At 51.2% G+C, this 143,110-nt stretch overlaps 1 protein-coding gene and 1 long non-coding RNA gene across 3 annotated transcripts; both read right to left on the bottom strand.

The window, feature by feature from the left end:
- Positions 1 to 51,959: 51,959 nt before the first annotated feature.
- On the bottom strand, positions 51,960 to 105,206 carry WDR11 (WD repeat domain 11). 2 transcript variants are annotated; one of them, XM_028512118.2, is made up of 29 exons: positions 105,055 to 105,206; positions 103,947 to 104,058; positions 99,624 to 99,777; positions 98,285 to 98,458; positions 96,632 to 96,818; positions 95,334 to 95,499; positions 94,794 to 94,908; positions 93,755 to 93,950; positions 93,434 to 93,537; positions 90,305 to 90,481; positions 87,470 to 87,554; positions 81,525 to 81,631; positions 80,005 to 80,080; positions 74,661 to 74,769; positions 72,634 to 72,758; positions 71,564 to 71,711; positions 67,169 to 67,275; positions 66,709 to 66,823; positions 66,256 to 66,427; positions 60,339 to 60,447; positions 59,387 to 59,449; positions 58,155 to 58,220; positions 57,272 to 57,443; positions 56,019 to 56,114; positions 55,338 to 55,503; positions 54,733 to 54,830; positions 54,143 to 54,288; positions 53,328 to 53,407; positions 51,960 to 52,130 (listed from the first exon to the last, which is right to left on the bottom strand). In XM_028512118.2, exons 1-29 carry the CDS (start codon positions 105,138 to 105,140, stop codon positions 51,973 to 51,975), a joined length of 3,669 nt encoding a protein of 1,222 aa, XP_028367919.1. In that variant the 5' UTR covers positions 105,141 to 105,206; the 3' UTR covers positions 51,960 to 51,972. The 2 variants fall into 2 exon arrangements, with proteins under 2 accessions (XP_028367919.1, XP_035883290.1); XM_036027397.1 differs by having other exon boundaries at positions 93,434 to 93,534.
- A 2,753-nt stretch (positions 105,207 to 107,959) lies between these two features.
- Positions 107,960 to 113,993, bottom strand: LOC118500480. The gene is made up of 3 exons (XR_004903038.1): positions 113,868 to 113,993; positions 109,957 to 109,960; positions 107,960 to 107,971 (listed from the first exon to the last, which is right to left on the bottom strand). It is a non-coding gene; the product is annotated as an uncharacterized LOC118500480 (long non-coding RNA).
- Between the last annotated feature and the right edge of the window lie 29,117 nt (positions 113,994 to 143,110).

Here is a 143,110-nt window from a genome sequence, read left to right as displayed (position 1 = left end):
TGCCACCAGGGGCACCCCGGGCGTCCTGAATAGCCCCACGGGTGGGCACAGGCAGTCCCAATCACCGGGTGGCCCAGCGGGTCTTTAGAAGACCCTGCTGACGACTGTGCAGGCCAGAGGGCAAGGGGGGTGGCGGGGGTGGGTTATGCCGTGTTTGGCGTTGGGGGTGGGTTCTAGGCCACCTCCACCCCCTCCATCTCCCCTGCAACTGCTGATGGTGGAACCTGTTTTGTGTCTCGAGAATGTTGTTTGAACCAAGGTTTCTGTGGCAAAAAAAAAAAAAGTGTTTGAAAACCACGAGAAGCCCATCATCTGCCGCTGTGGATGGCTGGTCTCACACAACGTGTGTGTGAGTCGGTCACTTGGAACTCAGAGCGCTGTTCTTTCTCCCCCAGAAGTAATGACAGGAGAGATCATAGGTAGGACCCTACATGCGTCCACAGCAGCCTGGGTGGTGCCCACGGTGTCCTGGGCAAACAGGACGGACGGTGGGACCCCCCTGCAGATGGACGTTCCGGAAGCAGAGGCTCCCTGTGGCTCTGATACAGGACAGAAAGCGCAAGTGACAATGACATCACTACTGAACACGCTGTGTGCGCCGGGCTGCCCTCTGGGTGGTTTACGTCTGTCCTCGTGGGTGGCGTTAGTCAGAGCAGACCCCACCAAGCTCTGTGGGTCGGGCACGGCTCACAGGCTTTCCCATTCAGTCTTCTTAATAACCTGTTTTACAGACAAAACTGAGAGGAGGCGGCTCATTTGTTTTCATTTGTTCGTGTTCCGATCGTGTTTTCCATCACCTGGTAGGGCGACTCCCTGCCTGCCGTGGGCCCCGCCGGGGTCTGTGCCTGCACGTGTGCACTCTGGGGGGGTGCATGCGGGGGGTAGGGGAGAACTGGCCAGGTGGGCAGCCGGTCAGCAGGACAGGGAGAACCAGCTAGCAGGTCTGTCTCCTGAGCCTCCACGTGTCAGCTGCGGCGGGCAGGCAAGTTGCATGACGCGTCCACCGCCCTCACCCACTCACCGGGGTCGGAGGAGGGTGCGTCTCCCGAGGTTTCGGTGAGGATCAAGGGGGCATGTGAAACAGCTCAGCACGGTGAGGGGCGTGGGCGTTCCCATAGCTCGGATCTGTCCCCTGCTGCCCCGAGTGACTGAGTTAAGAGCTAGAAGCCTCACCTCAGACATGATGGGCTCCGGATACCACGTGAGACTCAGGGCAGCTTCTAACGAGTTCTGTACTGCAGGTGGCAAACACCAGGCCCGCGGGCCGAATCCTGCCCTCCACCTTGTTTTATCCGGCCCGGCACCTCCTTTCTCCCCGGCGGCAGCACCGAGCTCTCACTCAACTGTTAAGGAGTAGTTACACGTACACAGCCCTAAAGTTACATTCAGCCCTTTGAAGGCAACCTCAAGGCTGATGTGGCCCCCAGTGAAAGTGAGTGTGACACCCCTGCGTGCAGACCGAGTTATGGAATCTGATATCACAAGGGGGAAAGCCTGTGCTGTCCAGGGTACCAACAGTGGTGGGGAGAGAGCAGATTCAGCCCCACAGTCGCATACCTGAGCCTGGGCATGCTGAATCCTCTCGGTTCTTTCTAGAAGGTTCTAGAAACCCCTAAAGAAAGTGAGCTGGGCCTCAATGCAAACACTGCAGAAGGATGGCCACCTCAGCCCTTCCGGACCAGAGTCTGTAACGAGGCGGCAAATGTGGAGGCCCAGGAGTGCGGTCTGGGTCACAGTGCGGGCACTGCAGGCTTCTGGGCCAAGTCCCCCAGGTCAGGGGCGAGGGGCGGCCATGCAACGCTCTGTCGAGGGTGCGACAGGTCTGGGCAGGTACGGCAGCCCTTCCCCAAAGAGAGGGGCCTCGCGGAATGTGCTTCTCCGGAAGGGGTTAGTGTTTCCTTTGTAAACGTTTTGAGTGGCGGGGGGGCAAACTTCCATCAAAATGAAAACTTGTTTGTGACTCCACGAAAGGAAAGACTGGAACGGGACGAGAGCCGCCTGGCAGGGAAGTCGCTCCCTGGGTAAGGTAAGTGATGGGCAGAACTCTGCACACACTGCGGGCTGTGGCCGGGAAGACTGCGGCTAGGTCAGCCTGGCTGTCCGGAAAAGGCGTGCACACCCGGCGCTGTGTTATCAGTCACCGTCGGGGATTACGGCCCACAGCTGACCAATAATGAAACATTCAAACCATCTTGATTGTACATCCCGTGCTCCTGTCACTTCAGTGCGACTTCCTATTTCTCGAAAAATCCACGGTTTTCATAACTTGCAACTCAACAGTGTCAGATATCAGGCTCTGCATAAATGCTTGACTACGATTCAAATCAGCAGGGTCGCGCACCTCGTGGATCCAAGTGCACTTCCGGCAAACGCGTGTGGGCGGGCGTGTTTCTAAGACAAAGTGGAACAAGGAAGGTGGATGTTGGAACGTCACTCGTTTATCAGCCGTGGGAGCGACTTCTTCGCTAAACCAGACGATCGTTTTGTAATACTAAAAGAATATTTCCTCGACCCTTTGGTAACAATGTAACAGCTACCTACAACACATTTTTTTATGTTTAACTGTATTATTAACATTTCTCCATCACTTCCTTAAATCAGGACCAAAAAAACCAAAGCAGAAACTCACACCAATTCCTGTGGTGCAAACGCCCCTACCACGGCCATTGCCGGCCACCAGGTGGCGGCACTGAGCAGCGGGCTAGAGGAGACGCTGAGGGGCGTTTCCACCACACAGATACGACCTGGAACTACCTTCAAGCGCATGAATACGAATGGCGTGGGAAACAGCCGGGAAGTAATGAGTCTTGAGTATTCGTTACCTTGGATTACACTACATTCAACTGTATATGTAACTGAATCTTCAGTATGAATTTTCCTAGCCAGCTTGCAAAAACCCTTGAAAACTCAGAGCCAGCTAGCAGGCTGGTGCAAGGAGGCTGTTGCGCACTGTCAGGCACAGGGAGGGGGAGGCAGGCCGGGGTCCCCAACGAGAAGCAGCGGCTGGGCCACTGCACCCACCAGGAGGTGGGAGGTGGGGCTGAGGTGGAGGTGGGAGCGGGCAAAGGGAGGTAAGCTCCGGGGGTGAGCAGTAGCTGGTGGAACGCCACCGAGACCGGAACGGGAAACCAGAGACACGCCTCTCCTTGCCCCAGGCCGGTTACGGCAGGAAAGGGTTGCATCCTTCCCTTCCCTTCCCTTCCCAACCGACTCCTGGCTCCCTCTTCTCGCCTCTGTGGTCCCAGCGTAGACGCCTCCACCCCAGGGAGGTTCCCTGCGAAGCCCTTTGCACATGCTCATCACAGCGGCAGGGACAGCCTTGGCCTCTGGAGTCCCCGGGGACTACAAGCCCCCCAAGGGCCAGACTGTCCGGGTTCCTGCTTTGTCCTTGGGGCCTGGCCTGGAGCTCTGCGCTTACGAGGAAGGAACTCACCAGATGCTGGAGACACCAAATCAAACAGCTAATTCCCAGCATCGCCTCCCTGGGCCTTATCTCCGCTGCAGCTTCCTGTTGGGATTCGGGTTGCAGATAAAAGGTACAGGTGTATCCCTCGGCCTTATCCACTGGGCAAACTTCTCGGGGTCACCTTTCAGATGAAAGGAACCACGGGAGGAGGGTTTCAGCATGAGGTCACCGAGGGAGCCTCTTGGGCTGGGCCCCCTCGTCTCAAAGCACTTTTGTGCATTCATTGATTCTTTCCGCTCACTCAGTCATGCTTCCCTCACTCGACGGGTATGCCCTCGTAAACTCCACGCACCTGTGACTTCAGCGTGACCGCGTACTGGTGCCCCGCACTGCGCAACGGCCCTATACCCGCTCAGTCACCGGCAGAGCCAGAGCTGCAAAGAGGTCTTGCAGAGTCACCCAGATATGGCTCCCGGTGCTGGGCCTTTCCTGGCAGCCGGTGAAGCCCTGGGTGTGTTCCTTAACCTCCCTGAGCCTTGGTTTCCCTCCTAGTGAAAAGGGCTACTGATGGTTTACCTGTTGGACCTCTCGTGAGCCCCCACAATGATGGAAAACCTCAAACCACCAGTGCCTAGCTGGAGCCCCGTGTGTGTGTGAGCTCCCGGCGCCCCTGCCCGCCGCTACCACACCTCGAAGTGGTTCCTTCCACCTCCTTTTCCAAAGCCGGTTCTCTCCTCCCCCTTGAAAGTGTTTGGAAAGCTCGCCTTGGTGTCATTCAGAGCCCCGCGAGCGCAGTGCCCAGACCACCAGCGCCCGTCACCTGGGGAGCCCGTTAAGATTCAAATTCCTGGGCTCTGACGTAGTTTTACAGAACCGGAGCCTCTGCGGGCTCAGCAGACAGCCGTGCAAACACGCTCTGGAGGCGAGAACACCTGCGCTCCACCCTCCCCGAGTCTGCGAAGCCCCCGGCAGCCTCGGCCGGTGCCAACGGTCACTCGGCCCATGGAGCGACCAGAACAAAAGAGGGTCCGGAAACGCCCATGTGCTCAGCAAGGAGCCCCAAGGGGAGGGAGCAGAGACGTGAAGCGGAGGCGTGAATGGGTGGGGGCGAGAAGGAGGTGCCAGAGAGCAGTGCCCCGAGGGTGGCAATGTGCCCCACGGGGAGGTGGTGGCTCGCCCCAGGAGTCCCGTGGGAGGGCCAGACCCGGCCCCAGCAGAACGGTCCATAGTCCTGCTTCCACTGATTCTGTCCCCTGATTAGATCATGTACCCGGGGGCCATGGATGGCATTAGTAGCCGCTACCTGGGATGGAGCACAGTCCGTGGGGCAGCTCAACTGCTTGGAAAAGAGAAGCACGGGGCAAACTCGCATTCAGACCCTGGGTCTGGCCCTGCTCGGGGGTGGAGCTGAGAAAGTTGTGCGCCTGTGTCTGCTCACCTGAGCAGGGGGCCATGGAGTCCACCCCTCAGAGGTCGACACGATAGACATGTTAATGCCTGGCACGCACACAGGCGCGCAGTAGGTGCTCCACGCGGTCCCGCGGTCCCTCGCTCCCTGCCCGACGCCCTGGAGCAGCGGCCCAGGCCGCGGCCGATCCCTGCCCAGCAGGAGTGCGCAGTCCGGGTCAACTCAGGCAGCCCTGGCAGCCACGCTCTCCTGAAGCCACCCACAGCGGTGCTTTTTTGGTCTGCCTGTTACGCAGGGACTGACACAGGAGGTTTGCATTTTCCAGGGGCTGGGAGGGGGAGCGGGAAGGGGCCAGGCGCTGGGGGCCTCCGACCTGGTGCTGGGGGCCAGCAGGCCAGCCTAATGTGCGCTCTCAGAGGTGGAAGTGACAGAGGCCAGCCAGGGACAAGGGGGACTTGTTTAAGACCCGGCTCCTTGGCCTGTCGCTCGGCCCAAGGCAAGGCTTTAGTCACCTAGGGCCATAAAAACGGCTGGGAAGCGTGGAGGCCAGGAGCACTGGGAGGCTGAGCGGTGGTCCTGGTTCCAGGCTCCGTGTTGGGGCTGCCGCTCACGGGGGAGTCCAGGACAGGGAGGCCTGGGGAGCGGGGGTCCTCCTCTGAGTGGTTCGGTGGCTCCGTGGGCAGCGCATGCCCCTGACCGTCCCCCACATCGTCCTCCCTCCCCCTTTGGCTCTGTTCCCTGGACGTCACTCTTGGGGCCTGGGGGCCAGGCTGGGCCGCTGTGACGTCAGCAGCAGCAAGAAGCACAGCAGCAGCCTGGGGGGCACAGACATGCCCCACCCCCGAGGGGCCTTCTGGGAGGTGCTGGAAGCAACTGACAATGAACAGCGTCAGCTTCACCACGACCTGCTGCCACGTCCTGACGGTAGCAGGCCGGCCGGCGCTGCTGGCAGCAAACACGACCGATGTGGGGAAATCAACTGCCCACCCCACCCCCACCCCAACCAAAAAGCGAGAAGGCATTTGGCACGTGTTCCTCGCCTCTCACGCTTCTGCTCCGGGATTTCAGACAGGCCTGGGCGAAGCCCCACCGTTTGGAAGCCAGTTGGAGCCCCGGAGGCTCGGCGTGCAGCTCAGCGGCGCAGGTCTGCGCTGCGTCTCGGGCTCTTTTCAGAGCTGCAGTAGGTCCAGGCGCGTGCCGTTCCCTCGCCCCGCTGCTGCTTCCTCCGAGGGCCCGTCCAGCCCGCCCCTGCCCTCCGGGGACGTGGCACGGCCCGGCCCAGGCGCGGGAACCAGCAGCTCTTCCCCCTCCCCCCGGCCCCTCCCCCCTCCCATGCTTCCATTCGGGAATCCGTGGTCTAGAAGATTCTTAGGTCTGGTCCCATCGTTTGGCCCCGCCCTGCTCTCCAAGAACGTCCTCCTTGTTCAGAGGCTCGTGTCGGCGCCCCCAGGCCCTCCCCGCTCTGCTGCCAGGGGCACGCCCGCAGAGCCTGCCTCCGTCCACGCCTCCGCCTGTTTGCGGAGGCCACGCTTGTCTCACCCCGAAGACCCCGACCTGCCTTTGAAACCGGGTGTCCCGTGCGCCCCCCAGTGGTGTATTCGGGTCACAACAGAGAACGCGCGCACCGGCCCTGCCTTCACGGAGCTTCCGTTCTGGAGAACAAACGAGCCAACGACAGCGTCGGGACAGGCGGTTACTGGTGCCTTGGAAGGAGCAGACCGCGCTCCGCTGCGGTGAAAACTGGCCACCCGGAGGGCTTCCCCGAGGAGGCGGCATTTCGGCTGTGACCCGGGGTTTGAGGAGGCAAGCACCCCCTCCTCCTTAAAGCTTCCCAACCTCTTGTACCTCACCTCCACCTCCCCCGTCACCAGCCCTTCATTTTATTCAAAACTGTGCGGCGGCAGCAGACTGGCGGGGCTCTGGACGTGGGGCTCCTGAATCCCTGGCCGGTTCCCATCCCCCCAAGATCCTGGGTCCAGAAGGGGTGGGGTAGGTGCCCCAAGGAGTTCAGCCTAAAACCCCGTGTGGCCCCGACGGCTGGGGCTTCCTTTCGTCCCCTCGTGTTGAAGCCACCTGGCTCTCCCCTGGCTCTCCCAGCCAAGTTCCCACGGCCAAGTTCACATGGCCAAGTTCACACGGCCAAGCTCCCACCCACCCCCAGAAATCCCAGGAGAGAGGGAAAGAGCAGCCCCCTCCTGGGTCAGCAGCTCTGCCCACACCTGTGACAACTCGGCCTCGCCCCCAGCACCAGCGCCTCACCCCCCCATGGCCTTGCCCCCTCAGCCTAGTGCAGGGCTGGGGTCGGGGGCTCACGCAGCCCCCGGGGCTCCGAGCCTGTGCCGACACTGTCCTCCGGCTCCCATCCCGCCCCAGTGTAGGAGCGTTTGTGCCCCCGTCTCCCTGCCCAAACTCAGCCCACCTTTGCCCCGTCTCCCCATGACCCCAACCGCAGAAGGAACACCGCAGGGCCTCAGACACGTTGAGCTGAGCTGCCGCTCAAGCCCCCGGGGCGTCCAGTAGAACCGGGCTCTGGCCAGCCCTGCCGCAGCTGTCCCCCGGCCACCGCTTCCCCCAACCCTGTCGTCCAGGTAACGGCACCTGCCCTCCTCCAGCACCCCCCTGCTCTGTCCTGCTGCTGGCCGGCAGGGATTCCACCCACCCTAGGGAGACCCCAGCCGGGCCCGTTCTCCATGCCAAGCAAGCACCCCTCCTCTCCGGGGCCGGCCCTGGAGTGGGCACTCCCTGCCCCTCCCGCACCCTGCATGGGCACCCCTCCTTCCCCCTCAGCCTGCCTCTCCTTCTCCTCGGGCTTGTTTCACTGCCCCCACCTTCCAGGGCCCCAGGCCACGCCACAAGGACAGCTGTGCCTCCAGATGTGGGAGGTGAGTGGGCTGGAGCAGTGCTCCTGGCGCTGGAGTGGGGACTCGGGTCTACCACGTGGTCCTTCTGAAAAAGGTTTACTTCTCCCTGACACAGGCCACACACACGGGGCTGGGGGCAAACCAAGCAGTTCTCCCGATCACAGCCGGGGGGTGGGCGGGGGAAGCAAGTACTATTGTTTTCCTGGTTTTCCCCATGGGAAATGGAGGCTCCAAGGGGCTGAGTGACTTGCCCCAGGTCTCAGGACGTGGAAGGGTGATGCTGGGATGTGGCCCCGGGCACGTGTGCCCAGTCCCCATGCCACACCGCCTCCCGGGTGCCACCTGCTGCAGCCCCTCCTGCAGGGCTTGGCAGCTCCACAGCTGGGTGGGGTTTGCGGGGATGCTCCGCAGCAAAGTGGGAGGAGCCCCAGAACGCCTCACAAAGCAGGGCTGCCCCCACCTGCCCAGAGTGGGGCACACAGGTGTGAAGGCTGCAGCATGGAGGAGGCAGGGAGGCTCCCGGCCAGTGAGGAGGTGGCTCCCGGGGCCCACAGGCTGCAGCCTCTCCGGGCCCAGTGTCTGTGCTTCTGGAGCAGGGTGCCGATGGGGTCAGTGTGGGGCGGGCAGCCGTGAGACACGTCCTGTCCTAGGAGAGCTCGCAGAGCCTCGGGGCTGGGAGGCCATGTCCCAGAAGACCCAGGCCTTCCCGGGCACCCGTGTGAGGCGGCACAACTGAGCGGGACTCGCCCAGGACCCAGGCCTCAAATGGGAGCTTTTCTCATGGGGCCCCGGGACCTCCAGAATGCCAGCCAGCACCTGGGCGCAGCACCGTCGGAGCTCTAGCATACCACCAGGAATACCGATCACCACCGTTTGTGTAGCACGCTCCGGGTGCCAGGCACTCGCTACATGCCTTGCATGTATCCATCCTTTCACACAGTCGCCTGAGAACCCCCCACCCCACCCCACACTGCCCTGGGCAGTGCCTTTACAGCCCAAGAAGCGCAGCTGGCTGGGGGTGCAGCGTCCTGGGGGCTACGCCGCAGGGCGGCCGTGTGGGCTTTCACAGAGAGGCCTGGGGGTGAAAGGGGTCCACAGGGCAGAAGGCACCTACAGACCTACTTCTGTCTCTGCGCACACGTGCGTGCGCGCACACACACACACACACAGAAGAGTGAACTGTTCTACGGAGCAGTGGGTGGTAAGTGTGATTTGGGTTGGGCGGAATATCCAGAGAAGAATGGTCTCCTCGATGGAGAAGACCATCCCCTCCACCCACAATGTCCTCAACTCCCTCTGCTTGGCCAACCTCCCGTTCTGCTCAGAACTCTCCTCCTTCAGGAAGCCTCTCCTGATTGCCTCTCCCCCAACCTGGGCTGGGTGCAGCCCTCTCCCGGGGCCTGTGCCCCAGCCACCTTGGCCCTTGCACTGGAGCTGTGTGAGGCTCTGCCTCCCCACCCCCGGACTGTGAGGAGTGCGGTTCCTGGGTCTTGCCCAGCTCAGGGCCCTGTTGCCCAGCCTGGGGGAGGCTTGTCGAGTTGCATGGAGGGAAGGGGTAAGCAGAGCCAGGGAGGAGGAAGAAGGCCAGGCTGGTGGGAGGTGACAATTCCTGGTTGCTTGGAGCAGAGGGTCCCTTCAGGAGCAAGGGGGCAGGTGGCCCTGGAGAGGACCTCACAGCCACGAAGGCTGTGCTTGCAGGACCTTTGGGGAGGGTGTCACAGTTGCAACCACATTCCTTCTAAGAAAGCCTGGGCCCACGTGTCCCAGGCAGCTCCTTTCTGCAGAGCACGGTGCGTGTTTACTTTGCCCCTCGGGCTGAGCCAACTGCAGGGGCCAGGAGCGCAGCCCCGGCAGGCTGGGGGGTGCACAGCGGGGGCCGTCTATGCAGAGTCGGTGGCCACACGGTCCGAGAGGGTGGTCAGGGCCCAGCTCTTGGCTCCAACCCCCATTTCTTGCTCCTGCGGCTTTGAGAAATAAAACACTCCCTGATTTGGCTTGCTGGGAGGACAGACGGAAGTTCTGGTCTCCTTCTAAGGAAACAGCCTCCTTAGTTATAAACTCCTCATGGGCTGGTGAGTTCTGGAGCTGATGCTGAGTCCTCCAGGCCCGGGAGGTGGCCCCCATGCAGGATGGAGGCAGGGTCTCCTTGCTGCAGGGGGAGGCTCCTGGGGGCAGGGGGACAGCTCCCTGTGGCTGTCCCCAGATCTTGCTAAGCATTCTGCCTTCCACGTATCTGAAGGCTCATCGCTGGGGGGCAAGAGGTCGGGGCGGGGGTTGTAGCCAGCTGCCAATCCGGGCCGCAGGAAATGTGGGCAGGGACACAGAGGTCTGGAAGGAGCCAGAGGGATGGATGTGGAGGAGAGAGGGCTTGGGCTGAAGCCTGGAGAGAAGGGGACCGTTCGGGAAACTCTGCCTGTGACAGCTTTCCAACCCCATGCAAATCTGCTCGCACCTTTGCATCTCCGGGAGCCAATTTTACCAAGCATCTTTAAATCCAGCGGCTGACATTTATGAAGCGCTTGGACCTTAACACAACCCCAGGAGGTAGGGGAAATGCCAAGAGTTTCCCTACAGCTCAGCTAAGGACAAGCAAACACGAATCAGGAAAAAACAGAATGAGGGATGTTGCAGTTCTCACACATCTCGGCGTGTGGGACTGCTACATGTGCATCGTCCTCTTCACTCCTTACCGTCGGGCTGCGTGACATTACCGTTTCCGTCTGGGACAGACGACGCAAATGTGGCTTAGGCGAGAGGCCACCTACTCGAGCCGGAGTGGCCAGGAAACAGGGGCTCACTCTCTAGCCCATGCCTTTCTCGCGTTTCCAGTGGAAGGACGCGTCCAGCCTCATGTCCCAAGGTGATGGCTGCCACCCTGAGCCACACGGACTTGAGGAATCACCCCTGCCTTCCCCGTACCAGGGCCACTTGCTCCTGGGTTGTCACTCTGCGTGCCTGGGCTGAACTGTGTCTACACCGCCCGGGACGGGCTGGAAGATGTCCCTCTCCAGTTCCTGTGTTGCGACCCTAACCCTCAGGAGCTGCATGTTTGACCATATGTTGAGACAAGTTCCTAAAAGAGGTGACTACGTTAAAATGAGACATGTAAGGTGGGCCCCAACCCAACGGCTGATGTCCTTAGAAGAAGAGGAGATTTGGACCCGTGGAGAGTCACCAGACATGTTTACAAGGGGAGGCGGAAAACTCGAGTGACGGTGGTCATCTACGAGCCACGGAGCGAGGCCTCGGGGGGAACCACGCCTCTTGACACCTCTGTCTCGGACTTCCGGGCTCCAGAACTATGAGAAAACAAATCCCTATTGTTTACACCCCTTTGTTGTGGCCGCCCTAGCAATCTCATCCGCCACCCTAACCACACACTGCAAGACCACACACACCTATAAAGTGGCTAAGAAGAAAACTTATGGGTAATGGCAAGTGTTGGAGAGGCTGCAAAGTGATTGGAATTCTCGTGCATCACTGGTGGTGGTAGGAGGCAGTTTCTTATGACGTTAAATATTCCTGTGTGATCCGCAATTCTATTCCTAGGTGTTTACCAAGATTAAATGAAACTCTTTGTCACACAAAACCCAGGACATAAATGAAAGCAGCTTCATTGGTCCTCACCCCAAACTGGAAATAACCCAAATGTCCTTCTCCGGTGAAAAGCCTGTGGTACGTCCATACACTGAGCCACCGCTGGACGGTGAAAAGCCATGGGCTGTCGGTGACGTGACAGCTGGGACGGATGTCCAATGCACACTGCTAAGTGTGAAAAGCCAGTCCCCCGGCTGCGTTTACCAGGGGACCCCACTTCTGTGACATCCACGTCTACTCTGGTTGTACAGCACGACCCCTTCTGCCTGACCCCGTTTCTGTGACAGGGAAGGAAAGGAACACTGCAGGGAAGAGACACAGCCCCGGGGTTGCCGCAGGGCGGGGCTGGGAGAGCGGCTGGCAGCAAAGGAGCCTGGAGAAAGGTTTTGGCGCACTTGTTCCGTATCTTGATTGTGGCGACGGCTGCACAATTGCACGCCTAGAAGTATATGCCAAAAAGAGCTCACTGGACTGGGCGTACAATTATGTAAGTCAGCAAAAATGAGGCTGAAGTTAAGAAACAAAAACAGAAACAGCCCCTGCAAGGCCAGTTAGGACCCACTGGAGTGTTGGGGGCACTGGCCCCCTTTCCTCCATCCGGCGCCCAACGGTTTGCCGAGGCCTTTCCTGTGTGTTCTCTTCTCGATCTTCCACAACCCGGTAAGGCCGGCACTGAGTAGGACCGCCTCGTTTTATAGCTAGAGGAGCAAAATAGGGAATCAACGGCCGTCCTCAGATTTGGCCGCTTGTCAATTCCGACGGCACACCCAGCCGGTCAGGTCGGACACACCCCCTCTCGTTACCACTCCAGAAGTGGTGGTCCCCAGGGCCCTGGGGGAGACCTGGAAAAAGGAAATAGGGGGCAGGGGGATGCTGCTGGGGTGCCCCCCAACCAGAGCTCCCCTGAAGGAGGGACTGAGGCCAGAAAATTCTGTGGCCTTGTGTGGTGACAGATGGTAACTAACTGTGGTGCTCATTTCTCCGTGTGTACAAAGATAGAACCATTGTGTTGCACACCTGACAGAAATATAATGTAGGTCAATTATACGGCAATAAAAAAGAAATCTAGCTTCAAAGTCAGACATTTTCCCCCTTTTCCTCTTTTCGTCCCGAGGGTGACCGCTACCCCTTACTGGGCTTCCGTTCGAGATGCTTGGCTGGCCATGGCCCACACAATTCCCACCCCCTCCCAGAGAGCAGGACACGACCACCTCCCACCCCACACCAGGAAGTTAAGGGTGAGAGGGGTTAAGGGATTCGCAACAGGCCACTGGGCAGGAGGGACAGGGGAGCAGGACCCCAGTCCGGGTTTGTCGGGAGAGAACAGAGGCCTCGCTTCCCAGCCTCGGAAGTGTGAGCCATCTACCTGGGGGCGATACAATCCCCAAGATGAATGAGTCAACAGGGGCCGGCAAGCACTATCTGAAAGTAAACACGTCAGCATCACCTCCTGCGTAGGGCTCCTGAATGACTTTTCCTCCTGGGGAGGGAAGGGTGGAAATCGACACCTAGCTGAGCCCTGGCAGGGACTCAGGTTTCCCCTGGGCAGCCCCTGCTTCGGGCCCCTGGGGATCCGGCAGTCCTGTTTCCTGGGGCTCCTCCCCCTCTGCAGGGAGGGGCAGGAGCTGCAGGTAGAGACAGAGCCCTGGGGGGCACCAGGTTTAAACGAACTCTGACTGTTTCCCTCAATCCTGCTTGGAGGCAGGAGGCCCCCTTGCAAGGCTCTGACCCCACAGCTCTTCCCTCCTCCCGGGTGATTTTTTCTCAGGGAGGGGGGAGGGTCAGCAGCTTGGCCTGGGGCCTTTGGGCAGGCGCAGCCCGCGTGCCGGGAGGGGCTACAGCCAAGGTCCCAGAGCAGACACGTGTGCTGCGTGGGCTCCCGTGTCTTCCTAGGGAGCTCCGAGTGGGACGTGCCACGGTGGGGCCTGGACTGCAAGGCGGCTGAGAATTAGGTGTCTTTGGCTGGGCCTGGGAAGCTCCAGAGGCCCACCCTGGGTGTGGGTGCAGGGTCAGAGACTCCGTCACCCCAAATGAGCAGATCTGAAACACCCACCTCTCCAAAATGTACGCACCATCTTCCCTACTTCTGCCACATCCGAGTTCCGCCACGGCTGCTATTTAATTTGTGAATGATGTCTCTTATTTTATTCTTTACTGATTCTCAGAAGTAGCTACAGAGGTACATGGAGAGAACCCAGTCTCCATGTGTTCTACTGGAGAGTCACCATAGAAGTAAATACGGGGAATGCCGGTCCTCAGTGAGAAGGAGCCATCCACAGCTCCACACGGCAGCAGTGCGGGAACCCCGCAAACGATGCCGGGCCAGGGAGGCTGGCCCCGGTGGTCCCGAGTCTGTGGCTGCTGTGAAAACAGGCAAACTTGACCTGTGCTCTTAGGAGTCAGGAGAGGGGCCACCCTTGGAGGAGGGGGGAGAATGGGGGCATAAATTCCATTTCTCGATCTGAGTGTTGATTCCACAGGTGGTTCGGTTTGTGATCATTTACCCACTTTAACACCACTCATGGCATTAAACTTCAATATTGAAAAAAAAAGTTAAATGTAAATAGAAACTCAACATACCGCAGTGCTTCTGAAATTCTAGGGAGAAGCCAGGGTGGGCTCAGGGCTCAGGTCTGCCCCCTGTTGTCAAAAAGAGGGTGTGACCAGTGCCGCATAGGCCTGCTCCTCCTCATCAGGGGGCTTGGAGGAGCGTTGAAAAGGAAGTGACTTTTTCGCGGTGTGATTTCAAGGCTTTGTCCAAGCACTTGGGAAACCACTGGAGGAGGCCGCTGGCTCCCAGCTCCAGGTAAATAATTAAAATGAGATAAGGGTGGAGGGCTGGGGGGGGGGAGCTGATGGTGTGCATGGGGGAGGCAGGCAGACAGGCAGGGGTGGGGATGACCAGCAGATGTCAGGGCTGAACCCTCCTTCTGGGAGGAGGCTGAGGGTGGAGGCAGGCTCCTGGAGCTGCGGCCTGGGGGGCCTCAGCCTGTGCGGGACTGGCCCAGCCAGCCAGCCAGCTGTGCAGCTTTGCGCTGCTTACTCAACTGGATCTCAGGTCCGGCCTAGAAAGTGCACTGATAATGCCTCCACCCTCCTGGGGCAGGGTGAGCCTGTGAGAGGAACCCAGTTCCCCAGTCTGGGCCCCTTGGATGCCCCCACCCTCCCCAGGTTCTCTGGGGCTTGGAGCAGAAAGGACTCATCTGCCCACTCTCAGCTTTGGCAGAAAGCCTCACCTGCAAGGGTGGGCCAGGGGCCCCAACGCCGCGGCGGCTCAAGGCAGCCCTGACACCGTGGGACACACATCCCACCCCCCAGCCCTCAAGGCGTCAGAGCCCCCCCCCCCGCCCCCCGCAGGCACCTTCCACCCCACTCTGGGGGCCTCCTGGGACAGCTTTAGTATTAAACGTTAATGATTAAATCTCGGGTTCTCCATTAACCCATCCCAGCCGGCCTTTGCCTCCGGGCCACCGGGGAGCCTCCTCCTTTGAGATGCCACATAAAAATGATAGATGCCCCCGTCCTCTTTCTTCCGGGGTCCGAGGGTCCTGTCTGCCTTTAAGGGTGGGTGGTGCCAGACCACAGAAGCCGCGTGAGGCCCAGGGTGCAGGGTGGGATCTGAGTGGGGGACAGTGGGGGCTGCCCGCAGAGGTGAGCGTGGGGGTGAAGGGGGTGGGGGTGAGAGCTAGAGAGGTGACTGACAGGGAGGGTTGGGCCCCGGGGAACCCAGGCCGCCATGACTCGAGGGATGGCGCTGCGCGGTCGGGCCTTGGAGAGGGTTTGGGTCCCCGTGTCTTTGCTCAGACCTCACGGGTAGTGAATCAGCCACGAGAAGAGCCCATGCTCTGTCTCCGGGCCCGGCATTGGCCTGAGTGCTGAATGAGAAGGATGCAGGCATGACTGGTGAATTCCGAATTCTGTACCTGAATCACTCAAAGGTGCGGGGGGCGGGGGCGGGGCGTGGTAGTGTTGATAGGAACCGGCAGCATCGGCGTCACCCGTGACCTTGTTGGAAATGTGGACTCTCAGGTGCACTGGATCAGAATCTGAGCTTCAGTTAGATTCCCAGCTGACTGGGGAGCACGTGACCGTTGGAGAAGCCAGGTCCTGTGGCCAGTGGCTCTGGTCACAAGAGCACCAACACTGGGGCCCACGTACTGGGTGCTTGCCATGAGCCAGCCTTGCTCTAAGCACCTCCTGCAACTGTCCCGTGGAGTCCTCACTTACAAGGGATGCACCAGATGGGCGCAGGATTTTTGCAGATGAGAAGGCTGAGGTCCGGGGGAGGATTTGGTGCCTCGGACGAGGTCACGCCTGGAGGGATTAGAGGTGCAGGCTTGCGTGGGCTCACCCACGGCACCCACACAGAAACCCCTTCCTCCCAGGTTAGCTCCTGTGCCTGCTCACCGAGCTGGGGCCTGCCCTTCGGAATAGCCAGGAGCCAACCCCAGGCCGCTCCCTGTGCACCCGGCTGAGATGGCTCAGTCGCAAGCACGCTTGGCCGCAGGAAGACCTGGTCCTCGAGTTACCCGCCCCCGTCTGCTGGAGAGAGACGTGTGGCACCTCCCCTCTCCACGCTTCAGCTCTCGGGGAGAAACGGCAGAGCCGACGCAAGCGGCCCCAATGCACACGTCCTGCCCCCCATACCCCCCACGGTCCTCTGCGGCTCCACGAAAGGGTTAAGTGAGGGCTCAGCCGCTACATAAATCTGTGTTTACCCGCTGCAGAGCAAGCTATTTAGGTTTCTGATTTACAGTCCTCCGTTTTCATAAAAGTCCATCATCCCCAGTAAAAGAATGTGAGTTAGATTTATAGGATCTGTGTTAGTCTTTAAAGCCCAGAGCTGCTCTATGACTCACCCTCCATAATGTTTTTGCTCTAGTCCGGAGATATTCACGGGCAAAGAGAAAGATTCAGATCTCTGCCCTAAAAAATAAGGCGTTTGGGGGGAACTCATTATAATGGCGTCAATTGTGCTGCGCTCGTAAACCCGCTGTCCGCGGGCCCCCCTGGAGCCTGTTTTCCAGGGGTTTTATTCCGCAATAAAACGCGCTCTGGTTTGCAGCTTGGCATGTGAGACCTCCACTGGTCTGAGCGAATGCTTTTTTTTCCAACCGAATTATTAGGAATAAACAGCCCACCGGTGGGAAGGCAGAAAAAAATTATAAGCAAGGAAAATAAATCTTGGAATGTTTGCGTTTGGTGACTTTTAATAAAACTGGTCACTCGGCCCAGCAGCCCCACGGGCGGAGCGGAGCCAGCCTGGTATTTTTATTTTAGTTCGAGTTCGTGCGTTGCCAGTGTGAAACGGGGTCAGGGAAAGACGCCACGGAAAAAGGCTTTGATGTCGCCCTGCAAAATATTTTGCTCTGTGACTTTACGGTGTTCCGTGTCCTTCTCCCGCTCCCCGCCCCCCGGCCCCCGGCCGGACCCACGGCATGTCACCCACGGCCATCGCACGTAATAAAACGTAGCATCCGCAACAACCCTGGTGCCGGCCCGCCCCCCTCCCCGAACGAAGGCCAAAGTCAAGGCAGGGTGTCTTCACAACACGAAACCCAAATGCCGGCCCAGATGACCGACTGTGATGAAAGGGGGTGGAGGAGACCGGCCTTTTCAAGTTCCCCCAGAGCCAAGCCAAGGTGAGGGGCCGAGCGCAAGGGGAGGGGCAGAGAGGAAGGTCGCGTGGGCTGGGCTGATGGCCAGTTCAAACAGGAGCACGTTGGAGGGGGCGGGGTAGGTTGGCCAGCAGGTTGAGAAGCGGGGAGAGAGAGAGAGCGACGAGCCCAGAAGAAAAGCGAGTTCTCCCTCACCAAGTGTGCGAGGGAGAAAGACGGGAATGTGTGTGTGTGTGTGCAAGGGCGTTACTCCGGTGTCAGCGTGGGCGCCTTAGACATTGTGTATTGTGGAGTAAAAGAGTTCGAATCGTTTGCTCTCCGTCATGGTCGGGGAAGGTTTACTGTGGGCCTCCAGGTGCGTGCGAAGGCCCCAGGGACACGTGGATGGGTGTGACTTGCTCTTGATTTTGTCCCAGACTCGTGCTGGAGCAGATGAGCGGACAGCGGGTTTCGGTGCAAGGGAGCAGAGCGCACAGAGCCGCCCAGAGCTCCCGTGTGGGGCCCGTTCGTGCTTCCGCGTGGCTGAGACAGGAAACCCTGTTGTTCCCCTTCTTTCACTCGCCTTCCCCTTCCCCTCGGTGCAGAGCGTTACGGCAGGTGGGTTCTCTGAGGCTCTCAAAGATGAACAAAGTATGGCGACTGCCTCCAAGTTCGATGGCACAGAGACGTACACAGACCACTGCAGTACAGCATGTAGAAACAGATGAGGGCCGTGCATCAGAAACCCGGGAAGGCTTCAGGGAGGAGGTGGTGTTTCTATGGTTCTTGGAGAGTCAGTACTCATTTGACACGTAAAGGCGAGGAGCAAGGATAGTCCAGGGAGAAAGGAGAATGAACAAGAAAAGTATAGAAGCAGAAGGGTGTTGGCCTGTTTGGAAGACTCGGGAGCCCTTTGTGGGTGCGTCATGGGACACGGGGGTGCTCTAGAGCCCCAGAAAGGGAGCCCGAGCCCGGTTAGGACAGCCGCTTGCCCTTGCTAGGGAATCTAGGTGTGGCTCTGTGAGTGTCGGGGGCTCCTCTGGCCCACCGAGGCTGGGGCCCATGTCCGTGTTAGTGGCCCCACAGCACCCTCTTCCTCCCTCCCTGTCACAGCACTTTCCACCCTGTAACACAGTGTCACAGTGTCTCCCCTGTTAGATCCCAAGCCCAGGAGTCTCGGTTGCCATCATAATTCCCGTCCCCAACACAATGCCCAGCACATAATAGATGGTCAGGAAATAGCAGGTGTAGAATGAATGAAATGGAATTTTCATGATGGTGAATCGAAGGCTTATAGCAGGGGCTGATCGCTTGGAGCTGGGCTGCAGAGAGGTCAGACTCTGGGTCTAGGGCAGACTGGAGCAGGGAGAACCAAGAAGCAGAGATCTCTCTTGGGGCTGGCAGGCAGCTGGGAGGTTGGGGTCCCCTGGGAGTGGGCGTGGGAAGGGGTGGGGAAGTCAGGATGCCGAGGAGTTAGGAGACGCTGGTGACGGGAGAAGCACGGTGAATGAACGAGTGGGTGAATGGACGAATGGATGACATTAGAGATGCATTGCCTCTGAAGTGTGCTTATGGCTCCACGTAGAGTATGTGCAGCAGCTGGGGAAAAATTTAGCCCAGAACCATCGGCACAGCGAGTTCCAAAAGAGACAACACAGGGAGAAAGCCAAGATCAGAACCTGGGAGGGCACCCATTTTTAGGAGCTGAAACACCAGACACTAAATCTGAAATTCTGTTCTCTCTGATCTCCATGTTCTCTGCCTATTTTAGCTGAAACCGCTTTGTACTCACAGTGGGTCAGCCCATGTTCCTCTTGACCTTGTGTTGATCTTAAAGCTCCATAAATTGGAGGCCTCCCTGGGCATGTGAAATATAGCCCCCTCCAGCGCATTGGGAAATAGCCCTGCTGGTGGGAACCTTGAACTTCATGGCACATTGTGATGAATGGTCCTGGACAACAAACAACCAGTCCCTCCATAGCCTCCTCTCATTGGCTCTTTTGCAGGGGACACGAATTATCTGCTGTGAGAACATTTAACAGCAGGTGCTTGCTGCTCACATCCGGGAGCTGGTTGGGAGGATGGTGCGTGATGAACAGAGGGCTGGTCCTCAGAGCCCAGGAGCAAAGAAATAGAAACGCAACTGACTCAGGTCAGAAACGACAGTGGTGAGAAGAGCGGTGGCCAGGACGGAGTGAAGGGCAGGAGGTTATAAACTGAGGGAGACTGGCCCGAACTGGAGCCTGGGAGGAGAGAGAATTTCTGGACGTTCTGAGTGTGCGAGTCAAGAAGGCAGAGCGACTGAGAAGGTGTCACCTGAGGAGCCATGTCAGGCTGCAGCCAGGACCTCCACCCGGACAACCAGCCAGAAAGGGCCTGACGTGCTTGAGTGGTGGAGAGAGTCCAGGGAGCCAGCCTGCCCGGGGATACACTAGCATAACTTAGAAGACAAGACAGAGGTTTCCGTTAAGCTGGACCCCGGGCCAGGGGCTGCCTCTCCCCTTCGGTCCAGGCCACATTTCTTGCCCCATAGTCCTTCCCCTGGGCAGGTTGTCCAGGGGAACGTGAGCTCACCAGCTTACCTGCCCCCAGCCCCGAAGGAGAATACAAAACAGCCTGCCCTCAGCTTCCCAGTGGCGGTGTCAGAAATTCCCTGGGGTGGCCTCAGGTCTATCCCCAATGTTTTGCAAGAAACTTCTGGTAACTCCGCCTCAAACCACCTGCTCTGGTCTCCATGCCATGCTGCGGTGCGCAGAGGCCGCCGGGATGCGCTGACCCCCCTCTGCAGAGCGTGCGTTGGCATTGGTGGAAGAAGTGCTCCTGCAGGAAGGAGCCTCCCAGAGATGGACGGCAGGCACCCCGACCACGGGTGGGGGCGGCCGAGGTTCACAGGCCAGCTGTGGGGGTGGCGGCTCCCTGGAGGACGGCGGAGTCTGGGGTCTGTCCTGGCAGCCTTGAAATTACCCTTCAAGGAATTGTAAAAGGAATTTGTGTACACTTACCATGTAAACCATTTTAAACTGTGCCATTCATTGACCTTCAGTACATTGGCCTCCAGGACTGTGCAGCTGTCGCCACTACCTAGTTCCAGAATGTTTTCATCACCCCAAAAGGACACCCTGTCCCCATTAAGCAGCCACACCCCATTCTCAGCTCCCCCCAGCTTCTGCTTTCTGGACATTTCATATAGGTGGGATCATACGATACATGGCCATTTCTGTCTGAGTTCTTTCACTTAACGTAGTTTTTCAAGGTTCATCCATGTTGTAGCACGTGTCAGAATGTCACTCCTTTTTATTGCCAAGTAATATTCCACCGTATGGATATACCGCCTTTGGCGTATCCATTTACCTGTTGATGTACATTTGAGTTGTTTCCACCTTTTGGCTATTGTCAATTATGCTACTTATGAGCATTCGTGTACAAGTCTGTATCTGAACACCTGCAGTCAATTCTTTCCGTTCTATACCTAGGAGCAGAGTTGCTGGGTCACATGGTAATTCTTTGTTTAACTTACCAGGGAATTGCCAAAGTGTTTTGTGTAATGGAATGGCTGCACCATTTTATATTCACGTCAGTGATGTATGGAGGTTCCGCTGTCTCAACGTCCGCACCGATACTTGTTATTTTCCTCCGGTTTAGACTCTCACCATCGTAGTGGGTGTGAAGTGGGGTCTCCCTGTGTTTTGGTTTGCTTTTCCCTAATGACTGTGGGTGTGCCCATTGGCCATTTGTATGTCTTCTTTGGACAAATGCCTAGCTGAGTCCTTTGCCTGTTTATTGATCAGTTGTTTGCCTCTTTATTATTGAACTGCATGTGGTTGGTAAGTGGTTTGTATGTACTCTGGGTATTAGACTCTTATCAGGAATACGATTTGCAAACATTTTCTCCCACTCTGTCGGTTGGTTGTCTTTTGCTTTCTCACTGGTGTTCTCTGATGGACAAAAGTTGGTAATTTTGATGAAATTCAATTTACCTGTTGTTCTGTTGACTGTGCTATGTTGGGTCACATCTAAGAATTATTTAATAAAACCAAGGTCATATGTTATGTTCTAAGAGTTTTGTAGTTTTAATGGCCACCCGTTGTATGTCGGCACTGATATGGACTTATCCAGAAGGGGCACGTCCAGAGACGGAAAGCAGGTGAGGGGCTGCTTAGGGCTGAGGGGTGAGGGGTAAGTGGGAGTGACTGCCGATTGATACAGGGTTTCTCTTTTGGGGCAATGAAACTGTTCTGCAGTTGATTGGAGTAAAGATTGCACAAGTCTGTGAATGTACTGGAAACCGTTGAACTGTGTGTGCAAGGTATGTGGGCAAGTTGCGTGGTATATACTTGTATTTCAATAAAGCTGCTACTAGTAAAGAGCAAAGCACGAGGGCAGCCAGGTGTTTCTGAGTCCACAGCCATGCTCCCCCCTCAGTAACAGTGGGTCCCCAACTTCACTTGGAAGATGGATCGCCGGTGAGCTCATTAAACAGGCAGATTTTCTGGCGCACCCCCCACAGTCCAATGCAGTAGGAGTGGTGAGGTTTGGGGAGCCTCCCTGCTCGCCGAGACCAGGTGAGTCCGACACAAGTGGTCCAAGGCCACACCTGGAAAACCGCTGCCCCCTGCTCTGCCTAGTAGGACCTCTGCATCTCGGAGCCCAGCGTGGGCATCTGTCAGTGATACTAGAGAAAGTGGACATTGCAGAGGCCGAGTTTTCTGTGCAGAGTGATTTGGTTTCCTGAGGTCGGGTAGAGAGGAAGGGAGGGAGGAGAAGCAGAGAGACGGGAAGCTCATGAACTGGGAGGCGTACTGCAGGGAGCGATGGTGACGGGCTGGGTCAGAAACCCATCCGAAGGAGGGTGAAGCAAGAGCAGGAATATCAAAGGTCTGTGGAAGTTACTCCAGAGGAGAGAGAGAGAGAGAGCAAATACTCAGACATACTAGCTGAGTTCGCCGCCTCCTTGGGGCTTCCGGGATGACTCGCTTCACGTTCAGGTGGAGAAAGAGCATGCCGGTGAGCTAGAGGTAACAGTCAATGCCCCGGGGCCCCTTTGAAGAGCTAATCTGAAGAGGCCTGGAGAGCACCCAGCAGTGGAGGTTAAATTCCAACCTCCTTGTGCCGTAACATCTCTGTTCCCCTCGCCTCCTTCTTCAGGTGGAAATGATTAATGCTTAAGTAGCTTTGGGGATTGAATGATGTTTATTCAGACTGCAAGGGAACAAGATAGGGCTTAAAAATGAGGTTAGACATTTTTCTGGGAATGGCCCAGGCCGAGCCTTTGAACGTCAAGTGTATTCCCAATCGCGCAGTACAATGGAGAGAGAGGGGCCGGCGGGTCAAAGGGCCCCCGCGGATGATCAATGGGCAGAGACGTTAAGTGGAGCTCAAACAGTCTCGTGAAGGCTCCTGAACCGAAGCCCCGGGTTATAAATATTGACTGGGGGCCTGAGTCGCTCTGAGCGCTGCTTAGGTCTCTCGGCGAGCCTTTCAACTTGGAGACTGGAGGGCTTTGTAAATAAGCTTCTAAAGCTCTGCGCAAAGAGGCACGTCATGTCCCCGTGTTCCAGGCTCTCTCGAGATGACGCCAGCACCCCCTCAGAGGTGAGTGGAGACTGGCGAAGGACAGAAACCCACACGCAGATCAGGGTAACTGCCCCCGGGCGGGCCCACTCTCTTCTGTGTGTGGGTGTCTTCCAGTTGGCTCCAGTCGGCCCATGGTGATGGCCGACCGGGCTTGGACCAGTCCAAAACACACCCAGAGGTGTGGCCTGGCGAGCTATCATTTGATCTTAAAATCTAAACGTATATGAGCAAAAGCAGGGGAGAGTTCATTACTCACGCGTCTTCGTTTTGCTAGGATACACTGACAATCAGATGGGTCATCTCGGAATCTAAAGATTAAAGAAAACCTACAGTCTCCTGCAAAGCAATGGGAAGCTATGGTTTTCTGGGCCCCGGGTGGTAGGCCCACGGGCACGTGCTTGTGGGGCGCTGTGGGGAAGCAGCTCTCTCCTCGGGGGTCGGGGGGGTGTGGAAGGGAGAGCGGAGGGTCTCTGCATGCTCTTCCCACCCACCGGTGCCTTGGTCTCTGGGTCTGGAGGGGGAAGGAGTGACTTTCTACACTGAGAGCCCAACTACCGAGCTGCCAGTTACTCTCGCCAGAGTGCAACCGGCTGGGGCTCAGGCCCAAGGTGCAGGGGAAGGAGGGGTGCAGGAGGCTGTCCGGAGCTTCTGAAGGGGACTCCAGGGCTGGGAAGCACTTGAGACCCACGACTTGGCCTGTACTCGCGGCTTTTTTAGAGCAAGGACTCTGCACTCCAGAACACCGCCATCTTGAATCCCTTCGTATTTTGAGCATCTACATTTTTATCCCCCACTCCCCTCCCTTCAAAACTTGTAATAAAGTGATATTTGAAACATCTCAACCATGTCCTTTGAGCTAAGCAGAATTTTCCCTTTGTATGGGCATGTGGCATCTGCAGGAAAGGAGAGAGATTTAGGCGACCCAGGCGAAATGACACGGAGAGGGCCGAGGAAAGGGGTGGGTGGGTGTGGCAATGTCCCCTCCAGAGCCATCAACCTCCGGCTACCCATCCGTGCGCATCCCCCTGCAAGCTCTTTTTTTAAAAATAATGAGATATAATTCACATACCATGCAATTCACATGTTAAAGTCTACAGTGTCCTTTAGTATGTTTACAGAGTTGTTCAACCATGGCCATTATCTAATTTCAAAATATGTGCATCACTCGCCCAAAAAACCCATATCCATTAGCCATCACTGCCCAGCCCCTCCCACCCCTCCCTCCTCCCAGTAGATTAGACGACCAATAATTGACTTTCTGTCTCTATGGATTTGCCTACTTGGGGTGTTTAATGTAAATAGAAGCATGCAGTAGGTGGCTGTTTGCGACTCCCTTCTTTCATTCAGCATGATGTTGTCAAGGTTCATCCGTGTCGCAGCGTGGATCAGTGTTTTGTTCCTTCCTGTGGCTGAACAACACTGGTCTGCCTGAACACACCACGTTCCGTTCGCCTGGTCACCATCGAGGGACCGCTGGCTGCTCCAACTTCTGGACTGCTGTGCATCAAGTCATGAGCATGTGCACGCACCTCCATGGGGTTCTATCGGGAATTTTACTACCCACTCCCTGCAGAAGCACCAGCTTCAGGGCACGTAGCGTGCAACGGGGCACACGGCTCACAGGGCTCAGTCTGATCAAGATGGTGGGCGGAGGGGAGGGCACTTGGATTTCCTGAGTGCCTACCGTGAGCTGCAGGACATACCCCATTGCTGTGTGATACATTTCCCTTTTACAGAGAAGAATACTTTTACAAATAAGAAGTGAGACTTAAAAATATTAATATATAGCTCTTGGACACAAAATAAGGGTGACTTCCTTGGTACCATGGGACCATGTGCAAAGATATCTTATTAAGGACAGAGGTCAAGTGTCCAATGATAGGCTAGTTCTTCAGAATGACTGATCTTTATTAGTGTAGAAATTTGAAGCCCAAAGATGTTATCTGACTTTCTCAAGTTCACAGAACTTGTAGGTGGCAGAACATGGTCTCCATTCGAGAAGAAGAGAGCTGGAGGTGACCCGAGGTGTCAGGAAGACTTCTATATCTGTCAGGGTTCAGGTTATGCCGCAGTAACAAAAAGGATCCCCAAATCTTATTGGCTTGCAGCAACGACAACTTCCTTCTTGTTCGCATGGATTGCTACGAGGTGGCCACTGTGGCTCCGCCCCTCACATCTTCTCATCCAGGGACTTGCCCTGAAGGAGAAGCCTCCAGTCAGGACGTCATATTCTCTGGGCAAAGCGAAAAGGACAAGAGGCAGAGCCATGCCATCGGCTGCTCTCGGAGCTTCTCAGACATGGCTGCTGTCACATCCATTCATGGTCCGTTGGCCAAAGCATGTCACACGGCCAGGCCTGCAAATGCCCCCTAGGGGTCACATGTCAGTGTGTGGGGATGCATAGTCCTCCTACGTACGAAGAAGGCAGCAGACGAGAACATTCATGCAATCCGCCTGAGCTTCCAGAAGGCAGAGACGCAGTTACAGTCTGCAAGCCTTACAATGCTGGAAAACATTCTTCTGTTTAACAGATTTTTATTAACTATCCCCTAACTGCCATTTACTCTGCAAGGCCCTGGGGAGCTAAGATAAACACATTCTCTGTCCTTGTGGAGTGTACAGCTGAGAGAGAAAGACTGAGATTAATTACAGAGTAATGTGAACAACAGTGGAATTCTGGCGAATGCCACAGAGGAAAGGCACGTGGTGTCACCTGTACATGCAGTGGCCTAGGCAAGGGGATCAGAGAGGCCCAGAGCCACGGGCACCACCCTGGAGAGAACTGGCCTCCTGAGCCCCGGGGTGATGCACGCCCGACCTGGCTGTGGCCACGGGTTTCTCTGTAACACCATGTTATACCAGTAGCTGGGTGCCCATGAAGCTGCCAACACAAAGGTGTGGGAGTAACCAGCCCCAAAGGTGGGCAGAGGGCACCTTGGGCTTTATGGGGGGAAGGGGGGGACCCATGGCTGGAGGATCAAGATGGGTGATGATTCCGTGAGGTGGCTGCTAGACGCTGTGTCAACAAGGTAGGGAGTGACAAGAATGTAGTTTCACCTTTCCTCTCCGGGTGTCAGTTTTCTCATCTGCCGAATGGGTGTGATGCACATCTGACTCACGTGGCGGGTGGTCAGGGTGTGGAGGACCACGTAATCCACAGAACCTATGACTACGACCTTCCCTGGCAAAAAGGATTCTGCAGATATCATTAGGTCACGGATCTCCAGGTGGGAAGATGAGCCTGGTGCGCCCGATTCACCCTAAGGAGGTCTGCGATGAGGGAGACCAGAGGGCCGCTGGGTCAGAGAAGGAGACGGGAGACGAGCAGACATCAGAGTTATCTGAGGGAGGGACCGAGGGCCAGGACATGCGGGCGGCTCCAGAAGCCAATAAAGTCGGGGAAACATTGTCTCTCCCTCCTTCAGAGCAGACTCAGCCCTGTGACAGCTGACTTCAGCCCATAAGACCATGTTTGACTGCTCAGCCACGGAACTGTACAATAAAAACTGGGTGTTGTTTCAAGCTGCCCCATTTGTGATCATTAGTTACATCGTCAGTAGGTTACAGTGGGACCGCGGTGCCCAGGTTCTTTGTCTAGATGGGGATGGAAGCATCTGGTTGCTCAGGGGCAGGTGGGCTGGGGATGGCTGCCGAACGGATGCCTCGTCCCTGACTCCCTGCCTATTTTGGGGCCCTCCACAGGTGGATAAAACTCTCCAAGCTCTGGATGCGCAGCCACCCCTTCAGCACCCACTGAGTCAGGTCTCCTGCCCCTCCCAGCAGAGGGGAAGACGGAGGGACAGCGAGAGGAGCCCCTCCTCTATCCTTAAGCCCTGAAGTCTCTAAGGGGGTTCCCCGCCCTGGTGTCACATGAAAATCACCCGGAGAGCTTTGCAAATTATTCGGTGAGTGGGCCCCCTCCTTCGGAGATCCAGAGCGGCTGGGTGGGCAACGTGGCCCAGGCATCTGCATTTTCAGTGCTCCCCAGGGGGCTTCAGTGCTCCCCAGGGGCTCCAGCGTGCAGCTAGAGCAGGGCCCGTCGTGCCGGCCACTGGAAGAGTCGTTGACGCCGCCCCCACTTGCAGGGACGCTGGTGTCCAATTTCTCCCAGCCCCTGCAGCCTCGCTGGCGTCAGCGGTGCCCACTAAGCCCGCTTCTCCCAGACAGGCCGGCTCGGCCATAAATTTTAATTCAAAACTTTTTCCTTTTTATTATTTTCAAAGGCTCAAGGCCGTGCATGTGACGAGAAGCTCTGCTCACGCTGCGACCTGCGGAAAAGCAGAGCGCTCCGCCTGGGCGTGGGCTCCCCCTTAACGAGGGGCTCGCAGGGCCGCGGCCCCACCCCCTACGCACAGGCACGCGCACGCGCACGCCGCACGTTGCGTGGGTTGCTCTTGGCGTCTCGGGATGCAGTTCTCGCCCAGCGCGAGGCCGGCGACTTGGCTCTGCTGCTCGCTGTGTGGCAGCTCCCCCTCCGGGGCCAAACGGAAAGAAAATCCAGATAATCGTGGATAATGTACGTGCTGACAGGTACGGGCGCAGACTCCACCTGTGCAGCCGCCGCCTCGGCGCAACACATGTAACGTGTCGTGGCATGAGTTACGGCCGCTCGGCGGCGGCATGAGCTCACCTGCATTCCCGGCTTGTTTTGATTCCTGACGCCGCCGTGCGCCTGAGAGTGACTGAGCCCCTTCTGGCTGGCCTCCCGCCCGGAATAGTGAAACCCGAAGCTGAAGCCTTGTTTAGCACCTGGAGAGAATTCCTGGTGTTGCCCCCCGCCCTGAATTCCACGGCCGGAGCCCGAGGGTGGACGGGTCCGTCCTTGAGGTCACAGTGCCCCAGGCAGGGGCCGCTCGGGGTCCAGGAACCCTGCGGAAGGGCATGCACGGCTCCGGTGAGCTAGGAAATCTGATCCAGTGGGTCTGGAGCGGGGCCTGGGATTCTGCATTTCGGACAAGCTCCCTGGGGATGCTGATGACGCTGCCAGTGCCTGGGGCACACCTTGGGGAGCAAGGCTTGGAGGTTTCTGGCTGGTTCTCGATCTCTGTCCAGACCCAGCCAGAGCCTCGGTGGAAACATCTCTGGTTTATGGGCAGAAAAGCTACACAGGAGCCCTGGGGTACACAGACAGCCAGCCCAGGGGTGTGGCCCATTTGTGGGTGTGGCCCATTCGTGGGTGTAGCGGACAAGTGGTGACGACGTCGCAGGGGATCCCTTCGTTCTCACATCCCCCACCCTCCACTCGGCCACAGAGAAACCAAGAAACGCTCCCTCATGGCATTCCTTCCTCCCGTGGTTCCTGTGGACTAGGTGGGGCCTCCCCGCTATCTCTGAGCTGCGAGCTGGGTCCCTTCTCCCCAGCCCGAGCCCCCTACCCCCATCCCAGGCTCTGACCTCTCATTCACAGCCCCTTGCAGCCTGACCCAGGGACACCCCGTTGTCATTGGAGGCGCAGCTGGCAGTCACCCCCTTTGCGTGGTTCCCGACCTTCAGTGAGAATGACGCTCACGTTCCCCAAACCTCGTTGCACTTTGTGCATTCCCTGCTCCGGACCTCTCCCCGGGGTGCCGTCACTGTCTCCCTGCTAGCTTCTGAGCGCCTCAAAAAAAAGCACCTGCCAGGCACGTGGTCGGCATCTAGTCAATGCTTGTTTGAAATACAAATACAGGGAGTGTCGAGTCACCCTGGCTTCCCCTGTGCCCACGGCCACTTTTCCCCCCCAGCGGAACCCAAGGGCAGCCTGGTTCAGAACTGGAGGCCGAGCAAAGGGCATTCTCCACCCGGGGGAGCAGGGGCGGGGGATGGAAAGCCAGCCCTCGCTGGGGCGACACTCCCCTCCCACCTGCTTCCCGGAAGGACGGAGCCCAGGTCTGCAGCCCAGTTCTCCCCTGGAACCTGGCAGGTGCAGGGAGACCTGCCGCCAGTGTCAGGTGTGAGCGGGAAGGGTCCCCCGACAAAGTCTTCCCCGGAGGCTGGAGTCAGGCCCCGGTCCAGCCATCCCTCGAAGGCCATGCAGCCGGTGGTGCCCCGGGCACTTGCTTTGGGGGAAGGTGTTCCCTGTTCTATCAAACAGATTAAAGTTCACCCCAGGCTAGCATTAGAACACAGTTTTAAATAAATATTCAAGTAGAGTGAAGGTTGGCTTTTAGGTGTGATATTACACTTTGTAGATGTATAGTCGAACATCTATTCATTTCGGTTTTGTTTCTCCAACCAGTCTTTGAGGGAGGGGGACCGTGGCCTCAGGAAGCCCGGTGCCTCCAGACCTTCTGGCTGGGGTTGCTGCGGGGGCGGGGAGAGGTGGTAACTGCCAGCAGGGAGGTGCTGCTTTCCTCATCTTTCGTTATCTCCTTGGACAGCCCCCACGCTCAGCTCCTGGCTGCGCCTGCCTGCCTGCCTCCCAGCTGCGGTCTTCCTCCGAGCTCCGGGCTCTCCAGGGGAGAGGGGCGTGAGTTCCCTGGAGAACAGAGTGGGACCTCAGAGACAGGCCAGCCCTTAAGCCACCAGGAAGTCATGCAGACCAAGGGGTTTGCACTGTCCCTTGAGAGGGGCCCTCTGGGTGGCACTGCCTGTGCATTTGCTTCTTTGTGACACTGGACAAGCCGCGCGCACTGTCGGGGGATCCGGGCTTGTGCTGAGAGGACAGCTCTGTTCCCCAGCGCTGTGGCTCCTACCCCGACACAGTCCCTGCCCTGATCTCCGTCTCCCTCCCCACCACTCGGTGCAGGAGCCCATCTAACCCCAGGTGTCTTCCATGAGGGCCCCTGCCAGATGCCCCCGGAAACACACCTGCAGCCTGAAGCCTTCTGACCCGGGCTGGGCCGGGCAGGTGCACGCCGCTGCGGCCGCCACCACTCCACATTCCACGGTGCGCCTCACCTCCGGGCTGGCTCAGACAGGCAGGTCCCCCGCCAGCTCCGGATGCACGCAGGCCTCCCCCTCTCCTCGGCCGGGCCTAATTGCAGCCTGGATGTGTCAGGAGGGACCGAGGAGAGCGTGCTAACAAGCCAGGAGGCTCCTGCTCTGAATTCTTTGGCACCCGGGACCCCTGCGCCAAGTGTGAGGCCCAGAAGCGGAGACAGTGCAGAGACGGGAGCTAATTAAGCTGTAAGCTGCCCCCTCCCCCCTCCCACCAGAGCCCCGGTTCATTTGTAATTATGCTCTCTGATCTCAGCAGCGCCTCGGGCGCTCCGGGGGAGCTGGGAGGAAAAGGGGGAGCAGATGATGGAGTGGACCGGGACCTTTAGAATGGATTTCCGTGAAACTGACATTTACACGGGTCCTGGAGACTCCGGTTCCCTGAAAAAAACCCATAAACCATGACTAATTCAGCCTCCTTCTGCCACATGACCCGAGGAGCTCCAATCGGTCGGCCCCAGGGGGTCCCGACTTGCTTTATGTAGGTCAGGGGACCCCTGTGTGGTATATGACTTTGGAAAGCACCCCTTGCTCCTGCCCACAGAAGCAGCGTGGTTAAGCTCACTGATGCTGAAAACCCAGTAGCCCTTTAATCCCAGGGCTTTGGCATCCAAGAAATCCACACTCTTGAGTTTGCCTTAGCAGACGCTGCCCTCCGTGGGTTGGAGGCTGAGGGTGAGCCAGTCTCCGGGATGAGACCCGTGTCTCCAACCGGGAGACTTCTCACGCACAGCCGACACATCAGAATATACGACCTAATGCTTAAACTTAATTTTTCAAATGGGTAAACCGAGGACCAGACAGCGTTAACTCAGGGTCACACGGGCAAAATGTGGCACCACGGGGGGGCTTGCGTCCAAGCTCTCTGGCCTCAGACCCAGCAGCCTCTGCGGTTGGTAAGACGTGCAGTAGCAGGAAAAAGCTAGAAGCTGAGGATTTGTCAAGCCCACCCCACACGGGCTGGTATGGGGCGAGGGTGCCACGCACAGAAGGCTGGAGCCCAGACGGGGTTCCCATGGCCACCTTTGCTCGTTCCCTGAGGTGTTGACTGCAGAAAGGCGCAGGCTGGGGATTCAGCCATGCCCCAGAGGGCGAATCCCAAGGAGAAACCCGCACACCCATGAGCTTGCAACTGCTAAGCTCATCCCTGGGCGGGAATGGGCCCCGCTGACAATGGGTTCTGGTCCGGGCCCAGGACAGACTCTCCCAGGAGGTGGCGCCCAGACAGCCCCACGTATACTAAGGAGCAACGGCTCGTCTTTGCTCAGCCTTTGAAGAAACCCAGATAAAAACCGGGCTCCACCCGGGTTAGGCCGTGGCTATTTCTTTTAAAAACAAAGACGGAGACAGACGAAATTCCTGCCTGAATCTGTTCACCCGGTCCGTCCCCGTGGCCAAGCCCCAGGAATTCTGCCCTGGCTGGGAAGAGCCGGGCCTCAGCACTTTTCTGAGAGGCGGGGACGCAGGCCAGAGGCTCCAGCCACGATGCCTGTGCCCCGAGTGGCGGCAAGGCGTGTCGGAGGGAGCCGGCCCGCCGGGGCCCTCCCAGCCGGGAGCACGAAGCGAGGGGATCCTGAGACTCTTTCTATTTTTATCACAAATTACAAGAAGTATAAACAACTATGGCCTCGTAGAATTTTAATAAAAAGCTAAGAGTTAAGGGACTTAGCCCTGGAGGGTGGCTTCACTGGTTGGAGCATCATCTTGTGCACCCAGAGGCGTGGGTTCGATCCCCGGACGACGCGCACGGGAGGCAGCGGAGCGATGCTTCTCTCTCGCGTCTGTGTTTCTCTCTCTCTGTCTCCCTGCCTCTCTCTCCATAGATCGGTAAACGTGTTCTCAGGTGAGGATTTGAAGAAAAAAAAAGAGTTAAAGAATTTAGCTCAGTGCCCAGCATGAAATAAGAGTGCCCCTTCCCCCGACGTGGTCATTATAAAACGTGTACATTTCTGGTTATAAAGGAAGCTCTCATTGTAAAGAAATTTAGAAAACACCGAGAAGTACAAGGAGTACAATGAAGTTCATCTATAATCCAAATCCCAGATATGGTACCTTGTGGAGATATATATATATATAAATATATATAATTTTTCTCTTCCAGTTGTTTTTCTACCCGTAAACTCAATGTATCTGTATCATAAACTGGAAAGTCGTCATCACACATCACAAACAAAACATACCCAGTCGCACACAGAGAACCGTGCTGTATGTACTGTGTAGCTATCTATGGTTTTGCTTTGCCACATTTCAGGAATCTGCATTAACCAGTCTGTATCGTTCCTTATTTTTCACAGCTGCATTGCATTCTGTTACCCGAGAGGCAACTCTCCAGTGAGTGCCCCTGCACGTAAATGTTCTCTCACTCGCCTGATGATTTCCTCCGGATAATTCTCGGATGTCGGACTCTCCGAGCTGGACCTCAGGGACGCCCGGCTCCCCTGCCCTCCTGCCCCCCAGAAGGGGCGCACCAGCTTCCCCCCTCTCCAAGAACGTTTCAGGCACCGACAAGACACGGGTGGGAGTCCACCTTGGTTCCCCGAGGATCCCCGTTTGTGGATTCCCAGAAAGCGTTGCACCGGGTGTGGCCTCAGGGCTGGGACTTGGTCGGTGAGCTGAGCAGGTTGAGCGTGTTGCCTCTAGTTCCCCTGCCCACCCTTGTGTCCGGCTGCAGTGAGGGGCGGACGGCAGCAGCGGCACCAGTGTCCACTGTGGGCTGCGGGGTAGGAGCCGCTCGTTGAGCACGGCGAACCGACGAGCCCGCAGAAGAGGCCCGGTCCCTGACCCTGGGCAGCACACCCACCCGGACCCCTGGCTCTGGTCTTTGGAAGGAAATAATTCCCTTTTGTTTGAGGCCACTGTTGTCGGTTCCAGACAGCTCAACAGACCCCTAATGCAGGGCTTCCAGTGTTGTTACTTTTAATCCTGCACCAACAATACGATGTCTTTTCCACATGAGGAAGCCGAGGCACCTCGAGGCTAGAGGACCGGCCCAGGGCTGTACTTCTGAAGCGGGGACACCCAGGTTCCAGCCCAGGCGTCGGAGTCTAATCTTGTCCTTGTAGCAGCTGTACTTTGTGGCCAAGTATTTGGGTAAATGACTGTCCTTCTTCCTTTGGGGACTGACGTCCAGTTTTCTTCATGTACTGTTTGTAGAACTCGGTCACTATTTCCCATTGGCTTCTGGCGGAGAGCCACCGTGTGGCCAACTCCAAAATGGGGCCGCAGCACCCCTGTCTATTATATTCTCCACTCCCGTGGCCTTCCAGGTGTGTAGACACACGTGCACACATATGCACACGCCAATGGCCGCATCTCCGTCTCAGGCCAGAATGTCTGGTGGCCACCTAGCTCGTCAGGTGCTCTGCACACTGGTTGCAGATACATCCCATAATAGCCCTGTCAAACATCACGTATTTATCATGCTTCTGTGGTGTCCAAAGGAAACGTCGTTTGTTGGCCACGGCCAGTCCCATTTTAATCTCCCCTAAATCGAACTTCAGGTGGCATGTCTTCCCACCGGTAGAATAACTCCTCACACCTGGGCCCCCCTCACACCTGAGCCCCCCTCACACCTGAGCCCCCACGTGGTGTCCTGCTCAGATGGGCACGCTCGGCCACCTGCCACCTTATGTAGGAACTTGCCCATTTGTTTGTTGCAGACCATCACATCAGGTAAGGCTGGACTATACTATAATAACTAATTAGCCCTAAAACTTCGGTGCCTTAACAGAACAGGGGTTTATTCCATGCCCAATATGGGGTGACCGGGGGCTGAGGGATGCTGAAGGGAGTTAGGGCTCCCCATGGTCCCTTGTACACCCCACCCCCACTGTTTTACGCTTCACCCCGAAGAAATAGGGCACTTCCTCTCACCCGCATTGGCCAGAACCAGTCACGTGGCCCCACCTATCAGCAAAGGGGCGGGAAAACACCGTGAGGGGCTGGCCCCGGGATGCACAGTGAGATGAACGGGAAGCGTCTCTGCCGTCCCCTGTGAGCACCCACGTGTCCACAGTCGTGACTCCTACTAAGGAGTGTGCCGAGTTCCTTCCTCAGCCTTTGGGGAGGACAGGTGGGGTGCAGGCTTCAGCTGATGGGGAGTGCAAACGCATAAGGACTCCCTGGGCACCTCCGCCCCAGGGTCGGAGTGGGTTAGGGGCTTGGGACCTAGTTGAAGGTTGAGGAGCACTGTCGGGCAGGGCCTGGGACCTGAAAGGTGAGACATAGTGGCCTCAGGAGAAACACGCTGACCAGTCCATCTGGGTCCGTCTGCCTTACAGGCCCGGAAGAAGCCTGGAGCAGTACCTGTGGTTCCCGCCTACTCGTCTACCCCCTGTGATCACCTCCAAGGGTACAAGGGAGGAGATGCACAGATTAGGGGCCGTGGACAGAGATGAGCTCACACACACACAAGAAAGACATTCTTCTGACATGTATCTGAGTCCTCCCATCTAAACACATTTGAATTTACTGAAGAGGTTTTGGAGAAAAAGGGTCAAGTTCTCTTTTTCATGGCTGGCTGATTCCAGCCAGCGCCTAAAGACCTAGTTGAACCAGGGGCTGCCTTGTTTTAGCTCCAGATGACAAATCGATCACTCACTCCAAGACGTGCTCTGTCTTCGTCTTCTGCCTGTGACAGTTCAGTGGCTGCAAAGAAGAGCGCCGTGTGCTATGGGGCATCGAGACGGGCTTGTGAGAAAACACGCCACATGTGATATGCAGGTGCTGTGTGCTACGGGGCAACGAGGCAGGCTTGTGAGAAAACATGCCACGCGTGTGATGCCGGGCCCAGAAGACCTCACCCTTCAGAGGAGCCCTTCGAAGGCTATGCATCTACTCCTGAGATGTGGCTGGGAGGGCGCCGGCCTCCTTTCTTTGGAAGTGTGTCCGGGCCCTGGGTGAGGTCCCAGGTGACAGCGGCCCCATCACCGTTGTGACACCTCTCTTTCTGCCGCTGCTGTTCCCCTGCAGAGTCACCTGCTTCATGTACCGGAGTTGGCTCACACTGCCCTCCGTGCGACCTCGGAAACCAAATGGGTGCTCAGGAGGGGAGAGTAGCCCAGGGGCCGTCTAGAAACTGTGCCATGGCCCCTGAGGGCAAATCTGAGAGCCTCTGGCCTCACAGTGCCATCCCCCGGTACGGAAAACGATGGCACACACACCCCCACCCAACTGCCTCGTAGGGGTAGAGACACGGAAGGCGGTGGGCGAGGGAGACCAGAGCCCTTCGGGATTTGGAAGACCTTGGATTCCTGATGCGTGTGGGCAGCCCTGCCCTGAGGGGTTTCACAGGTGCCTGGCAGACTTCCATCCAAGGCCCTGGGCGTGCCGGACCTCCTTCATGAGGACCCGGTCCTGCTCCCGTGGGCAAACAGGCCTTCCCCCCGGCCCCGCCCAGTGCCCGGGAAAATCTCTGCTCACCTGTGACCAGTGGGCTGTGACAAGCCCGACAAAAATGACCATGTTATTTTCAACCACCTGTTTCCTATCATAAATTAATGTCTATTTTATTATGGAAAAAATACATGAAAGGAGAAAAAATTATACCCAATGCCTACTGTTCCTACTGAAAACTTCTGGGTATCTTTTTTTTCAGTCTTTTAAAATACATATACAATATGTACCGGCGTCCACTTAGCATTGCATCATGGTCATTTCCTCATCTCCTTGAACCTTAATACAACAGTAATGATAGTGGCTGTGTACCAGTCTACCCTGTGGATGATAGCAACTGTAACCCCTGGACATGCCGACGGGCTAGCTCCCAAGATGCTGAAGCAACCCCGAAAGGGGAAAACCTTCTCAGTAAGTCTCTGTGGGGTTGTTTTTAAGATTTTATTTATTTATTTTTAGAGAGGGAGGGGAGAGAGAAAGAGAGAGAGACAAACATCCATGTGCGGTTGCTGGGGGTCATGGCCTGCAACCCGGGCACGTGCCCTGACTGGGAATCGAACCTGCGACACTTTGGTTCGCAGCTCACACTCAATCCACTGAGCTACGCCAGCCAGGGCAGTCTCTGTGCTTTTATCCAACTGGGGAGCATCCGTAGAACCAGGAAAACACAGGGAAAGGCCGTGGCTGCCCCCAGGCTCTCGATGGACCTGGCCGGTCTGCGGAGGGTTTCCGACGGTGGGTGTTCCCGCCGGCGCCTGCATCTCTCTCAGCCCCTTCTCGGTCAGTTCAACTTACATTTTTTTTTAAACATTTTATTTATTTATTAGAGAGGGAAGGGAGGGAGAAAGAGAGAGAGAGAGAAACATCAATGTGCGGTTGCTGGGGGCCGTGGCCTGCAACCCAGGCATGTGCCCTGACTGGGAATCGAACCTGCTCGCCTTACATTTTTAATTCATAAGTGTGACTGTTTTTACGTGCGGGTCAGATATTTGTATTTTTCTCACTCACCGGTCGTCTTTGCCCATATGAGTATTGTAGGGCAAGCACTCTTATGGTTCCACGTGAGCCTTTCACGTGAAGCTAAGGTTGATGCTTTGCGGTGTTTTCCGCAAACCTCCCTCCAGTGTTACTGATATCCAGAGTTTTTCCTGTTTCTGTGGTCAGCCCCAGCAAGCTTATATTTATTAACCTATTTCTAAGCATGTATATCTACACAGTCCTCCTCTGGAGATCTGAAATTTATTTACGTCTTCTATTTTTATGTTATTTTTTTGCATATAACTGTTAAATGCATGTGGAATTTATTTGGGTATATGGGGAGAGCTAGGGATTATCTTTAATTTTTTCCACATGGCTGGTCCTCACATCATTTACGGGCTAATCTCCCTTTCCTCGCGGACCCTTAGCACGTACTAACGCTTCATCTGTATCAACTCTATCACAGTGTGCGTTTCGGGCATCCTGGTGTAGCGGTCCACCCGTTGACGGCTTCATTTGACTACTGAAACTTTATGTCTTTTTTCCTCAATGATACAATGTTTTTCATACACCTTTTTCTTTCCTCCAAGTGTTCTGGGCTGGGCCAACATTCCCTTCGAAGGAGCGTTGCAGGCTCGAGCTTGCCCAGCTGACACTGAGCACTGCAGCTCTCACCAGAACATAACTCGTGTGGATCCGAGCGGCCACCCCACTGTCTTGGGTCAGGGTTAGATGTGCGACTGCTCCCCAGGAGGATGCTCTTTGGATTTTGCCCTGCTCGTCCCGGCTTCTTGCTTTGGAATGGAGGAGCAAACAAGGGCAGAATGGAGACAGAGCTTGGGCCTTGCCCAGTTTCCCAAGGACAGGAAATTGATGTGTGGTCGCCCTCTTATTATTATTAAAGTGTCCTTTGTGCTCGGCGAGAAAGCAATGACTTGCGTTGAGCTATGTTGCACCCGGACAGAGAGACCCCCTACACGAGACGAGACAAGAGGCCGCTCACCAGAGAGCACACAGCACGGGGGTTGGGCTCCCTCTGAGCTTTATCGCTGCGGTGTCTTGGGGGCGCTGCTGGTACGCCGTCTGTACAACGAGGCTTCCAGGCCGGACACCCTTCCAGCTCTGACTCGGTGCAACTGGCTGCAGACAGCCCATCCCGGTCGTCAAAGAAAGCCTCACCCTGCCTGAGTTTTTCCCTGGAACCAGGGTTGGGCAGAACTTTTCAACAGCTCTAGGTTCAGACATCTTGGCGTTTCCCGAGACGTCTTGCTTTGTGAACAGCCCTTTCAGGATCCCGGGGAGGCAAGCGCTCCCAAAGTGTGAAGCAGATAAAAAGCAACGATCGTGCGGGAGATAGAAGTTGTGTTTTTTTTTCCTCCTTCTCTCATTAGTTTAAGTTCTGACTGATTTAAACGTTTGTTGCACTTTCCCTGGAAACGTAAACATTGAATTTGGAATACAGTCACAGAGCAAAAATTCTGCTGAGTGTATAATGCAGAAATATGGTCGCTAATGAGCGGTGCTGATTTAACAGGAAATAGGGAAGAAAAATACAAATGTTGGAAGAAAGTAAGCACTTTCACAATGTTTCCATTTGCTCCCAGTCCAACTTCATTGCTTCAAAGGGTAGCCAGCAGATTTTTCTCGTGAAAGTGTACTCGGTATTCCCGGGGACCGTCTGTTCTCTGGCCTGCCAGAAAGGGGTAGAAATGACAGATTTCCTAGAGCGGCTTCTGGGAAGTCTGTGTTGATGATACCTCTGATGCTAAGCTCTTCATTCCTTCCTCCAGCAAAAACACACCAAGTCGGGCAACAATGCAGAACAGGGCAGTAAATTACTGCTTCTTTCATTTATTTAATAAGATCTTTTAAGTCTTTGTGGTTGTGTTGTTTTTATGTGAATGCCTTGGTGTTTTGGATACGTTTTGAGATCATTTAAGGAGGCAGTACAAAAACGCTTCCTCCCTTAAATCAGAAATTCTGATTTAAAAAAATAATAAATTCTGATTGTACACCATTAATTGGCATTTTTCAAAACGCCCCGCGCCCAGTTGGAAGTCAACAAATAAAACACAAGCCCAGATGCCGCGTTCACACTTGCCTGCATTTAACACTTCGTAAGCAGTTCATTAAACTGATAACACTTTAAAAAGTAACACTGGCCCTTTCAGACTCACTCAGCCTCCGATTGTCCGGAGTTACCGCACGAAACCTTCCCGGGCTGGGAACCACAGGAATTTACATTCTTGACCTGTGTCTCTTCATTACGGACACCCTGGGCCCCGGCTGACTCCGAGTGGGCCAGCTCGAGCCTGCACGCCCCAGTGACCACACACAGGGACAGCCAGGAGGGGCCCTGCACCCTGGCACTGAGGCGGGGAGGGAGGGGCGTAGGGGGAAGGACCCTGGCCCTGGGACCAACCCAGCACAGCCACAGGGGCAAGCAAGACTGCGTCTCACCCTGTCCCAGAACACCTAGCTGGGTTTCAGCACAGCTTCTTGGATCTCCCAAGCTGTGTTCTTCTGACCAGAAACCCGTTTTCCAAGAGTAAACCATCTAAAAGGAGTAATCCCCACTGCCTAAGCTCTCTCCAGAAAACCAGAGACCCAGGCATAGTGGGGGCCGGGTCTCCTGGCTTGAACCCCTAGGCCCCGGGCTGACCCTGTCAGTATAGCGGCAGCAGGCTGCCTTGGTCTCCGCCTGCGTGCGCGTACTGTGCGCAAGAACAATATGAGGGCCCAGTGACTGTCCTGGGCTTTTCCAGTGTGCGGAGATTGGTACGCGCTGTGCATGCCCTTCATTCATTTCAGCAACAACGCAGGGCGGGCACTGCCTCTCCTTTGCTGACGCAGACAGCAGGCTGGTCCGGCCACTGTCAGCGGGGAAGACGGTGCTGAGCCCCACCGTGCGCCTGCGCGCAGGGCACTGTGCTAGGGGAGCCTTTTCCAGCATCGCCGTGTTCAACCCAACTGACTGGCGGGACCATTCCCATCCTTATTTCGCAAGAGGGAAACATGGTGGCAAAAAGGCCGTGATGGCGTTAGAGTTCAAGTCCCTCTGGTTCTCAGGACAGGGCGCTTGGCCTCTAGGCGATGGCCTCCTCGAGTTAGAGGCTCTCAAAGACGGGCTCCTGGGGTCCGCCCCCCCCTCCCCGCCCCCGCAGGCTGCAAGGACCCGGCCTCTCGCGCCTCTCCTGCGGGAGGTGATTTCCAGGCCCCTGGAGTTGAGTCACTGATGGGCAACTGACGGGTAACTGACCCGCTGCTGATGAACCTCAGCCTGGGCGGCAGCGGCGAGACGCGCGGAGCCTGCCCAGTCAGGGACACAGCGCCATCACGTGGCCAGATAGGGAAGTGCAGCCGAGGCCGTGAGCTCTGACCTCCTCTACTGCTGGAGTGAGCGGGGCGAAAGGCGGGCTGTGAAAGGACTTCTAGATCCTTTGCGGAACATCCCTAGTCTCTAGCTCAGGGTGCAGGCGCGTGTAACCCCACGGAAAAGGGAATGGCCCGGTGGGGCCCTGCTTGGCAGGGACTCCTTGGTCAGCCCTGAACTCTCGGAGGAGGGAGCCAGGCCCCCAGCCCCCCTGGTGGGCCCGTATGTTTGTCGTGGAGAAAGGAGCGCATCTGGCAGAGGGTCCCAGGACCTTCTGCTCCTTTGGGGAGACACAGGTCCCCGAACCTGGGCAAGGTCATGTTATTTTCTGGAATTTAAAAACACATCTTTCAAGTATAGTTGACACACCACAGTTACATTCGTTTCAGGCATGCAGCACAGGTCATACTGAGGCTCATGCCGCCATCCATTCCCTTTATGGTTCATCCCTTCAGTCAGCCCGTCAGCAGAAATGTGATAGGCGCCTGCTGTGCGCCGGGACCCGAGGCAGGTGCTGGTAATGCGGGAGTGGGTAAAAGACGGTCAGGTGAGGCTCCTGGGCCCTCGCCCGCAGTGTGTGGAAGCACGTAAAGTAGGATGCATAGGTGCTGTAAAGCAACCCATTACAGTCATCGAGATACTTTTCAAGCTGTGAAACAGTCACGCTCTTTGCTGCTGTGTGATACAACAGGGCTGCGGACCAGCGCATTGCTAACCACACCCTCTCCAGCAGTGATGCGCCCAGGCGGGTGGCCGCACCGACCACCTTGCGATACAAAAAAAGTTGCGATTTCCGTCGGTGACAGAGTCGCCGGCGCTGCGATGCGTCACCTACATATGTAACGGAAACGTTTCATTTCTGTTAGAAGTCAGCGAAGATGACGTTATAAACACCTGCCCATCCAAGTCACGGCGCGCCTAGACTGTGTCCACAGATCTCTTGGTTCGGAAGCTGGTAGTGAGCAGAAAATAAACAGGATGAGCATGGATGGCACTGAAGGTTTTACAAAAAAAAAAAAAAAAAATCAACAGGGTGGCCCCGGACGGGTAGCTCAGTGGAATAGAGCATCGTGCTGATACACCAGGCTGGGGGCTGGATCCCTGGTCAGGGCACATACAAGAACCACAGGAGAATGAACCAATGAACGCATGAATGGGCGGAACGCCGGGTCGATGTTCTTGTCTCTCTCCCTTCCTCTCCCTCTCTTAAAAAAATCTTTTAAAAAAATCAACAGGGTGATGTGTGCTGACAATAAAACCAGAGGGAGGTCCCGAGTTCCGTGGGGCAGTCTGGGATACGACATTGTTTGAGTCTTCCGCCCAGGACCACAGTCTGAGCACCCTCTCCCCTAGCTCCCAAACCCAGCCAGACTCAGTGACGTGCCTGCTCGGGTCCTGGAGGAACTGGTTGTCACTTGGGGCAAACCAGCCGTGACAGCAGCAATCTGTCCACGTGGAATGGAACCTCCCAGAGTTTAACCAGCAGAAAACGCTCAGCATCTCTGGGTTCTTTCTGGGAACCAGACTCTTTCCAAGTCTCTCCCCACCTTCCATTCAAGCTGTGGCCCCCAAGGCCCCGCCCCGCGCTAGCAGGTACGGGGCACCTCCGTTCCCACCGCTGGTTCCCAGCCCAGCCGCAGCCCCACAGGCGGCATTTGGGGCGGGGGGGTGCGGCCGGGTCAGAGGTGGCCTTTGTAGTTGGGTGCGAACCAGTGTGGCAAGCTTGTGGGGTGACGTCAGAGCTGGCACCGAACAACTCAGCAAAGAACAACTCTGTTGACAAGAAGATTAATTAGACAAATACAGTGCCCATCAGTTACTGCTGCCGCCTCCTCAGGGGTCAGCCCTCGTCGAGCCTTCGGTAAAGACTTTTTTTTCGTCTTTTTTAAAAGAAAGCTTAATCTCCTAACAAGGCAGCCAAAACGCAGTTCGAGGTGTGCCAGACGGGCAAGTACCTGCAAGCAGGCTCTGGGGGAGGCTTCCTGCAAACCACCGGGCCTCGGGCGGGCGCGGCCTGGGAGCCAAGCGGCCGCTTCCTCCTGCCTGTGCAGACTGGGCCCCGGGAAGCGTGCTGAGCCCCGGATCCTTCCTCTCGAGGGAGGAGGCCGGCCAGTGAGCTCCTCTTCGCCTTTCTTGGGTGAGGGTCCCTCGAGAGAGGCTGGCAGGCAGCCGTGCTGGGTCTTCCCACCACCCACGCCTTCCCCCATTTCAAATGCCTCCTTTCTCCAACAGACGCCTGCCCCATTGTCCTGTTATGAGGAGTGGCCTCACGCATCATTCAACAGATGTATGTGGAGCCTGCTGTGTGCCAGCAACACGGGGGATAGAGGGGCGATCTCCATACATCAGGCCCTTGTCTTGGGTGGGGGGCTTATATTCTAGAGGGGGAGACGCAGCGATGAGTGAAATAAATACACAAACGAGCTAGTGTGTGCCTGTGGCAAAGGCCAAGAAGAGCCAAGTGAGGGATGTGGTGGAGAGGGCCTGGAGGTGGCAACCGTTTTGGAAAAGGTGTCCTGAGGAGGCGAGATTTCAGGGAGAGCAGAGAAAGGTGGGAATCTGCCTGGGGAGAGAAGGACTCCCCCCACCCCCACAGGAGACAGGAATCTGACAGTGCCAAGGGAGGGGATGGTCTGCAAATATCTGTTGACTGGATACATGGAGAAATGTTTCCAAGTGGTGCTTTTTATACTTTAGGGTGAATTAAATTCTTTGGAAGGAACTTGGTATTAAAAGGTAGATTCCCAGCTCCGATGACTCAGAAGGGGTGGCAGGGGGCCCAGAAAGCTGCATTCTGACAGCCTTCCCTCTCACACACCCCTCTCCCCCCGAAGAGGGTGCCGCAGCTGGCCCACCGGCCCCGGAGGCCCTGGGCCTGCACCTTCCCGCTGAGCGGTGGGCCCTCCTGGAACCCCGCCTCCAGGCAGCCTGCTCGGCCCCGGATGGCTGCCTTCTCCATCCTGTCAGGCTGCCCCAAGGCTCGAGAAAGCCCTCAGCAGCCAAGTGCCCTGAGCCCATCGGGGCTCCCAGGCCCAGCTGCCCCCCTTGGAAGTGGCAGGCGGATCAGGCTTCCCTCCAAGGGGCCTCTGAAAACCTGCTACAGTGGGGGAAGTGGTGGGTGGCATCCGTGGTCCTGCCCACGGAAGCCCCTCCTAGGGACTCCCTGCTGCCCCGTGGGCCCCCAACAGTCTCCTGGTCCCGCATCTGTGCTCTCATGGAAGGCACTGAGAATCCTGCCTGAGTCGGCCATCTTTTAGTGTCTGCTTCCGTAGCAGGCGACCCTGGGCCTGCTGAGGGCCCACAGGCCCTGACAGGGGTCCCAGGGAGCACAGGGCGGGGGCCACATGGTGAGGAGGAGCGTGGTGGTCAGCCTGGGGCGGAGGAGTCAACTTTGCTGCCCCTGAGGCCGTCCTGGAGGAGGCCCTGCAGGAGGGGTGAGACCCGCTCTACCCTGGGGCCAGGCCCCATCTGCAGGAGGGAGCCTCCCTGGGGCTGGGACGTGCCCTCCGGGTCCTGTGTCCAGCCCTCTCCGAGTCCATCTTGAGTGCCAGGGTCCCTGAGGCACGCGGGGCGGCGTGGCCTCTCTCCTGTGGGCAACGGCAGGCTGGAGCTGTGGGCGTGGAGAGAACTCGGACACGTGGGGCTGGGGGCACCCACTCGTGTGCACTCACACGTGTGCACATGGCCCCAGTGAAGCTGGGGGTGCACCTCCAGAGCGGTGGGCCCCGGCCCATCCCTCTGCCCTGCCTGTGCTCTGACGGCCGCTTCGGAGGTCTCTGACCTCAGACCCGGCCTTCCGGATGAGGGGGAAGGCGCGATCACTAAGGTAGAAAGTAACCCAGTAACCCATGTTTTATCGAGCGGCTTGTTACTTTGATGAATAACACTTTAGTGGAGGACACACAGTACGGAGCATCCACTTCCGCTCTTGCTCTGGGCCTGCGGGATGTTAGGGAGCGAGGGGGCAGCCGGAGGGTCTCCAGGTGCAGGAGTCCTCCTCCCGGGGGGGAGGGGGGGCAGGAGGTGGTTCCTAGCACAGAGGTTGGAGGGGGATTTCCAAAGTTGGCCACGCCCTTTTTCTTGTCTTCACCCAGACCTGATGAATGGGGTCCTGGGGGCGGGGCTTGGGGAAGTCACCATCAGGTGACTCAGAGGGGCTTGGAAGTGTGGGAACCACCACTGTGGGGGCGTGTGGACCCTCCATGCCCACACATCACTGGAGAAGGGGCGGGGTTCTCTGTCTGAAGACAGCCTGGAGCGGCCCAGACAGGGAATTACCCGCTGGCTCTCAGGAGGAGTTCGGGGACCCTGGGGTCAACTATCTGGAGGGAACTCCCTTTTCCAGCTGCACCCCAGGGAGGGGGCTCTGAACTCGTGGGGGCTGGCTGGGAACACTCATGTCCCTCCCTTAGCCCCTGGGCCGCCCCCGGGGCACCGCGCCCCCTCCAGAGACCCCTGGAAGAAAGCTAGCCCTCATGCCCCCGGCCGGATCCTCTGCCAGGAGGAAAGGAAAAGCCTACTACAATGGAGTGGAGGGAAAGGGCTGAGCCTACCGCCGACCTGTGACCTGGGACCTGGGCCGCTGCGTCCGTCCGCAGGCCTCAGTTTCCCTGTGTGCGGAAGGGCTGTCTGGGTCACTTAGAAGTGTGTGACTCTAACAAATCAACTTCCACGCTGGGCGTCAGTTCTCGTCTCCTAGTCACGGAAGAGAGCACAGTGGGTTCGGAGATTTCTTGCTCCTTGGGCGAGTGACTTTGAAGTGCTGTCGCCAGGAAGCTGCTTGTTCAATCAGAAGACTGAGAATCCGAGAACGGAGTTCCAGGGCCAGGGCTGAGCTGCCCCAGGAGACTGCATGTCCCAGTCTCTGCCGCCCTCTGCTGTCGGGCGCAGGCTGGTGCAGCGCCACGCACGGAAGAACCGGGTTCTAAGGGCTTCTCTTCACCTGCAGGGAACCTGAGGCTCAGAATGGGCAGTGATTTCCTCCGGGCCACACAGCAAGTCCTGTGGCTCGTGGACCCTACAACGGGGGTGCCTGGGCCGGCAGCATGCATGCCCCCGGGGACTGGCTAGGAAGGCAGCTGCCTGGGGCCCACCTGGCGGGGCTCAGGCTCAGAGGATCCCCAACCCCCTCCACCCCCCAGGTCCTCCTGAGGCCCTACGCACACTCTAGGCGAGACCCACTGCTCTCTCCCTGGGAACGGAAGCCCGGGAGAAGAACAGACTCTCTTATCATATGGTGCTGCTTTAAAACTAAAGTAAGACATGAAACAATGCAGGAATGGGCAGTGTTGTTTTCGTTTTCCATTTAGGGAGGTCCGCAGGTCCAGGAATCCCGAACACCATGCCCTTGGCTTGCAGCGGTGCACCTTGTGGCTGGCGTGGCAAAGGCCCTGAGAAGGTCTGCGTTTACCCCTGTGTGTTTTGGTAGTTCCAATGCGTATCTGACTATAATGCATTTAAAAAAACATTTATTGATATTTCACCGAGCACGGCAGTTCCAAGGGACACAGATTAGGGTGTATTGGGAAAAGGGATTCTTGGCTTCCGAAGCTTGAAAGGCTAAAGCCGCCCGGAACCCCTGGCTCCGGCATGACCCCCAGCCCACAGTGGGGGGGGGGCTGGGTGGCTTTGAGGGCCAAGCAGGACGTTCCTGGGCCGTGGGTACAGGACGTGCTGGTGCTCGTGGTTCTCTGCCGTCGGCAGAGGGTGGCACAAGGAGACCCAGCGAGGCCCGTGGGCACTGAAACAGGGTGATGGAGACCGGTGGCTGGGAGCCTGGTGTGCAAATCTGATGGAGACGGAAATTTCTGGGTCCACAGGTACCACTGAAAGCCGTCTCTTTCTTCTAGAAAAGTGGGTCCTTTCTGGAGAGGGTGGACAGAGTGAAACAGATGTGAGCGAGGGTGCTCCCCCCATCCCCATCCCCACCCCCTCACCGTCCCCACCCGCACCCCCACCCCCGCCACCCTCAGCCAGGAGCCCGCCAGAGAGTTGAGTCAGGTTTCTTGGTGTTCTGGGTGGAGAAGGGGGCGTCACCCTGCCACCTGAAGGCCCTGAGGATGCCTGGGTCCTCACTCTTGGTCCCCGGAGGTGCATTAGTCTCTTCGAGCTGCTGGTGACAACTTACCACGAACTGGGTGGCTTAGAACAGCAGAAATGCATGCTCGGCTCTGGCGGCCAGCCGTCCAAACTCGGAGGGCTGGCAGGGCCGTCCCTTCTCCGCAGGCCCGAGGGAGCACGCCTTCCGCTCCTCTCCCCAACGTCTGGTGGCTGCCGTGGGCCTTTGGTGTCCCCGGCGTGTCCCTGCGTCATACCAACCTCTGTCTACACGGCCCTCTATTCTCCGTGTGTCTATGTCCTGTCCTTCGTTTACAAAGACACCGGTCACTGGGTCGGTGGCTTCATCTCCAGGTCCTTACTTACTAATCACACCGCAAAGAACTTGTTTCCCAATCAGGTCCTACCTGCGCTTTCCGATGGGACATTCATGTTACAGGATACCGTTCAACCCCTCCGGGACAGTCAGCAATGCCAGCAAGATCCAGTGCCCTGGTCCTCGGCACGGGGGACGTGCATGTCCCCGACAGGCTGTGGGCGGGTGGTCGTGGGGCTTTTCTTTCCCGGGACGAGCTGGGTTTGACCGTGACCCATCTGAAGGTCCAGGATCTCGGGGGCCGGGCTGCCCACGCAGCCCTGAGACTCACCGAGCGTCCAGGCACTTGGCCACAAGCCCCGGCCTCTCGCCCCCACACTCACAACCCCACTCCCACTCGTGTATGGGAAGCAGGTCGCCTCAACCTCTTACAGTTCCAGGCCTGCACAGCGCAGCTGACCTGGCGCCGGTCTGATGGTCGAGGGGAGAAAGTGGCGCTGGCTTGGGCCAGGTTTTCCCCAATTCCCGGGCGGGTTCTCCAAGGGCGGGAGCAAGCCGCTCCCTTGCTGAGTCTTCGAGTGGGAGCTGGTCTCTCCCCACTCACGTCCGCCTGTGCCCGCCCTTCCTGGGCACCGAGCAGCGAGCTCAGGCCACTCCGTGCTCGCTGCATCTTGCTTCTCCACTTGGTGTCCCATGGGCCTCGGGAGGCGAGAGGCCCCACCGGCTGCTGCACACCTGGGAGGCCAGCTGCCAGGTTGCTGCGATTGAGAGGAAAGGGAGGAAGAGGAGGGGAGGGGAGAGGGGCGCCCGGAGGCCAATGCAAACCAAAGGAGCAGCCTCTCCGGGGGGCCCTCACCCTCTGCGGTCCCCCCCTCACCCCGCTCCCCGAGTGCGGGCAGCGTCCCACCGCCAGTGAAAGCACAGGCCCTGCCTGGGTCTAATTTCTGCTCATCGTTCTTCCTAACGCTGGGGCCCACGGAGGTGTCGGAGGTTCATTCATGGAATTTACCCCCCGGGACTTTCCCGCGGACCAAACGCCCCCCTCACCCCCCCCCCCAGAAGCATCTCGGGGGCCAGGATTCGCACAGCTGGGGGCCACTGAGGCCCCGTGGGCACGCCGTCATCAGCTGGCCTCCAACTGGATAAAGAGCCCCCTGGGAGGGAGGGAGCTGGAAAGGAAGGAGCCGAGCTCCAGAATCCTGGACCAAGGGACGGAGCGGACACTGTGGGCCCATATTCGAGTTTCCGGCCGACGGGCCTGTTTCAGTGCCCCCAGGGCAGCTGCTGTCTGTTTAAGAGGAAAACAGGACAGGAATGAGCAGCAGCGCTCGTCCAGGCTTTTCTTACGGAAGGAGAGCCCCCGCTCCAAAGGGTGGGCCCCGTTCCAGGTTGGCAGACAGATCTGTGGGCAGAGTCCGAGCTCCCGGAACCCTGACCGAAAGGCGCTGGCACCCGCGATCCCTCCGGCCTGGCCCGGCCCAGCAAGGAAGACGGCCCTTCTGCTCTCTCGTCTGCTGGCTCCTGCTGCCTTGGCCCAGCCTCCTGCTGAGCTCGGCCCCGCCCAGGCCCCTCGGGTGAGGAGGGAGCAGGGCCCGGCCCAGCTGTGGGTCAGATCCCCCTGCACTGGGAGATTCCTCCAGGGGACGGGAAGGTGAGTCCCAGCAGCTGGGCTGAGGTGTCACATGGGCCTGTCCTGCGTCCCAGCTTTGTCCCTTGCTAGGAGGGCGACCTGACCGACTGCTCCCGCTTGCCCAGGACTGTCCTGGTTTTCATACGCAAAGTCCGGTGTTCTGGGAAACTCCTTATCTGGGGGCCGTTTCCCTCCAAGTCCCTGAGCCTCAGTTTACTCTTCTGTGCGGAAGGCGGAGGGGCGGCCTCGCTCAGCAGAGCAGATCCGCCAGCACCCTCAGCTGTTTCCCAACCCCGTTCCACTTCCACATGGCCCCAAATCCTGGCCATGTCCACCCCGCACCTCGCTGCCTCATCCCCAGGCGGGGGACAGGCAGGGAGCTGCTGAGGCACCTCTGGGGGCTGGAAGTGCTCCCCACTTCTCGGGATGGTCTTGCCTCCCCATTCTGATGTAACCTGTGGTTCGCCAGCTGCCAGCTGCAGGCTCAGGGCGAGCTGTTTGTGCCAGCTGTCCCTCGTCTCGTCCCTGGGCTCACTCTGAGGGCAGGGATGTGTCCTGCACACGGCCGAGGTGGCCGCCGGAGCACCACTGCCCCGCTCCACCCAGGCCCTGCTCCCGCTCTGGTTCACAGCATCCCAGACCCAGCCTGTGGCCCTGAGGGCAGACGCATCTGGTCATCAGAAACGAAGGGAATTTCTGGTGTGCTCTCGCCCCCCTGGTCCTGGGGACCAGCCTCGGGGCTGGAAGGCATCGCACAGAGCCCGCCTGCCTCCCCAGCGCCCCCAGGTGGAGCCCGGCCTCCCCAGACTCAGACCAAATGCAGCCCCCCCTTGCCAGTCACACTGTCCATTCTGCTGGAGGGTCTCTTGTTTATCGGCCGCCCACTGCTGCTGCCCCCCTCTGACCGCCCCCGCAGGCTGCTCCCTGGTCACTCGGTCTCCACCGCAGTGGCCCCTCACCCATGCACCCCGGCCCGCTGTCTTCCTGCCCAGTGTCCCTCGTGCCTCCCACAGGCACGGGGTTCCTGGAAGGTCCCCGAGGGGAGGGAAGTGGTTTGGGATGCGGAGGTGGCCCGGGCTGGGCTGCAGGAAGGTGATTTGGTTTCAGGGGGGCGGAGAGGCTGTGTGGGAGGGAGAGTCCCCGGGCGGATGCTGGAGGCAGCCTGGGCACGTGTCTGGAGACGCCCCATGGACCAGGAGGCAAGCCACCCGCCTCCCGATCACACTCTTGCACAAAAACCAGTTTTCTGCAAGGACAGGGTGGGTAACTCCAGAGAGATGTCAGGAGCTGACCTTCTCACGCCCCTCTCCCCCTCCCTCCCTCTCCCCCTCCCTCCCGGCTCTAACCCCAGCTCCCGCCTGTGACCCAGGCTATTGCGAATGAAAGCTGACACTCTTGTCCATTATCCAATGAGCAGCCAAGTTGACAGACCGGGCAAGTCCCCAAGTAACTACTCAGGGTCGTGGAGTCCTCTAGAGTGACAAGCCCTTGCATCTGACATCTGTCACCTTTTTCTCTCAACCGCAGGAGGTGACAATGTCCTCATCGTTTTGTAAATGGGGCTCAGGGGACAACAGGCTCAAGGTCAGGCAGCTGCAGGGGTGACACGCTGTTGTAAGCCACACTCCCACCCTCGGTCCCACGTCTGGGGCCACGGGAGTTCAGTGCTGAGCGGGTTCGCAGTGGCAGAGCTCGAGGCCCAGAGCCTGGCTGCCGGCTCAGCTGCCGGTGGCCCCAGCAGGCCCCCGGGATGTGCGACGGCCTTTCCGGAAGCACAGGTGTGGCCCCGATCCCTGACAGCCTTGAATGAACTGCCCTGGAGTCTCGGCGGGACACTGTCCTCCAGGCCTGTTGCTGGCTCTCTAAGGGCCACGGTGCATTCTCCTTGGCCGCCTTCTGGCCAAGATGAGCAATTCACTTAAGACAAGCAAAGGCCTGCCGTTCCGTCCGATTCCCCGCTGACAGGCATTCCAGGGAACCACAGGGAAGGGGCCTGGAGAACTCAGCGTCGTCAAAGGCAGGCGGTTCTTCCGTGAGCACCCGGAGTCCCTTCCCCCCAGATCGGCCCGAGGACATCTGGTTTCCTGGGTCTTGCCGCCTCCACAAGGTGCCCGCAAAAACGCACGATTTGCCACTCTCCTCCTGGGGCGTTGCCACCCGATCCCATCGCAGACATGCCCCCTCGTCCCTCCTGGTTGCTGCTCCACTCCCTGCTCCCCCCACGTGGGGCCGGCCGCGGCCGGGGTCATCGGGCCCCGAGACCCCCGAGGGGGATCTTTGTGGAGCCGCTTCAGCCACAGCGGCGCCTCCTGCCGGCTCGGGACGTCGCCGGTTCTGCGCTGCCCGAGGCGTGACGGCTCTTCTGAGGGCAGGATGTCAGAAGATTAAAACGAGGTGAGGGCCTTGTTATTGTAGCAGAACATTGCGAGACGTGTGGATTGAAATCGAGATGTGCTTAGGAACGTTCTCAAGATGGAAACAGCTCTGGGATTGAAGGTTTTCTATCGCCTGTCGGTGCCTTTGGCCTCAGGACCGCCAGGAACCAGACAGGGTCGGCCTGGGCGGCACACGGATGCACGTGTGTGGTTTCCTGGGCCCACGGCCACGGGCGGGGCCTGTGCTTGAGAGCCACACACCGAAGAAGAATGCCCCGAATGGACTCAGGGGACTCGCCTGAGAGTCTGAGCTGCTGAAAATCCTCCAAGTTGGGTAGGGGGGAGTGAGTGGGGTTGCTTTGTGTGTGGGGGGCCTGCGGGGCTGGCCGCGCACCCCAGGGAGGGACCCCACGGTGGGGCAAGGCCGAGGGGCAGCCTCCCCTGAGGAACCTCCGGGCCGGCCCATCTCCTCAGAGCCCTGTGGTCTCGTCGGGAGAGCCCCATGCCCCCACCCAGCCGCTTCTCTCCTGCACCTGGAAGGCCAGCACAGGTGTGATCACTTGAACATGAATTTGCATTGCAATTGACAAGCTCTGACGTCACACGCCATTCCGGGTAAGCCCCACCCACCGCAAGCAGGCTCCCCGGGGTGTTCTGGCCCCGGCGGGCCTGGCCGCTGAGCTCCCCGACGGCCGCGCTGCTCCAGGTTTGTGCCCCGACGCTGTACTCCAGCCGCACGCCGTCACCGCCGAGAGTGCGGTTCAAGGGCGACCCCCGGGGGGCCCAGGGTCCCCCGAGCCGCAGCCCCGTCCTCCTGCAGGAGGCGGCGTCCGGGCAGGAAGCGGGAGAGAGCAGCTGTTTGCGGCGACACTCTGTTCTGGCAAGGACTCCCGACCGGGTCTCCCTGTGAGGGACTGGCGGCTCGTGCGGACGCCACCCTGAGGTCTACTGCGAAAGCCCAGACAGACGCCCGCCACCGCCCGCCCAGCCACGGCCGCGGGAAGACCGGCAGCGACACACATGGGAATGGGACTTGCCCTCGGAACTGACACAGCCCGGTCTCCGCCCAGTTGTGGGGAGCCAGGACCCCGGACCCCGGCTGGGGCTGCACAGCGGCAGAAACCAGGCTCCATCCAGCCTCTCGGCCCAGCTGGCGCTCCCTCGCCCGTGGCCAGCCAGCGCACAGCTCACCCTCCAACCCGAAGTATATCTGATCCTTAAACTACCCACCATGGGCTACAATTTTGTTTTCCTCTCTGCTTGCTGAGGCCGCCCGGCATTCTCGTTTCCTTTAACGAGCTGGTGAATACGTGAACTGTGCCTGGACAATCACTTAAGTAAGTGACACTAAGGAGAGCCCTGTTTGCCCACGGCCTTGAGCAAGTCTGCTGCGACCCGCGCAGGCAGAGAAAGGGCGAGTGGACTGAGCCGGTTACAGCACTGACGGAACGACCTGGATTTCCTCCTCCTCTTCTCCGTGGCTCAGCCGCGGCGCCAGCCAGAGAACAGGCGAGCCGGGCCATGGACCCAGCTATGCACCCAGGAGGCAGGTAGAGGTGATGCATCTGCCTGAAAACCCCACGGCCTGCAGGGTGGGTGGATGGGTGTCACCCCGGGCACCTGGGGGTGGGGGATGACCGAATGCCACTTCCTGTCTCACCTGTAAGAGCCATGGCTGAGCCCTGCCCTCCCTCGGGAGGCACGGGCGGATCTGCTGGGGCCGGTCCTGCCCTGTGCGCACCCCCGGGACTCTCACGGCCTGGTCTCTCGGGTTCGGACAGCAGCCTGGCCAGTGGCCCGGCCTTTGGGGACGGGCAGCGGCAGTGAGGCCCCCCGCCCCCACCCCCACAGCACCCGGTCCCGTGCGCAGCGAAGCAGAGAACAGGAGGCCCAGAAAGAATTTCCTTTTTATTCGCCATTTCTGTGAGTCACAGATGTGTGAATTCTCAGCAATCATTGGTAACAGTCACATGTCACAGTGAGAACACAGAGAAAACTAAAGCACAAGGATTTCAAAAAGGGGGTGAGTGTCATACGTCACAGAAGGAAGTAGAATCCCACAGATCAGAGACCCCACGTACCGCGCCGTGTCCGTACTGCGAACGGACACGGGCGCAGCACACACCGGAGGACAGGTGTCACGGACTCTTCCGTTACAGACTTTCCAAGCGCCTTTATTTCATCAGTAAGAAGAACAATTCAGTCACTCGAATTTTCAGTTTAAAAACAACGTGAAGTATTTCCAAAGACGCTTAAACTCTCCCCAAAAGTACAAAATGTTCTTCCCCGTGGGAACCCGGAGCGGACTCTTCAGGTCTTCCTCTGAGGTGAACACAGGACACGGAACGAGCTCCCGGCCACGGAGGGTCCGCACGGGGGCCTCTGCAGCGCAGTGATGGCTCAAGGCCCAGGGAAGGACGGCGTCCCCATCCGCCTGGCCGGAGGTCGGAGTTCCCGGCACACGGCCGCCCGCCCGCCCGCCCGCCCGTCACTCCTCGGCCGGCTCCTGTCTGGGGGACTGCAGCTCGCCCAGCATGTCTCTGCCGGCGGCTCCGGCCTTTGAGGCGAAGAGAACCGCTCCCTGTCTGAAGCCGAGGCTCTTCAGGCTTCGGGCGTAATCCGCGTACACGGCAGAGGTGAGTCTCTGTGCACCACGGCTGGTTAAGGAGCAGGGGGGCAGCGAGGGCCCGATTCCACCCCACCCAGGCTCCCCCAGGCGCGGGGGAAGGGCCCACACCACTGCCTGCTCGGGGGGGGGGGGGGGGGAAGGGGACTGGGGGCTGTGACTGGCTTGGGGGAGGTGACGCCCCCATCCTTGGCATCACACACTAGCGTGATGAGCTTCCCCCTCTAAGCCCAGAGCTTCCCCTTCTCCTAGAGGACCCAAGGATGCCTCCCCGGGTCCCCCAGGACCTGCACAGCCCACAGGCGGGGAAGGTGCATGCCCCGGCGCCGTCTCCGCATCGGAGGGGCTGGCAGCTCCGGGCGCGTCTGTCCTCAGTAGTGGGTTCTGCCTACGACGCCTGCCCCACGCCGGAGCTCCAGACAGCGGGGCTCTGCCTTGTTCTGACAGCCAAAACGGCTCCCCTGAGCCAGAGCCAGCCTGACCGGTGCCGAGGCATGGCCTTGCGTGGGTTTTAGTTTAGTTTAAATTTCTGTAACAAAACCGTACAGAAAACCAAGTGTCTGACATGGAGCACTGAGACCACCATGTAACAGTGCAAGGAGAGCAGGCAGGTCCGCACACGAAGGAAGCAGGGGCTGTGATCTCAGGCCCCTTCTCTTTACAGAAAAGCACGGGGCTCAGCGGACCCCGGGGAGAGAGAGAGGTTCCTGGGCACGGGAGGGCCCGGGGATGTGCCTCCATCTCCGAGGACCCGTCTGCTGGAAGTGCCGTGTCTCGTCCCACGTTAGACTGTCACCACGGGTGACAACGAGTCCTCTTTACTTATTCTTGAAGGTATTTTCCAAATGAGCATGTCAACCTTTACTCCCCGGCGTGCACTGTTCTGAGACACTGCTGTGTTAAAGCAGCAGGCTCCGGCACCTTCCCTGAATTACTTCCCTCCTTTTCAGTCTCAACAGGACATTGCCGAGGTTGGGACCCTCCCCCTCACGGCCCCTCCCTGCCTGTGCGCCGTCCGGGAGCCGAGGCAGCGATGCCACCCCTTCTCCCCGGCCTTCCCCTCCCCTCTCCCCCCCTCCCCGCTCGGCTTTGGGGAACCGGGGCAGGGGTCTTTCTCGATGCCGTGCAGCTCCTGCCCCGACAGCGCGGCCAAGAGGGGTTCCAGAACCCACTCAGCCACCTGCTCCCCCTCAGGACGACTCCCCGGCAAAGGATATCTGTGTCCTCGCAGACGTCCAGGGCCCCGTACGTGAGACAGGCTTCCACAAACAAGGCGGCGCGGTCGAAGTATCTCATGCTGTCGGACAGAGAGGGGACGGAGGAAGAGGTGGGAACAGTGATGGGGGGCATCTGGCGGGAGAACCGTCCGAGGGTGTATTTCTATGCAAAGGCTGACACACACCTTCCCTGGAAACCCAGTGCCACGTGAGCTGCGCCAGCCCCTCCCCACGTCCTGGCCCGAGCAGGGGAGCAGGGAGCAGGGGGCAGGGAGCGCACACAGGCGCCGAGGCCCAAGCTCTCCCTTACAAACCCTCAAGAGTGTGGAGCAGCTAGAATGCACAGAAGCTTCCGAGGCAGCACGAGCACGCAAGCACCCGGTGTCCACACTTAATAAGTAATCTCTGCCATCCTCACCTCAATCTGTCCACCTCCCTGACTTTTCAATAAACCACACGTCCCCTAACAGGCTATGGGCGTCACTCTTCGAGATTTCCAGGGAAGACCCTGCCTTCGCCCCGCTCTGCCACCCTCCCCCTGCCCCCCGGCCGCCGCAAGGCTGCCCTCTCCACTGGGCCGCCCCCGCCCCCGCCTCTCCGAAGGCCCTGCCGCACTCTTTCTACACCGGCACCCGTCCGGTCCGCCCTGCACGTAGGCAGGACTCCCTCACAGCCCCCCGAACTCACAGAGAGATGAACACGGACTGGTCCTCTCCCGCTGGTGTATCAGTCAACCTAGAACACACGCCCCTCCCTCCCCCCCTCCCTCCGGGCACGAGCGCGCGAGTGTGACGGGACCGGTCGCGGCCATGCACCTGTGCAGCATCTCGGCCACGCTGGAGAAGCAGCCCAGGGAGAGGAGGACCAGAAGGGCCTTCGACTTCTGGTTGACTTGCGGAGAGCAAAGGTGGTCAACCCACCGCCTGAGGACGTCGGCGCACTCTTCGGAGCTCAGGCGGACCTGAGAAAGACGCCCGTGTTAGAACGAAGGCATCTGCACTGCACCCGTATGAAAACCCATCCAGATGGGACCTGCTCCTGGGAGGCACACGCCAGGCTTTGCTCTGCCAGCACCCTGCCTGGACGCCGCCGCTGACCATGGCCAGGAGCGAGAAGGACCCAGGCCTGAGGGACTCGGCGACTCGGGGGCCCAGTGGCGCCCCTGGGCTGTAGTCTGGGCTCACGCCCAGCGGGGAGAGGAGGCAGCTGCTTTCGCATCATCACTACCAACGGAACTTGCACCTGCCACACAGAAGCAGTGCGACTGATGCCCGTAAGGAACGGGAGGACGAGCGTTAGGAGGAAGTATCTGCAGAGCAGCTCTGCAGCCCCAAAACGCGAACTCCCGAGTGAAAAGATGGGAACCCCGATCCCGAATGCGGGGGCCCCGGCCGAGGTCACCTACTTTGGCCAGCCACGCCGCGCGGCTCCACTCGCCGTACGTCTGCAGGTAGCGGCAGGCGTCCGCAGCCTTGTCTATGAGGCACAGCAGCTGCACGCCCTCTGGAAGACAAGACAGCGGCGGCCGTGACGCGGCAGCGCTCTCGCAGACGAGCCGCCGCCTGCTGCCCGCAGCATCGCCCCGACCGCCTCTGGCCGTGTGCCCGCTCCTGCCGGACACGCTCCTGGCTCACAGTTCAACACAACACACTAAGATCGAGTTCGGCAACAACGTTGCCACTCAAGTAGCCGAGCAGGAAGCACAACACAGTCCCGAAAATAAACAGGTAAAGCGTATCTCACTCCCTGGCTGTCATTTCAGTTTGCCCACGTTTTTCCAACTCATGCCTATTTCTCGGCATTTATTAATAGTGCCCCTTTCACTCTTAAAAAAGTGTTCTGGTTTAGAGGATTAAATTACACAGTTACCTTCTAAAGGGCTAGCGATGACCTTCCTGGCTCTCCCCAGCACATACAGAAAGGAAAGCAGCACCCCAACTGCCAAACCCTCTGCCGCGAGCGGCCTGCCCCCCACGGCGCTGACACGCTCACCCGAGAAGCCCGCCTCACCTGCCAGCTTGCCGTTGGCGATCATGTTGGTGGCCACCAGCTTAATGGTGCTCTGGGAGGGGCCTGACGAGGTGACAGTGGTGACCAAACAGGCTTTCAGCGAGTCGCAGTAGTAGTGCTGGTTGTCTGCGCTGGTTTCCAGCAGCAGCTGCACTGCTCTGTCTGTCTGATAAAGAAACAGTTCTCCTTGTTATTGTCCTCCACGCAACCTTTTCATTTCATCACTCGGGGCACACTGGAAGTTACAGCGGAAGGGGGACCTCCGTTGTCAGAAATCACTCACGAGTGCTCTGCTGACACACAGGAAACCGAAGGGAAGGACCCCGCTGCCCTTGGCCCAGACCCCCAGCCCCAGGCAGGTCCGCAGGCGCTCCAGGGGCCGCCTGTTTCAGCGCCGTGCGCCGGTTCAGAGCCGCGGGCACAGAACCAGACGGGGCCTCGCTCAGCATGGCGGAGCCCAGAATGGCAGGCTGGCTAGCTGTGCCATGTACTTCTGCTCTCCCAGAAGACCTGCCGGTTTCATTCTGAGAGAAAACCTGAACTCATACTTACACTGCTAGAGAAACATCATGTTGTGTGCGTGCCTGTGTGCCTGTGTGCGTGAGAGAGAGAGAGAGAGATGGGAGGCTCTGAGATACTAATCAACCAGCAACCCCGTGAGAGTTACACAGATTGACGTACTTGACCCAAGAGAAGTAGCTGGTCTGTACACTTCCGAGTGTGGTCGTACGTTGTCCGTTTCACTTCCTGCAGATTAACCCTTTCTAGCTGGAATTTCTAGAGTAGGAAAAAAAAAAAAAGAAAATTAAGCCTGGGTTATAAGACTTTTGAATTATTTAAATTTTACTATACTTAATGTCATTTTAATAAACATTACTTTGACTTATAAGGTTATTAACCAACTTTGCAGTAATCCAACAGTTTAGTAAGAATTTGAGAAGAAAAAAGATTCAAGTGTGTCAGATCTGCCCCCTTACAGAACCTGGAACTCGCCTGGAGCTGGATGAAAACCCCTCCATATCCAGAATTTATGAGGGGGCCACCCACCAAAAACAATGGAATTATCTTCTAGAGGGCAGGCCCCTTGTGGAACAGGGTTTCCCCGCTAGGTGAGTGTTCTAGGAAGCCATGTGGATCAGGGTGCCAGCTGGCGTTGTTGTGAGAGGCTGTGTTCAGCTTCAGTGAATTTTTTTGAAGACTCAACACATTTGCCCATTTCACAATAGCAGTTTTTGAACAAAACAGCATGACCTATGCCCCACCCTCCCTGTTCACTTGATCTTGCCCCAAGCAACTTGTTTTGTCTTGTTTCCCCAGGTGAAAACAGTCCTCAAGGGAAACGTTTTCCTGATGTGGAAGAGGTGAAAGACAAAACGGCAGAAACACTAAAAGGCATCAAAACCGACGAGTTCAAAAACTGTTTGGAACAGTGGAAAAAGCATCTTTATAGGAGCACTGCATCAGACGCAGAGCACTTTGAAGGTGACTGGAGTTGAAACATGCAAGAACACACACCATTTTTTATAAGTAAACTCCAGTTTTTGGGGGGGTCCCCCCTCATACAATAGATTAAAAAGTTTTGAAGCTACCTCCTTATATATAAAATAGGAAATTCAAACCAAGTGAAAGACATATGTTATTTATAGAAAATAATAAAAGAGAATTAAAATAAAGCTAAGTTAAAAACTTTTAGGTAAAGAAGAAAATAAAAGACCGTTAATCATACAATGTCAGTGTGCATTACAAAACTCAGCGAACGTTTACAAACTTTCCGAGTCCTGGGTCAGGTCCTCCTTGTGCAAACAAGGTGCGAAGGGATGCATCTCCCTCACGTGGACCTTCACTGAGTGCCCGACCCCCAGGTCGGACGCACTCACAGACACAAGGCGACCAGGACGAGGGCTCCCCGAGGCTGCCGCCTGCGAGGCAGGTACCTGGAAGTAGGCGTTCTCGCAGAGGATGTCGTAGCAAATGTCCAGCGGGTCGTGCACTCTGTCCTGAGGCGCAGCTTCCTTCCCCGCCGGCACCCGTGCGCTGGGGGACAAGCTGTGCAGGTAGTGCGCAGCCACGGTCCAGAAGTGCAGCTCCGACTCGTCGCCGTACAGCCTGAGGGGGGGGAGACCGAGGCTGCAGCCCCCACACTGGCTCACACAGGGCTGCTCAGAGGGCCTGAAACGCTGGGGCGCAGCACTGCCTGCTGGGCCGGGGAAAGCGGTAACGTGGCCCCTCCCCCAGCCCTGTTACTGGGGCTCCGACAGCCCTGGGGCCTGGCTACAGGGTGGGGTGGGGGCCCTGCGGCCGGACGCCCCTCCATTCTATGGCTAGAGCAATGCCGCAGGCTGGCAGCCTGGGCTGTCAGCACACCTCCATTCTGAACCACCGCCCCACATCAAGGAAGAAGCTCTACGTAAGCGGCTCCATGAGGGGTCGGGGCAGCTCGCAGTTTATTCTCTGGGAACGGAGGGAAACGTGTCTTTTAGAAGTGACAGCTGTGTGTGCCGTGAGAGTACAGGTTACTGATTCTAAATACAACTTACTGGGACATTGAAGGACATGCCTTTGTAGCTGATATCTTGAAACACACATTTTAAAAAATGTCCCTAGGAAAAAATCTTTTCAATTGAGAAAGTATAGGTCTCACGTTAATTATAATTTTTTCTGTTTCTGTTATTACTTTCAAAATTGCCATGTTAAAGGATGAACTGAAATACTTTCCTAAAATCTAAGAGAGTCTGGTCTTGACTAACAACCCGTAAGGAGAGAAGCGAGTCGGCCGGGAACTCCGTCTCCCACACAGAACTCCCCAAGCAGCGCTACCTGGACACAAGCAGGCACCTCTGCAGCAGGGTGAATTCCGGGTCCAGCAAGAGGCTCTTTACGTCACTGCGGACAAGGCGAGAAAGGCATTGTTAGGTGAACAGCGGCGCAGGGAGATATTAAATGAGTGTGCTCTAGAAACGGAGCACTCCCCTCGAAGGGCACACCTAGAGCTCACAGGAGAAGTCACTTTGCCGCGCCCCGACACCACAGCAGCTCCTAGGGCGTGGCGTGTGGGCGGGTTGCAGAAGCGGTGCCTGCCGGCTACCCCGGGGCTGCGAGGCTCCGGCTGCGGCCGACGGTCTCGCCACATTGCAGCTCAGACTTTCGAAAGTCCGGACAGCTGCCTAACTAACCACAGGAGCGAGACCGTCACTGCTGACAGAACGACTTTGCTCATCGTCAGGAACAGTACACACCTTAAAGAAGCTGTGTTCAGAATTTACTCCTGAAGTCACCCCTGAGATAAAATATTTAAGGAAGAAACGGTAATGTTTTTACAAACTGGTATTTCTAAAATAGCCAAATAGAGAATATTAATAAATTAAGGGGAGGGGGAAGGCAAGATATTCTTTAAATCTATTCTTTTTCATTTAGACACAAATGTTAACCTTTGTATAGAGAAAACAATCAAGTAATTATTTTGAATCTGACATCAAAGCATTCTATTATGGATAACTTACGAAACACTGTAATCACGTGTAACAGATCATGTGTAACACAGAACTGTGTTATGTTTCACTCAGAACTCCTTTGCAGTGCCTTTCCTGACGTACACTTCCAAACGCTCCGGGCTCAGGGGGCGCACTGGTCCCCTCGCCAGGACCGCGCAGGCCCCATGTGGGGCGCCCACTCTGGAGGCAGGAGGCTGGCACACGGGGACCGCCTGTGTGTGTCCTCACACAAGCGCGCAGGGGGTCTGTGGTGGAGGCAGGCTAAGCCGGGAGGGCGCTCGCTCACCCCCCGGCACTGCTCCTGCCCAGACAGAAGGCCACGGCAGTCGGACCCTCGGGCACTGGCTGACGACAGAGGCTCTGTCCTCGGAACTACGACGTGACCGCTTCCCCGGCCCGCAAGTTCTCCAGGGACACACGCCTCTGCGAGAGATGCCGGGCTCTCCTTGGGCCACGGGTGTTGTCTAAAGCACAACTTATTTTCATCTTAAATAGCCCGGATTATTGCATTTTCCTTTCCCATATTATCTTCTAATAAAACATAAATGGGCTGCTTACTTAGACAACGAATTCAACTGCTCCTGCAGGAGATTCTTTATTTCTTCATTTTCCGGATAATCACTGCACAGGAAAGATTTTGAATGAGTTCATTATCTCTTCGCTTACAACCACTTGTTTTTCCAGCAGAAAACAAGCTGTGTTAAGTGTCACCTCTTTGCAGCCCTTGGTTGAAAAGACGGCTGCAGGCCCGAACAGCAACCATCTACTTGGGAGCCCGCCAACCACCTCTAGCGCCTGCTTCTTTCTTAATTGGTCATAACAGGAAGTGAGTCCAGAGTCTCTGACTTTCGAGAAACGGGAAACCAGCAGGCTCCCAAAGCCACCAGGCTCCGAGTCGCGGTAAGGCACGGAGTTCAGCGGTGACGGCAGGGACCTGCTCCTCCTGCTCCGCCCAGTGCACCTCCACTCCCTGCGGAGATGCCCCGCGGGGCAGACACAGCCTGCGTCACCTCGTATCCTCCCGCCTGCTGCCCACCTGTGCGCTCCGCGTGGCGCGGGTTCACAACCACCTGTGGGCTTACCTAGTAACTGCTAGTGACAGCTTCTGTGACTTTATTTTTGCAATGAGGCAGGCTCTGAGGTTTATGAAGCATATAATACCTCTGAAACAGGCCCATTCTTGGTGCTTTTAAAAAGATTTAAGCCTGCTCCCAATTCCTCTCGGCCTCCGCTGGCCCTGTGCACACTCATCATCGTCCGCCACGCTCAGGCTGCAAGAGGAGCACGTGGCCGGGCGAGAGCAGCGCGTGTGCCCAGCTGCCCGGCTCACACCCCCACGGGGCCCCCGAGGGCTGGGGGTGGGGGCGGACCGGGGCTTCTCTCAGCGCGTCTGCAGTCCCTGCCTCAGCCTGGTTTAACATGCCAGTCCTTTTACGTCCCGGAGTGCGGGCCCCTGCTGATGTCCTCCACCCCCAAGGAAATTAAAAAAGACAGAAATGGAGAAACTTACACATGGGAAATATCCAAAGAATACTGCCCGTCCCACGGCTGGTGCAGCAAGAAGGCTTTCAAGGCGAGGGAGGCCCTCGGGACGAGGAGATACGGGCACCACACCGGCTCTAGGGGAGAGCGAAATGTTTACCTTCTCTGGAGCTTCTGCTACAGACGGTTTCCAGAGAAGTCGGCAAAGCACTAAGGAGAGATCTGGTGGCAAGCGAGAGTGTGTGGCTGATGTCATCACCACTAAGACACTGAGGAGGGGTGAGGTTCTCTTCATTCAAAAGGACCAATATATGGTTCTCCCCCTTCTAAAGATCTAGGTGTCCTGTGTGGCAAATGCCAACAACGCTGCTTGAATAAGAGACTCAGTGCAACAATTCAACAGATGACCAGTGCAGCCGACCATTTCAAAGTACCCTGTGATGATGACAATCGCACTTACCAGCACCACCTTACACCATTTGACATCTCTGCTTTTCTGAGACCATTAAACTCACACGGCTCATCACTCCTGAGCGTCTCGAAAGGGATCAGGCTGGCTCCGATCGAGTGTCGTCTCAGGTCTCACTTAGAAGGGCCACCCTTAAAGAAAAGAGCTGTCTTCCTGGAGCCCCCCACACGCTGCAGTTGGCTCACTGAGGACACGACACAGGATGTGCCTGCTTCCCAGCACGCTCCAGGGCACACAGCACAAGACCGAAGGCTCCGACACCAGACCACCGGGCTGACGCCCCACGACCACACTCCGCCAGGCTCCACTCCGCCAGGCTCCACTCCGCCAGACTTGGGGTCTCAGGCACAGTTCTCTGGGTCCCACCGGCTTGGACCTCGGGGTCTCAGACACAGTTCTCTGGGCTCCGCCAGCTTGGACAGTCTCAGCCTCAGCCCTGCTCCCGCATCCCCCTGTGGCTTCCTCCCAGGACCCCCTGGACAGGTAATTTACATGAAACCGCACAGATCTGCCGCACCACTGCCCAACAGGAGCCCCGCTAGTCCTCTGTGGCTGCTGGGCCCAGGAGACGCGGCTGGAACAACGAAAGAAATGAACTCTTATCTTATTTAATTAATTTTAATTGAAAGCTAATGCTTGGATGAAGTCTAAGAATATTTGGAAGAACCTGATACGTGACTACTTCCTCAGTTGTAGATTTTACAAAATCAAGACACAATTCAAGTATTTCTGCTGAAAATCTGTCCCCTGAATTGAGGTACCGCTAAATGAAAATACATGGTGGGGTCTGAAGACTAAAAAATGTAAAATACCGCCTTAGTAATTTTTAATACTGATTTTATATTAAAATGGTAAAATTTTGAATATGCTGGCTTAAGTAGAATTTTTATTAAAATCAATTTCACCTGTTTCTTTTTGCCTTTTTACTGCAGTACCAGAAAATTTAAACTGCGTTCGTGGCTCACGTTGTATTTCCATTGGACAGGCCTGCCTCAGAACACTTCATTCTACACAGTTAAGTGTAAATTAAGTCACAGATAAAGTGTTTTACGTGGGCTTTTCAATTTCAAAGTTGGAAAGCGGTCAAGAATATTTCTCCTATTACTTTCTTCACAACCCGGAGTTTTAATACTGACTCAACACCGTCACCTGAAGTGCAGTCCATGTTCAAAAGCCCTCCCTCGGTCACCCGCTGGAATCCTGGGAGCTGCGCCCTCTCCAGACAGCGGAGGTCCAGGCCAGGCTCCGGCCCCCCGCACGGGCTTGCGCCGTCCCTCTGGCCTCCTCTGCTCTCGGACGGCCTCCCACTTTGCTTCTGACCTCCCACGACGCTTTCATGTTCGAAGACCCAGCCGACTTAGGGCACGGCCTGAGTTCCGAGTTGTGTATGTGGAGCATCAACATCTTGGGCAGGACCACCACACAGGGGATGGGGAGGGGATGGCGGCCTCCACCGAGGCCCACCAGAAGGAAGGAGCGTGTTAGCTGGTCCCCTTCCGGTAACACTAACCCGATCACCCACCTAGTTTAGGGGGATTCACCAGAGCTCTCTCTAGTCCAGGTACTTTTCTCTCCAGAACTAGTAAGATGGTGGGGAGATGCCGTGGCACTGAATTTCCTAGTCCAAAAATCTTTCTACCTAGTGACCAGACACCCCCTAATGATCCTGGCTCACACCGATTTTTGTGAGAGGAGTTGCCAACTGGTGGTTTTCTATCCTTCTGTCTACATCTAGCAAGTGGCATTCTTCTGTAAACACGAGCTTCCCCTTCTCGCCCACTTCCCATTTTTTTACGAACAGTGCCACGCGAAGTGATGACTTGTTCGCTCAGCACCGACATCAGTGCCACCACCCTGCTCTGCGGCGCTCAGACTGCCCGGGTCACTGGGGCAGCCCCGCCCCCTCGGGCAGCGCCGGGGGGTACTGGCTGTCCTCACAGATGACATCCCTAAACTGTCGAAGTTTTGCTAACCTGATAGTTAAGAAAAGGTTTTTTAGGGCAGTTTTAATTTATATTTTTCTTACGAATAAAGTTGAGCGTCATTTCATACGGTTAGGGGCCATTTGTGTATCTTTTATTCCCCACTGGGGACAACCTGTTAATGACTCGAAAATACTGTCACCAGGTCATCATTAGTATTTTGCTTTGCTTATAGTTTCTTTGGCTATGAAAGTTTTAAACAACTTTTCCATTTACTCGAATTTACCCTTTCTTTCATACCTAGTCATAGGGGAGGCGTGTACCAGGGGGAACGAGACTTACCCCCCTGCCCACCCACCCATCGGAAGCACCCTGGAGGGACGAGGGCTCGGCTCACTCAGAGCTCCTCCTGTCCGTCCCTCGAGGTGGCGACCCAGTGACTCCCAGATCTCCCAGTCGGCCCCTTTGGCTTCCCAACAGTGGTGGCTGCTGGCCTCAAGTCACAGAATGTTTGGAAAGAGTCAATATCGGGGAACAAAAAATGAACACCACAAATTAAACAGGGACTGGTTCAGGGAGTGTCTCCACCCCGACGTGGAAACTCCGCGGGAGCTTCTCAGTCAACGGACAAACGAAACGACATGGGGCTCTTTCCAGAGGAAAGTGGCACTGCGGGGTGTTCACACAGGGCGGGCGAGACGACACCTACGAAGTCGGAGCGAACGGGAGGAAACGCCCTATTTTTAAAAACGAGTGTGCTGTCTGTCCAGAGCAAAACAGTGCTGACAGCAGCCCATGGACACAAGCCGAAAGTAAACTCGATCACCTCCCACGTCCAAGCAAATTCAACCCTGTCTCCTCGGGGGCAGAGGGCAGCGCAAAACACCTCGATGGCGGCACAGCTGGAGGGACCTGCAGGCGCTCGCTCCCTTCCCCCTTCCGGAAACGACCGGGGAGAATGTGAGAACAGAAAGGCAGGGCGCACCTCTCTACTTCCCTTAGACGCAGTGTGTCCAGTCCGCCGCAGCCATCGGACCGGTCGATCGGAGACACGCACAGGGAGACACGCACAGGCCGCAGCTGCCTGTGGGACAGTGACGCAGGGAACCAGGAACTGAAGAGCGAGAAGAACGCAGCAGAAAAACTGCACCACCACTTGGGGGCAGCAACCGTCCTGGGGGGCAGGCAGTCCAGGCGTGACAGGACCTGCTTCGGTGGCGGTGACGGTGCTCACTGGGCCTCAGCCAGGCAGGGAGGGGGCGGGGGGAGACGGGCGACATCACTGACAGTCTGGGCAGGACCCTGCTCACCACCCAGGCCGCTCCACACACCACGAGCTCCTGAGCACCCCTGGACCCCCCCACTCCACGCCGCACCATGACTTCCCACATGCCGCAAGTGGAAACTGCGAGAGAGGGCGCAGAACCTGGGGCAGGTGAGGAGGGAGGTCTGCACGGGCACCTGGCTCTAGAAGGCTTCTGTCTGCACGTGCTCACGTGGGAACAGCGTGCTGGGCAGCGGCCCACAGCAGGGGAGGGGTCAGACGGAAAGGTCGCTGACCGTGTGGACGTTGCGGGAAGTGCATGGAAAGTCATCAAACTGGGATGTTACTACAGAAGTCTCTTGGATCCCTTTCTGATGCTGCAGAAAAGAAGGTTAAGGATTTTTATGCCATTTATGCCCCTGGTAACAAGGCAGCAGGCAAGAAGGACTCTCCGAGTCAGAAGCAGGGATTCCGATCTTCTACGTGCCTGACCCCTCCCTTGACCTGGGGTGAGTGGTTTGGACAAACATAAATGAAGAGGGTGTGGAGGGACAGGACTACCTAAGCTGTTTTTAAAAAAAAAAACCCAACCGATTTGAATCATCAATCATTTGTGATGTTCTCCACTTGCTATCAAGGAGAAGAAATACGTTCAATGTGGTGCATTGATGCCTCTGACCTAACGTGACTTGACTTTTATCCCTGGCCCCAGTAAGTCCAAACTACATTTCTAAGTCCCCTCAACAGACACATAGTCTATCAAACACATTTCTCCAGGACAAAATAAGCGCATACCTGGAGGCCAACACATGGACATCTTTTTCCTACTCCATCTTTACACCACCACTGGTTTTTATTCTTTAACATTTATCGAATGCTGTTCTGAGTTTTGAGTTCAATTTGTACACTGTACGCACAACTTTATTGACCTTTCCCCATTACTACTTAAATTATTTTTCCCTTTCTGGCTACGGCTGTCCCAATAGTGGTCAATTAAAAATTATTATCATTTTAATATGAGGAAAACTTTAAAAGAAAAATGCAATCTAAAATCTGGCTGCGGGGTAGAGGTCCCAGCGCGGTACTATTAAACTGTTACTGAACAGGGTTAATGGTGGGCTCTAGTTCTGTAGTCCGTTAACCCAAGAATGAGCTACCTCGGCTTTGGAGATTTTTAGAATCAAGTGTTATATTAAAGGTCAAAGATTATATTCTCACACTTCCTTACCTAGAACCAGTAACTAAGTTAACAGAGAAATCATCCTGGAAGTTACCTCAGCTTCCTTATAACACGAGAGTGAACGCAACGCTCAATGTCCGGCTTCCCCGGTGGCACCACGGCTACGCGGTAGGGAGCGCTGGTGCCCAGATACCGGGGCAGGGGTGCGGCGGCGATAAAGACAAAGGCACACCTGACAGGAGGGAGCCCGGCGACATCAGGCAGCAGCCTGCAGGTGCCTCAGGCAGGAACACCTCGCTGAGAGTAGGTTTCCAAAACACCCCTGTCTCTGAACGCACCCAAGGTCGGCTCTACAAAGGTGCAGACGACCCCCAGAGCTGAGATTCTATGCTGCAATGCATGACTAAACAAGTCTCTTACGGGTTCTTTTACAGACCAGACAGCCTGGGGTGTGCGCTCAAGGCATGCTGGGAGACTGCTCGGTGCAAGGGGTGCCCTGGCGAGCACAGACACTGAATCCCATCAGACAAGAGCTGCCTTTAACCCGAGCAACGGCTACATTCGGTCTTCTCATTCTTTGCTTAAAGTCACACGTGAGATTATTTTCACTAAAACACTTTACCTTCTAGTAAACAACAACCTTAAACAGATCATAAAGGCTAAGATAGGACAGTCACCTGATTCTGTTCTGACTGGCCATTTAACAAGTCACGAGACAGGCACCGAAACTCACAGGGCAACTCTCAACGACAGACAGCTGCGGACGGTGTTAAGGCTCATTACTAAACAGCCAGCGGCACCTTGTCCCCAGATTCGTGTCCCCTGATGAGCTCTAAATTCTGAGTCAGCCCTCTTTATGAATGTAAACGTCTCTGATCTTTTGCAAAAGCACTCAGAAAAGGGTCAGAGAAAGGGCACTTGCCAAAACGGAGCTGGGCGTGACTGGCACCTGCAGTTGCAGGAGCCTAGCACCTCGGCAGCAAGAACACCCAGGCCCTCAGGTCTGGGAAAGCCAGGACTGAAGGGACAGAAGCTACTCTCTCCCCAAGAAGGAACACCTCATGCAAGATAAAGACAGGTTCCGAAGCACCTGCCGTCCGATGTCCATACCCGTCAGCTCCTGCTCGTCCATTCTGAAGCACGCGGACTTCATGGACATCTCCAGGACTCGGATGCACCCGTCGTCTGAGGCCAAGATCACTTTATCGGACGTACACCAGTCCACGTCCAGTATCCGGAAGGTCACGTTCCTCCCACTTCTTAAACTGCTCACCATCTGCACCTTCAAGGGTGAGCGTGGTCGTCAGATTCAGAAAGAAGAGGAAGACGCGCATCCTCCCGGGTTGTAGTCAAAGAGGGACGGTGCCCATGGCAAAGGCACAAGGCAAGTTCAAAACTGGAGTCTACCTTTGGGGCCTTGAAATGCAGTGTGCATTTAAAGGTCCAGAGAAGGCAGGCAGTACTGTAAGTCGGGCAGCCCCCCCCACCCCCCACCACAGTTCCCCCGGTGAAGCGGAAGGGGGGGCAGCCTCACCCGCAGCGAGCACGCAGGCCCCAGCCTACCTCCTTCGTGTCCCACACTTCAGCTCCGTCGCTGTACATCGCTATCAGTTTCTGGTTCCCTTTGCCGGGAGCGAAGCGGATCTTCCTCACCCAGCTGCGGTGCGTAGGTATCCCCCTGCGGACGGACAGACAAGAACCGGAGCAGTGGCGTGAAGCAGAGCAAGCTCTCGTCACCAGGACCCACATGCCATGTCTCTTTCCACTTCCATTCCTGACACGCTCTGGTGAAGGGGGACCGCTGCGCCCCCTGGAACGGGGCTGCGTCGGACACGGGCTCCTCCCTTTCACAGCAGCTGGGGCACGTCCCAGCCTCTGTCTGTGTGGGGCACGTGCAGGCACGAGTGATCCAGGGCTCGGAATGAGGCCCAGGCCCTTGCTCCCGAGCTCAGTGACAAGAGACGCACGTTAAGAGGTTACTTTTTAAAACACCAAATAACAAGACTGCTTCCTTAACTCATACCTGGATACTCTGCCTTTCAAGTCCCAAAAATTTAGGTTTCCATCAGTATCTCCAAGAACTAGCATATCACCTTTCCAAGCGATGCAGGTAATACTACCCATACTTCCCTGGAAAAGAACAACAAACACACATAAATTTCACCATTTATAACCTGTCATGACAGAGCAACACTTTTACTTAATGACTGTGAGAAAATAATAAAGATACTTTAGTAAAACTTAAGTTTAAATGGTTTTGCTCCATTACGAATGCAATCAAGCCACTCTAACAGACTCTGCACACTACGACAGCCGCCTGGCACGTCAGTCTCAACTATGGAGAAACGGGGGAATTCCAGCCTGACACACATAAGTTCTCTGAACAAGATTTATCAGAACAGATGTCTTTTCAGAAAGAGATGCCTTAAAGACAAGTGAGAGATACAAAGAGAGAGAGAGAGAGAGACAGAGAGAGAGAGAGAGAGAGAGGGAAAGAGAGCCCCTACCAAGGCACTCCTGTCTCCAGCTGCTCTCTCGCTGCAGAAGGGTAAGCACACCTATTCCAGGGGAAACTCGAGGCTGTTCTGTAACAGCTGTGCAGCACTCCCTACTGAAACTGAGGGTCCAGAGCTGCAGTGACACCTTCTGGAATAACGGAGGCGAAGAGACCCTGTGCCTCTGCACGGGACACCGCACAATCTGAACGCACGGAAAACTCTGCAAAGAGGTGACGTATGGAAACGCCAAGCTAGGGCCACAGCGCTGTGGCATGAACTCAAGGTGGGCGGAGAGGGGCCCACGGCTGTGACGGACGTGCAGAGGCTGCGCGACTGACGCTGAGGAGCCTGGGCTCAAACCCGAACGTTACCCCTTAATTTGTTGTGTGATTTGGGGCACATTTACTTCATCTTTCTGCGTCCTGGATTTTATCATCAACAAAGCAGGGTAAGCTCATGAAACCTGAGGGGTTCTGATTAGCATTAATAAAATTACACAGGTAAAGGCCTTAAAACAATGCCTATCATACAGTACAGAGTCAATACATGTTAGCTATTAAATAGTATTATTGCTCAATTACTTCTCTACTTATTAAAAAATCTTATTTTTGCATTTACAGAATAGTATAAAAATCCCCATATTTCATTCTCATGGCAGCCGCAGGAAGGCGCGGGCAAGCTCCAGGACTGCCAAATAGACCGTTAACGCACCGGCACACACCCCGGCACACACACCGGACACTTTGGGAACCTAATCGCAGTCACGGAGCACAAGAAACACTAGGTTAAAACTGCGTATTTTAACAGATTCAGTAATAAAAAGAATGTTAAATAAACAGAATTCTGTATACTATGACGCAACACTCCAAGATCTTATTTCTGTTCTCCTGACCATATTAACACGGAACAGATGTCTTTTCAGAAAGAAATACCTTAAAGACAAGTAAGAGATATAAAAAGAGAAAATGTTTAATTAAGAATTTGCCTTTAAATATATTAAGAATTTGCCTTTAAATATATTAGTCTTGAACACTTCCACATTTTATTTTTTTTTAAGATTTATTTATTTTTAGAGAGCAGGGAAGGGAGAAGGAGAGAGAGAAACATCAATGTGCCTCTTGCCTCTTATGCACCCCCTACTGGGGACCTGGCCCACAACCCAGGCATGTGCCCTGACTGGGAATCAAACCGGCAACTGGTTAGCGGGCTGGCACTCAATCCACTGAGCCACACCAGCCAGGGCCACATCTTATAAACTTACTTTCAAATTTCTAAAAAAATCATAATATTAGAGTTTAAATTTACCCAGAAATCAGTGCTAACTATCAGCTTAGAATGACAAATGCTTTGTGGCTCCAAGGAACCACAGTCACTGATGTAAGATGAGCTGACACTGACGTGCTGCTCGCATGTGAACTAGGGTGTCTGAAGCATCGGAACTGAGGCTGGCGGCAGAGCAGGGGCAGTCACGCTGGCCCCCTGCTCCGGTTTCCTGAGTAAAGGCCGTCAACTGGAGACTCTCCATGGGAACATGATGTAAACCACCCCACGCCTTCCTCTTCTTCCTACACAGTTCTGTATACTGCAGATAGATTTATATACTGTGTAGCTACAGTATAACTAACTGTGTAAGTCACGAGGCCAGAATCCGAAGGGAAAGTGTCAGCTCCAAACAAATGGTCAATAGTTTACATCTGAGAGGAAGGTAACATAAATAATGGATTAAAAATAAGCAAACAAAACTACTGCCTAAATTCTACATTATAATTCCTAGAAAATATATATATATTTTTAAATATTTTATTTATTTATTTTTAGAGAGGGAAGGGAGGGAGAAAGAGAGAGAGAGAGACAGACAGACATCAATGTGCAGTTGCTGGGGGTCGTGGCCTGCAACCCAGGCATGTACCCTGACTGGGAATCAAACCTGAGATGCTTTGGTTCACAGCCCGCGCTCAATTCACTGAGCTATGCCAGCCAGGGCTCCTAGAAAATACTTTAACAAGGGAAATAAAAATAACAATCCACAAGCAACGTCTCTCGTATTACTCAGTAGACGCTCAAGCCCCTTCTTCTCTAAAACCATCCACTCTAGAACGCGCACTAACTTCACCGGAGGCCGCCTCCTTATCCTCCCTAGGCTGGCCACCGTCTGCAGACGTGGGCTTCGGCTGCGGAATAAGAGGGCCGGGCAGGCGGCACAGACTCGCTGACCCTGACGTCAGACCTCCACAAAAAGGGACAGAACTTGAAAAGCTCCACGGCACAACTATCATCCTGCAGCTGCCCTCGCAAAGAGGGAAACTTGTGTCAACGTCCAAAAACATTCAACTCTCTGGGAGGTGAGTGGGGGGACAGGCACCTCACAAGGCACTGGACTGTGTCTCCACTCCGGTCTCCAGTGGGAAGCGACAAGAACAGGGACCGAGCTGTTCCAGGCGGCACTGGAGGAGCCCGACGGGCCCGCTGGGTCCCGAAGGGGCGGCTCTGCACATGAGAAGGGAAGCTGACTTTCCCGAGGGCAGCACCGCCACGCGGCCACTCCGTCCGCACCCTTCAGCAGAGCCTCCTTGTCCACGTGCTGACAGGGTGAGGTTCTTCCCCGAGACTGACGATCATCACTGATGGCAGCCTTCCACACCCGCATTATTCATTTTCAGCCTTTCAAACCAGTGGGAATTTCGGCAACGCTAGCGATGGCTCACAACGGACGGACGACGTCTCGGGCCGGACTTGTCCCACCCAGCCGTGTAAAGGGAGCTGCAGTGCGAGGAGCACGTTCTCGGGTCAGCTTCTGTTTTTGGGAGTGAAGGCAGTGCGCACGCCTCTCACTCTCCCGCACCTGTCCATCAGGAGGGTGCGGAGCCGCCCTGAGAGGCCCCGTGTGCTGCCCTCGCCGTGTCCCCTGGTAGTCGCCGCCACAGCGCACAGGCGGCCTGCGAACTGGCAGCACGCTGTGCAGATGGCGGAGAGTGACTTCTAAAACTAGGTCCTGAAAGACAGTGCAGCTTGCCCTGCACTCCGTCTTGACCTGCCCACCCCGGATGAGGCCAGCTGCAGGGTGGTGGGGACACCGGGACAGTCCCATGGAGAGGTCCCGTGAGGAGGGCCTGAGGTCAGCGTTCAAGTGCACCGGCCACGTACGTGAGCGCCATAGCGATGACCCCCCAACCCCGCCCAGCCCAGCCAACATCCTGACTCAACCTCATGCGACCCCCGGCCTCGTGTAAAACATGGGGGCCGGCACGCGACGGAAATGTGCCATTTTTGACGGCAATTTAAAATATATACATATCTCCTAAGAAACCATCTCCTGCCTCCACTTAACCACTATGGCAACATTAGTTAACAAAAATTTCCTTAATCTATCCATTAAAAACCGCCTGCGAGGTACACGGTGACACAAACTGGTCACTACGAAACCTGAGGCAGAGGGCTCCACAAGGCCATGAGGAGGACGAACATGAATCGGTGAAGGTTAATGACGCTACCACACCCACAACCTGGTCACTATTATCCACAGGTGACTCCAGGCTGTAAACCAGACCCTTCAGGGCGATGCTGGAATGGGGAGGGGGCAGATCTGGAGTCTCAGAGACACCTGCGTTTAAAGCCGCCATGTCACGAAGCCGGGGGGGGCCTCGGTTTTCTCATAGAAAAAAGGCAAACGCCCCTCGTGGGTTGCCACGGGGACAAAAGGGAGCAGCACCCGGTCAGTTCTCAGCGGACGCGGTTGCAGCGCCGCGGCAGCATGGAGCACGTTCCACCAGTGACGCTGCCTCGTTGGACGCCAAGGTCTATCTGTTCACAGTAGACTTTCCTGAGGCAGCTTTCCAGCTCCAGCGTGGCTCCCCTGGAAACGGAGCCAGCACCACCTCTGACAGGAACCCCGACGGCCAGGCGGCCCGGGGCGGACTCACGTCGGGCGGGATCCGGGCGCTGTCCCGCACGGAGGTGCCCTCCACGGTGAAGTGGTACACCTGGCCGTCGCCGTCGGTGAACACGAAGTGCTCGCGCGCGGAGATGTTCTGGCTGAGCTCTGCTTTGCTCTCCGCTTCCTGCAGCAGGCTTCGGGGGGGAACAAGACAGAAACACTTCGTTTCCCTGGAACGACACCCACCGTCAACTCACCCAAAACACAGAGCCATTACCGAGAGGTCCAAAACCATAAAAACAAGGCTGAAGCGAGTAAGAGGAAAACACCAGTCACTGCCAAACCGCCCACGGGCACACACCCACCCCGCCCCGCCCCGCCCCGCCCGGGGGAACCCGGTGCTCTGGGCTGCACTCTCTCCCTCCTTGGCGGAAGGGAGGCCCTGCCTTCGCCGCCGTTCTCCCAGATGACGGCTTTTATTTGTAAAATTGGTGGGGGTGGGGACAGTACGTAAATTTAGAATTCTCAATATATTTTCTTTGGTGTACGTAAGTGACAACATGCTCTCTCTGTACATTCAACGTTACGTCTCTTTGAACTTCAGAAGCTCAAGTTTATGAAACAGAGCGATCATTTCACTAATGGCTGTCACTGTGTAAGTCAGTGGTTTTCAACCTTTTCATCTCATGGCACATAGAAACTAGTTACTAAAATTGTGCAGCACATCAAAAAATATTTGACATTTTTTGCCGATGTGTCGAAAGAAATAGGTACAGTGTTGATTCATGCACACCATAGGGCTGCTGGTGTGTTGGCTGTTGTCACTGCTTTATCCGACGGTCTAAAGGAAAGGAGTCCCTGACTACAGCCAGGCATCACACGCCTTAGAAACCCCTGCGGCCCACCGGCTGGAGACCGCTGGCATGAGTGCTGGCTGCACTGAGCAACTCGACAGTTAAACGAGCTCTTCAGTAATCCGGGTGTGCACGAACATACCACAGTATATTCAAAACCAGAGTGCCACCTGCTTCTAGGGACGCCTTCGGTGACGCCTGTCAAGCTCCCAGCCACCACATGGGCAGAGCACATGAGGCGGCAGGAGAGGGCGCACCGCACCTGATCACGGACGACTCGGCGATGCTCAGCTCGGCGTCCGAGACCACGGTCTGGCGGGCCATGGCCTCTCGGGTGGCCAGCTGCTTCTTTCGCAGGCTCTTCAGGTTGTGAGACGGCGACCACTCCTGGGAGGCGAAGACAGACACACCTAGGAGCGCCCGTTTCCTTCGGTCCAGAACCCTTCTAGAACATCTGGGCATACTTGCCATTGCTCAGATTCACTTACTATTAACATACATGAATTTACCATTTGTTCTTAGAATTTATGTTCATGGAAAGGCTGAATGAATACATTTCAGTTAGAGCTTAAGGTAGAAGAGTTTAATGGCAAATTTCCAAAAAGTCTAACATTCTGGTACTTACAAAATGAAAATAACACGTTCAGTGATGGCATCTCCTATCCCTCCCCCTACCCCCCAGGGCACAGGGCGAGATGATCATGTTCTGCAGTCACTGCCACTGTCACCCGCAGGTCCACCTCAAACCTCTCACTTCATCTATCGATTCCTTTACATGCCCACCGACTTCAATGCACGTAATCTGCCACGCTCTCGGATGTGCGCATCCTTACCGTGCACTTATTTTACACGCACGTGTTGGTAACTTGCACAAACGGCACTGTGTGGTCTGTTGCATCTGTTTCGGGCTCTCTTCGCTCCGCACAGAGTGTCTAAGTCCCATCTCCTCTGTTTCCACGCGTGATGTCACATTCCACACGTGCACCCACCAATTTCCTGTCTGCCCTCTCAGCAAGGGACACCCAGATCGCCTCCAAACTCCCCTCACGACAAAGGACACTGCAGCCAGCACCCTGACGGAAGTCCCCTCCCGGCCAGGGGCTGAAGGCTGCAGCACAGCGGGGGCCGTGTTTGCCCAGGAGCTGTCCGCACGGCCTCCCTGGTCCACCCTCCCGCCGGCTGTGCACAAGGGTTCCTACCGCCCACACGACCCCCACATCTGCTGCTATATGGCTGGCCCTCCAACTCCTGTTAGTCTAAATGACACATCATGCTTATTTCACATCGCACACCTCTACAGACTGATGAGCTGGACATAGCTCCATCTGCTGGTTGGCCTGTCAGGGTTCCCTGGCATCCACTAACTGATCACATGCATGGCCCATCTGGGTTCCTGTCTTTCCACGATTCACGTGCAGGGCTTCCCACAGTGCCAGTCCCCTAGAGGGCTCAGTCAGTCCCCTGTCCGTCTTGGGTATGGGAAAATTTCTATCTCCAACTTCTCTTGCATATTCAACTTTGACACTGGTGTCCCTCGTTGGAAAGAAAGCACCAATCTTGACCTAATTAAACATTAATTTTTTTTTTTTGCCTTTTGGGTTGATTTTCTGATATCCTTTCCTGCCCCTACAACACAAATATTCTCCTACATTTGATTACGTAAGTTTATAGCTTTATTTTTTTACATTTAGGTCTTTAATCCTGTGGAGCCCACCTCTGAGTACATTATGTAGAGATCCAGTATTTTTCTCTGCAAGGCAAGAGTTTTCCCAATACTACCTCACACAACAGCCCTCCCCACCCCACCCCAGTGAAGGATACACGTGCTCCTCCACTGTGTATTAACTACCCCAATATTCAGGGGTCTGTTAACGAGCTCTTCATGACACTGCTTCATTTCCTGTTCTTGGGTCAGTACGACATTGTTTTCATTTCTCTGGTTTCATTGATTGTACTCCTCAGGCAGAACGGACCCAACCCCCATCTCCCACTTTACTCTTCTTGTTTTCAAGGTTGACTTAGCTATTATGACCTTTAGTCTTAAATAAACATTTAAGAGTATGTTTATCACATTCCTCAAAACATCTAAATAACTGGAACTGCACTCCTGCAGTATTAGCTCAACACATCCAAGAATAAGAGTTATCTCCATCTAGTTAGATCATCTTCTCTGAACACACATTTTCAGTAAGAAAATACACGGCAGTAGTGATTTCAATTCAAGGTAAAGAAACACGTTCACTATGTATACATACAACTACACCGTTTACTTTTTAAATTGTAACTTACCAAAGCAGTGATTCCAGGGAAGTTCTTGGACATTTCTCTGAGAATGGTACAAGTCCTAACATCCCACAACTCCAGGGGTTTATCTTTGAACACGACTGCCAAATACTGCCTAGAATAAACAAAATGACTAAATAAGCCCCTCTGTGCAAAATTTCCACCATACGTAGTGCAAGTAAAAAGTTCAGCAAGTCAAACGCCTCAGGGGACACACTGTAAACAAAGACAAGTTGAACTATCACGCAGCCCTCGTGGCCAACAGTCCTAAGAAGGCAAAGCTCTCAGACGACCTTGGAGAGCCTCCAGCCACACACAGGCGAGAAGCCCAGCCCGGAAGGATCAGAAACGGCATGAGTTCGCATCCCAGTGCCACAAATTACAGTTCCCTCCCGAGGCTGTCTTCCCATTCGGGGCAGGAGAATTACCTCCACCTACCTCGATGGGTCGCATGCAGGGGAGGGTAAAAGTGAAGTGAAAAATTATGTAAACTCTCCACCACGCTGATGTTAAGAACATGTGACCGCAGGAAGATCCTGGTACTCAGTGGATCAAAGGACCTTGGTCCTCCTGCTCAGGACCAAGTCTGCCGCTCGATAATTATTGGCCTCAGACAAACCATGTGACCTTTTCAAATTTCATGCTATTGATCTTTAAAATGGTGGTAAAATCTATCTTACCCACCTCACTGGATGCAATAAGGAGAAAAATAAAAGGGACAACGCACATGAAAGAATTGTGTAAGTCATGATGGATTACCTGAATGCAATGCTACATTTTTATTATAAGTGATATAAAGGCATCTAAAAGCTTGTGTGTAAATAACCAATATCAGACAGAATCTGGTACATGCTATAAAGATTCATTATAGGAGATTTATTTTGAAAACAGGAAAATGGCATTCTAGGCAGTTACAAATATGACAAATGGCAGAAGACAGGAAAGGACACAGGGTGTTTGGTGGGCGGGGCGGGGGGGGGCACACACCATCTGAAATGCCGAGTGAGAGCAACCAGCGTGAGAACAAGGACTGAGATGAGAATTCTGGATCAATTCACAGAAGATCTAGAACACCCTGAGATGCCAGGCTAGGGTGTGCAGAAATTACTGCTGCAGAGAACAGGGGAGCTCTAAAGGTTTTACAGCAGGGGGATAATGTGATCAGCTGTTCTAGACTTATTAATTTAGCAGGCAAGACTGACTGGAATAGAAAAGACCAGAATCCAAAAAGTTTGAGCAATTCTCAATTTTTTAAGTCTCAGGGCTCCTTTGCATTTAAAAAATCATTGTGGACCTCCTGCAAAGAATTTTGTTTATGTGGATTATAACAACTGATATTTTGCATATTAGAAATTAAGCCTAATAAATGAAAACTACATTATTTCATTTAAAATGAAAAAAAACTAGCATAAACCACACTGATAATTTTATTAATATAAGTAATTTAAATACTGCAATTAGAAAGAGAGATTGTCAGAACAAATAGAAAAATAAGCCCCAATTATATGCTGCCTACAAGAAATTAATTTTAAGTAAAAACATGCAGGTAAGTTACAAGTAAAAGGCTGGAAAAGATACACCATGTAAACACTAACCTACAGAAAGCTCGAGTGGCTTTACTTAACAGATGAATCAGACTGACTTCTGAACAAAGAATGTTACCAAAAAAAAAAAGAGGTAATGATCATTTCACAATGATCAATAAATCAACTAATCAAAAGGATATAACAGGACTAAATACTATGTACCTAATAACAGACCTTTAAAGTACCCAAAGAACTTGAGATCTTCAAAAGACAAATATATCCACAAAGTTCAAAATGTCAACACTCATTTATCTTTTAGTAACAGATAGGAAAGCAGATAGAAAATCAGTAAAGAGAACTATAAACCACAGCGAACCAGCATTTACAGAATATTCTAATCAACAACAGGAGAACACACAACCTTTTTAAGTGCACATGGGACATTCATTAAGATACACCACACATTCTGGGCCACGTAACAATTACATGGAATTTAAAAGGACTGACGTAATATAAAATATACTCTTGGATGCTCACGGGAACTAGAAAGTAAGAGGAAAATATCTGGAAAACCTCCTAATATGCTGAACTTAAACAATGTATCTATAAAATTCTATGGAAATTTAAAAGTATTATATAGTAAATTAAAACTCACCATATAAAAAAAATGTAGGGTACAGGAAAAATAGTGCTTACTACAGCATTAAATTCTCATATTAAACCTTTCTTTACAGAAAAACCTTAATTCAACCATCTAAGGTTCCACCTTAAGAGAAACAAGAATGCATTAAATCCAAGGTAAACAAGAGGAAACCAAAGATAAGCACTGCAGTCAATGAAACAGGAAATAGAAAATCACAGAAAAAAGAAACCAAAGGGGTTCCTTTGAAAAGGTTGATAAAATTGATCAACACAATTTATTGATAACAGGAATGAAAACAACATTGGTCAGGTTACAGACATGAAAAGAATAAGAGAATATTATGAACAAGTTTATATCTATGAATTCAACAACTTCAATGAAGTGAACAGATTACTTGAAAGACACCAACTACTAAGCTCACTGAAAAAATTTTATAGTTAAATTATATTAAATTTATTTCATAAATAATAGAGCTCTTCAGGGTATATCTAACCCAAAGAGCTCAATATCCATGAAAAAAACCAAATTTATACTTAAAAACTTTTCCACAAAGAAAATTCTAGGACCAGATGGGTTCCCTGGTGAATTTCCTAATTAAGAAAGAAATGATTGTCAATTTTACACAAACTCGTGCAGGAAAAAGAAGATGAGCAAATACTTCACAATGCATTTCAAGGTCAATAATCCCTCCTTCTAAAACCAGACAAGAATATTACACAAAGCTAGACCAATATCCTTCATGAACACAGATGCAAAAATCTTTAATAAAATATTAGCAAATCAAATCCAGTAATACATTGTGTCCAAGTGGAGTTTATCCCAGGAGTATATAGGTGGTTTATCACTTGAAGAAAAAAATCAATCGATGAATTGACCGTATCACCCGACTTAAAGAATAAAACAAAAACACCATACGATGATGACCATAAATGCATAGAAGAATCTGCCAAAATTCACTGGTCTGAATGGCCATCATAAACAAACCAACAAACAAACGTGCTGGTGAGGGTGTGGAGAAAGGGAGCCCTAGGGCACTGTTGGGAATGCAGACCGGTGCAGCCCCTGTGCAAAATAGTATGGAATTTTCTTAGAAAACTAAAAACTAAAACTTGCCTTCTGCCCCAGCAATTCCACTGCTGGGACTATACCCTAAGAGTCCTGAAATACCAAAAGAACTTCTGCACCCCGATGTTCACAGCAGCACAATTTACAATGGCCAAGTGCTGGAAGCAACTTAGGTGCCCATCAGTAAATGAGTGGATCAAAAAATCATGGTACATTTACACAGTGGAATTCTATGCAGCAGAAAGAAAGAAGGAGCTCCTACCCTTCGTGACAGCACAGATGGAGCTGGAGAGCATTATGCTAAGTGAAACAAGCCCGGCAGTAGAAGACAAATACCATATGATTTTACCTGTAAGTAGAAACTAATCAACAAAACAAACAAGCGAGCAAAATAAAACCAGAGACATTGAAATAAAGAACAAACTGACAGTAACCAGAGGGGGAAGGGATAATGGGGGGAAAAGGGGAAGGGTCATCAAGGAACATGTATAAAGGACACAGGGACAAAGCCAAAGGTGGGTCGGATCCAGGGTGGGAAGTAGGGGTGGGTGGGGTGGAGAGAGTGGTGGGGGAAATGGAGACAACTGTACTTGAACAACAATAAAAATGAATAAATAAGCACAACAATGACAGAAAAAGAATCTGCCAAAATTCAATGTCTATTCAAGCACACAAAATTTCAGTCAACTAAAAATAGAAAATTTCCTTAATTTAATAAAGGGCATCTACAAAAAACCCTATAGTTAGCATTACGTTTAATGTTGAAAGACTGAATATTTTCTCCATAAGATCCAGGAACAGAGCAAAGACAGCAGTTCTCATCGCTCCTGCTCAACGCTGCACTGGAGGGCCTAGTCAGTATGGGAAAGCGAGGGGAAAGGCCTACTGGAGCCCCCCTACCCCGCCCCGAAAAAGACAAAGATGTGTCTTTACTGGCAAGCAACACAACTGGAAAATTTTCTACATAGAAAATTCTAAGGAATCAATAATAATTACTAGAATTAAGTTTAGCGTGGTCACAAGTAATTATCAATAAATTAATTATTTCAGTATCGAAGTAATGAATAATTGAAAATTGAAGTGAAGAAGGAAAAATACCATTTATAATAGCATTATAGAAAAAAATTAACAAATGATTTTGTAAAACCTATACACTGAAAACTACAAAGGGTTTTTGAAAGAAATTAAAGAAGACCTAAGTAGACAGATACACTGTTTTCATGAACCACAGAACTTAGGATGTCAGTTCTTCCCGACAGCGACCTACAGACTCAACGTAACCCCACGGGGAGCTTTCCTGGCTGAACTGATAAACTGTATTTTCTATGGAAATGCAAGGATCCTAGAGAAAGTAATTTGGAAACTATTTTAGAGAGCTTACTACTTCTTTCTTTGATCTTCTGATTGGTTTTCATTTAGTCTTTATTTTTAATAATCCTGTCTTACATGTATATTCCCTTGGAACAAACCTCAGAAACTTTCTGCACTTACACTCAGCATTAATTATAAATCAATAAAACAAATGCTTTCACTTTATAAACCCATCCTAGGTGGAAGTATCTGAGAATTTCATCATTTAACAAATAGCATTTTCTTAGCGGGTGACAGGATTTACGTCAATAAGCTACAGAACAGAACAGGGTTACTGGTTTTACCAATCTAATGAGATAAGACCCATACAAAAGTGGCCTCATCTTTGTAGAAGTAGAAAATTAAGAGATAGGAACTTAATTTTATGATCAAATTCTCTTCTTTTTTAAAAAAATACTTCATTTATTTTTAGAGAAAGGGGGAGGGAGGGAGAAAGAGAGGGAGAGAAACATCAACCAGCTACCCCCCGCGCCCCCCAACTGGGGTACCTGGCCCACAGCCCAGGCGTGTGCCCTGACTGTGAATCAAACCAGGGACCTTTCACTTTTCAGGACAAGGCTCAATCAAGTGAGCCACACCGGTCAGGGCAAATTATTTTCTTTGACATGGCTGCGTATCACCATTTGTTAACACTGAGAAATCCTATTTGGACTTTAGCATATTCTCACTCTCTTACAGATGAAAAAAGAAATCTAGAGATTCCACTGTGATAACAACCACGGATTTTTTTTAGGTTGACACTTACTTCAGATGAGATACTTTAATCATTTCGATGGGTGATTCATCGTTGCCTCGTTCACCTCGAAAGGCAATGCTCCTCCCTTCAATTGCAAACATTAAAGGAAACGTGAAAAAACAGCACGCAGACCACGTAAGAAACAAGAAGCTTCACCAACGTGATGGGATCAGTGCCAGCTCTTCACTCTCCCATTCATTCTTGCTGGCTTCCGTTTCTAATAACCAAACCTCAGAAAGTATTCTCCAAAGTATCACAAGTTACAGAACAATAATATATTACTTGTATTCAAGTATCTACTTGTTATCTACGTTACTTGCCGTCATACGGAGCCCACTGCTGTCACTCACCGCACCCCACGTCACCTCCTGCCTCACTCTGCTACTCCGCCGCCCTCCATAAGACACACAGCTAGTAAAGCCTGAAGTCTATGAATTCCCGTCACACTTTGAAAAGTCAGTAACCATTACTTAGACATTTGTGCCTCCAAAATGGACTGTGAAAAACAGATTTATCTAAAAGTCCTGAGCTTCAGCTGCTAAAAAAAAAAATAAACAGGGTTTTTTTTTTGTTTGGTTCTTTTCGTGAACGACTCTAGAGGGCAGCATCTCATCCCTGGGCTACCCTGCAACCAGACAGGCCGGTGTGCGGGCATATGGGGAATCTGGGACAGAGGTCACGTCCAGTGGAACTAGGGCAACCCTGGTCTGTAACATACTTCGATAAGCATGGTAGTTGTTCTTAATTATGTCTTATAGATACATATTGAGAATATAAAGAAGCAACAATATATTTGATTTATTACACACACACACACACACACACACACACCCCTTATTGGTTAAAACATCTACATAAACTCATATGGCTACACCATTTTAAAGAAACCATAATTTTGTAAAAAAAATTTTTTTATTTGAAGTTAATGCATGTGCTATAACATAATTTGAACTCTTTGCCTTATTCTATTTTCAAGTTTTTCATTTCAAAACTCTTTGGGTTGTCAGTTTTTAACAGTTCTGAGCAAGTTACCTTTACTGGAAGTTTCCTACTGTAACATCTTTAAACTCCCAAGTTAACTTTCCCTATTCAGTCACCCAGAGACTATCAACAGTTTTAAATTTGAGCACTTAAAAATAACCCTTACCTGTAAGTTTCTTAAGGGTTCCCTACAAAGTCAGTATCTTGAAACAGAATCTCCTAAAGTTGAACCACGAAGGTTTACTTTAAAACCGTACTTCAGGTACCCACAACAATGCACGTGGAGGAAGACCTGCTACCGTGTTTACTTAGGAACCTGGCTGTCCAGGCCGATGGTGCTCCACTCACCACACACCCGTGCTAGCACATTTGCATACAAACGAGGGTGAGCCTTTCCCAGGACAGCTGATGCACAACAAGACGTAAGCACAGAAACAGAGCACAAGAACAAACCCTCCAAGGTGAAAGTAGGACGTGTTTACAAGTGACAACGTCTCTGATCAATGCGACAGACTAGATGAATCCTTCGATCGCCCAAACACACGCACCTGTTGGGAGATGGACCAGCTGGAGTTCATTCCTCACCAACCCCACGTTGTTCGGCGTTGAGGTGGCGAAAGACAGGAAGCCCGTCAAGCTTGTCCATTCGATGCCCCTATAGGGAGAAATTAAACAAAGATGAGCACCTTTTCAGTTTGAAAAATGTATTTGAACGCTGAGTTTTCCCTAAGACCTAAACACACCAGTTAAGTAATATTAACATGACCTTTTATTTGAGAGTACATTGCCATATATTTGCAACATACATGAACTAAACTATTTCTAGTTTATCTCCAACTTTACCTCCAAACAATGACAAGACAGTTTAGTTATCAGTATTCACAACAGCATCAAACAACTTAAAATGTGGCGAAAGAGAGGGTGGCATCATAGCAGTTTCTGAGAATTCCACTGCTTACAACCAAGTGGTATAGAAATATTCTAAGCAGACTTCTTAAAGTTGAGTACACTTAGGAATTTCATCAAATTTTATCAAAATTCTTAGTTAGGAAGCAGAAATTCCTGAAGAAAACAATACAAACCGGGCCATGAGACTGGAAGTGGTCCAGAGTTCAAACGGTATCTCGACGAGAGAAAAGCACAAGAGAAAAGTCTCAAAGGAAAAGACCAATGACAAGACGGTGACCCATCACCCCAGTGCCCCGGGAGTCCCTGTATGGGAGCGGTGGAGGTGAGTCCATGGTTTTCCCACTGACGAACTGAAGAGTGGTCCCCGCCACAGCTTGTGGAGAACGGGAGAGGAAGGCCCAGAGGGCAAGGGGCCGTCAGCGTCACGAGAGGAAGTGAGCTGCACTGTACTACTAGCCGGCACCGCTCACAAGGCAGCAGAGGCTGGCTGGGAGGGAAACCTAAGCCTCTGATCCACATATAGCTGCTCGTCAGCGCTGATGGGACAGCTATTGTCAAGTGCCTGTGGCTGCTTTCATGCTATTTTTAAGTGTCTATGGCTGCCCTCACGATACAACGGCAGAGTTGAACAGCTGGCACAGAAATGTTATGGCCTGCAAAGTGTGAAGTATTTACTCTCTAGTCCTTCACAGAAAATGTTTTCTAACCCCCGATCTAGTCCATCTACTTCTCCTCCAATCTGAACGCATCCGCTGGATTCAGCTTCAAACACTGTTCTGAACGTGTCTCTCGTCTGCCGAGAAGGTACAGTGGCTTCCTGCGTCACGCCCAAACTCCTGGGTGACCTTCGAGGCCTCAGGGCCGCCTGCCTCTTCCCACCTGACCAACTTCCCTCCCAATCAGCTGAACCCTGTCTGCTATGTTACCCACAGTAACTTTCCCCGCTGACTCTTGCGTACTCACCGACGTGTCTTTTCTCAAAGCGGCAAAGGCAACCCCAAGCAAACTGAAAATAGTACTTGCAATAGCAGAGAACTGCTGTAGTTATCAAGGGTTATAGTTCTTTAAATGTAAAACTGTCGACACACTCAGATAAGGCTGCTTAAGACTGAATGCCTTGAGAACCCGCAAGCCTGCAACGACCTCTCTGCCCTCTCCGGTTACTCCCGGGGGGCAAGGCCCGGCTCCTGCGGGTCTCCCTTCGCGCTTCCTCGTCTGCCGTGCAAGGACAAGGACGACACTGAGTGAGTGCGAGTGACTGCAGACGGCCTGTCACGGCGCAGGCACCGCACGCAGTGGCGATTCTCACCGTTACCACGACCGCTCTCTGTCAGCCTCTAACTCAAACCCTGTTTCTTCGTGAGACGTCCCCATTTGCTAAACTCAAACCACACCTACAGTGAACACAACACAGTTTGGTTCATTATTTGCTGGAAGAGTCCCGGGGCCTCTGGTTCTCTTTCCCCTAACGTGTAACTCATGGAGTTTCCTCCTCGGAGTGAACAAAAGGACTGAAGAATCATGTCAGACTTACTCTGCTCTTTCTACAAACCTGACAGTTTCAATCAGGCATTAAGAAACCTTAAGACCACAGCCCCGACCGGTGTGGCTCAGTTGGGTGGGCGTCATCCTGCAAAGCAGAAGGTCGCTGGTTCAGTTCCCAGTCAGGGACATGCTTGGGTTGCAGGTTCAGGTGCACATGAGAGGAAACCAATTTCAAGAAAACAATACAAATGTATGTTTATCTCCCTCTCTTACCCTCCCTTCCTCTCTCTCTAAAAATAAACAAAATCTTAAAAAAAAATAAAAAAGAAACCTTAGCACCACAGAAACCTTAGGACACACCCTCCCAGTCCCGCTGCCGGCAGCGTGAACTGCGTATTGCTCCCGTGTGTGGTAAAGCCGCCGTCTCTCGACCCTAACAATTCCGGTCCCCCTTCTCAATCCCTTATTTTAGAAACACACCCGTGGGCACCCAGCAATGCCAGTGACTGAGCTAGGCACTGGGGACACAGCTGCGGATGAGATGGAAGTAATCGCCGTCCTCCTGGAGTTTATGATCTAGAGGAAAAGATTATACAAGTGCATCTGCATCACCTACTACAAAAGAGCATGGTGCAGAGTTCAACAGGAGCTTCCGAGATAAGAGTGCATGAGAAAGCCCCCGTGAAATCTTATCTCAGGGGCCAGGCGAGGCTCCCAAGAGAAGCACTACGGCTGGCTCCAAAGGGCAAACGGGATTTTGCCCGAGAGCCTGAGCAGCTAAGGGAGTGGTGGGACAGGCTGGGAACCCGACAGCCAGACAGACTGACAGTGCTCCCGAAGAAGGGAGGCGCTGTGTCGAGTCTCCACAGGCACATGACAGGCACCAGCAGGTTCTGTCGGGTTAGAGAAACGACGTTTGAGAAAAGCCTAGCATTCTCTCCTAGGTTTATCAGTGCCACACGCAGTCCAGAAGCGCCTTTCCCGCTGTCTGTAAGATGTCCCGGCGTCCAGAACATAGCAGAGCAGGGGGTGGCTGCTTCTCGGCATCCCAGCTCCGAGAGCAGGTCATCCTGAGCGGGTCCTTCCGTCGGACGCCTCCCGATTAACCGAAGAGAACAAAGATCAGGGTGGACTTCAAAGTAGATTCGATAAGGAGGGGATTATCTCTCCAAAGAAAGAAGGAAAACTCTTGTCAAACACAGCTAAGCACCACAGTGCTCTAAGGATTAGAAAACTGTTGTTTAGGTTTAAACAATGCACTGAGCTCTACAAAAAAACTCAGAAGAACAGCAGCTCATTTTCTGACTCAATCTAGATTTGTTCTGCAGGGTTTCTAACTATCGAACAACTGCCACCTTATCGGTGGGTGTCTGGGGGTCTGACTCCCACAGGTTCCCGAGCTGGGCCTACGGCCCCCCTGGGGGTGCTACGGAACCTACTGCTCAGCGCTGGGCGGCTGGGGGGCACACGCTTCCTGAAAGGCCCTGAAGCTCTAGGGTTGCACAAAACTACCTTCTGCAAATTCATGGACAGACAAAATAGAGATCGTTTTCTTTCCACAAATCACTCCACTTACTCAAAGCAATACCGAGCCAATCCATGTTCTCATACCATATGAACTACTTTTCTAATAACTTCCAGTACTGAAAACAGTATTGGGTTATATTATTAAATCTAGTCTACTAGACGCAGACACCAACTAACAATCTGAGAAAACCTACACGCATCACTCTACTTCATCTGCTTCTAGGTGTCTTCCAACAGGCTACAAGACGTAAAGATGTCTGTATGCAGGCACACAGAAGCAGCGCGGTTCTTACTCGTAAAGCGTAAATGGTTAAAACACGATGGTTTCAAAAGCCCACAGCAGATGCAGCCGTTTGCAGCCGGCAGTCCCTGACCGTGTGCGTGCATAAGATTCCAGTATTTAAAATTAAGTGGTTTTTAAACAACACATTTAGTACGAGGCAGAAAAACAACTTTCTGAAAGTTGGCCTTTAATATGCATGTGAGTATCTAGAAGGTATTGGGTTTACTGCTAATAAGCTCAGCAGTTTTTATAACACATCTGTGAAATTTCACAATGACTCTTAATTACCTCATAACTGCATTAATTGAAATACAAAGACAGCAGGATTTTAGCATCTTCTTAGGTACCATCTCTGAATACAAAAGGTAAATTATCTTCAAAATGGCAATTAAGAGGGAAGATTCATATCAAAAAGGGAGCACATTTGTATGATCATTCACACCAGCCTGTCTCAGGAGTGATCCCTCAGAGTTACTTGGTTTCCTAGGTAACACTTTACAGAGACATCCAGTGTTACTCAAGAACAAATACCATCACAACACGTGTGAGTCGCGTGTTCAGTGACATCTGTGACCTAAGCGAGTCAGGGTAAGAAATCTTACTTTAAGAAATTTAAGATTTGACTTTGGGTGGGGGGAACACAATGTAACCTTCAGATCATGTATCAGAGTTGTGCACTTTAAACCTACATGATCCTAATGACCAACGGCGCCCCAATTCAAACAAACAAGTGAATAACTCACTGATAAACTAGCTCCTAAGTCTTTATTGAAAATTTCAGCGTTCAGAAAAAAATTTAAATGTGCTTGATTTTCCAGAAGCATGTATGAATGGCTAACACGAATCCAGCTCAGTCAGATGTGTATCTTATTGTCAAAGTGTTTCCTACTAACCTACGTGCATCTGCCGGAAGTACAAGAACTCAATTCTGACGCCTAACAGGCCTTGACGGAGTCCCACCAACTTTTCAGACTAGTCCACACTGCTCAGCTTCTCCTCTAAACTGGCAACAGTCACTCACGGCGCCCCCTGCACGGAGTTGCAGCCGAGTCCATGCAACAATGCGTGCGAAGCGCAAGTACTTAGCAAGACCCTTAGGACGAGGACCGACTCAGCGGACAGTTCCGACTCGCTGGTGTCGGCCAGAAGGGCAAACACCACACACCAAGGGCCAGGGCGCGGGAAATGGCAGGAGGAGACACGCAGGCCGGAGAGAGGGAGAGAGGTGGCGGCAGCAGCAGCGGCAGCAGGGCTGCTGACAGAGAATAAGTTAAAACGAGCCGGCTGCACCGCCGTGGCTCAGAAGGCCATGGGCTTTGCAGAACGCTCCTCCACGTCCATGTGATCAGGAGACACTGCGGGGCACAGCGCTGGGAGGGGATGGGCGGTGACCCGGGCTGCACGCACAATGACACACCACAAAGCACAAGGCCGTGTAACTCCTCTGAGACTCCCACCCCAACCAGGAGCTGTGGTACTTAGAGGGTTAACCCTTGCCCGTTCAGACCATGCATTTACTCAAGGGGGAGGTGTTCTGTAAGGGTTCGCTAAGAATTCTTACATACACAGGGGGCCTGTCCTTATAGAATGTACAGAGGAGAAAACGGCCTATCATCAAAAATACTGGCCATTTAATAACTTCACATTCCGCATGTGTAACTTCACAGTCCATCCCTGCTCGGCACAAAACGGAAAGAGCCACGCAGTCAGCAACACAGGGCCCCGGGGAAGACGTGAACGCACTTGACAGTGGGGAGGAGGCGGCGCTCCGCTGCCGCCTGAGCCCTCCCTCGTGTGCGTCTGCACATTCCTAACACGGATCACATCTGAAAACGGAAACACGGGTGCTGGACAGCTTTGGCCCTTTCCTGAGGGTGCTTAAACAAAGAAATAAATGAGATTAATTATTAAAATGACTGTATTCAATGTTGATAAGCAGCCCTACTGAGGGATCTTTACGGAAATGAAAAACAAACTAAATAAACCTGAACGAGGAAACACAATGACTTCCAGTAAGAAAACAGCCTGGACCTTCGGAGAAACCAATTAAGACGCAGCAACAAGAGTGAGGGGACACTCTCCGCTGCATAGTGCCCTGTGCGAGGAGCAGCCGATCGGCGCTCATGCTCGATCAGCACGGCCGTTCGTCGGGCGTGAACGCTTCCTACTCTGTTTCCCGTCGAGTCATCGCCACCGCGGAGCACTCAGTGCAGGAAGGCCTGTGCAAGCGCCCTCCTGGCACCGCGTGGGTTTGCGACGCTGAGGTCAGTGACGCGGTGACATACTCACTTGACTTCACACGAGTGGACGCTGAGCTCCTTGTGCAGCAGCCCGCTGGCCAGGTGGTACACCAGGACGGAGCCGCTGCTCGTGCCTGGAAGAACGGCGTAAGAGTGTGTGTTGGGGGGAGTTCCAGGTCGTCCCCACGCAAGTCTGTTCTCGAGATGTTAATCATTTTACAACATTTGTCTCTTACAAAAGGGATCAAAGCGGTATGATAAAAAAGACCAAATTCTCTGCCTTCCCTTTTACCAAAAACGGGCCTGATCTCATGTGCTCAGCAATGGTATGTATGTCAAAGGAGAGATTTTCACAGAAAAATTTCAAAACCTAACTCAACACACACAATTTTAAGAAGCACTTTCTAAGCTTTTTCACACAGGGGAGTTTACACTTTGTGAAACCTGGAATGTTGACTGTAACTAGTCTTCAAAAGGGACTCCTAGCAGAACTCACTGACCAGATTTTTCTGTTTTTCTTTATTTTCTTTACAAAGACTGTGGTTTGGTTTTGTCTGTTATATAAATAAATCACAAAGAGATGGTAAAGTATGATGGTTAACTGGATTTTGCAGTCAAAGAAGCCTGAGTCCAAGCCCTGGTTCTGCCCTCAAACCCTAACTTGACCAGGACCAGGCCGAATCTGTGGTTCCTACCCTTGAGACATGGTGTAACAGAAAACCTATCTGTTGGAGAGGAAACGAGAACACAGACTCTTAGTACAGCACCTGACACAAAGTACGTGATTATTACTATTTCAGTTATTATTGTAATCATGGCTTATAGTTATTATTTTGCCTAACACTTACGATCTCAGGTAGTGTGTCTAAACTTTAATTAGAAGGGACATGGCCATACTTGAGAAAGTAATGTTTCAAACCTTAAATTGTTCTGTAACTTAAGCAAGAAAAGTGACCAGTATAACACATCAAATGATCACTTTCTTACTGCACATGACATAAAGTGGTTAATGAATTTATACAAAACAATAAATGTAGAAATAACAATAAAATATAATGATGATAATAATGGAAGTAAAAATGGTAGGCAAATTTCTGTTTTAGCTTACTCGTTGAACAGGGCTTCAGAAATACTTTGTAAAACTGGTCTAGAGAAAACACAGTATTACACTTGTTCCCATTTATCATCTATGCCACAATAATGCTTTCTAGTACTGAGACAATATCTAAAGAGTTACTGAAACTCTTCGGCTAACCGGACTTCATAATAATCAAACAATTGCTACATTCTGCAGTTTCTGCTGGCGTTGAGCCTATGATCTAACACTCTGGGGGGCCCCAAGGAGAGGCAGTTCCACGGATGGACTCTGCTCCTCTTCCCCAGTAGCTCTGCAGATGTGTGTTTTCTCTCACTCGGTTGTACTTTGTTGTTATACTAAATACAACAAATGGCTCGGTATTCATTACACAGCAGTACAGTACAGCTTATTCTACAACAGAAATCTCAGACCCTGACTTAGCTCTTATTATCTAGCTAGCCCAAGAAATAATTTTTTTTTTATGACCTTGTACAGCTATTGTACATTGACAAATCCTGATTAAAACCTCCTTAAGAGGTTTAACATGAATCAGTAGATTCTATAGCAAAAATTAAACATTTATTTGATTTATATAAATCTTAGTCTATATGTACCCTTGGACTATCGAGTGTTAAAATTCGAAGCCCCTTCAGGAGACAGGAACGCAACGACGCGGAACAAGAGCACCGCTGTACAGCATCGTTCAGGTGAGCCGTGGGTGCCCACGGGTGCGCACTGAGCTGGCACACCCGTGTGCCTCAGACACACCAGCAACACACTAAGTGCGGTCGTGTTTTCATTTTAGAAAAATGGTATCACAAGTCACATGTTTACAGACCTTTGGGAGGAAGTCGGAAGCCAACAAATAGCATCTTTTAAAAAATGTTAGCCCTGGCTGGCGTAGCTCAGTGGATTGAGCGCGGGCTGGGAGCCAAAGTGTCCCAGGTTTGATTCCCAGCCAGGGTACATTCCTGGGTTGCAGGCCAGAACCCCCAGCAGCCGCAGATTGATGTTTCTCTCTCTCTCTCTCCCTCTCTCTCTCTCTCTCTCTCTCTCTCTCTCTCCCTCCCTTCCCTCTCTAAAATGAATGAATAAAATCTTTAAAAAAAAAAAAAAAATGTTGACAATTTCAAGCAATATATACTTTTTTGAAATTTTTGAGAAATGCATTTTAACCTTATATATATATATAATAGCAAATTAATTTTTTTTCTACAAAGGAAATTAGGTTACTCATATTATTATAAAATTAATGTGATGGCAAGTTAAAACGCAGACTAACGTTTCTATCTACAACATAAAAATATGTCATTTCAACCTATGAGGCAAATTTCAGTTGACAGAGACCCTAGACACCTTAACAATTTCTAACACACAATTCTAGCAAATGAACGCTGCTGTTACTAAACTGTTAACTATGACTGTGTCATCAGTTAACAAGAACCCAGCGCAAAGTAACGGGCGCAGAAAGAGCCCGGGCGGTGACGAGGAGCCGGACTCAGCACCACACAAGGACTATCCCCCCGACGTTTCAGACAAGGACGGTGGTGTCGGGGTCTCCACTGTTCCGCCTCGGTGGGCGAAGTATCATTGTGATTAAAAATAAATAAACGAAAAGATGGGTGGACTCACAGGACAGAAGAAAAAGGAAGACTACTTTAAGGTGGGCATTACATGACTGAACATAGTCTCTTCCTCTTTATCCTCAAAGATAAAAGGAATTTTCTAGCAACTAGCAAAGCTACGAGTCTTACAAAACGTAGGACACGCCTGAAGAGTCTTTTGAAAGCCAGGCGCGACACTCACCGACAGCGAGCAGTGGCTGGTACATCCGGATGTTCTTTGTGGTCAGCGGCGGGCACATGCGCACCGTGAAGTGCGGTGCGGGCAGTCCCGACAGCAGCCCTGTGAGCAGGAACTTGAGGTGCACTTCCTGCAGGAGGGAGCCCTGGGGGTGCTCTTCCCCGGCAATGGCGCTCTGCCCTGATTGGTAAGCAACAACACCAATAAATTCATTATAATGTGCGCTGATCTTCAAAATCTAAAACAACTTTTCGGTGGAAATCCAAGCACATTTGGGTCAAGCAGGTGTAACTCCGTGGGGTGGCAGCCACACAATGGCTCTGTCCTTGGCTGCGGGGCTTACATGCATTGTCTGACATCTCAGAAGTCAGATTACTCCAGAAGAGTGCTCTCCAGAATCGCTACCCTTTGTCTTCTGAGACACACTGTTTCAGCCAAGTCCCTGGTATTAGAGCACCAAAGGCAGACCAAGAGGACTTGGGTTAATGGGCAGTTTCCGTGGAGTGGGACGTTGCAGCACTTTCTAAAATGTTACTTTCATTCATTCATTCATTCATTCATTCATTGAGAGGGGAAGTGAGGGAGGAAGAGAGGGAGAGAAACATCGATGTGTGGTTGCCTCTTCCGCACCCCCTACTGCGAACCTGGCCCACAACCCAGGCATGTGCCCTGACTGCCGATCGAACCAGCGACCCTTTGGTTCACAGGCCGGCGCTCGGTCCACTGAGCCACACCAGCCAGAGCATGATGCCATACTTTCAATCAGTGCACTTTGTCAGGTGCACACAGAATTGGCCATCACAAACAACAGGTTCAAGAACTCATTTAAATTTCTAATAAGAAATCTTACTGTGTCCATACAATTATAAAATTTAAGCTTTATAATTAAATGTGTTATATGTAAATATGTAAAATTATATATCATATACAACCTGTAACTGTCGAGAGTTAAGTATTAAATGGCATAACTTTCAGATATAACATTCATACTTAGGTTATCAAGTCTCAAACTAAAAAGATGACTCCAGTAAAAACCAATGTAACAAAATGTAAACATGAAAAGTACAAAAAAATCAACACCATTTACTAATAAGGGTATACAATTTTTCTTCCTATAAATCACTACTGACTACTGGGATTGAATAGTCAAAAATACATAATAAAGTATATGTTAGTGTATATAATGTATACGCATACAAACATACAAAGGAAAAAATATAAATAGTTACTAGAGTGGGTGATGGGACTCTGAATATAATCTTTTGAGGCTATAAAGTTATTTTAAAATCGATAAGATATACAGAAAAAAATGGTCATCTATTTAATGCAAATAAAATGATCCCTCGGGATCAATCCTACAATTAATATCAATCTTCAGTTACAAAAGATGGGGTCTGAAGGAATGGGAGGTTCAACAGGTAGGTACATGTTTACCAGCCCTCAGTGTCCCAGAGTTGACTCCTGAGACCTGCCGTATTTTTGTTCAAGCGTCTTCCGCGGAGGCAATTCACAAGTAGGGCAGGTTAGGCCTCAATAAGCAGCAGCCTTCACCCAATGAATACTGTTATAAATAAGGACTCTTATTTAACTGAATTGCTTTCAACTATCACTAAGTGCATAGTGAATTTCAAATTAAAAGTTTAATTAAAATGTTTTCAAGTGACAAAGCTCTATTTGTATAACACTTTTAAGTCAACTACATTGTCAAGAACTATTTTACAATGTCATTTAGCCCTGGCTGGAGTAGCTCAGTGGACTGAGCATTGGCCTGTGAACCGAAAGGTCACTGGTTCAATGCCTGGTCAGGGCACGTGCCTGGACTGCAGGCCAGCTCACTGGCTGGGGGCATGCAGGAGGCGACCGATCAATGTTTCGATTGGTGTTTCTCTCCTACATCGATACTTGTCTCCCTTTCTCCCTCCCTTCCCCTCTCTCTAAAAATAAATTTAAAATATGTTTTAAAAATCCAATTTATTTTATTTAGAAACCTAAAAAGCATAAAATTTCAACATTTCATATTACTGATTAGTTCTGTGCTTGTGTGTGTTTGTAATTCTTTTCAATTTAATATTTTTATCAAGTGCAGACAAGGTCAATTAACTCAGAAAATTGCATTACTGATAAGATGCATTTTGCAGAACAAGTATGTGTCTAAACTGCCTTATATGGACTTATGTCTGGAAGGCAAAGAGAAAGAATTTTCAATATAAAAGTTAGTGTCACTGAGCAAAAGGCTTTTACACCTCACAGGGATCATGGGAAAACCACGGCCTGGCGAGGTCAGGTCTTGCCTCAGCTCCCAGGGGAGCAGCCAGGACTGGAGGCCATGGCCAAGGGCAGGCTCCAGACGTGGGTGAACGGGTTCCCATTCTGGCTCTTCCATTTACTGGTTGCGTGGTTTTGAGCAAGTACTTTTTAAACCTCTCTGGGTCTCGGTTCCCACAGAGATAAAGCGGGAATAACAGTATTATATATCTTGCAGGACTGCTGGAGGTAACAAACGGAGCATTCAGCTCAGCACTTAACATAGTAATAAGCACTCGATAAACGCCACCTCTGATTAAAGAGATTAATATCTTTCTTATGCATCATCTATCAACCCTTTAAACGAAACAACTTACTAAATAATATCAATTTTAAATTGCATTATGGAAGAAAAAATAATGATTCAGAACAATCCTTTATAAACCACAGCCACAATTTCAAAAGAATTAGATAAAAAAAATTGCTTGGCATATTTACAATTTCTAGTTGTATAATATTAGGAATCGAAAATCTTCATTATTCCTTTAATATATACTGGCCCTGTAATAATTAAGTCGGTTGGCAGCAATGTTTTATCTGCAAATCAATATCTGTTGAAAGAATGAATCGCCAACATGTAAACAAGACGATGCATACTGCATGTCAGAAAGTGCGAACGGCTCTTCCTGCCGCTGCTCAGTGGCCGTACCATTCCTTCAGTAAGCACTCGCTGCGTGCCTGGAGTGTCCGAGGCTCTGTGCTCTCTCCACTTTAGCTTTCTCAAGTATTAACTCTGACTTCATAACAGTTGCAAACCGGCGACTCTACCGACTCTGCCCTTCGACGAGAACACCTAACGTGCAGGCCGGAGAAAACGGGACGGCTCACCGATCATGTTATCCAAGGACAGGTCCGGGAGCCTCTTCTGCAGCGCTCCTCCCGGGATCCCGCAGAAGGACACGGGCGAGTACAGCGGCGACACCGCAGAGCTGCTGCGAAGGCACAACAATTCCATGGTGCTTACGTGTTAAAATCCACATCACACGAGAGTAGCTGACCAACTACTGACTGCAGCTCATGGCCCGCTGCTCCCTCGCCCACAGGTGGGACCCTCGCCCACAGGTGGGACAGCTCCGGCAGCCTTACACAGCCCTCTAACACCCCCGACGCCTTCACTGTCACGCAGAAACGAGCCCCTGCCCGACGCACCTGTTCCGTGAGCTCCGATGACACACGGCGGACCTCAGCTCCCAGATCATGACCCTTCCGTCGCTCACCACGAGGGCGGCTTTGTTCTCGTTGACGGGGCAGCACACCATGCTGAAGGGACGCACAGTCTTCGTCACCCTGATGGCGTCGCACTGGCTCCGTAAATCGTAGGTGAGCTCCTGGACCGGGTCTGGGTCTTAACACAGCATCGTTTTGTTCTCAGTGTCAGAAAGCAGCCCCGTCAGCACCACTGGTGTTCCCTTCACTTTAAACAAAACCTCCCCTGAAGAGGTTATCATTCCTTCGGCAACGGAGAGTTTGTCAAGAATGGCTTCCCTTTCCCCAGTTATTACTAACTTCTTCAGGATATAATTACCTCAGTGATTGTCTTCACCAAGTTCAATTTCCAAAATAACTATTGAATGTAATCAAGACAGTCTGTTTTTGTAACATTTCTAAAATGAATGCTTCAAGCAGCGGTGCATGATTAAGTAACGAACAGTGCGGTTTACAGTGGTCTACAGTAAGCCCAAAAATACACGTGCTTTACAAAAGATGTGGAAGTCACTGTCAACTCTACCAATACATTTTATTTCACAAAACACTGTTTTTGTTCTCCAGGGTGAGACCAACACTCACGACAGAGCGACCTGGAGACTTATTCACCGAGGTCGCTCTCCAGTGGAAAAATCCCTAACGCAGAGGAAGAGTCGAGCAGGAGTAATAATGAATGCACATATAAGGCTGGGCTTGCACTGCAGAAAAATTCACAAAAGGTAGCACCTACTTGGCCCCTGGAAACAATCAAGAAGGAATTACAACATATTACTTTCTTTGTTGTATATAAGAGGGGCACTATTATAACACCAAGAGATTATTCCTGGGCTTGTGTGTGTGTGTTTTTAATGCCCCGTATGACAACCATATTCTACTTTCTCAGGGCCAGGATTATCACTGACTCTATGATTTGGCTGGTGTTTGCTTTATAAAATAATTCTGAAGAAAATATAATTAGTATTATTGTGAGATATAAACTCACCTAATTCCTCATTGGAAGTGGTGAAAACACTATTGTAAGATCTTCGAACACGCAAGGTTATACAACCATTTTCATGCAGGCAGAATAAACCGTCACGCTGGAAGCAGGGAATTACCTTCAAACAGATGATCCATTTATGTTTAAAACCACAATAAAGAGTATATACAGTAAAACTCATAAGCTCATATTTAGAGAATATGGGCAAAAAGACAAAACAAAAAAATAAAAATATATCACATAATACCCAAGTTTTAAAACTAAATAAACATTTAAAAAATCCATTTATAATAAAAAAAATTTGTCTTTATCCATGTAACTTAAATAGTTTGGCATATATATCCAGATCAGTCAGAAGAATTTCTAGGGTAAATCAAACCAAACAAGAGTGTGAACAAAAATACATATATACGTAAAATAACATTGTTAATTTTCAAATAAATAGAAGAGAGAAAGTCGAACTGAGGACGTCTGCGTGACTACAGGTTTCTCTCCACAGCACTCATAACCAACTCCTGGGTGGAACGTGTAAACGGCCGATACCTGCAGAAACGGAACTCCTGTTCGCTCTATTGCAATCACCCCCACGGTCTGATTCACCTCAAGGTCAAGGATTAAAATCTCCCGAGGATAGAGCAACAACATGTGGTTCCTTTTGGAAGGCAGGTGCGCCAGCTGAAGGCAGTCATTGAGAGTTATGAATTCAGCACTGGGAAAAAGCAAACATTTACTTTAGGCATTGAGAAGTGAGTCAAAGATTTTCTTCATATCAGAAAAAGCTAATAGAGACTTGAATTTTATACTTCCCACATAAAAAGTCAATGAGAATGTATAACTGTTTATGAAACGAGCAACAAGGGCTACTGTTTAAAACTCAGACCTCTACTGCACGCCCAAACCTAAATTATGAGTTGAGTGAGATGGTAAATTTCTGAGAAATTTAAAGTAAAATAGTAAGAGACGATGGATAAGATGAAATGAACGACAAGTCTATGATACACTGGACATTCGTAAGATAGTAATTTTACCCTTATTTTGCAACTCGAGATGCTACACAGATTGCTGACATCAGGCCTCTGGGTTAACCCCCCGCGCCCAGGGAGCGTGGGGCCCCGGATGGGGAACCACAGGGCTACCTGCGTGGCACTGCGGCAGGGTCTCCCCCCCACTGCACCTTCATTTCCCTTTAGGCTGTCTGAACTGCTTTCAAAACAAAGGAGGGTACTTTACTCACTTACCGTGGTATTTCCTTCTGCGTAAACAAAATATATAAACTATGAGGACTGAAAAAGACTACGGGAGAGTCAAGTTTGAGCAAGATTAAAGAATTTTCTGAATCACCCAGCTACAATTTCCCCTGCAGCGCTGGCCCGTACCCGTATGAGAAACACCTTCACGTGCCTAAGGAAAATACCCCTATTTTACAGGTGAAGGGACTGTACAGCACTGAAGTCAGGGAAATGTACGTGTTTAAAATGAAAACCTAGATTCTGTCCTCAAGTTCTGAATATATCCAGTAGCCGAAATATTAGAATGTTCATCTCATATTTTCAAAAGTAAAAATCCAAAATCCAAAATTTTAATCCGCAGAAGTCAGTGCGGGGGGGCGGGGGGGGGGGGGCCTCGGCACAGTCAGTGGACACGAAGGAGCCGTGTAAATGCTGCGTCTCCCTCCACGGGAGGCGGCAAAAGGGCAGTCCTCCTCTTAGAAATTCAAAAGTAGAGATGAGAAAGGGTGAGAAGAAGGGGAAAATCAACCTTAGCACACGTTCAGAACTGATTTTTTCCCCAAGGACAGAAGACCAACAGTCGAACGTTGTTACTGTTACACTCGGACTTACCTCGGTTTCTCCTGAGTGATTAAGACTCTGACTTTATTGAGAGCCTTTTTCGCGCCCGTGGCCGCGGCCAGCTTGCTGTGGGCTGGGCTCGAGTGCGGGCTGGAGATGTAGGCCTTCTTCCCGGGGCCCGAGGGGGGCTTGGACGGGGAGAAGTCTGAGATGAACACAATGCCCTCGCTGGTGAGCACTGCGTGGAGAGAAGCAAACCACTAATTAAAGTTTAATCAGGTTTAGCAGTTTTTCCCAATACAGTTTTGACAGCATGGTAATGATGATTTTAATGATAATATAAAACTGGCGGTGTTAGGCGGCAGTGACATAATGGGAATGTTCTCCAAATTGAAGCAAAACAGGTGGTCCATTGTAATTCATCAGAGGCCTTCAGGCTCAGCATTCTAAATTAATGTTTAATATTACAGAGATGCCAGAAGGGTACTGGCAGCAAGAACAAATGTTTGTTCTTCCAAATAATTCAGTGCACGGACTTTCACAAAGAAAACCTTCCCTCATTATACCCCGTAACTTCAAAATCTAAATACTTCACCAAATATAAAGTTCACAGAAGAAAAACAATCCCATATGTATATAAGCTCTGCATATCACACTTAGCTAAGTTCAAATATTTGATTTGACAATATGAATTTCTTATGACTATCAGGAGCCACTCAGTCCAAACACACTTCCTCTTCCCTCCCGAGCACCTGCTCGAGCCCTCGGACGCCCAGGGTCTGCTCTCCCTCCCTACCGCACACCGGCGTGCCCACGGGGGCCTGCTGCCACAGCCACCGGCCCGCTGTCCCATGCGCCCGGTCCCGTCTCTCTACTATACCTTCCTCAGGCCCCTGACAACATCCTCCTGTTCTAGAACTCACTGTTCACTGTGCTCTGAGCAGGGTCTGACTCCCTGTCACGGGAAGGCACAGGGGACGAGGGCGGGGATCCCTGTCCCATTTCACGGGTCGAGGCTGGGTCCCCAGACACGCCTGACGTATAGTAGGAACAGTTCAAGAAGCATCTGCTGGATGACTGAATAAAGGTATTTTCTGAACAACGCAGTGATAAAAATGTCTGTGTGAAAGCAAAGCTAGCTTTCGGAGGAACGGCTCGGCAGAGCACTGGCGGGAACGACCTCCGCGGGACAGACTCCCCTCGGCCTGTTCTGCTCCTCACGCGCATCTGGCTGCGGCGCCCAAGCCACGCGGCACGGATTAGAGCGTCTTCTTTTAAAAAGGAAAAACTGAATCCGGCCAGATTGAATGAAACCCTTAACTGAGGTGGTCTGAATGTTCCAGAAAGCCAGATTTAATTAAGTTTGAGCTAGAACAGCACAGCAACCCTCTCCCCCTGCTCATCTGACTCTACCCACACCCTCTGCTCCGTGAGGGGCCAGCGTGCTGATTCCAGTTCCTAGGGGCCAGGATGCTCGCCAGCGCTACGGGCTGTGATTCAGTGTCTGCGTCAGGAGCTGAAGGCTATGATTTATTATCCGTATTAGGAGCTGCAGGAGCTGAACTAGGAGCTTAAAGATGTGCCTCTCCACTCTGCTCAGTTGTTTTAGCATTATAGATATCTGATGTCCATGTAACTTATGTATACAGCGTTAACTATAGTATAAATACCTCAACTCACGTTCCACAAGAAGCCATTACTCACAAGTTAGATGCGAGGGATCAAAAGGGTCGAAGGAGAAGGACAGGATGTTGTCGGCGTAGCTCTTCTTCCACAGCTTGGTGCCGGTGTCCGCGTTCCAGAGCACGATGTAGTTTGGCGGGTGGATGGCGAGCAGCAGGTCCCGGGAAGCATCCTGACTCCACAGCCACTGGACATCTGTCACAGCCAGAGACCGACAAAATTCAGAGACCATCCACGTCACAGGGGCTTGGGTAACATGTCCTTGGTATTTAGTTGTTTGGGGTTTCTTTCTTTCTTTCCTTTTTTTTCTTTTTACGTAACCCTTAAAATCTGTTCCTCTCCCCTCAAAGTTACATATATGTGTCACGACTGCAGAGGAAGTTAGTTTTATATAAAATTGAGCTCTGTAGACATTAAAATCTCAAGGTCAAAATTTGCAAGAAATCTAAAATATTACTTCAAAGAAAATACAAGACACCCTGGCTGGTGTGGCTCAGTGGATTGAGTGCAGCTTGCAACCCAAAGGGTCATGGGTTCAATTCCCAGTCAGGGAACATGCGTGGGTTGTGAGTCAGGTCCCTAACAGGGGGTACTTGAGAGGTAACCACACATGGATATTTCTCTCCCTCTCTCCTTCCCTCCCCCTCTCTCTAAAAAATAAATAAAATTTTAAAAAAAATACAAGGCTATTTGCAGTAATCAATACTTAAAATTTTATGTCAAAGACTGTCCCAGTGTTTTTTTCGTGGAGTTACCTAATGGGACTTTGTAATTTTATTTTATTTCACAACAATAAACAGGATAAAGATCTAGTTCAGTGCCTAGTACATAGTAAATACTCAATAAATATTTTTTAAAGACTCATTTTAAAACTTCACTAATTCAAAATAGCCATTCAGTCAAAGCTTTGAGTCCAAAAAAATACTGTATTGGTTTTAGGTCAATAAACATGTAAACAAGTGATCAATATAAAAATGAGAATAAAATTTTGATCATCTCTATTAATGGAAAGTAAGCACTGAGACCTAATACAAAACAGCAGTTTGGCCAAGTTTACTTATATTTTAGCTTAATTTACAAGATTGTTTATAGCGGCTTAGTCTTTCTCATCAAGCTTCACCAAGGCTGACGTTGAAATTAATGCATTTTACCAAAACTCAAATCAGCTGAGAAATGAGGAAATATGCCCAGAAGTATATTACTAAGGATTTAAAAAAACAAAACAACCTAGATTCAGACCGGTAGAACAGGCTGAACAGAACCCAGAGTTAACCGGGAAGTAGTGAAAGCAAATGAATGGGGAGAACCCTACTCTGCGAGCGTGTACTCCCATGAGCAGCGGAGCACAGACCCTCCTCACCCTGAATAGGCTTGGCATGTTCCTGGATCTCACACTGAGCTACTCCTGCGGCCACGTCCCAAACGATGATCTTCCCACTGACGTCGGCAGAGGCCAGGCGCAAGGAGTACGGGGAGCCAAGGTTATGGTGGTAATTTTCTCTGGCCCACTTAACCTAGTAACAGGAAGAGATCAAATCAGGTGACTACTTGTACTGAACGCAATTGAACATAACTTTCATAAAACGTCAACCCGAACCCATACTACATTCTATATTTACATTACAAAAATATTTTTTTAGAAAGCAGGAAAATGGTTTCCCTCTTGAAAGTTAGACATTTTTATTATTTACGATTTAAAGTTGCAATGAAAATATTTTTTAACACATCACCATGTTCCTGCTTTTAAAGTATGAAAAACGATGCACAGCCTTAATATTCGGGTAAAAACCCCAGAGCACCCTATCATGAAATGGTAATGATCACTGGTGTAACGCTTGATCATGCTAATGTTACAATAATGAAATCTAATTGTGACAGAACATCTCAAGTCCCAAATTGCTAAGTACAGTGTTTTCTGTATTCTATCCTCTACAGGAGACAACTAAGAGCTGTAAAAACCTTGCAGAGAGAAAAGCAGGAAAAAACAAAATCAAACAAAAAACTCTGGCTGTCCCTCTTTCATAAAATTGGAAACAATGTTAAGTTTTTTTTCTCTTAAAAAAAAGTATGCTTTATACCTCTAGCAACATCATAAGAACAGAATCTTCAAAATAAAAAACGTAAAAATTCCAGTGCAAATCAGGTTAATCCTAAGCGTCAAACTCGGAGTCAGGAATAAGACACAGTCAGGAATAAAACACCCTGAACCACGGCCTTCCCTGGCCACGACCTCCACTCTCCCCTGGCTCAGCATCCTGTTCGTCTGCTTTGAAGCATTTACCACACAGGGATTTGTGATTACTTTATTTACTTTGTGGTGACCTAGCACCAACCCATGAATCACAAGCTCCGTAGGGCAGGATCATGCAGGCCTTATGCACACTTCGATGCCCAATGTCTCACTTTTTTGGTGTCCTATGAAGCACAGAACTTTTAAATTTTGATGCAATCCAATTTATCAATTTTTTTTCTTTTTTGCCATATTTAAGAAACCACTGCCTTCTTCAACGTTACACCTTTGCATATGTATATTTACATATGTGTATAATCATATAGAGCTTAAATAGTGTTAAACTCCAAGCAGTGTATACATTTTTTTTAGAAATCACCTAGACACATCACAATCAAACTGCTGAAAACCAAAAATCAGGAGAAAATCCTAATGGCAGCAGCTGAGTACAGATACACTACATACAGAGAACAAAAAAAAAATCTCTCACCACAAATTATGCAAACTGGAAGACAGCAGAACATATCTTTAAAGTAGCACATAGAAAACAACTAGTGAAATACATTCTTAGGCACATAAAAGCTTACAGAATCAACCAATATTAGATATACACTTCAAGAACTTTAAGGATATTTTTCATGAAAAGGGAATATAATACCAAACTGAAACTTGGATCTACACAAATAAAAATTCCAGAAATGCCAAAAAGACATAAAGGAGGGAGGAAAGGAGCAAGAGAGAGAGTATATGGTATTCTTCTAAAAAACAAAAAACTTAACCCTAACATCAGACTTAACAGGAAAAGACTGAATGTTTTCCTCCTAGGCTCCGGAATAGGACACAAATATCCTGTCACCACTCCTAGTCCCTGCAGTAGAGGTCCTAGACAATGCACTAAAGCAAGAAAAAGAAAAATAGAAGACACAGATTATCAATGAAAAAAATGAAACTGTTACCTGATGATCACATGATTGTATACATAAAAACTCCTCCCCAAGCTACTAGATCTAATCAGCTTAGCAAGATTACAAGATACAGGTCCATATACAAAAATCAATAGTATTTTTCCTTAGTTCATTAGTTCATTGTGTGTGTGTGTGTGTGTGTGTCTGTCCTCAAAATGGATCAGGAACCCAAATGTAGGCACTAAAACTATAAAATTCTTAGAGGAAAACAAAGGTATAAATCTTCCTGATATTGTAAAAAGCAATAGTTCCTTGAATATAGCCAAAAAAAAGATAAAATGAAATATATCAAAAATTAAAAACATTTGTGTTTCATAGGACATCTTCAGAAAAGTGAAAGACAACTCACAGAACGAAAGAAAATATTTGCTAACCATGTATCTGATAAGAACCTTGTATCCAGAAGACATGAAGGACCTTCACAACTCAATAATAAAAAAGACAATGCAATTCAGAAACAGGCAAAGGACTGACAAGACATTTCTCAAAGAAGATATATGAATGGCCAATAAGCACATGCAAAGATGCGCAACATCGTTAGCCACCGGGAAGATGCAAACAGAGCACAATGAGAACCACTTCACAGCCACCAGAATGGCTCTAACCAACAGGACAGATCATGACGAGTGCTGGGAGGGTACGAACAAACTGGAATCTTCACACACAGCTAACAGGGATGTAACATGGTGAGGCCTCTTTGGAAAACAGTCCAGCAGTTCCTCAAAAGTTAGACACAGTTACCGCCTGAGTCAGCAATTCCTTGCCCAAGAGAAACGAAAGCACGGGTTCACACACAAAAGAGGACAGAAGTGTTCAGATCAGCACTATTCATAATACCTAAAAAGTCCCTCAATAAAGAAAAGTGGTTCACCCATAAAGTGGAACATTATTCAACAATAAAAAGTAACAAAGTACTGACACATGACACAATGCGGCTGAACCCTGAGAACATGACGCCAGGTGGAAGAGCTGGGCACACACTGCATGATTTTATTTACATGACATGTGCTGAGCAGACGTGTCTACCGGACAGAAGGTAGACCGGTGGCTGCTGAAGGATGAAGGGGGTGGGGCAAGGCTGGGGTGGGGGGGGGCAGGCGACGACTGTCCACGGGTACGGGTTTCTCTGTGGGGTCAGGAGACTGCGGTGGTGGCTGCACAGCTCTGCGACTACACTAAAAACCATGGAATTCCACCCTTTAAATGAGTTGATTTCATGATAGGAATATGTCAAAGCTGTCATCAAAAATAAATAAATGAAGAGCCCAAAGTTCTGTTTCCACTCTCCTAAAATTTCAGATCACAAGCCCTGGCTAGCGTAGCTCAGTGGATTGAGCTCGGCCTGTGAACCAAAGTGTCGCAGGTTCGATTCCCAGTCAGGGTACATGCCTGGGTTGTAGGCCATAACCCCCAGCAACCACACATTGATGTTTCTCTCTCTCTCTCCCTCTATCTCTATCTCTCCCCCTTCCCTCTCTAAAAATAAATAAATAAAATCTTCAAAAAAAATTTCAGACCACTGTAATTCAGTTGCCGGAAGCAGCTCAGATTTTGTGTTAAAAATTTAAATTCGCTGATTTTACACTCAGCTTATCTCAGAAACTCTGGACTCATTCTGTTCTCTGACTATAAAGCTATCAGGTTTACCTCTTTACGCAGCTCCTAAATAAGTAAATAAGACTCCCTCAAGCCTCAGCTTTATTTTGGGCCCTTAGAACTTCCTGCCAAAGTGACTGCAAACATCTGGTGAATGTTCTCACTGCCTGGAACTGCCTTTCTCCAACGGATCCTCCACTGCTGCTAGTTTTCCTAAAATGCAAATATTATTATACCAATCTCCTACTTAAAAACCCATTTTTTCATAGTCTTATAAAACTTTCAGGGCAGGTGAATGTCTCTGGCTGCCTCCTCCTATATCACCCCTGCAGGTGAACCCTGTCTTTTAGCCACCTTACGCACACTGCTCACCTTTGTGTGTGTCCTTCCTCCCTCCCGTGCTGCTCCCTGCAGTCTTGCATTTAGCTACCCGCAGTTGACCAGTCCCTACAACGAAAACTTCTGTGATCCCCCCAGGCCCCTGCAACTAGGGAACGGGTAGCCCCTTTGCCTTCCCACAGCACATTACACAAGTCTCACTTCCCACACTGCATTTGTGTTTCCGGTCTCCTCCCTAGACAATGACTTGCTTGTGGGCTTTCAACTCTTTCTCCTCAGAACATGCTAAGTGCTCAAAACGAACAATGAATGAATGGTCCAGCAAATAGTATAGAACTAATGTTCTTCTATCAGCTTTAAAACAACCTAACAACTAACACTTAACTCATCCTGGATCTATGTTAAGTCATGTGCATGGAAATACTAGGTCAACCCCAATGAGATACTGTTATATGTATGAGCTATCCAACATTTATACACACGACTTAATGAGATTCTAGGGCTACTTTAGAACAGACAGTATGTTATTGGGCCAAAGTGGAATCTGACTTACCTTGACAACATCAGCTTTATGCTTTTCTAAAACTTGAAGAGTTTGGGCAGTACTGGAATCAATCACTACCACGAGCGAATGACATCCATAAGCAATTAAACCTTGCCAGCCCCTAACAAAACAGCAATGTTAAAATTTAAGCAAAACAAAGCAAGAGGCCTCTTGCCAAGAGGCATCCGAAATAAATGATATATCTCCCTAATATGTACTACCATTAGTAAAATTAATCTGAAGCCCAAAGATCAGCATTTTACATGATCTCATTTCAATAAAGAGTGTAGTTAAGTTCAAAAATGCTTGTTGAAATTCAGTTTTCATTTGGGTCAAAAAGATTGTAAGAGATACGCATACAGAGCCGTGAGAAAGTATAAAGCATCTCCTGTCCTCTCTTTGTCTTTGAGGGCCTCCTCCTTGAGTTGCTCAACCTCAATTCCTGAGCATCCACCAAGTGCCTGGGATCATGTTGCATAAGGTCTCCGATCAGCCCTGGTCCTTCCAACCAGGCAACATGGCAAACACTGGACAGGAGGCGTCGGCCCTCTTGCCAAAATTCCCAGCAGCCACACCTACAGATTTCTGCTCCCCATCAGTCCAATTATTCATTTCCAAAGCTGCAGTGTTTTGGGTTTTTTTTTTTTACAGTAAAGAGATGAAAGCGAAATGAAGGTGAGAGCACAGGTGCCTGGCACAGGACGGCACACTGTTCAATGAGTCATGGTAAGGGGCAGAGGGAAGAGCGAAGAGAAAGGCCGAAGGGGGAAGACAGAGCGGTCGTGGGCACTGACAGCGGAGGGACAGAAGCCTGGAGACTGCCGGAGAGGCAGAGATCGAAGTAGGATGTTTGAGGAAGGTGTGGGGAAAAGAGCAAAGAGAAACAAAGACGCGAGAAAGAGGGCAAATATATTGACACACGGCACGTTCCCACACAGGGTATTTGCTACTTTTATAGCAGCAACAAAACCCGGCATTTACAAGAACATCTCTACACTGTGAGGGCGGCACCCAGTCTCGGCGAGACCAAACTAATCAGGGGGTGAAACCTCTAGTTCCCCCGTCCCCTCGCACACTCCTGGCCGAGCCTGGCGGCCTCGCAGCCCGGCGCCCTCACCAGTCCACCGCTGCCTTGTTGTGGGCGTTCAGGGCCCCGGTGAGGGTGCGGGCCGACACCTTGAAATTCACGGTGAAAGGCAACATCGCGGCGGCTAAACCCGACCCTCGAAACCGACGGGCAATCCGGAAGTAGCAGCCACTGCACTTCCGTTCCAAACACAGTCCGGGTGGCTCCGTGCGCACCGACTTTTGGTTCCGCGGCATCCAAAGTTCCGCCGCTCCTGAATTTCCTTGACCTTGTTCCGCCACTCCCGGTCCCGCCTCCTTCAGAGTTCCGCCGCCCCGTTGGCTCCGGTATGGTGTCTGCAGGCCCGTGCACCCCCCTCCAGTCGTGTCTGTTTCCTTCAGACTGAGACTGCGCAGGCCTCTGCACCTTGCTGGAAATCCTGAAAATAAGCGCTAAAAAGTCTCTATTAGCCTTTCTCCCTTTAGTCAATTAACTTAGGGCAACTACCAGTGCCAGGCACCCTTGCTGGCATGGGGGTGTAGCGATGAAGAAGACACAAGTCTCTGCCCTATTTATTCACTCCATAGAGTAAATAAATGAACGGGATTAATTGGATGAAATGAGAAGGCGAATGAGATTAATGGCTCGACTATAAAGATTTCCCAGTACGAGAACACTCCATATCCGGTTTGGGAAATACTTGGGAAAAATAGTGATATTCCCAAAGCCGAGGGCCCGTTTGCCCGTTGGAATCGTTTTCTTTTGCAGTTTCTCCTCTGCGGCTCTGCTGGGTCAGGCTCAATCCCTCCCTCCCCGTGCCTTCCAACAATGATTCCTGCAGGTGTCTGTTTCTCCTCGAATACATTTAGTTCCCTGACCAACAAAAGGGACGAAATATTGGTAATTTTGTCACCCCGGGTCTTTGTGTCCACCTTATCACCCTTATGAAACAGCTTTCTCAACGGTCACGTGCAATATTCACCTAGTTGTTAAAGGCAACGGGCATGTTTTGGCTCTTACTTGCTCTCTGGCAAGCTCACACCGTGTTGCTTCCCTGCCCCTGCGGTGCCACCTTCCCGGCACCGGGTGCCTCCCAACTGTTGCTTTCGGGGCCACCAGAGATGCACATATCCACAGTTCTAAATTCATCTCTCACTCAATAAAAATCTTTGGTGTCTCTTTTGACAACGATTGCTAATTGGCTCCCAAAATTCATCCTCCCCTTCATCAGAACATAACCACGATTTGTAACTGAGTACATTGTCACATCATTAAATGGATATCCCAGTTTCCCTCCCAACTAGATCAGGCCATGACACTAAATGCTGACCAATGAGCTGTAAGTGGAAGTGTGGCGTAGTAACCTCTGGGAAATCACTCCCCAGTGCTGTTCTGTGCTACTTTGATATTTATACCCTACATTAGTATCTGTTATGTTCAGATATTATGTTATCTGAAGATATTCCTGTCTAGCAGGGGAAACTAACACACTTTAAGGCAGCTGTGATATAGGAGAATAAATACTGTAGGAGGCTTAGAACTCCTGTTGGGGGGGTGGGAGGCCAATCTTCCTTTCTCCCCAACATCTAGCATCCCTTCTGGTCCTTAGTAAATGATTGATGGTGTAGGAGTTTTAAATAGCCATAAGAATAAGCTCAATCAGACACAAGGTGACAATGAAGAGTCAGCACAGAAGCCCACGGAAGCAGAAGGGCAGACGCTAACCCCCTTGGAGGAAGAAGGATTAATTAGCGTAAATCTGTAAGCTACCTTGAGGACATGGATGTTTAATATTCAAGGCAATGAGGGATGACTAGCAGGGGTTGGGACAGCAATCTGGACAACTCAATGCATTACATTAGACAATATATAGGCAGAACGTAACACAGCGCTTAGATTCCTAAGCCCCTGTGGGGTCAAGGCACATGGCCACTGGCCAGAAGGAACATGTATTGTTTTGGAAATGAATTGTAACTCCCTCCTTATCTCCTTTTGGGAGCAACTTCTTCTCCTGTGACTGCTTCTTGCTGCATGTACACGCTGAAGTATGTAGCTTAGAGTCACACATAGGACACTTGCCCCCCTTTGTCTGGAACCCCCTTATAAGGTCTTCAGACTGAAGGAGATTCAGTCTCTCTCTCTCTCTCTCTCGTGCATGCGTGCGCGCACCAACACACCCCGCCCCCATGGGTGCACTGTCCTGTAATGTGAACAGTAAATAGCATGTCTACCCACATCAGCTAGTCCACCAGGTGGCTATTTATTTATTTATTTATTTTTGAGCACCATGAACACTTAAGCAGCTTCCTGGGTTGGTACTACAAGGCCTTATCATTCAGCAACAGAGCTGAGGCATACATCCAGACCTCCTGTGTTCACAAACGGCGCTGGCCTCCCTAAGCTACCCCACCTGGAACATGAAGAATTACCTTCCCTCTTTGAGGTGTGGCCCACAAGAGAAGAAGTGGTGAGGATTGGGGTGAAAGTGGAGCTGAATTTGCCGCGTCAGTCGCCACGATACTAAAACTGCAGCGCCAGCTTTAAAACAAAGGCTTAAGTGAAGGGCCACAACCAGGATCACCTGGCAGGGCTGGGCAATCACAGTTCTGGGCCCACCGTGCTGGGCTTGTCCCAGAGGGGCTAACTCGGCTCGTTCTAAAAAGTCAGGTTGACTTTTCATTTTTAAATAACTGGAGGTTTGTAGCTCTTATTGCCCTTCACTTTACAGGGATGTGATGGACGGCCTAGGGAAAGCAGTCAACAGTATCACAATAACCTTTGTGTGGTGCCAGGTGTTATTAGAATTACAGGGATGCTCCCATCATAATATAACTGTGTTTTTTAAAGATTTTATTTCTTTATTTTTAGAGAGGGAAGGGAGGGAAAAAAAAGAGAGAGAAACGTCAATGTGCAGTTGCTGGGGGCCGTGGCCTGCAACCCAGGTATGTGCCCTGACTGGGAATCGAACCTGCGATGCTTTGGTTCGCAGCGCGCGCACTGAGCTACGCCAGCCAGGGGTCATAATATAAATGTTGAATCACTATGCTGCACCCCTGAAGCTAACATAGTATCGTATGTTGACTATAATTTAAAAAGAATAACCATGAAAGTTATTTCTCCAAAAATAAGAGGCTTGACTTAGAGAAATTACCTGCGTTTTTACTGCAACTTAGAGCTACCAGTCGTGCCAGAAATAACCAGTCTTCCTGAAGCCATCCAGGAAGCAGCTGTAGCTTCCCCGTCTCTGTTGTAGAACGAAGTCTCTCCGACCAGAAGGAGAGACAGTGCCTGGATCCACCTTTGCTGCGATTCTGACAGGAAATAGGAAACCCGAGAGGACTTATGTGGCCAGGGGGATGGGCCAATACCAGACAGGAATCTTGCAGTGTGAACGAAAGAGGAACTAACTGTGATGAGACTAAACTTGCCTGCTTGTTTCCACGTGGCAGTAAAAGCCTATCATCTGCATAGAAGTGATGTTATTATGTTATTCCTGAGACTTGCTATTTTGTTAGTGTAACATAACTGTTACAACAATCTGTGTGCTTAAATATCTGTTTTAACTGTGCAAGGAACACGAAAATATATGTTTTAAAAAGTTAGGCCGCCCTCACACAGCCAAAAGCACGGGCTGTCTGACTACCAACCAGGCAGGCCCCAACCTGTGCTCCCCCAGGAGCTGGGGACAGGCTTTGCCACCCTGCCGGTCGCATCCTGCTTATGTCAGCAGATGCGGCGTGGGGCTCCCCTCTGGGGCGGCAGGGGCAGCGTTTCAGGGACAGGGGCTGCTGCGTGTGCACCTTCCAGGACAGTGTGGTCTCCTGTTGCTCCCAGGCTTGGGTCCCTGAGCCTTGCTTCTCAGGCTGTGTCTTCACCCCAAACCTTGTCCTGATGTGGATTGCTCAGCCTCCCACCCCTCCAGCATCAATATGTACCAAGATATTCGCCTCATTTGTTAGATTAGTTTCCTTATAACCTCAGTATTTTAAATGGGTCAGTCCTCAGTGATGTATAAAGAAGCATTTGGAGTTCACACCAACCCTCTCTTTCTCAGCGGGAGGGTGCTGCCAAACCCACGTTCTAGGTGAAGGAATTCAACCTCACAAGTGGTCGGCGACTTGGCCAAGGTCACACTTCTAGCCAGTGACGGAGAGGAACCTCCGCTGGGGTTTCTCACGCCAAAGCCAGGGCTCCGTCCAGGACACGAGGCTTCTCTCACGTGAGACTGAGGAGTGGTTGGGGAGCTCCCACAGAGGATGAAATGGGGATCAGGATGCACACTTCCTGGAGTCAGAACATTTTAAAGGAAATGCACCCAGAAACGTGGAAGGCGAAGCTGGCAGTGCAGGGGGTGGCTGGTGAAGGAGTCCTGGGTGGACGACCTAGACTTGGCATCTGCTTAACCTTCCTGGGCTTTTCCTTAAGCGCCTTCCGCCCACACCTGATTCCTTGTAGATAATCATCAGCCAGAGTTACTATTGGCTACTCTTATGTCTCTCCTTATCTTAGGTAATTATGGTACGACAGTGGCTCAGTCTCCGCACGTTATGACACGGTAATTGAGGTCTGTTAGGCTAAAGGACGTTTCTGAGAAAAGTAGCCATGATGAGATGGATTTCTCCGGAGCAGGGCAACTGAAGGGTGTGCCCCACTAACACCCTCCATGCACGACCAGACAGTGAGGTGTTGCTAGAAACGGTGAGGGCTTTGCCACTGGACAGGCAGGCAAGGGTCCTGCTGTGGCTCTGCTGCCCCGAACTCTGTGACTTTGGACAAATTTAGGGGTAAAACCATGGTAGGTAGTGAGACTCTCCAATGCAGTCGCTGTCCTGGGTGTCAAGGACGAGGAGTCAGGTCAGCCCCTGCACCTCTCAGTCACCCCTTCTGGTCCTTTCTCTCCTTCCAGATGGCCCCCACGATTGGCCTGCCAGCATATCTCATTCCCGGGGCCACTTGGCTTCTGTTGGCGTGTGCTTCTCCAATGACCGTTTTCTCAAGGAAGAATAAACTAGAGGATTTTCCTATTTAGTTTCTTCTTCAGAATTTTATTCGTCCAAATAAACAGTGTCTTCATATTGCACTCATGGACAGCACTTCATAAATTAGAGGAACCTAACCAGGTCATATCTGGGGTGCGATCAGGATGTCTTAGGGAGAAATGATTCTATTGATTTCTCTTTCTTAACAAGCTTGGATTTGGGTGGAAATAGACTGTGAGACATTCTAACCGGTTTAAGGACTCCACTGTCTGGTTTTTTCACAGGATCCCCCAATGGCAGTGATTAAAAATAAATGCCAGTTCTCCACTGTTACTATGAATCTCTGAGTGCCATACTTGTGTCTCTACCCAGGGTAGATGACTGACTCATAATTTAAGACATAACTCAAGATTACTGACCTGTAATTCAGACCTGCCCTACAACAAGGCTTGAGTGTGGACAGACTGAATCTAGAGGCCCAGACACCAGCATAAGACAAAGCAGGGAGCTCACAGTGCCCTTGACCTATGCTTCAAGTGCATGCTCAGGACCATCTCATTTGACTTTTTTGAAATATGAAGAGCCCAGCCTGGTGGCTTAGTTGTTTGGAGCATCGTCCTATACACCAAAAGGTTGCTGGTTTGATTCCTGGTCAGGGCGCAAACATAGGTTTGGGTTCAATCCCTAGTCAGGGTGCATATGTGAAGGAACCAATCAATGTTTCTCTCTCACATTGATGTTTCTCTCCCTTTCTCTCTCTCTCCCATTCCTCTCTAAAATCAATAAAAAAATTTTGGGTGGGGATTAAAAAATAAAAAAACTTAAAAAAAAGAAATATGAAGAATAATATAAGAATTTAAAAAATCTATCCATACTCTTCATTGGCTGATGTAATTGTTTTTATAGTCACACATTTCTCCCAGTTCTTGCCAAATGAAAAAATATTTTACATAGCTGCATAACACACATACATCTCGTTCATCTTGTCTTTGAACATTCTGTCATAATCACATTTATAATATTTATATAGACATCATAATTATCATTTGAATGACTTCATAATGTTTGGTAGAGGGAAGATATATAAGTTATTTAGCTATTCCACTATTGCCTGATATTTAAGCTAATTTCAATTTTCTTAAATAACAAATATAAAGCTATATAGTAAATATCCTTGTGCTTATACTTGTTTTTAATTCTGTAAAGTTATTTATTAGAAATAATTTGCAGGAGTATAACTCTATTAATTTTTTAAATTACAAAATAAATTAATACTTATTGCAGAAATATGCATGTTTCAGAAAAGCATGAATATTGAAAAATGTAATTACATGATGACTAGTAAAATTGGCTTCTTTTAAATGACTGTCTTCTTTTTATTTTTTAAAATATAACCTTTATTGCATTTTTCCCCATTAACATTCAGTCCCCCTATGGCCACTTCCCCCCAGCAGTCACCACACTGTTGTCCAGGCCCACGAGTCCTTTTTCCTTTTTGTTCAATCCCTCCATCCCTTCCCTCCTCCCAGCTGTCATTCTGCGCTCTACATACGAGACTGTCCTCATTTTAATTGTTGGTTCAGTTTGTTCCTTAGATTCCACGTATGAGTGAAATTATATGGTGCTTGTCCTTCTCTGACTGGCCTAGTTCACTTAGCGTGATGTTCTCCAGGTCACAAAAGGTAAAATTTTCCCATATTTTATGGCCACGTAGCATTCCATTGTGTTACTGTCCCATGGTTGTTTTACCCACTCATCCACTGATAAACATGGGTTGTTTCCACATCTTGGCAATTGTGAACAATGCTGCAAAGAACATAGGGATGCTTTTGTTCTTTTGAATTAGTGTTTTGGGTTCCTTTGGATATCCTCCCAGAAATGGGATCGCTAGGTCAAAAGGCAGATCCATTTTTAATTTTTTGAGGTATCGCCATAGCGCTTTCTACAGTGGCTGCACCAGTCTGCATTCCCACCAACAGTGCAGAAGGGTTCCCCTTTCTCCATATCCTCACCAGCGCTTGTTGTTTGTTGATTTATTGATGCTGGCCATTCTGCCAGGTGTGAGATGATATCTCATTGTGGTTTTACTTTGCATCTCTCTGATGATTAGTGATGCTGAGCATCTTTTCATATGTTTATTGGCCATCTGCATGTCCTCTTCGGAGCAGTGTCTATTCAGGTCCTTCGCCCATTTTTTATTTAGATGGTTTGGTGTTTTGGTGTTGAATTTTATAAGTTCCTTATACATTTTGGATATTAACCCCTTATCAGATGTACCAGTGAATATGTTCTTCCACTCTGTGGGTTGTCTCTTTATTTTGTTGATGATTTCCTTGCCGTGGAAAAACTTTTTTAGTTTGATTTGGTCCCATTTATTCATTTATTTATTTATTTTTGTTTCCCTGCCTGAGAAGATATATCCGATAAAAAGTTGCTACGAACAATGTCTAAGATTTTGCTGCCTATGTGTTGTAGAATTTTTTATGGTTTTGGGTCTAACATTTAAGTCTTGGATCCATTTTGAATTTATTCTTCTGTGTGGTGTAAGAAGGTGTAGTTTCATTTGTCTGCACATATCTGTCCAATTTTCCCAACACCATTTATTGAATAAACTCTCTTTAGCCCATTGTATGTGCTCGCTTCCTCTATCAAATATTAATTGACTACAAAGGTGTGGGTTTATTTTGGGGCTCTCTATTCTGTTACATTGATCTATGTGTCTGCTTTTATGCCAGCACCATGCTGTTTTGATTATTATGGTATAATTGGATATTAGCACGATTCCTCCAACTTTGTCTCTCAGGATCGCTGTTGCTATGCAGGGCCTTTTGTGGTTCCATGTAAATTTTTGAAATATTTTGGATGGAGCGCGGGCTGGGAACCAAAGTGTCCCAGGTTCGATTCCCAGCCAGGGTACATTCCTGGGTTGCAGGCCATAACCCCCAGCAACTGCACATTGATGTTCCTCTCTCTCTCTCTAGCTCCCTCCCTTCCCTGTCTAAAAATAAAATAAATAAAATATTTTTTTAAAAAAGAAATATTTGTTCTAGTTCTGTGAAATACATTATTGGAATCTTGATAGGAATTGCATTGAATCTATAGATTGCTTTGGGTAGCAAGGACATTTTAATGCGATTAGTTCTTCCTACCTATGAACACCATATGTGCTTCCACTCATTTGTATCTTCTTCTTTTTCTTTCTTCTTGTTGATCCATTCATTGTTTAATAACATGTTATTTAGCTTCCATATCTTTGCATGCTTTTCAGTGTTTGCCTTGTGATTGACTTCTAGTTTCATAGCATTGTGGTCAGAGAAGATGCTTGATATGATTTCAATCTTCTTAAATTTATTGAGATTTGTTTTGTGTCCTAACATGTGGTCTCTCCTATAAAACTTCCAACGTGCACTTGAAAAGTATGTGTGTTCTGCTGCTTTGGGATGAAATGCTCTGAAGACATCAATTAAACCCATTTGATCTAGTGTGTCGGTTAAGGTCACTGTCTCCTTGTTGATTCTCTGTCTGGAAGATCTATCCATTGAAGTCAATGTGGTGTTAAAATCCCCAACTGTGACTGTATTTCTGTTGATCTCTCCCTTTATGTCCATCAAGATTTGCTTCACATATTTAGGTGCTGCTATGTTGGGTGCATAAATGTTCACTAGGGCTGTATCACCTTGTGGGATCACTCCCTTTATCATTATGCAGGGTCCTTCTTTGTCTCTCACTATAGCCTTGGTTTAACATCTATTTTGTCAAATAGAAATACTGCTACCCCAGCTTTGCTTTCCTTTCCATTTGCATAAAACACTTTTTTCCATCCCTTTACTTTTAGTCTGTGTGTATCTTTTGATCTGAGATGGGTCTCTTGGGGGAAGTGTATACATGGGTCTTGTTTTCTTATCCATTCAGCTGCCTTATGTCTTTTGTTTGGAGCATTTAAGTCATTTACATTTAAGGTGATTATTGATGGATACGTGTTTAGTGCCCTTTTATTCTTAGACTATTTTCCTCTGGTTTTTTTCTTCTTCTTTTCCTTCAAGCAAGCCCTTTAACACTTGTTGCAGTACTGGTTTGGTGTTAACAAACTCCTTCAGGTTTTTCTTGTCTGGGAAGCTTCTTATTTCTCCTTTGATTTTAAATGATAGCCTTGTTGGGCAAAGTAGCCTTGGCCGTAGGTCCTTGCTTTTCATCACCTTGAATACTTCACGCCACTACATTCTGACCTGAAATGTTTCTGTTGAGTAATCAGATGCCAGTCTAATTGGTGCTCCCTTGTAGGTAGCTCCCTGCTTTCTCTTGTGGCTTCAGGATTCTCTCCTTGTCATTAAGTCTTGTCATTTTTAAAAAGGTCTCATTTATTTAATTATTTTTAGATAGGGGGAAGTGAGGGAGAAAGAGAGGGAGAGAAACATCAATGTATGGTTGCCTCTCACATGGCCCCCACTGGGGACCTGGACCACAACCCAGGCATGTGCCCTTATCGGGAATGGAACTGGCAACCGCAGGCCGGTGCTCAGTTGACTGAGCCACACCAGCCAGCGCAAGTCTTGTCATTTTAATTATGATGTGTCTTGCTGTGGGCCTCTTTGGGTCCAACTTGTTTGGGACTCTCTGTGCTTCCTGGACTTGTGTACCTTTTTCCTTCACCAGATTAGGGAAGTTTTCAGTCATTATTTCTTCAAATAGGTTCTCGATTTCTTGCTCACTCTTTTCTCCTTCTGGTATTCCCATGATGCAGATGTTGTTACACTTCATGTTGTCCAAAAAACGTTTCTTAATGTTTCCTCATCTTTTAAATTCTTCTTTTCTTTTTGCTGCTCTGCTGGAGTGTATTTTTCTACCTTGTCTTTCCAAATCACTCATTCAGACCTCTGCTTCATCTAACCTACTGTGTATTTTTTCAGTGTAGTACTGATTGCAGATATCACATTCTTTATTTCTGACTTGGATTTTTTGTCATTTCTATGTCTTTTTTCATGCTGCTGAGTATCCTTATAGTCATTACTCTAAACCCTCTCTCTGAGAAGTTGCTTGCCTCCATTTCATCTATTTCTTCCTTTTTCTGGAGAATTCTCTTGTCCTTTCAGTTGAGGTCTATTCCTTTGTCCTCCCAGTTTGGCTGCCTCTTTGCATCTTCTGCCTTAGTTGTTAAACTAACCAGTGATGGAGCCTCAGTCTGTAATCAGCAGCCCGGCTTGAGCACCACTCAGCTGGTTGTTCAGGATGACTTCCCCACAATTTAGTTGTAATTCCAGATTGGTCCTGGGAGGAGGTTCGTGTAGCTTCCGTTTACTCCTCCACCATCTTCCAAATGACCGTCTCCCTTTAAAAAATGCATCTGTTTTATTTTTTTTATAAACTGAGGTCACACTGTAAGAACTATTTTTACTCCCCTCTTCCCCACTCAATAAGCAGATGTAAACATTTGCAAATATTCTCCTAACGTAATCTCCCCTTTACTTTGTGGATTTTTTGAAAGTACAGAAATCTAACACTTTTAATGGACTAAAAAGCACTGCCCACTCTATTCCTGTTCCCTACAATGAAAGCATCTGTCATCACTTGTCTGCCAGACTACCATCCAACATCATGACGTCCTGTGTCAGTCAGACCACATCTGCCTCTAGGCCGGGTGTCAGGCACAGAAGCTGAAGAAAAGGAGCCCCTTCTGAAATCCCCAGGTCATTCCAAATCTGGAGCTGAGCCAGGTGCCAGGCCTGGGAGGCCTCATGCCCCCTTTCCTCTGCTCCTCCTCCTCCTCCTCTCACTGGCCTACGCCCATTCCCACAGGGGCCTGGGCTACGGCAACAGCTGCCTCACAAAATCTGTACTCACTGACTACATGGCCCCTGGAAGGAGCCTGGGTTTCCCAGCCTCCCTCTTGCCTGGTCCATTGCAATTCATTTAGTCCCATGCCTGGGAGGCTGTTCCGGGTGCCCAGGGGCTGCAACCAGACTCACGCCCCTGTTCAAGCCAGATCCAGTCTATAGTTGCCAAATAAGCTGATCACTGGGAACTTGGCTTCTACCTCTGAAGGATGCTCTTTTAAGGGTGAAGTTAATGCCCAGGGGGTTCCAGCCAAATTAATTAAGAAAGTCATACCTGACTTTGCCATGTGCCAAGTTCCTCACATCCGTCTCATTTGCATGAAGGGTTGCGATAGAAAGTAGAGAAAGAAAACAGTCATTAATCTCCCTCCTGTCAGGACACAGTGGTTATAAAAGTGAGTTCCCTGAAGGGATCAGACTTAGATTTCACTTTCAAGTGAAAGATTCACTTTTAAATAGTTTAAAAGGGAAGCTTGGATCCTAGCCGAGTTGCAGAAAGGGGCCTTCTATAGGACTTGGTGAGCTGAATAACAAAGCTGCTTATTGAGACACAATAAATTTCCATGTATTGCAATTTCCATGCAATACATGGAAATTCATATTTCTGATCATATATGCAGTATATATGATTTATATGTGTCTATAAATATATCACATCCCAAATAAAAAATGTATATAAAAAGTACTTTAGTTCCTACCATACCTTGCCATCCGGTAAAACGGCAGCGCTGTTAACACATTCCCCTTTTGCATCTTGCGCGTCCCGGCTGAGCACCCACTGGGGCTCGGGGAGTAGAGGCTGCGTCACTGCTAAAAGCCAGGGAGAGAGGGCCGGTGGAGCTGCCGTTATCAAAGGCCTTTGTGGTGTCTGATGGCAGGGCCCATTGTTTCTCTGCTTTATTTAGTCCGTGAGAACAGTCCTGACGTGGTGACATTTTTGTGTCAGGGCTTCGCTGGTGCTGGAGAATTCGCATCAGGGCCCATGAACCTACAACAGGAGCTAATAGTGGGTGCCTTACTATAAACGTCAGTGGTTTAAGAAAGTGATGATAACACATCAGTTTTTAAACTGTGGGGAAATTGTCCGTCCCTGAAGGGTACCTATTTTTCTAGAACAGAGCATGTCAGGTGCAGTAAAAATTTCCCTTATGCTTTTATTAAAACCACAGCCCCTGGGGTTTTAAACCCACCTGGATCGAATCTGTCTTCCAGGCTATGGTGCTCTCCCCTGACGACTGCCCTTCTCCTCGACCCTGACTTCAGCCTCATTCAATGTCACTCACACACATTCACAGAGCACCGGCTAGGCTGGGGCTGGGGCTCCGCCGGAGTCCACCTGCCTGGGGGTTTCTGAGGCTCCTGCAATGATGCAGGTGGGCTCCCTGGAGACCAGTCAGCAGGGGGGATGCCTCTTTCCTCCCACTGCTGGGCCTTTGTTTACGCTGTTTCCTCTACCTGGATTTTTTTTTCCTTTCTTTCTTTGGCTGGCTCTTCCTCTCCATTCAAAGTCAGATCCAGTGTCAGCTCTGGGAGGTCTTTCTAGAAACTCTGGATTCAAGGCGAAATAAGCACTACTTCCATTATGTCATATTTTTTCTTTAAAAATTATTTTCTGTGTTCTGATTATATAAATAAAGTGTTCGTGGGTAAAATTGAATATATGTCATTGAAATAGTGTAGATACAAAAATGTATGTGACAGTCAGTATTAGTTTCAGCTAAAGATAACTATGACGTTCATATTGTTTAAAAGTATCTCTAACTGTGCCCATCTGCTTCTCCAGACTTTGTGGGGACACAGAACCACGTCTCACACACCTTGTGCCCTCGTCTGCCCGGCACCCTGCCCGGCACCCTGCCCGGCACCCTGCCTGGCACCCTGCCTGGCACCCAGCAGGCCCTCAACGCCTGCTCATTGAACTGAACCAGATTAATTCCCTTAAAAGCTTTTATTGATACAAAAAAAGAAAAACAGCCAAATCAAACATTTGGTTTAGGACATTAGAAAGGAAACACAAATTCATCCCACTAAGTAAAGGGATGTAATGAAGGCAGAAGAAAAATAGCAGAAACCAAGAGTGCAGTTAGCACATCAAAGCACTCTTCTTTTCAAACCCACAATATGGATTACCCCCCTGGTAAATCTTTTTTTTTAAAAAACACTTTTTTAAATCCACAATATTAGAAACATGGAGTCATGGCAATAAAATATTTTTTTTTAAATTTAAAGTATCCTACATATGTGTATATTATAAATTTGAAAGGCTAAATGAAATGGATTTTTTCCTGAAACATATAAATTGATACCATAATACATTTAAACATAATCTAAAAACACAAGTAACGAAGGAGGACTCTAACAAAGAAATACATATGTCCTCCTCTGCCTTCCTGCCCACTGCTGACCGGGACTATTTTACAGGTAAAGTCTTTTACTATCCAAAAAAAAACCCAAACAAACAAAAAAAAAAACAGAACCTGACAAATACTATTATCTAGAAGCCACTGTAAGGCCTTTTGCCAAAGACAATGTCCTTACTAACATTCTGAGGTGCAAACAACAGGCCCTACTCTGGTTAACTTGACCAGAAAAGGGGTTTGTGCTAATGGTGTCTGGAAACCGACACTCAGGGGGAGAGTGGAAAGCCACATTTGCGCAGGAATGAAAGCGACATGAAGCTTCCCCTGGATGATGCCAGGAACCTGCCCAGCCCGGCACTGCTCTCAGCCGGACCCTCCTTGCTTCTGGCCCCGCCACCTCTGGACATCCTGGTCCCTGCTCTAGACTCACCCATGGGCCCCCCAACAACCACCATGAAAAAAATTCTCTGAATGCCTAACTCTGTCAAGGTTCAAAGTCCCAGACAGAAACATCGGCTTGGCTGTCCTTGGTGGTGAGCTTGGTATTCCCAACACAAAGCGTGTTTGGATGCTAGACGGGAAACAGTGGTGACTATCTACTAGGATCTGTTCTTTGGGTGCCCCTGCATGCTTCTCCCCTGCTTCTACATAGAGAGACTAGCTCCTGCCTAACACTTCTAGTCCCTCTCATGATGCAAAAAAAAAAAAAAAAAGGCAGTACTGCACACTTACAGAAAAGGCACACCAAAAGCCCACCAGTTGCTGGGTTGAACCATGTGAAATTGCCATTTAGGTAGGTCAAAAATGGCTGGACATCATAATTTTCATATGTTTCAGCCTGATATCATTCCCCGCTGTGATCTCTCTAAACTAGCAGAACCCTGAGTTGTAACGGGATGACAGGCTCTTAAGAGCCATGTCTCCAAGGGACACTAACCTCACCAGGAAGGAAGCTCCTGGAACAGAAGTGATGCTCTGGGGGCCACCCCGAGGCATCTGGCCAGTCATGGAAGCTGGTGGGGACAGAAGCAGGGCGGGCAGGGCGTGCAAGCCCAAACCCAGAAAGAGGTCTGTCCCAGGGAAGGAAAAATCTCTGCCCTTCCACGCTGGGAAGAGTGTGGTGTAGTCAACCTACTGCCAGATTATTAGACCCTTATGGGGGTTTTAGGTTCGGTTGCTGCTGCTATCCAATTGTGCAGTCAGCAAGGGCAGTGCCAAGGTCATCTCTAGAGAGAAGCCCTGGATTGTAGCTGTCTCGCTGTGTGCTCATGGGGCTGAGAGCAGAAAGTGGGCAAGCGCTCTTGTGTCTCTTCTCACGTGGGCACTAATCCCATTTGTGAGGGCCCCACCCTCATGACCCAATCACGTCCCAAAGACCCGACCTCCTAATACCAACAAATTGGGGGCTAGGGTTGCACATAGGAATTTTGAGGGGATGCAAACATTCCATCTATACTAGTTAGAGATGTGGAAGTTGAAGAATTGAATTAGAAAGAGTATTCGTGTTGAAAAATGCAACCTAGAAAGGAAAGGGGGCTATTCAAACTTTGAGCTGGGTACCATTAGCTAGATGCTCGTCTGCTCAGCCATGGGTTTCCCTGCGTCTTGTCTAATAGCTCAGACGCGACTCTGCTATCTCCCTCTTCCCAAGTGACTCTTAGACCTCAGCAGAAGTTGTCTGTACCACCCTTGGCTCTAGGCATGACCTTAATTGGTCCAGGTGAGGTCCTTTCCTCTTCGCCAGGGGTTGGTTCGGGAATTGGCATTGGATACACTTCTGGCTAATGAAACATGAGAAGAGTGTTGCTGAACATTTCTGGGAATGTCTTCCCTTGCTCTGCAAGCCCTCCAGGAGTAACTCTCCTTCTCCTGCTGTATGGGAACAAGGGGGAATACAGCCCCGATCGCTGCTAGAAGCCCGCCCCCCCATGGCCAGGAGGAAAACCAGCTCGAGAATGCAGTTGGCTCTGAACAGCAGAGCAGAGTCGTGGAAAAAGCCTGGACCTCAATCATAGCAAGAGGCCGATCACATCGACCAACCCAAAGCCCACCCTATCCCTGGACTTCCGCTTTTGTGAGCAACGGGCTTCTTGTTCCATCCAATTTGAGTTGGTTTTCTATTACTGCAGCCTAGAGCATGCAGATTGATTTGCTTCCACGCTGAACATAATACACACTTCAAAAGCATAACAAATATTGTTCAAGCAGCGTCTGAAGGTATTCTTTATTAAGAGCCAGTGAGCCTCAGTCCAGGCTCCCTGTCAGGGTCGCATCCAATGCGGGAGCCACACACTGACCCCTATCAGAAAGCAGCAGGCTCCCGTGTAGGTGGTTTGTGTTTCTGCAGAGCTGGCATGGCAGACTCAGTTTTGACCAGAAGGACCACCCCTCAGCCATAGTCTGGACACTTAGCATCGAGTCGTGCCATTGATTTTCTTAAGACGTCATTCTGGTTTTGATTTCTCTACGGTTGTCCCGACGGGCAGCACAGGACAGCCACACTTACCTTGAGAAGCACTTTCATTTATTTATATTCATGGTTAATTTGTGAGGAGCCAGCTGGAAGACAGCAATTTCAAAGCTGTTGCCTGGGAAACAAGACTCCTCTTGGTAATTTATTTATTTTTTTTGAGAAATGTGGAGTCTTCCATGCTTCACAAAACACTCGATTTTCATCTCAGCGCTGAGCCATCCCTGCCTGGCCATGCCGAAATACAGAACTCCAGAGCCCGAAGTCAGCACCGACTTTTTACTCTGCCCTCTAATAAACTGTACACTTACGGACAACAACGGAAAACAACAAATTCTGAGGGACTCGAGGCAGTCCGTCTCTCTGCCTTGCTGCGCCGGTGACGACTTGCTCTCTAAGGCGGTCTCTCTTTCTCTTCTCTTTCAGCCCCTCGTGGAGACAACGTCTCCTGGGTCTGAAATTTCCGGGTTACATACTATCGAGGAACTCCTAGGTTCCCCCCGCCCCGGGGCAACAGCATGTTGCAACAGAAGCTGAATTTCAAGCGTAGCAAAATCGTATGTTCAATGAAATATTCAGAACTATGCCGTCCCACCAGCAGTGTACCAAGGTTTCCAAGGGTTCCGATTGCTGCACCCCCTCAGCAACACTGGTTGTTGTCTTTTTTATAATTTTAGTAAAATAAAAAATGACTATTTTTTATCTAGTAAAATACAAATGACTATGAAGTCATCCTAGCATGTGTGAGATGACATCTCGTTGTGGTTTTGATTTGCAGTGGTTAATAATGTGGATCATATTTTCATACACATGTTGGCCATTGGATGCTTTCTTTGGCAAAATGTCTAGTTGAGTCTTTAGCCCATTTTTGAAATCAGGTTATTAATATTGTTGTTATTGAGTTATAGGAGATCCTTACATATTTTGGAATTTAACCCTGTATTAGATATACAGTTTTCAAATATTTTCTCCCATTCCATAGTGGTTTTTTTTTTCACTCTGTTGTTTGTTTCTTTTGCTGTGCAGAAGAATTTTAGTTTGCTGTAGTTCCATTTGGTTATTTTAGCTTTCGTTACCTATGCTTTGGTATTATATCCATAAAATAATTGCCAAGACCAATGTTACGAAGGTTTCTCCCCATGTTTTTTATAAGGTTCTTATAGTTTCAGGCCTTCCATCTAAATCTCTCATCTATTTTGAATTAATATTTATGTATGGTATACGATAAGAGTACAGTTTCATTGCTTTGCACGTGGATATCCAGCTTTCCCAACAGCACTTACTGAGGAGACTATCCACTGTGTATTCTTGGCAAACCTGTCAAAGATCAGTTGACTGTATACATGTGGGTTTACTTCTGGGCCTCTCTATTCTGTCCTACTTGTCTAACTATGTCTTTACTCCTGTGCTATACTGTTATAATTACTGTAGCTTTGCAATATATTTTGAAGTCAGGAAGTGTGATGATCCATTTTTGTTCTTTCTCAGGATTGATTTGGCTATTCAGGGGTCCTTTATGGTTCCATATGAAATTTAGATTTTTTTCTATTTCTGTAAAAAATGCTATTAAGACTATGATAGGAATTGCATTAACTCTGTAGATCACTTTAAGTAGTATGAACATTTTAGCTGTATTAATTCTTCCAATCCATGAATATGGGATGTCTTCCCATTTGTTTGTGTCTTCTTTCATTTTTTAGCAACATTTTGTAGTTTTCAGTATACCAAAACTTTCACATCCTTAGTTAAATTTATCCCTCAGGATTTCCTTCTTTTTGGTGCTGTTATACATGCAATTTCTTTTCTAATTTTCTTTTCTGATAGTTTATTGTTAGTGTATAGAAACGCGACTGGTTTTTGTGAGTTCATTTTGTATCCTGCAACTTTACTAGAGTCACAGAAGGACAAATACTGTGTGATTCTACTTTTATGAGGAATCTAACGTAGTCAGACTCATAGAATCCAAGGGTGGAATGCCGATCGTCAGGGACTGGGGGTTGAGGAAAAGGGGGAGCTGCATGAAGTTTTTGTTATGCAAGATGAGTTCTAGAGATCTGTTGTACAACGTTCTGTCTACAGTTAACTGCATTGTGCACTTAAAATTTGTTCAGAGGACAGATAGCATGTTAAATGTTCTAATAATAATAATAATAATAAAAGACAGCCATGTCATTCCAAATAAGCGTGAGGGATGTTTGGATTAAATAAAAATCGTACGCCAAGTCAGGATTCTTGGTCACAAGTGACAGAAACACAGCTCCAACTAGCTTTGGCAAAAAGAGGATTCGTTGGCTCACGGAATCCAAGGAATGAGACATCCATGCTTCAGGGGGGAGACAGGTGCAGGCAGGCACCGGAGACAACTGAAATTAGAAAATACAGACTGGACTCCCGACTCTCCCTGAATCTTTGTTCTCTGCTTCTCTCTCTCTGTGCTGCCTTTTTCTCTCCCCTGATAGACCGTCCGCCACCACACGGCTGGCGAGACAGCTGGCAGAAGCGTTTGGGAGGTATTCATTCTTCACTGTCTCCCAATCCCAAAACTACTCATGGAGGAGAACTCTGATTCAGTCATTCGGGTCAAGCACCTGGAAAAATTGCCTCTGGCCAGTGGTAGCCAGGCCGTGTAACAACGTGGGTAAGGGGGATATTTCTGGAAAAAAAAGAAGGGGTTCAGGCAAGCAATCCCTGAAAGGTCCACTCCCCATGGCCTCGACTGTGTGGCAGAATCACTCAGCAAACCACAGACTTCGAAGCCACTGTGAGGACCAACTTGTCAGATAACCAGGAATCAGACCAGCTGAGAGGCTTATTGCAGGTCACACAGAAAATCAGAGGTAAGGAAAATGGAGTGTGGTTCTCTTGAAAAAGGATTGTTCTTCTCAGCATCTTTTACATCCCACAACAAACAGGAATTTGTAGTGTTTGGCAGTTTGTTACTGCTGTTTAAAGAGGAACTGAGCATCTCCTCCTTCTATGTGAGAAGGGGGGAGAGGGGTGGTGGCGGATTCCCAGGAGCGAGGTGCCGTACTCCGTGCCTCCAGGTTGTCATTCCATTAAATCCTCACAGCGCGTGAGAGCAGGCATCCCAGTTTTACAGAACAGGCAACTGAGGCTCGGTTGTTGTGTTAAAATAACATCACTTGCCTAACATCCCCTAGTAAGCATGGAACGGAGCTTGCTGGCTGGCAGCAGGTTAGAGACCCTCTCCTGTGGGGGGGGGGGGGGGGGTTGGGGGTAGCGGGCTGAGAACCGGCTCAGCCCTGATGTGGCGCAAACACGCTCCTTTCTGCAAGCCCTGCCGTGGCTTCCTAACGGGTCTATGAGGGTATATTTACAGACTGGGAGTCACTTGCCTCCTGCCCTCCCTGCACCACTAGGAGAGACAGTGGATCTGGGCAGAGGGTAAGTACTGGGGCTTCCTCTCTCGTTGCCTAGGCAACTGGAAGCCACTTCTGCCCCAGCCCCCAGAATCTGTCCGAGGAGGCCCTAACGAAGCCCACCACACTGCCTGGGTCTTGAGGTTAGCAGCACCTGCACACACCAGACTTTGGAAATTTGATACATAGATTTTTCTCTCTTAATAATACATAGGGCTATTTTTTTTCAGAGATTTGACCTGCAACCATAAGCACATCATAATGAAAGTAGTGGATTATTCACGCTGGGGCTTACTGAAAGGGCTTCCGTATTATATTACAATATTTACTTATTCCCTTAATAGTCCACAGGGTGGCTAATTTCCGTCACCACCTCACCTGCGCCCAAGCTGACAAAGCTAATAAAACCGTCCTCCCCGCCGCCCCTTCCGCCAAAGCAATCATAATCATGGCTCAGAGACTATTCACGCACAATCACCTGGATCCCTCTGGGACAGCATTATAAAGATGGATTTCTGCTATGAATGTGAAATTCAATTTACATGTTTTCGGCTGGCTGTCTAGGTATCAGAAGGCTTTCCGGGTGTTTAACGGAGCCATTTGTCTCCAGAAATGAGCACTAACACAATGCGACACGTATACACCTGGGGCTCTGCCTTTTGTCTCCAGCACAAGCACCCACTGCGGAAAAGGGGCTTTGGCGTCTGAGAGAACCGCCAACGACCCCTGTACTCAGGGACGGTATGAATCTCCAGGAGACGGCGGGGACGGCCAGACCGTGCATTCTCACCATCCAGGCCCTTCGATGCCCGATCAGAAACATTCCCTTCTGGGTGGTTCTGGATTCTGGTATGAAGAACCCTCAACAGCAAGAATGCCTAAACTTTAGACTTAGGAGAAAGGCTGGCTGGGACTGTCGTTCCATTCTAGCGATCTTATAGCAATGACTGGGGCTGCTATTATTATTACTTCAATTATCTGTAGACATTTACAAGTTGCTCTACCGTCCTGTTGGGCAGCAAAGCAGGAGCTGACGGACAGCTGCCAACGAGCGTTCAAAAATCACTGCCGATGAAAGAAGGACTCACTCGGGTGAGGAGGTGAATGGCCGACGAGGCTAATGGTGGAAATCCAAGCACAGGTGCTGCTGCAAATGATAATAATGGTGGTCAACGCTGCGCTGTGCTTGCTAGGTTCCAAGTGGTTGATATCTTGTAGCTCACGTCATCCTTGTGATGCAATCCACCTGGGAAGGCGGGGGTGGTGCCCCTCATCCACGGAGGGAGTGTTCCCAGACCCCCAGTGGGTGGGTGCCTGAAACCACGGATAGCACCAAACCCCACCTATGCTATCTTGTTTCCTAGACATACACACCTTTTCACTTCAAGGAAGCACTGTATGGCTTCTCTTTGATGTATCTGAATTGCCAGCATCAGCGTTTCTGCCTCGGGGCATTAGTAAGGACCAGAAGGGTTGTTTGGACACAGGCGGTGTGAAACAGCTACTGAGTGACTAACAGCAGGGAGCGTGCAGAGCCCAGAGATGCTGGTCACAGGGACGGTTCACGTCCCGGGCGGGATGGAGCTGGATGGCGTGCGATTCCGTCACGCTACTCGGAACAGCGTGCAATTTAAAATTTGTGAATTGTTTCTTTCTGGAATTTTCTATTTAATATATTCTGACCTCAGGTGATGGCAGGTGACTGAAACTAAAGAAGGTGAAAATGTATACAAATGTTATTCTCATTTGACAGGTGAGGAAACTAAGGCACAGAGAATTAACTCGAGCTAGTTAACCCAGTCTGTGTGGTTTTTGCTTGGTTGATACCCATTCCAGCTTCTTATTTCTCCTTGGGAACCCCCACACCGAACCCCCGCCCAATCTCACTGCTGTGGCTTGCCTGAGGTTGCCAGCCCCCTCTGCCTGTATCCCCCCGAGTGACCGGAGTGGGTGGGTATGTGACTTAGGCCTCGGCCCATCAGCACACGCCACCTCCTGGCCACAGTGTAGGTTCAGGTGCGGCCATGGACACAGCCAGGCTGAAAACTTCTGTACATGGTTAAGAGAAAAGATCCTTTCTTTCCAGAAGAATGTCATCGGCCCTCTTCCCCCTCAAACTCATTAGTCTCCCCCCAATCTCCCCTCTCCCAGCAGCCCTTGGCAACCACACTTCAGTGCTGCGGTCCCCACGACCTGAGACAAATCACCGCCCACTCAGGCATCAGTGCGTCCTCTCCCGGGCGTCTGCCCCGCTCCGCTCCGGGAGACGGCTGGACGTCGGGAAGGTCATGGAGGGCATCCACTGAAGATGATTCACACCCAGGGGCCTTCTGTTACATGTAAACAAAGGAATCAGAGAGTCCACTGTGAAAGTGACAGTAAAGAGATGTAGGGTGACAGGGTGGCTGTGACATGTGCCTCTGATGGCCAGTGGGACCTTGCCACCCCTTGTGGTTGAGATGAGATCATCCCTGAGTCCCCAAATTCAAAGTCTTTCCCAGGATTACTGCGAATCACCGATGGGCTTCGCGGCCCGGGCTGCCACGCTGCCCTGGGCTCCTGCAGATGGCGCACCGATCTTCCCACATGTGTCTGTTTGCGACACAGCGGCTCCTGTTTTATTTTATTCTTCCACTCGAACTCCACTTGCACAGTGTTTACTAGAATCAACTTGGCTGATAACGTCAGGGGCTGACAAGGAAAGTAACTCGGAAATTGACATCAACCTTCCCTAAAGCGGTCACCCCCACCAGGGGCCGTCCTCAGGCTCCGCCTTCGCTCCCTAGTCCCCAGCCCCACACTGCCTCCCTGCCTTCCTTCCAAGCCCTGGCCTCCACGCCTCTCTCTGGCCGTCTCCTCCCCTTCCACATCTCCACGTCCCCCTGGCTCCTCCCCACACAACCCCAACAGACTAATTCTGGCTCCTCTTAAAAAAAGTTTAGCTCTTCCTTGATCCTTATAAGCCGAGTTTCAGGAAACAGCCCAGGACCATGATGGCTCATGTCCCCTTGGTATTTCACAGTCTGGAGGAGACTTTGACACCAAGGGACCATCAATTGGAGCATGGGTCAGCATCGTCTGTGACAACATGTTGACCCATTTTAGTCCTGGGCTCCTGAGCCAGGCCATGACTATCTATCCCCCTGGGCGGAGCCTAGGTTAGACACTGGGAGAGGCGGGTTGTGCCACAGAGGCCAGGCTCTCTGGCGTCATAAAAACCACCAGCACCACGGGTCTCATGGATCTGTAATATGGTAAACGTGTGCCCACTTGTTTACCAAATCAGATACCAGGAGGCAGGCTTCCAATAGAACCCTAGGACAGCTCCAAATATTTATAGGCAATGCACCATGATTTTTCAATAGGTCTGTTCTGGAGCAACTTGACTTGCCCAGAGTAACTTTCAAAACACAGCGGCCCATTCAGCCATCACGTGGCTCTGCCCAAAGCCTAACGAACAACGACACCATCAACATCATCATCATTGTTACACTATTATTGGGTGCCTATTGCATGCTCCAACCACATTAAAAAGCTTTCTATGTCTTGTCTCAATACTCATAACTGCCTTGGGAGGTAGGAATAATTTTTTGCCCATTTTACAGATGAGAAAACTGAGGCTCAGAAAGGTTGAGTAGCTCGCACAAGGCTACGCAAGGAAGTGACAGAGCCACATGCGAGAATCCAAATCTTTCTGACTCTAAATTTTGAGTTCATGACCACCACCGTGTTCTTCCAAACCCTAAAGGTAAGTGTTTCTCACCCCCTTGATTTCAGGTGCTATTTCAGTTACCCTGACTGCCAGAGGCTGAGTCTATCTATATTTGTATACTAAATCCTTCTGCAAGAAGGAACACGTCAGTGGCTCCCAAACAAAAGCGATTTTACCTCCCGAAGACATTTGACAATCTCTGGAGATCGTTGTGGCTGTCAGAAATCGGGCAGAGGGGCAGGGGGAGGTTGCTGTGGGCATCTAGGGCACAGAGGCCAGGATGGTGCTAAGCACCTTACCCGACAAAGAGCTCTCCAGCCCCGGATGTCAGCAGTGCTGAGTCTGAGATCCCCTGTGCTACACCAACTGCCACTCAGATTCTGAGTCAGGATAGAGTGGCCATGCTGTTTTGCTCCCTTCTGACACAGCGTGGCGTCAGCCAAGAATGCCAAGTGCGGCCCTGGCACCAGCCATCACATGCGGACTCCGAAATGAATGGCTTCTCCAGGGTCCCACTGAGTAGGGTGCCCAGATATTTTTTTCTACAAACCAAGACCCTGTGAAAGGAGACAATTATTCCACCACAACAAGCATAAACCTTGGATGAACAGCACCCCTACTACGGAGTTCACTGGCAAAAACGTGCTCACACCAGCAGCCAGCGCAGCCGTGCAGGTGACAAGCTGCTGCACACATCTTGGCCATGGCTTTGAACTCACCCCAGGCAGAAGGGCACTGTCCTCCAAGAGCTCCAGACATTTAGGTTACCAGAGGCCGTTCCTGGCCCCTCTGTCCTCCACGCCAGTGGCACCTACCGCCATCTGTTGGTGTGGAGTGGAACTGAAAACCTTCCGCTCTGCAGCAGGTTTTCAGGCTGGGTTTGAACATCCATCAGTTGAACTCTGGCAAGTTGAGACCCTCCCGTAGTTCATTTCATGTTGGCGAGCACCCCGTGAGGGAGGCCCTGTGTCCTGTCGCTTTGGGGGTGTAAACTGAGATACAGAGAGGCGGGTACCTCTGGGGAGCAAAGCCAGTCGGGAGACCTGGAATTTGTGTCTCTAGGGAATTAGAGCCTGGCTCTTTCTGTCCCTAAGACAGGAGACAGGTGGTGTCACACTCTAAACACAGCCCCGTGGGGGTAACCAGATTTCCAGGAACCCCTAAAGAACATCTCTACTACAACCACGTCTAACTGTCATAACGCTGAGCAGGGCACCGGTCCAGGGGCGCTCTGGGCAGAGATGGGGTCCAGGCGGTGGGTGGGTTCTGGGAGCCCTGTCTGCCTTTCACCCTCTTTTTCTTCCACCCGAGAGAGCACGTCGGAATGTGAGTGAGTGAAAGTCATTTCCTTATAAGTGTGCCTTGGATACATCCTATGTTAATAGAAAAGAGATTTACTCGCAGACTTTAATTAGTGGCAGTAATTGCCTGTGACCCCTCTCCCCATCCACCGCGACTCACCAGCGGACCGGGCAGCGTGCTTAAGGGGGTCGCCGCGCAGTGCTCCCTCTCCGGGGAAATAAACACCAACGGCCGGCAGTAAAACCAGACGCTGTCACTGGCTTGGTTCTCGTCTCGGGATTGGGTTTCTTGCTTTCTCATTTGACCTCAGAATCAAGTCCCCTGCTTAAAGCTCGTGGGCTTCAGGACAATGATGGCCGGCATGTGGGCGGTGGAGCAGTCCGAAGCACTCAAGTGTTTAGACTGATGATGGAAAGACGGCCAGGGGGATCGAACATGCTCCCGAGAGGTACAGGGGCTGCAACCAGGGGTGAGGACTCGGGGAGGAATTGTACCGCCCCCAGACCCCAGCCCGGAGGGCATGACGCTGATAAAGTGAGAAAAGTTAGGTCATGAGCCGGGCGGATGTAGCGCTTTGTCACCCATCCCCTTCCTTCTGTGATTAAAAGAGGGGAATGAGCGCCCTGTGTCTGTTCCGCCTTCAGAGAAGGTGGGGGCGGTGCGCCAGCGCCGCTCATGCGCAGCCAGAAGAGGAAGATGGATGAGCCCGGCTCCTCCGAGAGTTTGTAATGGAGTTTTCTCCTCCACTGCCTTCCATTTCTCCTGCCACGGGTGCTGAGCTCCCCCTCTCCCCCGCGAAAATGCATCCCCTTCTGTTCGCGGATGGCACCTGTGACAGCGCAGTGAGCGGGGGGCTATAAACCCATCTGATGGGCACCCTGGTCTGCGGTGCAGCCAGAAGCCGCTGGGGCCGAAACGGAAACCATGGAGCTGAGCTGGCCTCCTGGAGTGCTAGAGAGGCCCTGGAGGACCCTGGAGGGCTGGCGTGCGAGGCCCCTTTCTTCCTCTTGTCTCCACTTCTTGGGCCTTCTTGTAGTCAGCTTGGGGCAACTCTGTCTCTTTTTCATCTTTGTCCCCTGCCCCAGGAGGCCCTGTCCCTCTGATTCAGAGCATACCTGTAGCACGGCAGGCATCCTCCAAAGTGACTTGTGCGTGGTTTATGGACCTCCCTACAGGACCTGCTGGTTGGAGCAGAGAAGGAAGCTGAGGAAGGAAGGGGCCGGGACGTCAGCCTGCTGGGCGTCAGCGTGCAGGAGCTGAAAGCACCCTGTGCCTGAATCCAGGCATGTGCCGTGGTGGATGGGAGTGTTACCCTGCATGCATGCACATAAGAGACGCCACAGTGGTTTGTTTTTCTACATCGACTGTAGTCAGCTCTGAGCTCCCGCCAGCTCCACTGGTGGGAAATTCAAGCCCAGTCCTTAATGACAATCTCTCTGGTTTTAATGAAAACGTCAGAATCGGTCTGTGGCAGCCAAGAAGCCTACTGCATGGGTGGAAAAACTGAGGCCTGTGGTGCCTCGTGGAGGTGGGATTAGAGAACCAGCAGACCCAAAGTCAGCTCTGAACTCAAGCTTCTGAGTTCTGGGGACCCCAGCCACATCTGTCTGTGGATATTTAAAGGGGTGTCCCATCGGACATTCTCTGTGGGGCCTTCACGTTCACCCCCTGGCGGGAGTCTTCAGAGAGATCACCCTGTACCAGCTGTACGTGGTGAGTGATTATTAACAAATGTTCGCCTTGGCATTCTCTGCTTTCGAAACCACTACCACACGCCTTTCTTTCCTGTTAGCGCCTGCCACCCGCTGTTGCAAGTCAGCCCGGCGGAAACACCTCCGCCACGCTGCGTTCTCCAGGTGACGCATCTCTCCCCGCCTCGTGTGTTCACTTTCCTCTCCTCCATGGAGGAGAGAGTCACTGAGGGAACTCTGAGAAGGGCCAGGAGCAGAGACGGCTAAGAGCCACCACGTGAGAAGGAACACAGTCGACTTGGAGGCATCGCATTACTCTGGTTCTGCTGCATCATGTAAAGCCACTTGGGCATGGGGCTTTTCATCTCTCTATCCATCCATCCATCCATCCATCATCATCTATCTACCCACTTATCATCTGTATCTATTAACCTACCGACCCACCTACTCACCTGCCATCTATCTATCTACCATCTATACCTAGCTTCTATTTCTATTTTTATTAAAAGATCATTTTCATGCCATAAGATTCAGCCCTTTAAAGCGTACATACAGTTCAGCGGGTTTTAGTGTATTTGTAGAGATGTGCCAGCATTGCCACTAGTTCCGGGACATTTTCATCCTCCCAAAGGAACTCCATCCCCATTAGCAGTCCCTCTGCACTACCGCTTTCCACCGACCCCTGAAAACCATTAATCAACCTTCTGTCTCCGTGGATTGGGGTATTTTGTTACTAAGTCTGTGCTGATAGGGTCCACTGCCACTACCCATTAAGAGTCCAGAAAGGGGGAGACGTTAAAGCCCAGGGTAAGCGAGGGAAAACCAGTTTCTAGATAGTTCTTCCTGACTTCTGAATGGTGGGTCCCTTGAAGGAAGGGTGGGGAGGAAAGAAGTGAGAGGCACCTGTGGGATTTAGCTGTCTTTGCCATGTTTCATTTCCGAGAGAGTTTAGAGGCCAGACGTGTAGCAAGATGGTGTCCGTTGGCCCGGGGCCTAGGCTCAGTGGGAGAGAGCGGGTCCATTTCTGTGAGGGGACTCCCGTGCTGTGGGGACTGTTGGCTAGCCTGGGTTTCCCCAGTGGCTTCGGGTGGTGTTTTAGGGGTGCTCGAAGCAACTGGCCCTCCTGGCCATCTAGACGGAAGAACCTCAAGAGCATCTATCAAGAGAGGAAAGCACAGGACGGGAGCGAGCGTGGCCACAGTCCAGGGATGCAGTTTTGTGGGAGGGCACCTACAGGCCAGCGGATGAGAGGAGGGGAGGGGACAGGCAGGGAGGGGTGGGAGGGTGGACCTTTGCTTCACGGGGAGCCTGTGCTGGCTTCTGAATTCATGCTGATGCAGAAAGGGAGTAAATCAGATGTGTGCCTTAAGAAGATTAATTTGGTGTCATTTCCCCTTGAATTTCACTTTATTCAATGTGGTCTTGGACCAGTATTGTATTTAATTCTTAAAGTGCATCTCCTTATACTGTAAACTCAGAGAGGTTTTTTGCTCCTGAAATGTGTGTGTGTGTGTGTGTGTGTAATTTTTTAACTTAGTTTTACAGAGGGATGGAGTTCTAGCTGATCTTGCTTCTGCGTAACTCAGAAAAATAAATCGATCAGAGAAACTCTTGGGGACATTGCACCTGCCTTTTTTTAAAAAAATTACTTGCCTTCCTATCTCTAATTATTCAACGGAGGTTAATTTTTAGTAAAGTCACCTTGCTGTCCTTTGAACTCTGAAAAAGTTGTCTCGAGTCAAAACCGGAAGGGAGGAGTCCTCCCTGCCCTAGATTTTGATCTCCACGTCTCTTTTCTCCCACTTGGTTTTACCTAATTGAAGACTGTTTGGTGCATTTTTCTTTCCGCCACGCCTGTTTTCATTCTCTCTGGTCTCATTTCAGAACTCACTCAACAATTCTGCCTCTCGGAGTTGCTCTTCTGCTGGTAAGAGAGAAAGCTCCAGGTGCAATACCGCAATCTAATTTGGGGACGTTATTAAGAGCGTTTCATTCATATAATTGTGTTTGATTAGAAAAGAATGGCTAAATCCGGGGTTGGATTGACTGGGGCATAACTATTTTAGGGCTTGTGATTAAGGGTTTAAATATTATTGGGCACTTTCTGAGGTCTGTTTGAGGTGTCTGTTTTCACTTATAATAACAAATCTCCTTGCTAGACCCTTGAACAGGATAGCATTTTATACTTGACAGGGGCCGGCATGTTTTATTTGATATAATCACCTTAATGTTTCAGATGCTTTTGCACTGTTTGCACTTGAAGGTTGGAGAAATTGGAGCTGGAGCCTGAGGCTTGAATGCCCTGTGCAGAGCTTGCCAGCAGCGGGTGGCTCCACCTGGCTTCCAGGTCAGAGGTCAAGTCTCCTTCCACTGTTGCCACGGGAATGCCAAGACAACCAGAACCATGTTATCCCCAAATTTGTTTCTCCATTTGCCTTCGAGAAATCTGCGAATGAAGCTCTCTGCCTCCCAGGAACATGGCACAGTTGGTCACTGTTCAGCAATTTCTACAGGAACAGGAGGGCTGGAAATGTTTCCAGTGAATACTAATTATATTGTGGAAGTTGTGGTTTTTGACTAAGTTGTGACCCGTTCATTTCAAGTGATTCTTGACATTATGGCAGGCGCCACTGTGAAATTACTATAAATTGTTTTCTGTGTTGCGAAGGCAATAACCATGTTTTGCCTCTTACTGTTTGCATTTGGGGGGGTATTGTTATAGATTGGGGGTTTCCAACCTCAGCACTACTAACATATCGAGGCAGATGTTGCTCTGTTCTGAGGAGTATGGACATTTAGCATCATCCCTGGCCTCTTACCTATTAGATGCCAAGAGCGCCCCACCTTCCCAATTGTGACAGCCAAAAATGTCCAAAAATGTCTCCACAAATTGCCAAATATCCCCTGTGACACAGCCATCCTTTCTGGGAACCACTGCTGTCAAAGGTACAGGCCACGAAAACATTTTATTCTCTTCTGATCGAACCCTCTACACTAAACATGCATTAGTAATTATTTAGAAGCACACTTGTCTGTTGAGTCTCATATCATCAGTAGAAATCAGCTGAGAACGTTTCTCTGAGAAATCAGAGAAACCAAAACCCTAGTTAATTCAAACATAACTCCTGGGACCAGGTAATTAAAGATGCTCTTACCTGGTTGCCTTTCCAGAATCAATACCAACCACAGTGGCATCCATCTTAGCTATAAAACATGTTTTCCTCCAGAGAGGTTTCTTTGAGAGGTCTTGGAACTGGGAAGTGAGAAAACAAACCAGGGTTGGCATGCTTGGTTGTGTAACAAATGTGTTTGGTATATATCAGCCTGATTACGCTGAAATTCTGATCGTTCTACTAATTTTCTTTTATATACTTTGAAATAAAGGAATCATTTATGGTGGGGAAATAGGGAGGTAAGGCTCTGGGTAAAGAGGCATACATAGGAAAGGGAGGTTAAAACAGCTCAATAAGTGCTTCTTATTTGTCAGTGCCACCCAGTGCACAGCTGTGTTGAAGTAAGGCAGTGAGTTCCCTGTCACTGGAGGTATGCAAACAGAGCTGTATGGGAAGCAGGAAAAGAACGGGTCGGGCAGAACTGGATTTGAAAGCTTAGCGGCTTGGAAATTAACTTCACTGAGCCTCAGCCTCCTATGTGTAAAATGAGAATACTTAACACAAAAGATTCTTTTGAGAATTAGAGATGCCATTTACAGGAGCCCTATCTTTTGCTAAATATTCAGTAAATGGCAGCTTGTTCCTAATTTCTGCATAGGCCCTGGCATCTTCTGGAGGGTTGGGCAGCTCCGTCTCTCACTCCTAGGCATCGCCCCATCCTGGTAGACACCCAGGCACCATGGCTATGTGCTCCAAAATGGCCTTATCTATTCATAAAGAAAATATCTTGCAATAGCCATTCGATGCATATTCTTACCAGCTTTTCCCTAAACTATCCTTTCCTATTTCATGAATTGAGAGAAAGAATAAGAAAAAAATTGTTAAGAGCCTCTGTCCACAGAATCCTGGTTTATGGCAACAATAAAAGCAGTGTGCTACCCAACCAGAGGAGTGTCTGCTTTTCAGTAAGCTAAGCTTACGGACCTGCATGGAAGTGTGGACTCGAGTGTCTGAGAGTCTCTCCAGGCGAGGCGTCGCTGGCTCTGCTCCCCCAGCACGGGATGCCCGGTGGGAGAGGGTGAGGAATCGCAGGCAAGGGGAAAACGCCCTTGTGAACACTCATTGTTTCTCATGCTCTGTGGGTTGCCCTTATGGGAGGGGGCAGCGGCCAGGCCTGCAGGTCCAGGTGTTTGTGTGGCTCCTTGGCAAGTGCACCAGCAGGTAACTTTGAGACTCTGAGGCTGAGTACTTAGTGGAGGTGAAAGACCAGCACAGGTTCCAGACCCGCCTCCTGCACCCGGCCGGCCCTTCTCCTGCGTCCTGGTTTCTCCCATTCTGTTCCCCCTGATCGTCCCGACTGAGGGCCCATCACTGACTGACGCAACTGCTTCACACGGACTGTTTAACCAACCCCCGCAACTGCATGCGGTCAAATTTCTGTATCCCATATTCTATGTCACTTCTATTAGCTCGGATTCTCTGATCCACCCTCCACTGATAAAATCAGTCTTGCTAAGGGATCATCAATGTTACCAATTTCTTCAAAGAATGAGCTATTGCCCTTGTTCATCTTCCCCATCATCCCTCTACTTTCTATTTCTTCAGTCTGGGCTCTGATCTTGGTTTCTTTCCTCTCTTCTATATATTTTGGCTTTCACTTACCCACATTTTTCTAGTCTCATAATGTAGAAACTTGTGTTCAATGAGAACACTTTAAGTCAATGATCTGAGATTTACAGCGATAAATTTCTCTCATCAATGCTGTGTTTTTATCGCTAGTTTTCTGTGCAAGTGTTTTCCTATCACTTATGATTTCTTCTCTGACGCACACGTCATTTAGAACCGGGTTGTTGCCCTGGCTGGTGGCGCAGTTGGTTGTAGCGTTGTCCTGTACACCAAAAAAGTTGCGGGTGTGATCCCAGTCAGGGAATATACCTGGGTTGCGAGTTCAGTCCCCCGTCTGGGCGTGTACGGGAGGCAACCAATTGATGTGTCTCTCTTACACTGATGTTCCTCTCTTCTTGCTCTCTCCCTCCCCTTCCTCTCTCTCTAAAAATCAATAAATATGTCCTTGGGTGAGGATTAAAAAAAATAAGTGTGTTGTTTGATTTCCAAACATTTGGAGACTTTCTAGATATCTCATTGTTCCAAGTTAACCTTGCTGTGATTCAATGACACATTTTTAAAGATTTCAATATTTTGAAATTTACTGATATACTTTGTGGCTTAGCATATTATCTCTCTTAGTGATGCTCCATGTGTTCTTGAAAAGTGGGTGTGTAGTCCACCATTGTCCAGCACATGCCAAGGAGGTCAAGTTTGTGGAGAATGTTAGTCAGATCTTTGACATCTTCATAATACTTTTGGCCTACTTTTCTGTCAGTTACTGAGAGAAAGGTGTTGAAAATCTTCAACAGCTATGTCGTTCTCTCCTGAACGCTGTTACTTTTTTTCTTCATAAACTTTGAAATTCTCTAAATATTTTGATTTGATTTTGAAGACCATATTCATCTTGTGTTGTTATTCATCCAGATCAATTGACACATTTATCACTATAAAATGCTCCTTTATTATTATTTTTATCTCTGCTTAAGGGCTTCCCCTTGAAATTTATTTTGACTGGTGTTAACATAGCTACACCTGCTTTCTTAGGCTTGTGCGCTGCCTGATTATCTTTTTCTATCCTTTTTTTCAAGCCTGTCTGGGAATCTATATTTAAAGTGCATCATTTTTGACATTTTTTTTACTATACATAAGAAGAAAAAACGTACACATTACTAGATGCCTGTGATGAAAGCAGGCTTCTAAATGGTATTATGTCTGGGTAACTATAAGCCAAATAATAGCTTTCATGACTTGAGGCAAGTGATGGATGAAAAGCATAGTTGCTCACAATGTGTCCGTTGCTCAGCTGCCCCGGATCCTGAGGACGGCTATTCCTTCAGCAAGAGAAGCACAAGAATGTCAGAGACGGTTTGGGTTGCCGGTGTCATGTCTCGCCATAGGAACATCCTTTCATTGAAAGAGATCGTGACGGTTTGCTGCTAACCCTGAATAAGCCCTCTGCCTCCCAGAGGGTCGGCCGGCAGCAGCTGGAGGCCGCTCACCGGGACACTCACCCTCGGAACCGAGATGAGCAGACAGAGGCTGAAGAGCACGGCGACTCCTCCGCTCCAGGCGGCGAGGGCCTTGAAATCGGCGTCTTGAGCACTTAAAGGACATTAGGTTCCCACACCCTTCTCCGGTCTGCCACCAGTGTGAACGTTCTAACCTCTCAAATTACTAGGCCGAATGAAAATCCTTGCCTTACACAAGTAACGGAAATTGAAATGACCATTATCCCGATGATTACTCCACTCTGCATTTATATCTGTACTGCTTTGCATCTAAGGTTTACGCTCAGTTTTCAGAATAGGTGTTGGGGTCGATTTGAAGTCTGGAAATACTTTTGAAAGACTTATTGCTTATATACGCTTAGCACATTTGGCCAAATTCGTATAGACAGTATTTGCAAACAGCTAGCCAGTATGTGCTGAGAGGCTGGGGCCCTTCCGTGGTGTCCTGCCGAACACGCACCACCTGAATCTCATCACGAGGGACTACCCAACCACCCCGAGCAACGTTCTACTAAATACCCGGCCTGTGTTCTTCAAGAATGTCAACGTCCAGTAGCACATAAAGCCAAAGGGCAGTTGCAGACCGCAGGAGAAAAGGCGCCGTGGAGACGGCGGGTGAAATCTGAACGTGGACTAGACTAGAGTTAGGTAATGATATCAGGTCCCTGTTAAATGTCTTGAGTTTGATCACGGCATTTTGGCCAAGCTGGGGATGTCTTAGTTCTGAGAAAATGTGCACGAAAGTATTAGGGGTAAAGGGACACAGGCAGAATCAGCAGAAATGACTGAGGGGAGGAGGGAGCCACCGCCCCAGGGGCAGTCCCTTTAGGGGGTTGTCCTTTCTCCAGTCTCCCGAGTCCCCCTCTTGCCCACCCCGCCCCCACACACACTAGGGCAAGGGGGAGTGTTGTGCACAAGGAAGAAATCCACGTAAGTCCTCCCTCCTGCTGCTCCAGCAGCTTCAAGGGTTCTCATAGGAGGAGGAGACTGTCCTTCAAACGTGGGTGGGAAGAGGCAGTTTAAATGAAAGGGATGGACCTTACCTTTCAAGCGTGGATTACAGTATAACCATGAATGAAGAAAAGGAAGTGGCTGACAGTGAGCAGGGAAGGGGGTGCTCAGTGAGGCACAGGGGGACGGTCCTTGGAGAAAACTCTTCCCTGCGATTCCCCACAATTACACTCCTCGTTTGCACCAGGCAGGAGACACAGGGGAGGCTTGTGGTCAATGGGGGGGGGGGGCGGGGTGCGGTTACAGCACAGAGAATAACTCTCATCAGTCTGGCCCTCCATGGTGACCCCTAACCCTCTGACAACCTGGAAGCTCCCCGATGTCCCAAAGTGGGCCCTGGATGGATGGAGATGAAAAGTTGGGGTTTCCTTCCTTCTTTTAGCCGTGTCTAAGCCTCTTCTCCTGACTGCTCATTTCCTGGACCGACTTGGACTGGCTTCTTTTTAAAACGACTGACAGTGGGAGGAACCTCAGCCCCACCCCCAGGGGGTGCAGGCCCGATCCTCTGGCCTCCTGGAGACTCTCAGACAATGTTCCCACATAATGCATGCTCCCGTCTCCCTTATCCAGCCTCCAGTGACACCGCAGTGGGACACTGTCCACCCAGGAGAGGTGAGGCTGGGCCCAGTTCAGTCCAATTGCTTTTCATGCTCTTCTCACTCAGGTTTAAACAGACCTTGGTGTCCTGCCCACTGTCTGCTAAGGTCTCCCAGTTACAGCAAGAATGGCCATGCCCAGTGTACAGATAAAACCGAGGCTCGGAGAAGTTAGGGCCACACCTCAGTGAGTGCTGGAAACTTCTGCCAGCCTACAAACTCAGACCGCCTAAAGTAAAAACCACTCCCCCACCCCCCACCCCCCCAGACAGGAGCAGCTCGCCCCGCCCCAGCAGCCCCACTCACCCTCTCCTCTCCGGCTGCAGAGGGACGCCCGAGCTGAGTTCCCGGTCCTTCTGTCAGTACCTGGGGGTGCACAGCACATAAATCACATTCAATGGCGCTAACCTACTTTAGGATGACTTTCCTGAAGCAGAGAACACATCTGCAGAGACAAGCCCCGCTCTAATAGATTGGCAGAAAACCCACTCCATAAAAGAGCATACCTCCAAAGCAGTTGAGACAAGACAGAAAAGCAAAGAAAAAAACGACGCTGTCCTCCTGATGAAGGGGGATGAAGCGGAAGGGGGCGGGGCACTGACAAGAAATAAGGACTGGAAATGGGTGCTGCTGTGCACAATCCCTGGTAGTGCACAGCAATCGCTTTCCATGTTGACGGGGTCACTGATACAACCACATCACACACACACACACACACACACACACACACGCCAAGGCAAAATAGCCACCCCACGCGGCTGTGTTACAGGGTTCTGCTTTGGGCCAGGGACTGAGCAGAAAGCGCAGGTGAGATGGGTGGGTGCGGAGAGCGCTGGGGACCTGCTCTGACTGAGGGCCAGCTTATCCCTCAGCCCGGGGCTGCTGGCCGGTGCTCGGCCAGCCAGCGAGCACGACCAGAGCACAGGGCCGCCTTTGGTCTGCACCCTTCCCAGCACTGGGCGAGAGCGCGGAGGAGCAGGCGCACCGCGGATGCTCGTTACGTGATCGCGTTGCCAGCTGAGGGAAAGGGCCACGTTTCCCTCATCAGCAGCAACTCATGTTTCCCCCCCTTCTTCATGGTACGAGCGATCATGAATAACAGTGTTAACAGCGAGCAATGAGCACAGGGAGTAAACAAGCACAAACATAACAGAGTGAGGATGGATTATGTTTAATTTTCTTTCTGTAATTCTACATGCCTATGGGATAGATCATTCATGCTTTAGTGGGAGGAGAGGGGGAAGGGAGGGAGAGAATAGGAATGGGACTGTGAATGTCTAGGAGTGCATGGTCTGGCCACTCCCCAGAGCATCTGTCAGCAAGGAGGAGCTGGGAGGGGGCGTTGCAGGACCGCAGGAGTCGGTCAGGGAGACATTCCACTCCCAGGACGGTCTCAACTGCCTCACCAGCTCCAAGGGGTGTACAACCACCAGCCCTGGGGGCAGGCCCCCATGCCATCCACCCAGGGCTGGAAGCAAGTCCAGAATATGGAGGTGGCACCCACCCAAAGTCAAGCACGATCTCTGGTCAACCATCCCCACCCCCGGAGTGCAGGGACCCCGTCTTGCTCATCCGTCCATCCTCATGCATCCCACAGAGCCCGGTGCAGTGTAGGAGCCCGTGACCCTTTGCTGAATGCACAGGGGACCAAGTGAATGAATGAAGGAAGAACTGAATGAGCTGTGTTCTTACATCTGTGTTAGAAGAAAGCCCCCCTTTCTACTTTAGAAATCGTTTTCTCTTTGTGTTTCTTCTGCATTTTGGGACATTGCAATGCACAACCGCCCTCACACCCTGCATTCCAACCCAGCCGGAAATCCTGGTGCCGTGCACAAATAAACAAGCATTAAAAAACACACAGATCCTGGGCCAACGGAAGTCCATCCCGCGTGGTATGTCCGGCATGTGTGTGGGAGGGGACTGATGCGTATTTATGTGCCTATGACGTCACATTGCTTTATCCTCAGGAGTTTCTGGCTGAACTCCACCTTGCAAAGTACTCTCGGCCACGGAGATTCCCTCCTCACAGGTGATGAAGTCCACTCTCTGGATCACAAAACACTGTCAATCCCAAAAGTGAGTGTTTTGAACTCCTGGCCTCACAAGCATCATGGAGCTGAGGACCTGGCAGCTGGGGCACAGACAGAGGGACGCGGCAGGTCCCGAGCATCCTGGTGTGCAGAGACCGGCCTGCGATGAGGCCACCCAGGGGGCACGCTGGGGCCAAGAGACGGCCTCTGGGGCCAGCAGCCCATGTCCAGCCCTCTCTTGAGAGTGACATCTGGTGAGCAAGGAGAGGGGCCACTGGCTGAGTGTATTCACTAGTGAGACAGTAGCACTAGTGATACTAGTAAAGTGACACTACTGAAGTGTCAGCCGGCTAGGTCGAACTAGTTAAACATGACAGTCTTCTGTCACATAATACTGGCCGGAAGCTGTTCTAAATATTTTGCACGTATTCACTCATTTAATCCTCAGGATCCAGTGGGCTCATTCCATCATCCCTCCCAGGAAGACTGGAGTCCCTGTTCCTGTCCTGTGGCTTGTGGGGTTATGGCGGGCAGGGGAACAAGCTGGTCATGGCGAGATTGTAGGGCTGCTCATCAAAGCCTGTGTTGCCTTTGCGACTACAACCTCCAGGCACGAGACTTCACCTCCGGTAGCTATTATTTTTGTTAAGTGGGGGTGATTCAATAATACTAGCGACTTCGTTAGCCTGTGCTGAAGATAAAAATTAGTTACGTCTGTCACGCTTGGCCTATAGTATCTGTTTGATAAACGGAGTCACTTTTATTAGGCTAGAGATTACAACGGGAGAAACATGAATGTCAACTTACATTAGGTTTCATTTCCTTTGTATATAAACACGGGTTGGACGAACTGAACAATGGAAACCTGCTCATATTGATTTCCCTTTAAACACCATGTGTTACCTAAGGTGAATGTCCCTGAACTGTTTCCCATGACACGGAGCCCCCAGGCCAGCTCCGGGTTTCCCTAGCTGTCAGTTCCACGTGTCGATGCGTGTACCCCAAGTGCGTGGGCACGGCAGGTCAGTACTAACCTTGCTCGTCAGGTCTCTCTGGGGGCTCTCTGTTTGGAAGTTTTGGACATTGAACAAAATCAAATTTCCTTCCTCCTTCTCCACAAGAGGCTGTTCCGTTTATTGGTCATCACATGTGTCCAGGCAAGCTCCCCGTTCACAGCGTCTCCCCATCACAGCTTTGCAAGGAGGCGGTATTAACTCCACTGCACCGGCGGGGGGAAGCCTGAGTCTCCATGAGGTTCCATGGCCTGCCCAAGGTCACACGGCCGGTGCGTGATGGCGCCGGGCTCCCAGCCCTTGCCCGCTCCCAGGTCTGCGGTCCCTAAAAGGTACTGTATGTAGGCAAGTTTTCTATGCCTTCGGGCTTCAAACAATTACAAAAACCTTAACATTTAAACTGCCTTTTGGATGAAAGATTTGGAACATTAAAAATCAGACACTTTCCTGGCCCTTCATTGTGAACGGGCCAAACACGAACCATTTCTTCACGTTCCCAGAGGATCATGCCAAACCTTCATCGTCCTTCACATGTGCAGGCGGGGGGACCCCTTCGACACACAGAGCTCTGATGGTCATGCCTTTGAACACTTTTGCCTCTACATTATTTTATCGATTTCTGCAGAATTATTATACATTACAGATAACATGATAAGTATCCCTACATATTTCAGTTCACACCTCTGAAAAATCAGGGCATTCTCCTCTCTGAGCACACCCCACGGTCACACCTACCACAATGAGTGCCATCTGACAGGCTGTCTGTGGTCACATGCCCCCTATTAGCCCAGAAACGTCTGTTAGGGCTGATGGAGTTCTCGTTTGAATTCCTGTCCATGGGAGGACATGGCTGGTCATGTTTGCACACTGCCTGTAGGGGGCACAACTTCACGTGGGAGCACAGAGGAGCCTTGGGTACTGCAACGAAAGCTCATCACCCAAACAAAATAAAACCAAAGCGCATCGCCACATGCAGGACAAACCTACAATCAGGTGGTGGCTCTGCATGCCACATGCACAGACTAAACAACATTTAAGACTCAGCGGCGGATTTCCGCCTGGGCTTCTACCTACTGCAGCTGGTACTGCCATCCAACTCCGCCCACCGCTGCAGGGACAGAGCGTTCCCCTGGGGTGGACACTCCAGGTCACAGTGCAGTGTTAACTGGAAAGGTGGGCAGTGCCCCCCATTCCTAGCTCTGACTGCCACGGGGAGAAGGGCCAGGGCCGCCAATTTGGAGCCAGCACTCTAGGCAGGAGGTGCAGTGGCTGCCGAAACGTAGCCACTCCCCCAGTAGAGTGACTGACCATCCTGGTCTCCGTGGGGTTGAGGAAACACGACACTTTCAGGCTTAGGATCAGGACAAATTGGTCCCTTTATTCTCTGAGGGCCTCCCATCCGTCCCTCTTGGTGAAGCTCTTCCCTCTCGTTTGGGCTGACGCACCCACCCCCTAGCAGTGTTTGCTGAGCCCTCCTGTGCTTGTGGTGGAAAACCCGGGGGG

The sequence above is a fragment of the Phyllostomus discolor genome, chromosome 5, assembly GCF_004126475.2.
Source record: "Phyllostomus discolor isolate MPI-MPIP mPhyDis1 chromosome 5, mPhyDis1.pri.v3, whole genome shotgun sequence".
NCBI classification, from domain to species: Eukaryota; Metazoa; Chordata; class Mammalia; order Chiroptera; family Phyllostomidae; genus Phyllostomus; species Phyllostomus discolor.
This window is presented reverse-complemented; position numbering and strand designations above follow the sequence as displayed.

Bases quoted from the DNA above. Each gene is read 5' to 3' on its own strand.
- WDR11 (XM_028512118.2), bottom strand. From the start codon at position 105,140: ATGTTGCCTTTCACCGTGAATTTCAAGGTGTCGGCCCGCACCCTCACC. The intron at 98,459-99,623 runs GTGAGGAGGGTC...TGGCTGTGACAG, and splicing joins ACATGCCAAGCCTATTCAGG to ATGTCCAGTGGCTGTGGAGT. The intron at 93,951-94,793 runs GTGAGTTTATAT...TGCTGTGTTAAG, and splicing joins CACTTCCAATGAGGAATTAG to ACCCAGACCCGGTCCAGGAG.